The sequence below is a fragment of the Staurois parvus genome, unplaced genomic scaffold, assembly GCF_062004578.1.
Source record: "Staurois parvus isolate SC_StPar_1 unplaced genomic scaffold, SC_StPar_1.0 ptg000178l, whole genome shotgun sequence".
Lineage (NCBI taxonomy): Eukaryota > Metazoa > Chordata > Amphibia > Anura > Ranidae > Staurois > Staurois parvus.
The window spans coordinates 1486669-1614215 of NW_028317974.1; the positions used below are offsets into that span (position 1 = coordinate 1486669).

Below are 127547 nucleotides of genomic sequence, written 5' to 3' on the forward strand. Positions count from 1 at the left end.
ATGTTATGATTAAACTCCAGTTGGCGTGAAATGTGTCACACTTGTTGTGGTTGTTGTGTGCAATGCTATTTCCATTTTTTTTTAAATTGTTTTTCAATATATTTCATGGATCTTAGTGATATCAGTGTGTTGTCCACCTTTTAATTGTATCAACCTTCTCGTGCCAGTTTTTTCCTCTGGTGGAATAAAAAAAATGTCCTCAAGCCCTCCACTCTCCCAGAACCTGTATGATAGTGTGGTATTTCAATTGCTTTCACACCAGCTAGCAAAACAACCCCCTCTCTGTAGTTCAAAGCCTGGGCAAGCCCGCATTAATATTTTCCCACCTGACATTTGTGTATTTTTAAACATTATTTACGGATCAACATTTTTTAATACTTTTAATTTTTCTTTGTAAATCTGACTCTGCCCTGAGCAGGGACTTGCTGTATCTAAAACATTTACAAGCTATGGACAGTTAGGTCAAGGATGTACCACTGGCTGGAGGTGGCCCAATATATTCTTGATTTACTAGCATGCCCTGCTGCATTTTATTTATTTATTTATTTATCGAGTTTATATAGCGCCAAAGGGTTTGCTCAGAGCTGTACAATAGAGGGGGGGACAATACATGAAACAGAACAGTAACATCAAACAGTACACAAGGGTAAGAGGGCCCTACTCTTTCGAGCTTACAATCTAGGAGGGAGGGGGTAGAGGCACAGGAGGAAACGGCTGTGGGGGATGGAGTGGTAGGAGGAGGGAAGGGCAGCGGCTGTTAGGTGAGGGTGGGGTAGGCTTCCCTGAAGAGGTGGGTTTTCAGGGAGTGCCTGAAGGTGAGGAGGGAAGGTGACAGTCTGATGGATTGGGGTAGTGAGTTCCAGAGGATGGGGGAGGACCTGGAGAAGTCTTGCAGTCGTGCGTGGGAGGAGGAGACCAGGGAGCAAGATAGAAGGAGGTCCTGTGAAAAGCGAAGGGTACGGGTAGGGTGGTACCTGGGAATCAGGTCGGTGAGGTAGTTAGGGGCAGTGTTGTGGATGGCCTTATAGGTCAGGGTGAGCAATTTGAATTTAATGCGTTGGGCAATGGGGAGCCAGTGGAGGGAGAGGCAGAGGGGGGTGGCAGAGGTGGAGCGGCTGGTGAGGTGGATGAGTCTGGCCGCTGAGTTCAGGATGGTCTGAAGCGGGGAGAGCCTGCACTGGGGTAGGCCGGTGAGGAGGGAGTTGCAGTAGTCCAGGCGTGAGATAATCAGGGAGTGTACCAGTAGTTTAGTGGTGTCTGGGGTAAGGAAGGAGCGTATTTTGGTGATGTTCCGGAGGTGGAGCCTGCATGTATTTGTCTTGACAAAGAGGGCAGCCGAGGGGAATTGTGTCTGGGAAACTGACTTTCAATAATATGATACATTTATTTTATATACATTTAGCTTACAAAAGACCAAATACTTTATTGGGTATAAGGGTATATTACAGGATGTTGTGGCGCAACTGATTGAGGGGGGGTTTGTTTTGGGTACACAGTGTTTTTACAATTTTTGTTTCAAAGAATGCAGTGAGGCGCTTTGAAAAAAGCAACTCTTGAACAGATTTTCTGATGTGCTCTAATCACCCGAAGCTAAAAGAAAAAAATACCTACACAATTTCTACTTTCCGTTCTAAAGCATCCAATCAAATCGAATTTCTTCATACATTTAGGCCAAAAAGTATTTTGCTACATGTCTTTGGTAATAAAAAGCCCAACAAGTGTATATTAAATGGTTTGTGTGAAAGCTATAGCATCTACAATTTATGGTGTATATATTTCAAAATTGATCAGTCCTGATGTACTGACTGCCTATCTTATTTCTTGAGGCCCTAAATCATCAGAACAGTACGAATACGATATAAATGACCCCTTTTTGGAAAGTAGACAGTCTGAAGTATTTAGTAAGGGGCATGGAAAGGTTTTTAAAGTTGTAATTTTTTTTGGTCAAACTGCCACGCTCAGTTGGCAACTGGGTAAATTCAATGTGATCAATCATGCTGTCCAGCAATGATCTAGTGATAATCCACCCAATGTTCTACAACCCTGTCATGACACTGCCCGCAGCAACCTTTTCTGCCCACATTCTCCCTGTTATTTGTTATATTTCCCTTTCTGTTACATTTTTGAAGGTCTGTTTTCTTGTATTTGCCCTAAAGACTATTCCTGGTCTGTTTTATTTGGAGCTATACATGTTCACTGGATGAGCTGATTAGATTTGTCTCTGTTCCATGAATTCCTATGTAGGTGCTGGACTGTCTGGGTGGACTCCCTGATTAATCAAAATATTGCTTGGGTGCCTAGCTGTTAATTAGATTACTGATCAGTGTTTGTTGCTAGCTGTTGATTAGCTTACTGTTAATTAGCTCACTGTTAGCTGTTGGCTGTTCATTAGATATATTATATGATATTACTATTTAAAGGTTGCATTATTAAGGAGCATGTGTTTAAGTTCTTATTTGATTTGTGTGGTATAAATTCTGCGTGAAGTTTCAATAGAGTCAGTTCCAGTTGCACCTAAGCTAGTGTTATCTAGTTCTTGGGTGCAATGCCCAGCTATAATATCTTGCTCATATGCCCCAGTGGTGAGGAAGCTGTTCTCTGATGGAAGCATCCAAGAGGGGTGCCAGATGGCACAAACCCATGATGTTCACTTTCAGCAATCTCACTACAAATTGACAGATTCTTACCTAGCTCCTGCATGTCAACAAGCCAGCTAGAGATCCTAGGTGATGTAATTGTTCAAATATGGTCATGACTGTGTCTGGTCAATGATCTTATCCAGGATGCCTGGCTGGTATGTTTACAAACTCCAGCTTGCCAGGGATCTATAATTTTGTAGTGGTACTTCTACTACCCCAAAATGACAGAACACCGGCTGATGTTTATATACAATCAACCTGAGGTTCAGACAGGCAAACTGGTCAAATATGACCAGTTTGTTTGGGGCTTCCCTGAACTGAGAACACGTTGGGTTTGGGTCAAATCATATTCAACCTGAACCTGAGGATCACCCCTATTCAGCAGTTTAACATCCCTTTTATTGTTTTGAAGCCCCCCTCTATACATAGATCTAATGTCCACTGTTCTGCAGAACTATCCACATCACTAATGTCCACCACTACCATGAATACAAACATACAATATCCTGTTCAGCAGTATAATGTTATGATTATTATTTCAGATTTTCTTGAAAACAGTCACCTTACTGTTAAGAACAAAAAATAGCTGACACTTACCCAGCTTACATGAGCCTTGTAATTAAAAATCATGTCAGCACTTTCATCCTTGCTCTGAGATGGTAATAGACAGCTGGACAACAAATCAGATGACACCAGTTATTGATTTTATAACTGATAGGCAAGTGGTTATTTTATTAAAATGTTTTAAACTTATTAAAGTAATACTGTTGAATCATTTCATCATTATCTGCTTTTCTATGGCCAGTGATGAGTAAATGAGGAAATATTCATTTGACAAATGTCCATTCAAATTGATCTACATTAAGCTGTAGCCCCAACTTTCAACAACCTATGCACATCCCTTTATTTTTGCCAGCTGTCCAAACTGACAGCTATCAGTCTGGAACAGCCCAACGCTGATGTGCAACCCCCACCACTGACAGCACCCTGCCTGCATTCCATCTGTTTATCCTTAGCTGGCCGTGGAATACATTTTTCAGCATGACCGGTGTATTCTGTGTCTTTTTTTATTTACCTACGAAGTCACCAACCATCAGATTTCAATACAATTCCTAATCCATAATAAAAAAAATAGTGCAGTGTTACCTGTTCAAACACCACCACTAAAAACCAAGTGTAATATACTGTATATAAACCCAATGCAATATGTCTAAAAATAAATCTCTTAAAATGTATTTAAAATGCATGAATCAGTTTGACAGATCCATACAAACACACACAACTAAAAAATGAATAAATAAACAGTTCTAGCAATAAGATCCCCTAAAGTGTGAACCCGTTGAGTGAAATTAAATAATGAAATAATGATAATAGTGCAGTCATGAAGAGTCAATACAAAGAGCGCAAAACCATATGCATAACTCACAGTGTAATATCAATAAAAAATCGATTGCTGGGGATCAGGTCCACAACATATATAAATGAACTGTAAAAGAATAAATGTCTCTTAAATAGGTATAGAAACAACAGTCTCTTTTGTGCAGCTGTTCAAATTGTCCTTTAATCTTCTCACAGAAACAGAACAAGCTTTGTTTCTTTATGCTCCCACCTCCTCAGATGGACCTCTACATTACAGGAGGTCAGACAGGCATCCACATTATTTGGAGCACTTCACTCCTGCTCATTTTTCAGATTGTCAACAGTAATGTCCAAAGTAGAGTAATTCATGCAGGGAATGCAAAAACAATGCACAAGGTATTAATATAGAAATGTATTATAAAATCTGCCTGGAAAACACTCACATTGTTTAAAGCAATCATTCAGCTTTCGGTAATATTGTGGCCCCAGAACAGTATCTATCCACACACCAGTACTGTAATCCCGGCTGTCCATGTGGTTCTTCCTAGCTTGATGACTTCAAAGACACCCCCATCTGACATGTTGCTTCCTGATTGCAACTCCTCAGAGAAACAGTGCTTACCCCTATTTTATTTTTATTTTGATGTCACTTTGCAGTTTCGAACACTTACAGCTGGGACTATGATTAATCCTTTTACCCCTAGTGCACAGTGCTGGGACAGCTACATCACTTCCTGTTAGCAGAGTAGAGTTTCTTCTACTGGTAACATAAGATCTTGGGACCTGTAGTCCTACAGCCAATTCATACTGCATTCCTGAGTGCTGATTGAACTACACATACTAGAAAGCTGATGATCCAGAAGGATTCTAGGAGAGCAGATATATTCGATTGCAAGGGGTCTCTTGGCACGGGATTCAGAGCTGGATGCAGGGAGACTGCCGTTCTCCTCAAGAGACCTATTGCGGGTCTGTGGCTGCGGGACTTTGGGTGGCGGATCTGCATTGCCATGACGCAGAATGCCACACTAGGATCGCATTGCTCTTTCTCTGCACTGGGACTGCCACTGTCCAGCCCCCCCACAGACATAGCTGTTTGCCATGCTGACAGGCTATCAGGAGGTCACTCTACACATCTTTACAGACAGTTAAGAACCTGTTCAAGAACTCTTTGTTCCTAGGAGGCTGTGCTATCAACAGAATTGGTGATCTGGAGGATGTCCAACCTCCTTCTGTCATCGCTCTAGAAACACTGCATGCAGAAATCTCTACAACTCAGTCACCAGGAATCCTTTGCTTTGAGCAGTATCACATCTTATCTGTTTAACTCCATCAAATTACCAGTATTTAATAAGGGTTTTGGGCCCCACCACTGCTAGCAGAAGACAGGGGATATCACCAAATTAGGAACTCCTAGCATCACAGGACTCAAGCTGCAGTTGCTAGTTAAAGGGACATCTTCCTTTCTAAGGCCATTGTTATTTAAGCAAGGGTACTTACAGTACATATCCTTATGCAGGAGTATACATTTATATAGGATTTTCTGCATACCCCTCCAGAGGGAGCTGATAAGCTCACAAGCCTTCTCTTCCCCTCTTACTGCTTGTGTTGCATTGAAATGGTTGAAATTTACTTCACATAACTGTATAATCTGTTAAACATTGCTAATCGTCTGTTCCTATTGTACTAGTATTTCTGCATGCATGCGTTAACTGGGGCTGTGCATACTAATCCCATTATTCCTTTGGTCTACTCTTTTGAGTAAGCAATAATATAGAGGTGTTAATAAAGAACTGTATTGATTGCATTATTATTCTCTATTATTGAAGTATGTGTGAACCCAGAGTGTCAGAGGTGTCAACCACTGAGGACAAGCATCATTGAGCGGCCCCTACAGGGGTAGTGCTACATTTTTTTTTCTTTTGGTTTGATTGTGTAAAGGAAGCAATCTAAGCTATCATCTGGAGGTAATTTTCAAACAGTTTAAATCAGAGCAGGGTGATTTTATATTTGTCAAAACTTCTAATCGATGCTATGCCTGAAGCGTTAGGAATGATTAACCTCTGGATGGTTTTTACTGCTATCTGTAGAAAGATTTTCCCTCACTCCCTATCATACTGACAATGGTTTTACTATTCAGTCCCAGTCCCCTGGACACAGTTTTCCCCACCTACAGTCTGCCTCAGGCCTTCCCAGTGACCAGGTGGTCCTGCCCAGATCCCTTCCACTTACCAGAATGGCCCACCCAAACCCCACTTCCAGTTATGCAGGGGCCACCCACTCACTGCCCCTGATTACAATGAATGCCTCATTGCATTACTATGTTTTTACAGTTCAAATAAGGGTGATGCTCTGATTCTGGGGCATTTCCTGGGACAAAGCAGCATCAGGACTGTTCAGACAGCTGACAGCTATGCTTTACCAGACAGGAAGTAAGAGAACTGCAGCACAGTGGCTAAATGGTTACTACTAGGGTCGTTCGTTTGAATCCCAGCCATGGCATCTCCTGCCTGGAATTTGCATGTTCTCCCTGTGCCTGTGTGGGTTTCCTCCGGGTACTCTGATTTCCTCCTACACTCTAAAGAGGCTGGTAGATTAATTGGATCCTGTCCAAATTGGCCATTGTATATGAATGTGAGTTAGGGATCTTAGAGTGTACACCCCTTGAGGGTTAGGGACTGATGTGAATGTACAATATATATGTAAAGTGATGCACAAATTGATGGCAATAAATAAGTACCTGAAATAAATAAGAGAAGATCTACAATAAAACACAAGCAGCAATAAAAATCTGAAGGGCGCTTTAGTCTTTCCTACTGTAGTAAAAACACGATTTTCTCTCTGTGTTGCTGTTGGAGAATTCCCTTCACTTCCTCTCTTATAAAATCTTGTCAGCAGGACAGGAAGTGAGTGAAAAATACTCTAACAGAGCAGAATAACAAATCAGCTCTGATAAATGTGCAGAACAATGAAAAAAATTCCAACATTACCAACCAGAATGTTGAGGTCTCTGTATAAATATGTCCTGAAAAAAAGAAAATATTAAATACGTTTACATGCAGTATTCCATACTCAACACAAAGTAGAAGAATTACAAACAATTTTAAAAAATGGTCACAATACCCCATACATGAAATACTTCATACGTGTCACCACTGGGCACAGAAAATGTACAGTATGTGTCTATCAATTTATCAGCCATGTAAGTTATTTTAAGAGAATGGCACCCCTATGTGCTGTATAGTAGCTGGAAACACACAATGCACAGTAGTACACCATAACACTAATAGCATGTGTCGTGCATCAGAAAAAGGAGCATGTATGTTAACCACTCTCCCTCCAGAGGATTTACCCCCCTTCCTGACCAGGCCATTTTTTGCGATACGGCACTGTGTTACTTAAACTGAAAATTGCGCTGTCATGCAACGCTGCACCCAAATAAAATGTATGCCCTTTTTTCCCCATAAATGGAGCTTTATTTTGATGGTATTTGATCGCCTATAAACAAATAAAGACCATCAATTTTGAAAAAAAATAAAATAGTGTTGACGTTTTGCTATAAAACTTATCCAGTAAAAAAATTTTAAAATTCAGATTTCATCATAAATTTAGGCCAAAATGCAGTCTGCTACTTTCTTTTTTAGATTTTGCTAAAAAAAAATCCCAATACATTAAATCCCAGTAAATTAATTGGTTTATGTGAAAGTTATAGCATCTACGAATGGCAGCATATATACTGGGATTTTTTTTTTAATTTATACTAGTAATGGCGGTGACCAGTGACTTATAGCAGGACTGCGGGCATTCTGAAACTGGGGGGGGGGGGGACTGACTAACTGCCCAAAAAAAATCCCAATACATGTAAATTAATTGGTTTACGTGAAAGTTATAGCATCTACGAATGGCGGTATATATTCTGGAATTTTTTTTTAATTTATACTAGTAATGGCGGTGATCAGTGACTTATAGCAGAAATGCACGCATTCTGAAACTGGGGGGGTGGGAACTGACTAACTTCAACTGACATCCCCAGTGACACTAAAACAGTGATCAGTGCTAATAAAAAGCACTGATACTGTGCTAATGACACTGGGCTGGAAGGGCTTAACATCTGGGGCGATCAAAGGGTTAGCTGTGTGCTGTTTTACTATGTGTGCTGCGTGTGTTTTACTATGTAAGCATGTTGCTTTGTATTGCTCTGCTATGCAGAGCAATACAAACCAGAATGCTGGTGCTGACAGGGGAGAGATCTGTGTTGTTTACATACAGACCTCTCCCCTGTCATTGTTCCTCAGCAATCGCCAGATGCTTGTGGGGAATCTCTGGGCGGGATCTGATGATTGATCCAGTGATTGACAGCTGTAGCAGCCAATGGCGGCGCATGCACGCCCCCTACCCTGAAATGCAAAACCATGTGTATATACCGTAGTTCTGCTATAGGAAGGGGTTAATTGGTCCATTGGGGTGCATTGACAGTTCATTTAAAATAATTATGATATGTCTTAATGGATCCCTAAAGAAAACTTCACTTTCAATAAAAATATATTTAACATATATGACTGCTATACAAGTCATTTTGTCTGTCTGTCTGTTTGCCTATTTGTGTATAGTAGATATCAATCCTTTCCTAGGGAAAACATTAAAACAGAACTCCTCCCGAGGTACAAATGAATAGCCTATTAAAAGGTAACACAACAACAAAACAGCTTTTGCTGCTATATCTGCATTTAACCCAGAGCTTTATTCTGCAGTATGTTTTTCTGCCTTTAGATGTCCTCAGTCTGCTGGTCAGCATAATTTAACCCACTTCCTCTGAGCCCAGGACATTCCAGAACCACCCTAGCCTGTGACTGGACTGTGAAATGAGATGCAGCACAATGATGAGCTGCTCTCTCTTCCTATCAGTATGCTTCTTGTCAGCATATAAACCGTTTGGCCTTTTTTCTGTCACACCAGCTCTGCTTTACAGGCGTGGTAGAAGGTGGGTACCAGGTCAAATTCAGGTACTTCCACTGCTTATATTTAAACATAAATATAATAATGTCCAGTATTACTGATTATATTTTGTGTTTCTATACATACCCAGAGTTCAGCTTTAATATTGCAAAGGTCGTGCAATGTTAACAGGCCCTCCCATTCCTTCAGTTTGTTGGGGGTTTTTTCTGGAGTTTCACTTTAAAAACACACCCACAGTATCCAGCTTGATCGTTGTACTTTAAAACTTTATTTTTGTATGATTCTTTATATTCATAACAACACTGGAAACATAGAAACATGTAGGCACAGATACATTCTGTATCTGTATTTTGAGTAAAATAGATGACATTTCAACAATAAATACAACTTGAATGATACACGGTATAATGTAATAAATATCATGCTCTTGTGTTAAAATAAGCCATTCAACTTACATGTACAATATATCCAGTGGTTTATATACATATTAGAACTTGTGTACATTTGCATACATTCCATAAAGAAAAAAAAATTAAAACATAAAATATATTAAAGCTGTATAATATTATATATTTTCTACAATTTATCATTTTTACTACTAAAATAAGCATTTTTTTATACCAATGAGAGCATAACAATCATTTAGACCAGCATACTCTATGCGAAATAGTACTCAAAAAAACTACAATAACCATACAAGGGTATAAAATATGGTAGGAATTCATATATAGTATTGCTTACTGGCCTTGCTTATATTCATGCAAGACGTTTTTAACAGATCATGGCTTTAATACATAAAACATGATAAAATCATATGGAAACCAGCATGTTTTGCTTTATTTTACAATGTTTACAGTATTCATTTTTTGCTTTTGATAAAGATATGTTTTTATATGATTATTCATTTGTTTTATAGCAGTTATCCAAACCACTACAACATTTTTGAGTTTTCTGCTAATACACAAAGAAAATGCTGCCTTATCTGTAAGGAAACAATCCACAATAAAATGTTTCCCTAAAAAATAAAAATATACTGTAGATAAATAAACATAAAAATTCAATAAATATTTTTTAATAAATTATTCTAAAAAGTTTCATTACATGTTTGACCATAGTTTTTCCATATCTGAATACCATGACACTTTTATTATGATATACGCATACAACTCATACATACATATATATATATATATATATATATATATATATATATATATATATATTTAGGTAGCTTGAAGGAACTTTCCATTTTTAGGAAAAATGTCAAATTTTCCCTGTTCTTAGCTAATACTCATCTTTGGCCTTCCCATTTGACAGTCCCCACGATAGCTTCATTTAGAACACTACTTTATAACTGGGTCAGTCACTATCTTTTAGGGGACCAATGTGCTTTTCTTTCATAATTAAATGTGAAAAGCTGTTTTAGTGTTTCGTGAGAAACATCAAACCTAAATTATTGTAATTAAGATCTATGTCTCTTATGAATAAAAATGAATATTGACACCTGTGAGAAACACAGTAACTGTTCTTTTTTTGGTGGCAAAAGGCTGGCCATACACCCTGCAATCTGAATTTGTAGTCTCTATTGAATGTCCTTTTGCTCCACCAAAGATTTTAGTAGAACATGTACCCAGCAATCTAGTCAATTTGTGACTAGTCAGGCTCCCTTTATTACATAGTTGTTGGTAGATTAAAAAAGATTATTAAATCAGCCTGCATTGTATATGGCCAGCTGATCTGTCATGGCACCAATGAAACAACTTGCTGTCTTTTTGGGATAGAAATTATTGGTGACTGTTTTATTGCATCCTATTTTCTGTATGTGGAACATTAAAATAAAATTCCATATAAAACCTAGCTACTCTTAAAACTGTCTCCACTCCCCTCCTAACACCAATTCTGACTAAGCTATTTTCAGACCGCTCATTTGATCCAGCTCCCCCGTGTCAGCCAGCGCCTGCTGCAGGGGAGAGGAGGAATTGCTGTCAATGGATGGGTCATAGGAGCCTATGGGAGACGTCACTGCTCTAGGCTTTACCAGCTGTTGACCAGACTACAGCTGGCTGAACATAGATAAGTATACAGATGTTTCTTACACAGGTTAGTCAGAATACAGTAGGTGTTAGAAGGGGAGATGTGACACTTTTAAGAGTTAGTAGGTTTTGCTAGAATTCTCCTTTAAGTTGACATCCAGCCATGCTGAAGAGTGCTTTCAATTTGTACCTTAAAATGTATATAAAGTAAAAAATAGCTTTGGAAACAATGTGGAATGGTTGGAACCCCTTTCTGGTTTTTATTGCTGTCTGTGTCCCTGATGGGGAGATTTACCCTCGTTATTGTTTCTTGTGACTATTGTTTCCACTACAGACATTTTTGAGCAGGAATAGAGAGATGATCTTACAAAGGGTAAATTTGTTCTAGCGACTATTGTGTAAAGGTGGGTATCCTCTCACTTTGGAGAGCTCTTTCTTTCCTATGGTGTCTCTGGAACAGGAAATTAAGGGGAATCTCCACAACTGAACACAAAAAAACTGACCCTAACCATTCCCTACTGTATCCAGATCTAGAAAAAAAGTTTTGTTTTTTACATACACTTTAGGGCTGCTAATTAGAACTGTTAAGATGCTCTACTTATACATTTTGTAAAATCAGAACTCTATTAGCTATGAATATGCTGCAAAAAACACAGTGGGTTTAGGCATTAAAATGCCACGCAGATACAGAGTTACTGTTGTGTGAAGCAAGGTGAAATGCAGTATATCAAAGTAATCCTGTGTTTACTTAAAACATTCAATCATGCTGAATTAAAAAGAAAAAAGAACTTGATATTTGGAGGGACACTCAGTTCACCTTGCTGCACTTCAAATGACTTCACACTTCAGGAAATCAAGCCCAATGGATGTGCTTAGACCTGTCAACCATTTTTTTTGTGCTTGGAAATATAGTTGTTCTTTAACTTGGCCTGTGTTTACTAAACTGTGCAACACTTAGTGCAAAGGATGGGTTTTACATCTAGGACAGTTGTGGACATCTTAGTCTTTTTGTGCTTTACAAAATGGATCACACTATTATAAAGTACTGAATACAATCTCATTCAACAGTAACAGCATTAGTCAAATACAACTTCTTGTTGGGAATTGTGAACAATATTTAGCAAACATGGAAACTAATTACTGCCATTGTTGCAACCGATAAAATATATTTTACAAGTTGAAAATACTGCATTTTGCATCTGATATCTTATCATGAACAGCTCATATATTTGCATACTTAATTTGAGAACATTCTGCAAAACTGGCCTGAAAAAATTTTGAGATATAGTTTGTTTAAAATACTGCTTGTGCTTTGAAACAAACTGGTACAAAAGTCAACTAATACTCCATAGAAAATCTAGTTTGGCTCAAATAAAGATATTACAAGACATACAGTATAGTATTTAGCTGTATTCCCAGTGGTTTCCAAAGAGCATTCTCCTCCTTTACAGGTACAAAGCATCCAACATATACCTCCATTGTACAGGACTTACTGGTCCGGATATGCATGTCCACAACTGCCCCCTCTACAATAGCCCTTGTATCTGAATATGATGCTAATCATGATGTGCTGGAGGCACCGCACCAGCAGTTGTTTGGTATAGACTTCCTTATTATACTTTATTTTTAAAGTATAACCGAAGACATTTTTTTACATTTTGCCGCAGGGTTTATGGATAAGAACCACTGTCAGATTTTTGCAGTGTCCTCATTATGGAGATTTATCCTCTCTAATTGCCCTACCAATGATGCTGAGAATAAAAGTGGAGATAAATCAAATATTTTGAGTTTACATTTAAACAAGAATTGAGCAGACCTCTTCAAATGGGAACAGTTATTCACAAGATAACTGTGTAAGAGGTGGCATCACTTAGGTTCACACTGTACTGGGTGAGAAATGTGTGTAAATCGCTCATGTTCCCGCACCTGCAGCCAAACCTGCTGCTCTTTAGCAGACGTGCCGAGGTGCCATTAGTTCTTAATGACACCCCATGCATCAGAAAACAGAGCATTTTCAGGTGCCAAAGCACCATGCAGTTCCCTGAGTCTGCGGCTTTAAAGACAACATCAGGGACTTTTTCCCTGTGCTTCCCACAGGTACAGCAGCCCATTCAAATGAATGGGCTGCTATGCCCACACAAATGAGAGCCACACCATCTGCAACCTAGCCACCTTCCTCACATTAGAAAAAATATCTTACTATATCCTGTTGAGTCTATAGGGCAGAAAGTGAAGGGAAATCTCCCTAATGAGATACAGATGGCATTAAAAAAATATGACAGTGTTTTTTACCCCCCCCCCCCATATCCAAAATCAAAGGAAATTTTGTCTTTTTGATATACTTTACCTTTATGGAGAAAAAACACACTACCTGGTCTTGTAATGCATGCTTTCTACAACAAATACATAGTAGCTGCATTTGCACATCTCCCATAAAGCCGTTGCAGGAAGCTGGAATAATTGCTGACTGACTGCTTTGTTCTTCTCATCTACAATATACTGTGGTATGCTGAAGACTAGACACACACATATCAATTCTGTCACTAGTTACAGGTAGCAGTATTCCACTGCCTAATTGATAAGATACATGTGTTGACCAGAACAGAGCCAACTATACCTAGTGGCATATCAGAGACTTATGTGTATGGTAAAATGACTGTGGTGTTCCAAACCATTTAAAATTGGACATTCTCATTAATTCATTAAAACTGAACATTTTGCACAAAACTGTTATGCATTTTGCTTTCATTTGAACTTGGACTGGTTCATATGCTACATGACAGTAATGATCTGTAAGGATGGAAATATGAAAGCTACCATAACTGCCTTGCAGGCTTTAGAGATGTTACTCTATCCTGACTCCCCTATCCAGCAAATTACTAACCTGGGTCAAGCATGAAATGAGAAACGTCTAAACTAAGTCCTGAATACTTGTCCAGGTCAGTGACTCATTAGGTAATAAAGACCTGGAACCGGCCTTATTTAAAACAACTCATCAATGGCAGCTGCCGTTATCCTTACAGAGTACTAATGTGCTGATACAATTAAGAAATAATTTTAGCCTGTGTTCATTTAAATTACACAAACATGGGAACAAATAATGCCTAAATATGGAGTAAAAATGGAAATTTCCACTAACCTAAATGGAAATTCAATGTGAAGATGTAATGTACATCTTTAGCAAATAAGCCCCTGCATTAGCCACTTTGCTCTTTACAGCACAACTATATTGAGATGTTAAAAGTGTGCTTTAGTTAAGTGAAACTAACAAGCTTAGTATATATATTTAATGTAAAGATATATTATTGGTTTTATTAAATAATGAGCGCAAAGAGCAGTAGAGTTAGCCCTAGAAATCTATTAATTATCAGAACTTAGCTCAGTTTGTTAGGACATACGTCATGGTATGTAATTCTTCAAGGCTATATCAAATCATCACACTTGAATGACAAACTGCAGAAGAACACATATGAGTTTATTTAATAAAACGCACAAAGTGCAATGCGATGTGCAAATTAGGGAAAACAAATTAGAGAAACAAATTCTCTTAACAGATTTTGTGGTGGTAATATGGTTGCTACTGGTCATGGTACATCCTCACTGCATTTTGTATTGCATTACTAAATAAACATGCTTTACTTCTTCCTTAGTCTTTTATTACTATGACCTTTAAGTATAACATCTGATTATGAAAAGAGAACCTGTATAATTATGATTTGACTTCAGTGCCTGCCAGCATGTTTAAAGAAGGACTAAGCAATTTAATGTGTGATTGTGGTATTACATCTCTCCATCCATTTCCAACTAATGTTAAGGGCTAATTCTCTGAAAGATATTTTATAAAATTATCTATGTAACATTTTTCTTTTGATTTACAATCATGAGCAAGAGAAACATTGTCAGTGAACATAAACTTCAACTGATATATTTAGCTCTTAATGGCCAATTTAGCAGCTATCACTGAGACAAGGATTGATTGCAATGAGGCCAACATTATGCATTTAGCAAAAGGACTAAGACTGTCCAGACACATAGCACGCATAGAACAAGAAGAAAAATTAGATTCAGTATCATTCCCAATAATATATTAGGGGTTCTAGCTTCAGTTTAATTTTTTTTCAGCCATTTTAAAAGTTTTTTATGTACTTCAGTTGAATGAGTGCAATTTTGTACTGCCAAAGACACATTACCCATAAAATAAATTAAACCACTTACTGAAAGATGTATGTAGCCTACCATTGCTGATCTTTGTTATTGGAAATGATAGTTGTCTGCCTTTCATGCTGATCCAATGGCTTCAATACTTTTCAGCCTCTGACCTGGCACAAGTATCCAGATCGCGTTACCTGACTTCTCTTGCTGAATGCACAAAATAGCTAAGCATCTAACATTTTCCTTAGGAACTAGTAAAGGCATCCTTCTCACCCCTCTCAGCACACGTAAACATTAATTGTAGTGGGTATAGGGTTTACTTGTTATACAAAACAAATGTGCTTTTCTTAGACATTTTGTTTTTTCATTATAATTTTTTATGTCAGCATGAACTAATTTGAATAACACATTATATAAAAATGAGCATAGTAACAAACCACTGTCAAAGGCTTGTATTTTGTGTGTTAAGGAATGTTATAGAGAACGGAATGTAAATAAACAGCTATAAATACATGGTGCATTTATTTTTTTAAGTGTAAAGGAAAGCCATCTCACCCTGGTGTCAAGCAGACAGTCACTAGGGTTATGTTATAAAAACTGAGGCCAAGGTTTATTTTGAAAATGAGATGCGGTCAATTACAACCAATGTGATTTAAAAATTGGTTTGAAAAAAGAAACATCACACCTGGCAATATTAGTTGCAATAAACAGCATTATTTTCTTGTCTTTTGTATACTTTTATTTTTACCTGACAGGACTGGTTCTTTCTCGTCAGAAGACAGTAATGTATAAGGTATAACTAACAAACTAAAATTATTCATCCACCCAATCATTTGTTGTATGTAACTGGTTGCATTCTGCTTATATAGCAATTTTTGGTTTAAATTATTAATAAACAAGATATTTGTAAATCAGTATTATAAATCTGTTGACCCAAAATAGTGCCTAAGAATGTACTTTATTGCAGCATGCCTCTGATATTTTTTATCATATTAGTAAATACACGTTGAAAATGAATATTGTTGCTTTTGGGTGTGTGCTATCATGCAAGAAAGATCCAGGTAATATAATTCTCAACTGAGATTCATATTTCATGGGACAGCAATGCTTAATGTATTACCAGATGCAGAAGCTAGATTCCTAAGCTCGGAGCTCAGACACCACACAGGCGTATTTCATTGCATTTATTCTGAAATGCATGATTATTGCATGCAATTTAATATTTTTCGTCTGCGTGTATATAAAAATCTTTTTCTTGGAAGCATTTCTAGCAATTAACATGCTGGAAATGAGAATTCAGTCCTATTAAATTATGCTGACCACTGTGAAAATTGAAATTAATTTTACCCTAAAGTAAGTACAATATTTTCAACCCCAGTCCTTTCTGAGGCAATATAACTACAAATCATGTGCCATTTATTTCCAGGTGTTAAAATGATTGCATTGCCAAGTGTTAAACATGCTATTGTCCCATCTTCAATGATGCTGAAATGGGTGCAGCTCTTTCCCATTTATGGGCCTTTACATAACCACACATTTCCCTTTCAATTTTTCTTTTCTTTTTTGCTGTTTGCTCTTTTTGCCATCTATCTGGAGGCTCACAGTCCTGCGTTTCTCAAGGTTTAGCAGCTCTTGAAACAGCTCTTTCACATTGTGGTTCATCTTGGCTGATGTCTCCATAAAGGCACATTTCCACTTTTTTGCTATTGCTTCGCCTTCTGAGCTTTCCAGTTCTCTGTTTTGTGTTTCATCACTTTTATTTCCAACCAGCATTATAGGAATGCTTTCAACATCCCCTTTAATCTGACAAATTTGTTCATAGATTGGCTTCAGTTCTTCGAGGGATTGCCTGCTGGTCACAGAATAAACCAAAATGAAGGCATGTCCTTTTGATATAGACAGGCGCTGCATAGCTGGAAATTGGTGGCTTCCAGTGGTGTCAGTAATTTGTAAAGTACATATGCTTTTATCACAGCTTATCACTTGTCTGTAGGTGTCTTCGATTGTTGGGATGTAACTTTCTCGAAATGTGCCTTTCACAAACCTTAGGACGAGGGAACTTTTACCGACTCCTCCTGCTCCAAACACCACTACTCTGTAATCATTACTTTGTTCTGGCATTTTCAGAATGAATCAGATGTCTTCCTTGAGAAAAACACCTGCAAAGAAACATACCGAAATATGATCAATACTATGCTTTGTGGATAATTTTTTTTCACTGACTGTAAATTTGACACTTAAAAAACAAAAAGAAATTTGCCAATATGTTTGTTTCTGTGTTACCTATAGCTTTAGAGAAACCCCCAGGCTTTATTCCAAAAATGAGAGATGGAATCTTAATATGTTTATATCATATTGCAGCAGCAGTCCTGAGGAAGACGAGCTTGTGCCTCCTCCAAATGTCTAAATAGAATTTCATCACTGATTGCTCACCTTTCAAGCCCAATGGATGCTGTTTTATCTTTATATGGATTATATGTACTTCATGCATTGCTGAGCACCCGGGCCCATTTTCTCTTGGGTTCAAATACAGTGGAAACTACTGGATTATACTTCTGCAGCTAACAGTGGGTTAGGCTACAATGTACTGAACATTAGGCATGGCTTAAAGGGGCATAGGTTAATTAAACATGAGCCAACTTACAATATGCACTATTCACATTTTTTGCAGCAGGATTTATTATAGGCATAGTGGAATTATCCTGGGGTACACAGGGCCCCCAGATTTTCCTAAAATTTTTGGACAATAGTGCCAAATCAGGGACTCTTATGAGGTATAAGTACCACACTTGGTACATGTATTACACACTGACACACTAGATACATGTCTGCAGATAAGGAATCAGTACTGTACTGACTAGTGCTTTTGCTCAGAGAAAGGAACTCCCTGCCTCACCCCCTGGGTCACGCTTGTCTTTCCACCTACCCACTTTCCAACACTTCCCCTTGTCTCTGTCCTTTACCCACCGCCTTGAACCACCCCATTTATTATAATACAGAATCAAGTATCATGTTGTAGTGCTAAACAAGTAATTGGTATGGAATTTGTTAATGATAAAAGGAAATGCAGTAAAATGTACAAATCAGGAACAATGAACTCCCAGCAAGAATAATAGGTCCTCCAGCAGAGTAGCAACAATAATAAATCTCCCAGCAGCAACAATACATTTCCCATCAGGAACCACAAATTTCCTAGCACTGCAACATCAATAGATTTTCCTGCTAGCAGCAATAGACTCCCCCAACAGTAGCAATAAATCCTCCAGCAGCAACAACAATTCCCTCAGTAACAACAATACAGTGCCTTGAAAAACTTTTCATACCCCTTGAAATTTTCCACATTTTGTCATGTTACAACCAAAAACGTAAATGTATTTTATTAGGATTTTATATGTGATAGACCAACACAAAATGGCACATAATTGTGAAGTGGAAGGAAAATTATACTTGTTTTAAACATTTTTTTACAAATAAATATCTGAAAAGTGTGGTATGCATTTGTATTCAGTCCCCTTTACTCTGATACCCCTAACTAAAATCTAATAGAACCAATTGCCTTCAGAAGTCACCTAATTAGAGTTCACCTGTGTGTAATTTAGTCTCAGAATAGATACAGCTGTTCTGTGAAGCCCTCAGAGGTTTGTTAGAGAACATAAGTGAACAAACAGCATCATGAAGGCCAAGGAACACACCAGATGGGTCAGGGATAAAGTTGTGGAGAAGTTTAAAGTAGAGTTAGGTTATAAATATAATAATATAATATAAATATACCAAGCTATGAACATCTCATGGAGCAGTGTTCAATCCATCATCTGAAAATAGAAAGAGTATGGCACAACTGCAAACCTACCAAGACATGGCCGTCCACCTAAACTGAAAGGCAAGGCAAGGAGACCATTAATCAGAGAAGCAGCCAAGAGGCCCATGGTAACTCTGGAGGAGCTGCAGAGATCCACAATTATGTGCCACTTCACAATTACGTGCCACTTTGTGTTGGTCTACTACATAAAATCCCAATAAAATACATTTACATTTTTGGTTGTAACATGACAAAATGTGGAAAATTTCAAGGAATATGAATACTTTTTCAAGGCACTGTAGATTCCCTAGGAGCAACAACTGATTCCCCAGCAGCAACAATAGACCACCAACAAAAATATTGGACCCCCACATCAATAACAGACCCCTCCTAAGCTAATATACACAATGTATATTATCTACCATGGCATACTGGGTAGGGGTAGTAAATAAAGGAAAACTATCTGCTGCAATCAGCCATAGTATTGGTACCATAGTGAACAACATAAGCAGTTAAAGGAGTCAGGACTAAGGAGTACAGACTTCCACATCCTTGATCCAAGTTACTGAGAAGCAGGGAGTTAGAGGCGGAGGACATACAGTCAGGTCCATAAATATTGGGACATCGACACAATTCTAACATTTTTGGCTCTATACACCACCACAATGGATTTGAAATGAAACGAACAAGATGTGCTTTAACTGCAGACTGTCAGCTTTAATTTGAGGGTATTTACATCCAAATTGGGTGAACGGTGTAGGAATTACAACAGTTTGCATATGTGCCTCCCACTTCTTAAGGGACCAAAAGTAATGGGACAGAATAATAATCATAAATCAAACTTTCACTTTTTAATACTTGGTTGCAAATCCTTTGCAGTCAATTACAGCCTGAAGTGTGGAACGCATAGACATCACCAGACGCTGGGTTTCATCCCTGGTGATGCTCTGCCAGGCCTCTACTGCAACTGTCTTCAGTTCCTGCTTGTTCTTGGGGCATTTTCCCTTCAGTTTTGTCTTCAGCAAGTGAAATGCATGCTCAATCGGATTCAGGTCAGGTGATTGACTTGGCCATTGCATAACATTCCACTTCTTTCCCTTAAAAAACTCTTTGATTGCTTTTGCAGTATGCTTTGGGTCATTGTCCATCTGCACTGTGAAGCGGCGTCCAATGAATTCTGAAGCATTTGGCTGAATATGAGCAGATAATATTGCCCGAAACACTTCAGAATTCATCCTGCTCTTTTGTCAGCAGTCACATCATCAATAAATACAAGAGAACCAGTTCCATTGGCAGCCATACATGCCCACGCCATGACACTACCACCACCATGCTTCACTGATGAGGTGGTATGCTTAGGATCATGAGCAGTTCCTTTCCTTCTCCATACTCTTCTCTTCCCATCACTCTGGTACAAGTTGATCTTGGTCTCATCTGTCCATAGGATGTTGTTCCAGAACTGTGAAGCCTTTTTTAGATGTCGTTTGGCAAACTCTAATCTGGCCTACCTGTTTTTGAGGCTCACCAATGGTTTCCATCTTGTGGTGAACCCTCTGTATTCACTCTGGTGAAGTCTTCTCTTGATTATTGACTTTGACACACATACACCTACCTCCTGGAGAGTGTTCTTGATCTGGCCAACTGTTGTGAAGGGTGTTTTCTTCACCAGGGAAAGAATTCTTCGGTCATCCACCACAGTTGTTTTCCGTGGTCTTCTGGGTCTTTTGGTGTTGCTGAGCTCACCGGTGCGTTCCTTCTTTTTAAGAATGTTCCAAACAGTTGTTTTGGCCACGCCTAATGTTTTTGCTACCTCTCTGATGGGTTTGTTTTGTTTTTTCAGCCTAATGATGGCTTGCTTCACTGATAGTGACAGCTCTTTGGATCTCATCTAGAGAGTTGACAGCAACAGATTCCAAATGCAAATAGCACACTTGAAATGAACTCTGGACCTTTTAGCTGCTCATTGTAATTGGGATAATGAGGGAATAACACACACCTGGCCATGGAACAGCTAAGAAGCCAATAGTCCCATTACTTTTGGTCCCTTAACAAGTGGGAGGCACATATGCAAACTGTTGTAATTCCTACACCGTTCACCTGATTTGGATGTAAATACCCTCAAGTTAAAGCTGACAGTCTGCAGTTAAAGCACATCTTGTTAGTTTTATTTCAAATCCATTGTGGTGGTGTATAGACCCAAACATGTTAGAATTGTGCCGATGTCCCAATATTTATGGACCTGACTGTATCACTCCACTGGCTGCTGACTGAGCCAGCCCAGAGGCTAGAACTATAGAATCATTGGGAAATGTATCTGTGGAATTATTCAACATCCAACTGCAGATAAAGCATCCCACTGTTTCAGGAAAAAAAAACATTTTCAGCAGTTGTTTCATGTCTGGAGAATATTTGTGGGTGCTTTATCACACCATGCGCCCACACTGCCAGTACTTGTATACTGTATACAGCCAGCCCTGTGTCTGCCACAGATGCTGTTACCTGTGCAGAAGGAGCTGGTATGGAGTGGTGACTGAAAAAAAGCCCTGGTACAGACAAGCATGATAGATGTTCTAAGACACAGATTAGTACCGTACTGACACATACATGTCATACATGTCCGCAAACATAGAATCAGTACTATACATTGATAAATTTGAATATCCACATGTTCACATTGACAATAAAAAATTAATACTATATAAAAGTCAGTGATACTGTAAATAGGCTTCCTATTTGTTGTGGACAATACATGTTATTTCCTTGAATTGTGTGACACAAATTCACTATGCCGTGTGAGTAGGCGCTACTGCGTCACATATTTCACAGAGCCTGCCTTCTGAACTACAGAGCTGCAAGAGAAGGAGCTTTAGGTGGAGTACAGGAATCTGCAAGGTACCATGGGATATGTAGTCCTTAGAAATGGAAAACAGCAAATAAGAAGCTGAAAAGCATGCAGGCAATCAAGGAAGTTGTAGAAAGAGATAGCCAGTAGATAAGCACCACTTGATGGTTTTCTGCACAACTGTCAGGTCAGCAGTCTTTCCCATGATTGCGAACCAGACTGAGAGACCATTTAAAGGCTCAGGAACCCTTTGCAGGCGTTATGGCTTAATTAGCTGATTAGAGTGGGATACTTTGAGCCTAGAATATTGCACCTTTTAACAATATTCTAATTTTCTGAGATTGTGGATTTGGGGTTTTCATGAGCTGTAAGCCATAATTAGAGATGAGCGAAGAAATGAAAAATTCGATTCGACTGATTCGGCGAATTCGTGGACAATATTCGATTCGAGTCGAATAAATTCGCTGTGAATTTAACTTAAAAAAGGGTGTTTCTAGGCTTCAGAGAGACTTAATATTAGTGCAGAACACTGTACCTTTAATTTAAATGCCCTTGGAGTCTGCTGGGGAAGAGAAATAATACTGTCTGTCAGTATGACATGCAGATGAGTGCCGTCGATCTTAGAATCACTGCACACTTCACTCCTTTGGCCAGTCACGGGGCCAAAACCAGTGTTTGGAGCCACAGTGTGGCGGTGGAGGCAGCAGCAATGGGAGGCCATACAGCAACCTATGACAAAATGGAAACCAGCAGGAGCGTGAGGAGACCTGAAAGTGGCACATGGCAGAGTGGGAGCAATGGGAGGCGGTACAGGGACCCAGGTCACACTGTGGGCCCAGCAGCAGCGTGACCAGGCGGTACGGGGGCCCATGGCCGATATGGGGCTTGGTGGCACCTATGGAAGGCCTGTAATCTGCCAACAACCTATGACAAAATGGACAACCGCAGGAGTGTGAGGAGATTTCAAAGTGGCACATGGCAGAGTGGAAGCAATGGGAGGCCGTACAGGGACCCAGGTCACACTGTGGGCTCAGCAGCAGCGTGACCAGGAGGTACGGGGGCCCATGGTCGATATGGGGCCTGGCGGCACCTATGGAAGGCCGCTAATCTGCCAGCAACCTATGACAAAATGGACAACCGCAGGAGTGTGAGGAGATTTCAAAGAGGTACATGGCAGAGTGGAAGCAATGGGAGGCCGTACAGGGACCCAGGTCACACTGTGGGACCAGCATCAGCGTGAACAGGCGGTACGGGGGCCCATGGCCGATTTGACATCATTCATCCCATAGTCCTGCCGACTCACGAATAGCGTGGCCTCCTCAAAGGGCCTGAGCAAGCGCAGGTGTCACACATGAGCTGACAATGGCTGACATCTAAGTTACACAGGGAGTACCTTTATCCGCTTTTAACATCAGGAAATCTGTGATGGCCTTTAGCTGTTCGTAAAGGCGGTCTAACATATGTAGGGTTGAATTACACCTTGTTGCAACGTCACAGCATGAGGAGTCGGTACGGGGGCCCATGGCAGATTACATGTCTGGCAGCAGCAATGGGAGGCCCGTAATCTGCCAGCACCCTATGTCAAAAAATTAAACACACCAGCAGTGTGAAGAGACCTGAAAGTGGCACATGGCAGCAGAGTGTGGCGATGGAGACAGCAGCAATGGGAGGCCGTACAGGGACCCATGAGAGACTCTGGACTTGGCAGCAGCATGAGGAGGCGGTATATAGGGGCCCATGGCAGATTAGGGGCCTGGCAGCAGCTATGTGAGGCCCGTAATCTGCCTGCACCCTATGTCAAAAAATTAAACACACCAGCAGTGTGAAGAGACCTGAAAGTGGCACATGGCAGCAGAGTGTGGCGATGGAGACAGCAGCAATGGGAGGCCGTACAGGGACCCATGAGAGACTCTAGACTTGGCAGCAGCATGAGGAGGCGGTATATAGGGGCCCATGGCAGATTAGGGGCCTGGCAGCAGCTATGTGAGGCCCGTAATCTGCCTGCACCCTATGTCAAAAAATTAAACACACCAGCAGTGTGAAGAGACCTGAAAGTGGCACATGGCAGCAGAGTGTGGCGATGGAGACAGCAGCAATGGGAGGCCGTACAGGGACCCATGAGAGACTCTAGACTTGGCAGCAGCATGAGGAGGCGGTATATAGGGGCCCATGGCAGATTAGGGGCCTGGCAGCAGCTATGTGAGGCCCGTAATCTGCCTGCACCCTATGTCAAAAAATTAAACACACCAGCAGTGTGAAGAGACCTGAAAGTGGCACATGGCAGCAGAGTGTGGCGATGGAGACAGCAGCAATGGGAGGCCGTACAGGGACCCATGAGAGACTCTGGACTTGGCAGCAGCATGAGGAGGCGGTATATAGGGGCCCATGGCAGATTAGGGGCCTGGCAGCAGCTATGTGAGGCCCGTAATCTGCCTGCACCCTATGTCAAAAAATTAAACACACCAGCAGTGTGAAGAGACCTGAAAGTGGCACATGGCAGCAGAGTGTGGCGATGGAGACAGCAGCAATGGGAGGCCGTACAGGGACCCATGAGAGACTCTGGACTTGGCAGCAGCATGAGGAGGCGGTATATAGGGGCCCATGGCAGATTAGGGGCCTGGCAGCAGCTATGTGAGGCCCGTAATCTGCCTGCACCCTATGTCAAAAAATTAAACACACCAGCAGTGTGAAGAGACCTGAAAGTGGCACATGGCAGCAGAGTGTGGCGATGGAGACAGCAGCAATGGGAGGCCGTACAGGGACCCATGAGAGACTCTAGACTTGGCAGCAGCATGAGGAGGCGGTATATAGGGGCCCATGGCAGATTAGGGGCCTGGCAGCAGCTATGTGAGGCCCGTAATCTGCCTGCACCCTATGTCAAAAAATTAAACACACCAGCAGTGTGAAGAGACCTGAAAGTGGCACATGGCAGCAGAGTGTGGCGATGGAGACAGCAGCAATGGGAGGCCGTACAGGGACCCATGAGAGACTCTGGACTTGGCAGCAGCATGAGGAGGCGGTATATAGGGGCCCATGGCAGATTAGGGGCCTGGCAGCAGCTATGTGAGGCCCGTAATCTGCCTGCACCCTATGTCAAAAAATTAAACACACCAGCAGTGTGAAGAGACCTGAAAGTGGCACATGGCAGCAGAGTGTGGCGATGGAGACAGCAGCAATGGGAGGCCGTACAGGGACCCATGAGAGACCCTGGACTTGGCAGCAGCATGAGGAGGCGGTATATAGGGGCCCATGGCAGATTAGGGGCCTGGCAGCAGCTATGTGAGGCCCGTAATCTGCCTGCACCCTATGTCAAAAAATTAAACACACCAGCAGTGTGAAGAGACCTGAAAGTGGCACATGGCAGCAGAGTGTGGCGATGGAGACAGCAGCAATGGGAGGCCGTACAGGGACCCATGAGAGACTCTAGACTTGGCAGCAGCATGAGGAGGCGGTATATAGGGGCCCATGGCAGATTAGGGGCCTGGCAGCAGCTATGTGAGGCCCGTAATCTGCCTGCACCCTATGTCAAAAAATTAAACACACCAGCAGTGTGAAGAGACCTGAAAGTGGCACATGGCAGCAGAGTGTGGCGATGGAGACAGCAGCAATGGGAGGCCGTACAGGGACCCATGAGAGACTCTGGACTTGGCAGCAGCATGAGGAGGCGGTATATAGGGGCCCATGGCAGATTAGGGGCCTGGCAGCAGCTATGTGAGGCCCGTAATCTGCCTGCACCCTATGTCAAAAAATTAAACACACCAGCAGTGTGAAGAGACCTGAAAGTGGCACATGGCAGCAGAGTGTGGCGATGGAGACAGCAGCAATGGGAGGCCGTACAGGGACCCATGAGAGACTCTAGACTTGGCAGCAGCATGAGGAGGCGGTATATAGGGGCCCATGGCAGATTAGGGGCCTGGCAGCAGCTATGTGAGGCCCGTAATCTGCCTGCACCCTATGTCAAAAAATTAAACACACCAGCAGTGTGAAGAGACCTGAAAGTGGCACATGGCAGCAGAGTGTGGCGATGGAGACAGCAGCAATGGGAGGCCGTACAGGGACCCATGAGAGACTCTAGACTTGGCAGCAGCATGAGGAGGCGGTATATAGGGGCCCATGGCAGATTAGGGGCCTGGCAGCAGCTATGTGAGGCCCGTAATCTGCCTGCACCCTATGTCAAAAAATTAAACACACCAGCAGTGTGAAGAGACCTGAAAGTGGCACATGGCAGCAGAGTGTGGCGATGGAGACAGCAGCAATGGGAGGCCGTACAGGGACCCATGAGAGACTCTGGACTTGGCAGCAGCATGAGGAGGCGGTATATAGGGGCCCATGGCAGATTAGGGGCCTGGCAGCAGCTATGTGAGGCCCGTAATCTGCCTGCACCCTATGTCAAAAAATTAAACACACCAGCAGTGTGAAGAGACCTGAAAGTGGCACATGGCAGCAGAGTGTGGCGATGGAGACAGCAGCAATGGGAGGCCGTACAGGGACCCATGAGAGACTCTGGACTTGGCAGCAGCATGAGGAGGCGGTATATAGGGGCCCATGGCAGATTAGGGGCCTGGCAGCAGCTATGTGAGGCCCGTAATCTGCCTGCACCCTATGTCAAAAAATTAAACACACCAGCAGTGTGAAGAGACCTGAAAGTGGCACATGGCAGCAGAGTGTGGCGATGGAGACAGCAGCAATGGGAGGCCGTACAGGGACCCATGAGAGACTCTAGACTTGGCAGCAGCATGAGGAGGCGGTATATAGGGGCCCATGGCAGATTAGGGGCCTGGCAGCAGCTATGTGAGGCCCGTAATCTGCCTGCACCCTATGTCAAAAAATTAAACACACCAGCAGTGTGAAGAGACCTGAAAGTGGCACATGGCAGCAGAGTGTGGCGATGGAGACAGCAGCAATGGGAGGCCGTACAGGGACCCATGAGAGACTCTGGACTTGGCAGCAGCATGAGGAGGCGGTATATAGGGGCCCATGGCAGATTAGGGGCCTGGCAGCAGCTATGTGAGGCCCGTAATCTGCCTGCACCCTATGTCAAAAAATTAAACACACCAGCAGTGTGAAGAGACCTGAAAGTGGCACATGGCAGCAGAGTGTGGCGATGGAGACAGCAGCAATGGGAGGCCGTACAGGGACCCATGAGAGACTCTAGACTTGGCAGCAGCATGAGGAGGCGGTATATAGGGGCCCATGGCAGATTAGGGGCCTGGCAGCAGCTATGTGAGGCCCGTAATCTGCCTGCACCCTATGTCAAAAAATTAAACACACCAGCAGTGTGAAGAGACCTGAAAGTGGCACATGGCAGCAGAGTGTGGCGATGGAGACAGCAGCAATGGGAGGCCGTACAGGGACCCATGAGAGACTCTGGACTTGGCAGCAGCATGAGGAGGCGGTATATAGGGGCCCATGGCAGATTAGGGGCCTGGCAGCAGCTATGTGAGGCCCGTAATCTGCCTGCACCCTATGTCAAAAAATTAAACACACCAGCAGTGTGAAGAGACCTGAAAGTGGCACATGGCAGCAGAGTGTGGCGATGGAGACAGCAGCAATGGGAGGCCGTACAGGGACCCATGAGAGACTCTGGACTTGGCAGCAGCATGAGGAGGCGGTATATAGGGGCCCATGGCAGATTAGGGGCCTGGCAGCAGCTATGTGAGGCCCGTAATCTGCCTGCACCCTATGTCAAAAAATTAAACACACCAGCATTGTGAAGAGACCTGAAAGTGGCACATGGCAGCAGAGTGTGGCGATGGAGACAGCAGCAATGGGAGGCCGTACAGGGACCCATGAGAGACTCTAGACTTGGCAGCAGCATGAGGAGGCGGTATATAGGGGCCCATGGCAGATTAGGGGCCTGGCAGCAGCTATGTGAGGCCCGTAATCTGCCTGCACCCTATGTCAAAAAATTAAACACACCAGCAGTGTGAAGAGACCTGAAAGTGGCACATGGCAGCAGAGTGTGGCGATGGAGACAGCAGCAATGGGAGGCCGTACAGGGACCCATGAGAGACTCTGGACTTGGCAGCAGCATGAGGAGGCGGTATATAGGGGCCCATGGCAGATTAGGGGCCTGGCAGCAGCTATGTGAGGCCCGTAATCTGCCTGCACCCTATGTCAAAAAATTAAACACACCAGCAGTGTGAAGAGACCTGAAAGTGGCACATGGCAGCAGAGTGTGGCGATGGAGACAGCAGCAATGGGAGGCCGTACAGGGACCCATGAGAGACTCTAGACTTGGCAGCAGCATGAGGAGGCGGTATATAGGGGCCCATGGCAGATTAGGGGCCTGGCAGCAGCTATGTGAGGCCCGTAATCTGCCTGCACCCTATGTCAAAAAATTAAACACACCAGCAGTGTGAAGAGACCTGAAAGTGGCACATGGCAGCAGAGTGTGGCGATGGAGACAGCAGCAATGGGAGGCCGTACAGGGACCCATGAGAGACTCTAGACTTGGCAGCAGCATGAGGAGGCGGTATATAGGGGCCCATGGCAGATTAGGGGCCTGGCAGCAGCTATGTGAGGCCCGTAATCTGCCTGCACCCTATGTCAAAAAATTAAACACACCAGCAGTGTGAAGAGACCTGAAAGTGGCACATGGCAGCAGAGTGTGGCGATGGAGACAGCAGCAATGGGAGGCCGTACAGGGACCCATGAGAGACTCTGGACTTGGCAGCAGCATGAGGAGGCGGTATATAGGGGCCCATGGCAGATTAGGGGCCTGGCAGCAGCTATGTGAGGCCCGTAATCTGCCTGCACCCTATGTCAAAAAATTAAACACACCAGCAGTGTGAAGAGACCTGAAAGTGGCACATGGCAGCAGAGTGTGGCGATGGAGACAGCAGCAATGGGAGGCCGTACAGGGACCCATGAGAGACTCTAGACTTGGCAGCAGCATGAGGAGGCGGTATATAGGGGCCCATGGCAGATTAGGGGCCTGGCAGCAGCTATGTGAGGCCCGTAATCTGCCTGCACCCTATGTCAAAAAATTAAACACACCAGCAGTGTGAAGAGACCTGAAAGTGGCACATGGCAGCAGAGTGTGGCGATGGAGACAGCAGCAATGGGAGGCCGTACAGGGACCCATGAGAGACTCTAGACTTGGCAGCAGCATGAGGAGGCGGTATATAGGGGCCCATGGCAGATTAGGGGCCTGGCAGCAGCTATATGAGGCCCGTAATCTGCCTGCACCCTATGTCAAAAAATTAAACACACCAGCAGTGTGAAGAGACCTGAAAGTGGCACATGGCAGCAGAGTGTGGCGATGGAGACAGCAGCAATGGGAGGCCGTACAGGGACCCATGAGAGACTCTGGACTTGGCAGCAGCATGAGGAGGCGGTATATAGGGGCCCATGGCAGATTAGGGGCCTGGCAGCAGCTATGTGAGGCCCGTAATCTGCCTGCACCCTATGTCAAAAAATTAAACACACCAGCAGTGTGAAGAGACCTGAAAGTGGCACATGGCAGCAGAGTGTGGCGATGGAGACAGCAGCAATGGGAGGCCGTACAGGGACCCATGAGAGACTCTGGACTTGGCAGCAGCATGAGGAGGCGGTATATAGGGGCCCATGGCAGATTAGGGGCCTGGCAGCAGCTATGTGAGGCCCGTAATCTGCCTGCACCCTATGTCAAAAAATTAAACACACCAGCAGTGTGAAGAGACCTGAAAGTGGCACATGGCAGCAGAGTGTGGCGATGGAGACAGCAGCAATGGGAGGCCGTACAGGGACCCATGAGAGACTCTAGACTTGGCAGCAGCATGAGGAGGCGGTATATAGGGGCCCATGGCAGATTAGGGGCCTGGCAGCAGCTATGTGAGGCCCGTAATCTGCCTGCACCCTATGTCAAAAAATTAAACACACCAGCAGTGTGAAGAGACCTGAAAGTGGCACATGGCAGCAGAGTGTGGCGATGGAGACAGCAGCAATGGGAGGCCGTACAGGGACCCATGAGAGACTCTGGACTTGGCAGCAGCATGAGGAGGCGGTATATAGGGGCCCATGGCAGATTAGGGGCCTGGCAGCAGCTATGTGAGGCCCGTAATCTGCCTGCACCCTATGTCAAAAAATTAAACACACCAGCAGTGTGAAGAGACCTGAAAGTGGCACATGGCAGCAGAGTGTGGCGATGGAGACAGCAGCAATGGGAGGCCGTACAGGGACCCATGAGAGACTCTGGACTTGGCAGCAGCATGAGGAGGCGGTATATAGGGGCCCATGGCAGATTAGGGGCCTGGCAGCAGCTATGTGAGGCCCGTAATCTGCCTGCACCCTATGTCAAAAAATTAAACACACCAGCATTGTGAAGAGACCTGAAAGTGGCACATGGCAGCAGAGTGTGGCGATGGAGACAGCAGCAATGGGAGGCCGTACAGGGACCCATGAGAGACTCTAGACTTGGCAGCAGCATGAGGAGGCGGTATATAGGGGCCCATGGCAGATTAGGGGCCTGGCAGCAGCTATGTGAGGCCCGTAATCTGCCTGCACCCTATGTCAAAAAATTAAACACACCAGCAGTGTGAAGAGACCTGAAAGTGGCACATGGCAGCAGAGTGTGGCGATGGAGACAGCAGCAATGGGAGGCCGTACAGGGACCCATGAGAGACTCTGGACTTGGCAGCAGCATGAGGAGGCGGTATATAGGGGCCCATGGCAGATTAGGGGCCTGGCAGCAGCTATGTGAGGCCCGTAATCTGCCTGCACCCTATGTCAAAAAATTAAACACACCAGCAGTGTGAAGAGACCTGAAAGTGGCACATGGCAGCAGAGTGTGGCGATGGAGACAGCAGCAATGGGAGGCCGTACAGGGACCCATGAGAGACTCTAGACTTGGCAGCAGCATGAGGAGGCGGTATATAGGGGCCCATGGCAGATTAGGGGCCTGGCAGCAGCTATGTGAGGCCCGTAATCTGCCTGCACCCTATGTCAAAAAATTAAACACACCAGCAGTGTGAAGAGACCTGAAAGTGGCACATGGCAGCAGAGTGTGGCGATGGAGACAGCAGCAATGGGAGGCCGTACAGGGACCCATGAGAGACTCTAGACTTGGCAGCAGCATGAGGAGGCGGTATATAGGGGCCCATGGCAGATTAGGGGCCTGGCAGCAGCTATGTGAGGCCCGTAATCTGCCTGCACCCTATGTCAAAAAATTTAACACACCAGCAGTGTGAAGAGACCTGAAAGTGGCACATGGCAGCAGAGTGTGGCGATGGAGACAGCAGCAATGGGAGGCCGTACAGGGACCCATGAGAGACTCTGGACTTGGCAGCAGCATGAGGAGGCGGTATATAGGGGCCCATGGCAGATTAGGGGCCTGGCAGCAGCTATGTGAGGCCCGTAATCTGCCTGCACCCTATGTCAAAAAATTAAACACACCAGCAGTGTGAAGAGACCTGAAAGTGGCACATGGCAGCAGAGTGTGGCGATGGAGACAGCAGCAATGGGAGGCCGTACAGGGACCCATGAGAGACTCTGGACTTGGCAGCAGCATGAGGAGGCGGTATATAGGGGCCCATGGCAGATTAGGGGCCTGGCAGCAGCTATGTGAGGCCCGTAATCTGCCTGCACCCTATGTCAAAAAATTAAACACACCAGCAGTGTGAAGAGACCTGAAAGTGGCACATGGCAGCAGAGTGTGGCGATGGAGACAGCAGCAATGGGAGGCCGTACAGGGACCCATGAGAGACTCTAGACTTGGCAGCAGCATGAGGAGGCGGTATATAGGGGCCCATGGCAGATTAGGGGCCTGGCAGCAGCTATGTGAGGCCCGTAATCTGCCTGCACCCTATGTCAAAAAATTAAACACACCAGCAGTGTGAAGAGACCTGAAAGTGGCACATGGCAGCAGAGTGTGGCGATGGAGACAGCAGCAATGGGAGGCCGTACAGGGACCCATGAGAGACTCTGGACCTAGCAGCAGCATGAGGAGGCGGTATATAGGGGCCTATGGCAGATTAGGGGCCTGGCAGCAGCTATAGGAGGCCCGTAATCTGCCAGCACCCTATGTCAAAAAATTAAACACACCAGCAGTGTGAGGAGACCTGAAAGTGGCACATGTTTGAGGCATGATTCATGGCGGATTTAGTCAGTTGTGTCAGGAACTGGTGGTTTGAAATCCAGACTAATCCACGCCTGATTCATTTTTACAAACGTGAGTCTCTCCACACTTTGGGTGGACAGTCGTGTCCTCCGCGGAGTTACAATACCTCCTGCCGCACTAAACACGCGCTCCGATGCCACGCTACTGGCCGGGCATGACAGCCTTTCAAGGGCAAATTCAGCTAGTTGGGGCCAAAGGTCAAGTTTCGTTGCCCAGTAGTCAAGGGGATTGTCTACCTCGGTTGGCAGGGTGCTGTCCAAGTAAGCCCAAGCCTGTTGTTTGAGCTCCTGCTCCAGGTCCACCTGATGCTGCTGCTGCTGCTGCGGCTGGTTAGTAGTTTCCTCACTGCGCTGGTGAAGAAAGCTACTCATCATCGACTGCAGACTGAGGCAGCCGCTGCTGGTGGAGCTGCCACTGCTCCTACCACCCCACCCCTCCCCTGCTGCCATGCCAGCGGAACGCGAGCGCACAGGGCCCACAGTGTCTGAGGATGGACGTTGGCACACAAAGGCAGAGACCAACTGACTACATAGGTGGTTTTTATAGTACGTAATTTTGGCCTCCCTCTCAGCAGGTGTGAAAAAGGCCACCATTTTGGACCGGTAGCGAGGGTCCAACAAGGTGGACAGCCAAAAGTCATCCCTCTGTCTGATGGTTATTATTCGGCTGTCGCTACGCAAGCAACCGAGCATGCTATGGGCCATTTGTGCCAAGGAATGCAAGGGACTCCCTGCCTCCATCTCCACAGCATACTGCCACGGTGCGTCTGGGTCCTCTGTCTCCTCCTCCTCCTCCTCTACCAGATGCTCCTGCTCCTCCACTCCTGTCCGCTGAGTGGAAAAACCACCCATTTCACTCAATAATTCCTGAGCACAAATGTCCTCCTCTACCTCCTCCTCTTCTTCCTGTCCTGCCCCCACAGGGGTCATGTGGCGTTGAGATCTGTGCGCCACGTCTACCGCACCCTGACCAGCCATTGTTAACAGCATTTGTTCCAGGACGTGCAACAGAGGAATGACGTCGTTCATCCCATAGTCCTGCCGACTCACGAATAGCGTGGCCTCCTCAAAGGGCCTGAGCAAGCGGCAGGTGTCACGCATGAGCTGCCAATGGCTGACATCTAAGTTACACAGGGGAGTACCTTTATCCGCTTGTAACATCAGGAAATCGGTGATGGCCTTTCGCTGCTCGTAAAGGCGGTCTAACATGTGTAGGGTTGAATTCCACCTTGTTGCAACGTCGCAGATCAGGCGATGCTGTGGAATTCCGTTCTGCCGCTGCAGCTCAATGAGGGTGTTCTTTGCGGTGTAGGAATGGCTGAAATGCATGCACAGTTTACGTGACATTTTAAGGATGTCTTGCAGTGGGATGGTGGATTTTAGGAACCGCTTGACAACCAGATTGAACACGTGAGCCATGCATGGCGCATGGCACAACCTTCCTTGACGCAGAGCAGACACCATGTTCTTTCCGTTGTCAGTCAACATGGTTCCGATTTTTAGTTTGCGCGGAGACAGCCATCTGTCGATTTCTCTGTTCATTACACTCAGCAGTTCCTCCCCTGTGTGACTACGTTCGCCAAGGCATACCAGGTGCAGCACAGCGTGACACCGTTGCGCCCTGCACATGTGATATGCCGGTCGGGTAATGGGACTTGGCACGGGGGTGGCGGCTGAGGACACGGCGGAAAAAGAGGTGGTAGAGGCGGACATGCTTGCTGGACCAAGGACGTGCAAACGTGGAGGCAAAAGCGTCGTGACCTGTCCAAGTTGCTGGTGCGGCTGTGCCGGCACCACGTTCACCCAGTGGGCCGTAAATGACATGTACTGTCCCTGACCGTAGTTACAGCTCCACACGTCGGCGCTGCCGTGCACTTTGGCAGAGACCGACATGCTCAAAGACTGGCCCACCATCTCTTCTACATGTGAATGCAGGGCTGGCACTGCCTTTTGGGCAAAGAAATGACGGCTTGGCACTCTCCACCGCGGCGCGGCACAAGCCATCATTTCTCGGAAAGGTGCTGAGTCCACCAGTTGGAAAGGGAGGGACTGCAGCACCAGCAACTTGGACAGGAGGACGTTCAGCTTTTGCACCGTCGGGTGCGTGCTCGCAAACTGTTGTCTCTTGGATACGGATTCCAAGAAAGACTGTTGACGGAATCCGAGAAGAGGAGTAGCAGGAGAAGGAGCATCTGAACGAGCGGAAGATGCCAACGAGCGACAACTCCCCTCAGCAGAGGTGTTGGAGCCTTGACTGGCTGATAGAGGGCGATTGACGACGTCGGGTGACGGAGCAAGTAACGGAGCGGGTGATGGAGCGGGGGCTGGGGCAGGCAGAACCGCCGTATGTTTATCACGGTTTTCCCAGGCCACCGAATGGTGACGCTGCATATGCTGACGCAACGCTGTAGTCCCAACATGGGCCCCCTGGCCACGCTTGCATTTCTGGCCACATAGTCGACATACGGCTATGTTTACTTCCTCGGGTGGCTTGAGGAAAAATTGCCACACCACCGAGTAGGAAACTTTGCCCCCGCTACTCTTCACTGGCTGACTGCTACTTCCTCCGTGCGCACCGGCACCACTACTGGCCGTGGTGGTAGGCTGCAGTGGAGCTGGTGCTCTACTCCGTGGACGTTTGGCTCCACTGACACTGATGCGACCCTGCTGCTGTCTCCTGGGCAACCCACCGACTGTTTTGCTCGCTGCCAAGCTGCCACCCTCTTCTCCTGATGATGCGGAAGAAATTGCCTGATGACGACGAGGCTGCCAAGTGCGATCAACCTCCTCATCATCAAGTAGGGTCTCCGCCTCACTACTAGCCCCCTCGGCTGCGTCTGGGTCAGGAGACAGACCTGTCTCTAGACCGGCTACCGAGCCACTCTCCTCGCCAGTACTTGTTCGCTTGGCTGCTGAAAAGGCCGATGTCTCCCCCCGTTCCTGACCGCCCTCTGTTAGCTCTTCCTCACTGTACAGTGGGGCTGAGCCCACAGCATGCGATACTTCGCTTGGTGAGGGAACAGCAAAGGACAGGGGCAGGTAGAGGACACGTGATTTCAGTGGGCTTGCTCCCGGGCCATGCCAACTAACGGTTGTGTCTGACGTACCCACCGACCGTTGGCTGTAGGTGTCAGAGGTGACCTGGGAAGAGGAAGACGACCGAGCCAACCAATCAATGACGGCAGGGTTGTCGGTGGAGACACGACCGCTGGATGACACCGGGAGCACTGGCCTCTGGCTGCGAATACTGCTGCCTCGACCCCTTCCTCTGCTGCCACGTCTGCTCGCTCCTAAAACATTGCCTCCTCTGCCACTCCTCTGCATGTTGTCTGACATACTATTTAATTCAACGATTAGGTGTCCCTGAGTAATAATTCTCTGGCACTCAGTAACAATTCTGTCTGTCCCTGAGTATGAATTCTGGTGCCCTGAGTAACAATTCTGTGTCTGTGCGAGTAACAATTCTGTGTCTGTGCGAGTAACAATTCTGTGTCTGTGCAAGTAACAATTTTGTGTCTGTGCGAGTAACAATTCTCTGGCACTCAGTAACAATTCTGTCTGTCCCTGAGTAACAATTCTCTGGCACTCAGTAACAATTCTGTCTGTCCCTGAGTAACAATTCTCTGGCACTCAGTAACAATTCTGTCTGTCCCTGAGTATGAATTCTGTGGCCCTGAGTAACAATTCTGTGTCTGTGCGAGTAACAATTCTGTGTCTGTGCAAGTAACAATTTTGTGTCTGTGCGAGTAACAATTCTCTGGCACTCAGTAACAATTCTGTCTGTCCCTGAGTAACAATTCTCTGGCACTCAGTAACAATTCTGTCTGTCCCTGAGTAACAATTCTCTGGCACTCAGTAACAATTCTGTCTGTCCCTGAGTAACAATTCTCTGGCACTCAGTAACAATTCTGTGTCTGTGCGAGTAACAATTCTGTGTCTGTGCAAGTAACAATTTTGTGTCTGTGCGAGTAACAATTCTCTGGCACTCAGTAACAATTCTGTCTGTCCCTGAGTAACAATTCTCTGGCACTCAGTAACAATTCTGTCTGTCCCTGAGTAACAATTCTCTGGCACTCAGTAACAATTCTGTCTGTCCCTGAGTATGAATTCTGTGGCCCTGAGTAACAATTCTGTGTCTGTGCGAGTAACAATTCTGTGTCTGTGCAAGTAACAATTTTGTGTCTGTGCGAGTAACAATTCTCTGGCACTCAGTAACAATTCTGTCTGTCCCTGAGTAACAATTCTCTGGCACTCAGTAACAATTCTGTCTGTCCCTGAGTAACAATTCTCTGGCACTCAGTAACAATTCTGTCTGTCCCTGAGTATGAATTCTGTGGCCCTGAGTAACAATTCTGTGTCTGTGCGAGTAACAATTCTGTGTCTGTGCAAGTAACAATTTTGTGTCTGTGCGAGTAACAATTCTCTGGCACTCAGTAACAATTCTGTCTGTCCCTGAGTAACAATTCTCTGGCACTCAGTAACAATTCTGTCTGTCCCTAAGTAACAATTCTCTGGCACTCAGTAACAATTCTGTCTGTCCCTGAGTATGAATTCTGTGGCCCTGAGTAACAATTCTGTGTCTGTGCGAGTAACAATTCTGTGTCTGTGCAAGTAACAATTTTGTGTCTGTGCGAGTAACAATTCTCTGGCACTCAGTAACAATTCTGTCTGTCCCTGAGTAACAATTCTCTGGCACTCAGTAACAATTCTGTCTGTCCCTGAGTAACAATTCTCTGGCACTCAGTAACAATTCTGTCTGTCCCTGAGTATGAATTCTGTGGCCCTGAGTAACAATTCTGTGTCTGTGCGAGTAACAATTCTGTGTCTGTGCAAGTAACAATTTTGTGTCTGTGCGAGTAACAATTCTCTGGCACTCAGTAACAATTCTGTCTGTCCCTGAGTAACAATTCTCTGGCACTCAGTAACAATTCTGTCTGTCCCTGAGTAACAATTCTCTGGCACTCAGTAACAATTCTGTCTGTCCCTGAGTAACAATTCTCTGGCACTCAGTAACAATTCTGTGTCTGTGCGAGTAACAATTCTGTGTCTGTGCAAGTAACAATTTTGTGTCTGTGCGAGTAACAATTCTCTGGCACTCAGTAACAATTCTGTCTGTCCCTGAGTAACACGGCGGAAAAAGAGGTGGTAGAGGCGGACATGCTTGCTGGACCAAGGACGTGCAAACGTGGAGGCAAAAGCGTCGTGACCTGTCCAAGTTGCTGGTGCGGCTGTGCCGGCACCACGTTCACCCAGTGGGCCGTAAATGACATGTACTGTCCCTGACCGTAGTTACAGCTCCACACGTCGGCGCTGCCGTGCACTTTGGCAGAGACCGACATGCTCAAAGACTGGCCCACCATCTCTTCTACATGTGAATGCAGGGCTGGCACTGCCTTTTGGGCAAAGAAATGACGGCTTGGCACTCTCCACCGCGGCGCGGCACAAGCCATCATTTCTCGGAAAGGTGCTGAGTCCACCAGTTGGAAAGGGAGGGACTGCAGCACCAGCAACTTGGACAGGAGGACGTTCAGCTTTTGCACCGTCGGGTGCGTGCTCGCAAACTGTTGTCTCTTGGATACGGATTCCAAGAAAGACTGTTGACGGAATCCGAGAAGAGGAGTAGCAGGAGAAGGAGCATCTGAACGAGCGGAAGATGCCAACGAGCGACAACTCCCCTCAGCAGAGGTGTTGGAGCCTTGACTGGCTGATAGAGGGCGATTGACGACGTCGGGTGACGGAGCAAGTAACGGAGCGGGTGATGGAGCGGGGGCTGGGGCAGGCAGAACCGCCGTATGTTTATCACGGTTTTCCCAGGCCACCGAATGGTGACGCTGCATATGCTGACGCAACGCTGTAGTCCCAACATGGGCCCCCTGGCCACGCTTGCATTTCTGGCCACATAGTCGACATACGGCTATGTTTACTTCCTCGGGTGGCTTGAGGAAAAATTGCCACACCACCGAGTAGGAAACTTTGCCCCCGCTACTCTTCACTGGCTGACTGCTACTTCCTCCGTGCGCACCGGCACCACTACTGGCCGTGGTGGTAGGCTGCAGTGGAGCTGGTGCTCTACTCCGTGGACGTTTGGCTCCACTGACACTGATGCGACCCTGCTGCTGTCTCCTGGGCAACCCACCGACTGTTTTGCTCGCTGCCAAGCTGCCACCCTCTTCTCCTGATGATGCGGAAGAAATTGCCTGATGACGACGAGGCTGCCAAGTGCGATCAACCTCCTCATCATCAAGTAGGGTCTCCGCCTCACTACTAGCCCCCTCGGCTGCGTCTGGGTCAGGAGACAGACCTGTCTCTAGACCGGCTACCGAGCCACTCTCCTCGCCAGTACTTGTTCGCTTGGCTGCTGAAAAGGCCGATGTCTCCCCCCGTTCCTGACCGCCCTCTGTTAGCTCTTCCTCACTGTACAGTGGGGCTGAGCCCACAGCATGCGATACTTCGCTTGGTGAGGGAACAGCAAAGGACAGGGGCAGGTAGAGGACACGTGATTTCAGTGGGCTTGCTCCCGGGCCATGCCAACTAACGGTTGTGTCTGACGTACCCACCGACCGTTGGCTGTAGGTGTCAGAGGTGACCTGGGAAGAGGAAGACGACCGAGCCAACCAATCAATGACGGCAGGGTTGTCGGTGGAGACACGACCGCTGGATGACACCGGGAGCACTGGCCTCTGGCTGCGAATACTGCTGCCTCGACCCCTTCCTCTGCTGCCACGTCTGCTCGCTCCTAAAACATTGCCTCCTCTGCCACTCCTCTGCATGTTGTCTGACATACTATTTAATTCAACGATTAGGTGTCCCTGAGTAATAATTCTCTGGCACTCAGTAACAATTCTGTCTGTCCCTGAGTATGAATTCTGGTGCCCTGAGTAACAATTCTGTGTCTGTGCGAGTAACAATTCTGTGTCTGTGCGAGTAACAATTCTGTGTCTGTGCAAGTAACAATTTTGTGTCTGTGCGAGTAACAATTCTCTGGCACTCAGTAACAATTCTGTCTGTCCCTGAGTAACAATTCTCTGGCACTCAGTAACAATTCTGTCTGTCCCTGAGTAACAATTCTCTGGCACTCAGTAACAATTCTGTCTGTCCCTGAGTATGAATTCTGTGGCCCTGAGTAACAATTCTGTGTCTGTGCGAGTAACAATTCTGTGTCTGTGCAAGTAACAATTTTGTGTCTGTGCGAGTAACAATTCTCTGGCACTCAGTAACAATTCTGTCTGTCCCTGAGTAACAATTCTCTGGCACTCAGTAACAATTCTGTCTGTCCCTGAGTAACAATTCTCTGGCACTCAGTAACAATTCTGTCTGTCCCTGAGTAACAATTCTCTGGCACTCAGTAACAATTCTGTGTCTGTGCGAGTAACAATTCTGTGTCTGTGCAAGTAACAATTTTGTGTCTGTGCGAGTAACAATTCTCTGGCACTCAGTAACAATTCTGTCTGTCCCTGAGTAACAATTCTCTGGCACTCAGTAACAATTCTGTCTGTCCCTGAGTAACAATTCTCTGGCACTCAGTAACAATTCTGTCTGTCCCTGAGTATGAATTCTGTGGCCCTGAGTAACAATTCTGTGTCTGTGCGAGTAACAATTCTGTGTCTGTGCAAGTAACAATTTTGTGTCTGTGCGAGTAACAATTCTCTGGCACTCAGTAACAATTCTGTCTGTCCCTGAGTAACAATTCTCTGGCACTCAGTAACAATTCTGTCTGTCCCTGAGTAACAATTCTCTGGCACTCAGTAACAATTCTGTCTGTCCCTGAGTATGAATTCTGTGGCCCTGAGTAACAATTCTGTGTCTGTGCGAGTAACAATTCTGTGTCTGTGCAAGTAACAATTTTGTGTCTGTGCGAGTAACAATTCTCTGGCACTCAGTAACAATTCTGTCTGTCCCTGAGTAACAATTCTCTGGCACTCAGTAACAATTCTGTCTGTCCCTAAGTAACAATTCTCTGGCACTCAGTAACAATTCTGTCTGTCCCTGAGTATGAATTCTGTGGCCCTGAGTAACAATTCTGTGTCTGTGCGAGTAACAATTCTGTGTCTGTGCAAGTAACAATTTTGTGTCTGTGCGAGTAACAATTCTCTGGCACTCAGTAACAATTCTGTCTGTCCCTGAGTAACAATTCTCTGGCACTCAGTAACAATTCTGTCTGTCCCTGAGTAACAATTCTCTGGCACTCAGTAACAATTCTGTCTGTCCCTGAGTATGAATTCTGTGGCCCTGAGTAACAATTCTGTGTCTGTGCGAGTAACAATTCTGTGTCTGTGCAAGTAACAATTTTGTGTCTGTGCGAGTAACAATTCTCTGGCACTCAGTAACAATTCTGTCTGTCCCTGAGTAACAATTCTCTGGCACTCAGTAACAATTCTGTCTGTCCCTGAGTAACAATTCTCTGGCACTCAGTAACAATTCTGTCTGTCCCTGAGTAACAATTCTCTGGCACTCAGTAACAATTCTGTGTCTGTGCGAGTAACAATTCTGTGTCTGTGCAAGTAACAATTTTGTGTCTGTGCGAGTAACAATTCTCTGGCACTCAGTAACAATTCTGTCTGTCCCTGAGTAACAATTCTCTGGCACTCAGTAACAATTCTGTCTGTCCCTGAGTAACAATTCTCTGGCACTCAGTAACAATTCTGTCTGTCCCTGAGTATGAATTCTGTGGCCCTGAGTAACAATTCTGTGTCTGTGCGAGTAACAATTCTGTGTCTGTGCAAGTAACAATTTTGTGTCTGTGCGAGTAACAATTCTCTGGCACTCAGTAACAATTCTGTCTGTCCCTGAGTAACAATTCTCTGGCACTCAGTAACAATTCTGTCTGTCCCTGAGTAACAATTCTCTGGCACTCAGTAACAATTCTGTCTGTCCCTGAGTATGAATTCTGTGGCCCTGAGTAACAATTCTGTGTCTGTGCGAGTAACAATTCTGTGTCTGTGCAAGTAACAATTTTGTGTCTGTGCGAGTAACAATTCTCTGGCACTCAGTAACAATTCTGTCTGTCCCTGAGTAACAATTCTCTGGCACTCAGTAACAATTCTGTCTGTCCCTGAGTAACAATTCTCTGGCACTCAGTAACAATTCTGTCTGTCCCTGAGTAACAATTCTCTGGCACTCAGTAACAATTCTGTCTGTCCCTGAGTATGAATTCTGTGGCCCTGAGTAACAATTCTGTGTCTGTGCGAGTAACAATTCTGTGTCTGTGCAAGTAACAATTTTGTGTCTGTGCGAGTAACAATTCTCTGGCACTCAGTAACAATTCTGTCTGTCCCTGAGTAACAATTCTCTGGCACTCAGTAACAATTCTGTCTGTCCCTGAGTAACAATTCTCTGGCACTCAGTAACAATTCTGTCTGTCCCTGAGTAACAATTCTCTGGCACTCAGTAACAATTCTGTCTGTCCCTGAGTATGAATTCTGTGGCCCTGAGTAACAATTCTGTCTGTGCGAGTAACAATTCTGTGTCTGTGCAAGTAACAATTTTGTGTCTGTGCGAGTAACAATTCTCTGGCACTCAGTAACAATTCTGTCTGTCCCTGAGTAACAATTCTCTGGCACTCAGTAACAATTCTGTCTGTCCCTGAGTAACAATTCTCTGGCACTCAGTAACAATTCTGTCTGTCCCTGAGTAACAATTCTCTGGCACTCAGTAACAATTCTGTCTGTCCCTGAGTAACAATTCTGTCTGTCCCTGAGTATGAATTCTGTGGCCCTGAGTAAGAATTCTCTGGCACTCAGTAACAATTCTGTCTGTCCCTGAGTAACAATTCTCTGGCACTCAGTAACAATTCTGTCTGTCCCTGAGTAAAAATTCTGTGGCCCTAATAACGTTTCTGTGGCCCTAAGTAACAATTCTCTGGCACTGAGTGAAAATTCTGTCTGTCCCTGAGTATGAATTCTGTGGCCCTAACTAGCGTTTCTTTGTCCCTAAATAACGATTCTGTGGCCCTCATTAACAAGTCTGTGTCCCTGAGTAATGGTTCTCTGTCCCTAAGTAACTTCTCTCTGTCCCCAATTCTCGTTTCTGTGGCCCTAACTCTGTCCCTGTCCCTAGTACAGAGCGGTCTGCCTCTGTTCAATGACAGCAGGCAAATGAAGATTTCCAAAATGGCCGCTATATATACCTCGACCATTACACAGTGCTGGCTGGCTGGCTGCTGATTGGCTGATGCGATCACATGTCGTTGAGGAATGCATTATGGGGCAGCGCGCCTTGTCTGCGCGCCTTCCCCGACATCCCCGCTCCGTCGCCGCACATGTCAGCCGCCATTTTCGGAAAAATTTCGATTCGCGCGTCCGAATTAGGCTGTTTTTCGGATTCGGCACGAATCGAAATTTTTCCAATATTCGACTCGAATTCCACTTCGGATACTTCGATTCGCTCATCTCTAGCCATAATCATCACAATTATGACAAATCACGGCTTGAACTATCTTGCTTTGTATGTAATGAGTCTATCTCATATATTAGTTTCACCTTTTAAGTTGCATTACTGAAATAAATGAACTTTTGCACGATATTCTAATTTCTCAAGTTTCACCTGTATATGAGCAATAGGGAGCTGAACTTATTGGGATTATATGTATGGACCTGAGGCCTGGAGGAAAGCTTTGCAAGAGTCTTTGCATTCAACCCGTAAAGTACTGATAATGGTTGCAATGCTCTGCAGAACTCAAAGCAAACATTTAGTAAATGCACGTTTTTATACTAGCAGTGTTTGCGCATTTACAAAATGTTTGCAATAGGTGGACTATGCCTTAAAGCGGAGTTCCACCAGAAAAAAAAAAATAAAGTCAGCAGCTACAAAAACTGTAGCTGCTGACTTTTAAAATACAGACACTTACCTGTCCCTCGGTCCAGCGGAGTCCTCACCCCCGCTGTTTTCACCGACTGTGTTCTCTCCCTGATGCCGGCCTCTTCAGTGTGGGCACCTGGCTGTGACAGCTTGCAGCTTCACAGCCTGGTGCCCACTGCATACGAGTAGTGCTGCGCTTTGTGAATGGCCCTGTAGTCTTCTGGGACCTGTCACGAGTCCCAGAAGACTATGGGAAGGGGGGGGGGGCAGCTTCTGATCGCCTAGGCAATCGCAGCGGAAGTGGGAGCATTTACCTATCAAATTCCCCCCTGCTCCCCCCCTGCTCCCCAAAGGTGCCAATTCTTAATGGGGAGTAGGGGAAAAAGGCTTAAGGTGGAACTTCCCCTTTTTGGTGGAGCTCTGCTTTAAGTACATTATATTGCCAAAAGTATTGGGACGCTTTCCTTTACACACACATGAACTTTAATGGCATCCCAGTCTTAGTCCATAGAGTTCAATATTGATTTGGCCCATCCTTTGCAGCTATAACAGCTTCAACAGTTCTGGGAAGGCTGGCAATTTTTGACCCTTCTTCAAGAAGTGCATTTGCGAGGTCAGGCACTGATGTCGGACGAGAAGGCCTGGCTTGCAATCTTGGCTCTAATTATTATTATTATACAGTATTTATAAAGCGCCAATGGTTCGCTCAGCGCTGTACATTACAAAGGGGGACAGAACATGTGACAGAACAATACCAATACAATGCAAAACATGAGGGGATCGAGGGCCCTGCTCTTTCGAGCTTACAATCTAGGAATTCATCCCAAAGGTGTTCCATGGGGTTGAGGTCAGGTGCAGGCCAGTCAAGTTCCTCCACCCCAAACTCGCTCATCCTTGTCTTTATGGACCTTGCTTTGTGCACTGGTGCGCAGTCATGTTGGAACAGGAAGGGGCAATCCCCAAACTGTTCCCACAAAGTTGGGAGCATGAAATTGTCCAAAATATCTTGGTATGCTGATGCCTTAAGAGTTCCCTTCACTGGAACTAAGGGGCTAAGCCCAACCCCTGGAAAACAACCCCACATCATAATCCCTCCTCCATCAAACTTTATATTTGGCACAATGCAGTCAGGCAAGTACTGTTCTCCTGGCAACTGCAAAACCCATACACATCCATTGGATTGCCAGACAGAGAATTGTGATTTGTCACTCCAGAGAACACGTGTTCACTGCTCTAGAGTCCAGTGGCGGCATGCTTTACACCACTGCATGTGCCGTTTGCATTGCACTTGGCGATGCAAGGCTTGGATGCAGCTGCTTGGCCATGGTGACCCATTCCATGAAGCTCTCTATGCACTTTTGTGCTAATTTGAAGGCCACACGAAGTTTGAAGGTCTTTAACTATTGACTCTGCAGGCAGTTGGTGACTTCTGCGCACTGTGCACTTCAGCATGCACAGTCATTTTACGTAGCCTACCACTTGGCTGAGTTGCTGTTGTTCCCAGTTGCTTCCACATTGTTATAATACCACTAACAGTTGACTGTGGAATATTTAGTAGCAAGGAAATTTCACGGATGGACTTACTGCACAGGTGGCAACCTATCACGCTTGAATTCACTGAGCTCCTGAGAGCAACCCATTCTTTCACAAATGTTTGTAAAAGTAGTCTGCATGCCTAGGTGCTTGATTTTATACACCTGTGGCCATGGAGGTGATTGAAACACCTGAATCCAATGATTTGGAGCAGTGTTCCCATACAATTGGAAATATAGTGTATGTTTCATAAAAAACAATGTATTATTCTGGCTATCTAACAAGAAAAAAATATAACACACAGCAAAAGTGAATTAGGACCAAAAGCACGCAGACTATTACACACCACATCTGCATGACTAAATTTTGGTAATTTTAACATTTATTTTCTGTGTTAACATTTCTGTATTACATATGCTTTCAAGACATTGACATAATTTAAGTAGCTTTAAAACTAATATAATATGATTTCAATTATCTATGTAAAATTCTTTCAAATAATTTTTCTGCAAGTGTATGTTACCTTACATATTTTTCTATGTATGTGTGTGTATTTTCTAAATCATAGTCTCCATAATTTTTATGTATGTCTTCCATCTGAAGTGAATGGCTGATCCTGCCAGTCACCTTTCTGTTTTGTTCTTAACCGATTATATAAATCACAGAAACTGATCTATGTTAGTGTTGTCAGGTTTTATCCTATGGCTGGCCATTCAGAGGTAGAGGACACTGTGCTGACACACAGCATGCTTGCATTGATTAGCTTGTTCAGCCACCACACCCCACCCTCCCGACCAATCACAGCCTGCCTTTAGCGGACACCCTCAACCAATCACAGCCTGCCTCTTGAACATGTGTTCAAGCACAGTCTGCATCTTGCCATATGCTCACATGACAGAACTAATTAAGGTACGCATGATCATTTCTAAAACTAAGAGAATCCATTTGAGGTACCTCCATGGTTCTAATTTATATTTGTATTACCGCTGCCCAATTTTACATTGCCGTGCCATCTGCAATCTCTTAATTCTTGTAGCCTCACACCTGCCTCTAGTGCATTTTTCTCCTTTATTAAAATATTCCTGCTGCTCACCAATTTTACACTGCTGTATCATATACAGTCACTACATTGTAAAGTTTGATAGACAGTGGCCTGTGGCAAAACAGTTTTGCATTAGCAAGAACAAGTACAGCCACTTGGCCATATTCCATCTGCCTCTCTATTTGTTGATGGCAGGCAATGTGATATCTCATGTCCAGATTGAAGGGATCCCATTCTGTTACTGACCAATAACCCTATCTGTGACATCATTTTACTACAATGATTCCAAATGAAGTGTCATCAGTTGCCAAATCCCACAGGCATATCTTTAACACATAATATGCAATGATGTGCTCACATATAGCAACGTGATGGCAGTATACAGCTTAGAGTTGACAGATCTTCTGATTCATGTGACATTTGAGGCCTTTTAGGTTTTTAGGCACTGACATCTGAATATAATAGGTTGTCAAAGGGCCTGTTTTGATAAACAATATGTCTAGCAATAATGTGGAATTCATGATGATTTGCGGTAAAGTTTATTTCAAATACACAAGGCACATCTGAGGGACACTTCGCACTCAATACCCATGGAAAAGACAATAGATATAGAGTTCTATTAAATAACTTTTTGGTAAAAAGTTATTTGGTTATGCAGACAGTATATTTTTTATTTATTGGGTGCTCTTCTAACGTGAGAAGCAACAACACATAACCTTAGCCTAGACATATGGTCAGCAATTTACGCTTACTACAAACCCACTCATACAGAAAAGACTGTTAAAGCGGAAGTTTGTTCTGCTTATACTTTGCCTACATTGCAAAACAGCACTTCCAAAAATGTTTCGTCTGGGCAAGAAAGTCACCCCACCCCTTGCGCATATGCCCGTGTGCTGAAGGCTTCGGGTGTTGATAGTGCACCTGTGCTTGCACTGGGACCACGCACAGAACTTCCCGTGCACGGGCTAATACTGTGACCAGGGAGGTCTGAAACCTCCCCCATCCCTCTCTTTGCTCGTGTGAGACTAATCATCTGCAGGTGCGCAGATGTGCTGATGGGACCCAAAGGCTGGGCAGAGCTCATCAGCACATCTGTGAATGTGCCATAATGGTGGTGCCTTGGGGGGCTGAACCACCTGGGAGGCAAACTTCGCTTCTGGCGAAGTTGTGCTTCAATGAGTGAATGTCATTCTAGATGAATAAGCAATCCTACATAGACTGTATTTACATGCAGACTTTTTCTACGTAAGGTCCACATGTGATGCTGAGCCTCCATGATTGAAAAAAATTATGTCCAATGAATGAAAGGGGTGGGCCAGGGAAAGTAAGACTTGGGAGAAAAGGGCTACAAGATGCTGGGAATCCTCCAGCCAGGAAATTAAGCAGTGTCAGCAGGGCTGGTGCTTCCACTAGGCACTCTACACCGCCACCTAGGAGCGCCTGGGTGCAGCACAAGCCAGCATTTTTTCTGTGTGGGACACCGCCACGTCATGAATGATCCTTCATCTGAGAGGCTTGGCAACATACGGGAGGAAGAAAGGACAGATGAAGATGCCCGGTGTCTGGGATCAGTATGGCAGCTGAGCTGCAGCTCCTTCCAGTGTTCCTCTCAGACGCAGTCCCTTTCTACAATCCGGCTGGTGGCTGCTGATCACTGTGGAGTTCCAGCCCTTCTCTTCCCATTCATCAATGGAGTTGGAGCTGCGCATGCGGAGGAAGGTAATGTCTGACTCTGATGTCTTGTGTCTGTGTGAGTGTGACCCAGCCGGACATCCATCACATGTGCAATGTGTTAGTGAGTGATGACATCATCACAATCCCACAGCCTGCATATCCATGTCAGTGTTGGTGGTGGTGTGCTGTGTCGGATCTGTCACTGTGTAGGATCGCTCCATTCAGCTGCCTGCTGTTACAGCATTTTACCTACCCCCATTGGCTAGGGAATTCCAGCCTGGGATCTGTCAGAGTGTGGATCCATCATCCTCCACTCACTGCAACTGTCACTCTGCCACTTCCAGCAACAGATACAGGCAGTTTGTGACATTGATTTTGTCTTTAATATTGGAGCTGGTGGCATCCTATGGCATTTAGTTTTGCAAATTAAAAGAAAATTAGCGGTTTCGTGTTTTGTTGATATACTATTTTCTACTGTTTTTAAAAATGTTTCTTTTTTTAAATTTTTTTGGGGGGCGCGCAAGAAGCTGGTCTTGCCTAGGGCGCAAAATAGTCTAGCACTGGCCCTGAGTGTCAGTTTGATTTGCTACACCTTCTCATTCACACCATGAGAAGCTCACAGGATGCAGTGAAATAAAGGTAAGCAATTTCAGTTCAGGAGAAAAGCCTGTAGAACCGTCTTAGACGCAAGGCAAGGCTTCAGTTCATCTTTAAATATTTTATTTCTGTAAGCTAAAACATCTGTTAAAAGCATATTAAAATATTATTTGTCACAATTATTTAGTCATGCAAACTAAATTATGTTACCTTCAGTAGGATTTTATACTGTTAGCATAGATAAACACAGATTAAAAATAAATATGAAATATCTAGTTGTAACCTTGGAGCAGAATTATACATAAGATAGCAAGCTGTTCTGAACAATTCAAAGTGCAATTAAAGGGACAAAATGAGAGAGAGTGCATTAACATACAATGTTTTACACAAGCCTTGACATCTTTACCCTTTGTTAGAACAGACAGTGTGCACATCATGTTTACTGATAATGACATCTACCAGCACAGTACAGACTGCAGTTACTTATGGTAAACATAATTCCACAGTCCCCTCCTTTACATTTCATAGAAGAGCTTGTAGGATTTTTAAGCAAGGAAAAAGCAAGTAGAAATGTAAGCATTTTTTTATATTATGCTATGTGAATGAAAACATGTAACAAATCTAAAACATGAGTTATCTCATTTTAGCTGCCATTGTGAAAATACACTATGCCCTTTCACTGCCACCAATGCCTGGCATATGTTGGCAGCAGCAGGGTCTAAAAGACCCCGATATTCCAATAAAGAGAACCTGTCACACTAAAATCATTACACTTAGGGGATGTTTTGTTTCATGAAAAAAACCTATATCTCATCAATAGAGACTGTGATATAATGCAATCGCTCACAAAAAAATGTATATGGGTTTAACAACTTGCCCTCCAGAAGATTTACCCCCCTTCATGACCAGGCCATTTTTTGCGATACGGCACTGCATTACTTTACTTGACAATAGAACGGTCATGCAACGCTGTACATAAATTATTATTACTATACAGGATTTCTATAGCGCCAACAGTTTGCTCAGCGCTTTACAATATAAAGGGAGACAATACAATTCAGTACAAGAGGGTTAGGAGGGTCCTGCTACCTGGAGCTTACAATCTAAGATGAAACATATATTTTTTTCCCTACAAATGGAGCTTTCTTTTGATTTCTTTCGGTGGTATTTGATCAACTCTATGTTTTTTTTTTATTTTTTGTGCTATAAACAAAAAAGACCAATATTTTTCTGCTATAAAACATTTCCAATAAAAAATGTGAAAAATCAAATGTCTTCATAAATAAGGCCAATATGCATTCTACTACATATTTTTAGTAAAAAAATTCCCAATAACCATATATTGATTGGTTTGCGCAAAACTTTTAGCGTCTACAAACTATGGGATATATACTGGAATTTTCTATTTATTTTTATACTAGTAATGGTGACGATCAGCGACTTATAACTGAATAGTGATATTTCAGCAGACAATCGGACACTAACTGACACTTTTGACACTTTGTGGGAACCAGTGACACTAATACAGTGATCAGGGCTAAAAATATACATTGCCACTGTACTGATGACACTAGCTGGGGTTAAACATCTAGGTCGATGAAAGGGTTAACTGTTTGCCTTGCTATATGTTTCTATTTACTGTACTGTGTGTGCTGCTTTTACCAATGGAAGTGATGGATCTTATTCCCTGCTTTGCAGGGACACATGATCAATCACTGCCCGCTTGTCAGAACGGAGCTCTGCCTTGTTTACATAGGGGTTTTTTGGGGGGGGGGTTAATTCCACTGTAACTCAGACTTTAATGTGTTACCACTGCAGTCTGTCTATTACTGTTATGTGCTTCTTTGATATAGTCCCCTGTTCCCCCTGCTGTTAGGTGATATTTGGTCTAGTATTTAGCTAGATACTCCCTACCCTTGCCTTACCTGTTTTATAGTTTAGTTTCCCTTTTCACTTCAGAGACAGGGCTTGAGAAAGCCAATGACTTCTTACACTTCAAAAGACCAAAAATATCATTTTTATTGCATGTATTTGAAGTAAAAGTTTGATTCAATTTCTGTATTCTTGATGGGGAAATTGTATATTTTATATTTCCTTATTATTGTTGGCTCACAATATCTAATAAGGAGACAAGGATGTCACTTTAGATGACTCAAAGGAAATGTAACTGCAAACAGACCAATTTTTTAAAAGGTCATATAACTTGCAGTGGGGGGGCATTTCATTCCCTATACACAAGTCCAGTATATAACACACAGCTAGACTGGAAATATTTGTCTCGACCTAGAGCATGTGTTAAGCATGCGTCTATTCTGATCATTGGCCGTGCCTTATAATGGAGGGACCCTTGGTGGAAACAGCATCTTTAATGAAGTATTCTTGTTATATTTTCTTTATTTGTACCTGCCATTACTTGTAATACATGTTTTACTTATAAATATTTGTGTGATCTCTCTTTGCACCTATCGAATACCCCCCAAAACCCTAACAAAAAAGTTCTAAAGAAAAGTTTAGTTGGTTATGGCTTCTACTACTGCCCATACAGACTGGGCCTAGGAGGTATTGTCATTGGATATGCCAGCTTGTAGGCTGGTTGCCTACAATATGTTAATTAGTAAGTGGCTGGCCCAGGCTGGGGAAGGGTTAATATCCTGAACTCTGTTCCTGGAATTTTTGGAACCTGCCTTCCCACCCTGCAATATGATAAAAAGAGGAGGAGAAGCGAGTTCAGGGGGTCGTTCACTCAGGGTCTTAGTCATCCTGCTCATGGAGATGCTGTTGCTGTCATGAAATAAGGGGGACTTATGCCCAGCAGTCTGTTAGAAGACACCTGGAGCCCAGAGAACTACAAAGCCTTGGAGACGTCACTTATGGATTACTACCTTGTTGAGGTACACCTGGGCAACCTAGTTGAGTACATTGGGGATGCTGCACTGCAATGTTCTGGTTGGACTATGACACAAACTATTCAGTAAAGTTGCATCAACTGTTTTAAGCCTTGTATGAAGTCATTTAAAGGGGTGCATGAAGGTTCCTTGCTTATGAAAGAACTAGGGTCAGTAAAGCACATGTGGGGTATGAAGCAAAGCCACTACTAAAGGTGTACTCAATCAAACAAGTAAGAAGAATAATGCAGTTGGTATGGGTAACCTAAAATAGTGTCAGGTACATGCCATGATTCATGGTACCTGGCAGGGAGGAGGGTCCTCCTGTAGTGAGGGGGTTGGTGACTTGGCTTCCTCTCCAGCAGTTGGTTCCCTGAAGGCATCCAGACTGAACTCATGTTATGGAGACCCATAGCCTAGCCACATGGTACAGGACAGCTGAAGGAGTTAAGTGAGAACACACATGAGGTCTGCGCTGAGTGCTTGCCAGGATCCTATTCTATCAGGAGGAGCAAGGCAGCAGAGATACGCTGGACAGATGGAGAGGGCACAAGCTCAGCATTGTGTGTACTAAATGTAATATATAGAAGAGGAGTGTGTGTCTTGACACAGGACAGTATACAACAGAGGGACTGGTACGAGGTTCATCTCTAATCCAGGAAACCAATATAATGTTTGATTTCTCACATGACCGCAGTCCCTGCCTTGTCCCAGGCATTGATGAGTGCACTCCATGTGAAAGGTACCCCCCATATGCAGGACAAATGGTTCCACCCACAAGCATGTGAAACAGAACATTTATTAATTTAGCAAAAACAAAGCAGACTTGCATGTATTGCCAGACCATACTTATTCATAAGAAGTCAACGTATTTATATATAATATACTCTATGTACTGCATACATTTTATAGCTAGATATCAACAGGCAGGATTGGAACATAGTCAAAAAACTGTGGATTGACACATCTGTATACAAACATCTTTTTTTAATTAATTTTCCACTTGTGTTTCCACTAAAGAGTACTGATTTGATTTGTGGTACACTAGTACACTAAGAGTACTGTTTGGTTAGTAGGATTTCAAATGTACACAACCATGGACAGTTCACTTTCTAATCTTGTTTTAAAAGAAGCTATTTTTATGTCCGGGTTAAGGCTACAAGACCTGTAAAAAATGATGCTGTGTTGCCAACATACTACCCCGTAGGTGCAGTCACAGTAGCCTTTTTATAGCTATACAGAAGCTTTCAAGCAGGGAAACAAACTGTAGATTTGCTGTCGTCAGAAATCAAGCATAACATATGTTCAACATTTTATAGCCAAGAGCTCATATCTACTGTAACTAAGCAGCAAGACTGTAAATGACCATGACTTCCTTCAAACTGATGTCATGGTTCTAACCCCATGTGTGACTACGTAGGATTATTGAACATCTATACTATTACTAAATATACAAAACTCCTTAAAAATTCTCTAGCTAACTGTAGGTATAACAGGGTTAAAGGAACTTAACTAATGGTGAATTCACAGAGGAGACTAAACCCTAGTGACCAGGGGCGGACTGACAACTCATGGGGCCCCCGGGCAATAGGGGATCATGGGGCCCCTGTGTCCTTGCCCAAACTCAAAAAAGCCTATGAAAAAGGTACCAGGGGCATCTCATGGGGCCCTCTACTGACCCCGGGCCCTCGGGCAGTGCCCGAGTTTCCAAATGGTCGGTCCACCCCTGCTAGTGGCATACCTTCTTAGAGCTTATACACAGCATATAATTATTTAATGCTTCTTTTAGGGCTCTTTTACATCATACCATAGGTCATACCCCATATAGGCGACCTTTTATAGGCTTTTAAAGCACGTTAAGTCTCAGTATCAAAAAGGAATCAAATGTTTCAAATTTATTTGTGCAGCCCTATTTTGTGTGTGTGTGGGGAAGGGATGGCAAATGTTCCTCCCCAAACAGGATATTGTGCTAAACCTGTAGGTAACTAAGAGAACCAAAACCTTCACTAAGTGGAAGAATGGCTTTGATAATACATTTGGAAGTGCCTACACCCACAACATGGCCTCTGTGAACAGAGGGTATTCCCTTCCTGGGAAATAATCAGTAATCTAATCAACATAATTGGGAGCAGAGAAACTACTTCCACCAGTATATAACATTTACCTTCAGATTTTACATCATAGTCCAGTTGCAGGGGGCCATGTGGATATGCAGCAATTGTCTTGATGTATGTAACCTGAAGACAAGAAATGCGGTGATGGGGAGACCCAGCCACTGTCCAGCCAGCCTGGACCAGCCTGACCCGCAACTTCTCACACACTGAAACCATGTGGTGGCACTGGAACTCAGAGTCCAACCAGCCTAGACTGCAGCTGCTCACATGCAGAAATCGTGAGGTGGCACTGAAACTCAGAGTCAGCTTATCTATTATGTGCTTCAGTCTCTCCCTAGTAGTATTTAATCTGACATGCAATTGGACCTCTAACTACCAGAAGTGGCTTTTGGATGCCTACCCTGGCTCTAGCCTGTGCTGGTTATTGAGGCCTGAGCCAAAACTAGTTATAGAATCCCAGACCAGAAGTGATAGGGTTATCTAAAATCTCTCTCTCTCTCCTCCCCCTCTCTCTCTCGTCTAAAAACACCTAGAATACATATCACACTATCTTAAACAATGTCGATAGCTAAGTCTTTTATTCAGTGATCTACTTGTAATTGTATCCTGCTACTGCTGAAAAAAGCAGACTAAGAGCACCCAGTGTGCAATGAGTGTATGTTAATAAATGTTATCCTGAAAGGCTAGCTATTAAACATTGTAGCAATGGGTTGGAAACCTTGATCAGTCCTCTAATATTTTACGGCATCATGTGTCTTCCATATGGTTACTGACATCTTTACTAGACTGCAAGCTCAAGGATGACCATAAAATACATCATTGTGAAACTGCTATTGGTTTCAAGAGGATCTGTTAAGCAATAGTGTCAAAGTCATGAATAATATTATAGCCTGAAAAATATATAGTTATTTTCACAATTTCACCCAAGTATAAAATGCCTAAACCCCATGTGAACATTTAAATAAAGTCCAATATTAGTGGTAGGAAGTTTTGGGATGCACAGTGAGAATGTCTATAACAGCTGTGTTAATTGTCCATTGTTTAAGTCCCAAATACCACTCCCCCTTTCACAATATTCCTGCACACTGTCAAGGATGACCATTAAAATACATCACATGGAAACCACTGCTGTTTTCTATTCTTTCACCCAGGTTTAAAATGCCTACACATTTAAATAAAGGCTGGTATCAGTGCTAGGAAATGATGAATATTTTGAGAACATAATAAGAATGTCTAAAAAAAAAACCTGTTCAATTCTCATAAGTCTCAAGTACCATTTCCCCTTTTACAATATTTTTGCAGGCAGTCAAGGATGACCACTGAAATGCATCACACACATTCTACTGCTGTTTTTAATTAAAAACGTTAAGCAATAGCATCAAAGTTATGAATAACACTACAGTATGTGAAATACATTGTTATTGTGACAAATGTCACATAAAAGTCTGATATCAGTGCTAGGTAATTGTGAGTATTTTGAGAAGTACAGGAAGAATATCCACAATGGGGCTGTTCAATTCTTACAAGTCCCAACTCCCACTTTCCCTTTCACAACTACACTATATTGCCAAAAGTATTGGGACACCCCTCCAAATCATTGGATTCATGTGTTCCAATCGCCTCCATGGCCAGAGATGTATAAAATTAAGCACCTAGGCATGCAGACTGCTTCTACAAACATTTGTGAAAGAATGGGTCACCCTCAGGAGCTCAGTGAAGTAAAGAGTGGTACCGTGATAGGTTGCCACCTGTGCAATAAGTCCATCCGTGAAATTTCCTTGCTACTAAATATTCCATGGTCAACTGTTAGTGGTATTATAACAAAGTGGAAGCAACTGGGAACAACAGCAACTCAGCCACAAAGTGGTAGGCCACGTAAAATGACAGAACGGGGTCAGCTCATGCTGAAGCGCACAGTGTGAAGAAGTCACCAACTGTCTTCACAGTCAATAGCTAAAGACCTCCAAAGTTCATGTGGCCTTCAGATTAGTACAACAGTGCATATAGAGCTTCATGGAATGTGTTTCCATGACTGAGCAGTTGCATCCAAGCCTTGCAAAGCGCATCCAAGTGCAATGCAAAGCGTTGGATGCAGTAGTGTGAAGCACGCCACCACTGGACTCTAGAGCAGAGGAGACATGTTCTCTGGAGTGATGAATCATGCTTCTCTGTCTGCCAATCCAATGGACATGTCTGGGTTGCCAGGAGAACTGTACTTGCCTGACTGCATTGTGCCAAGTGTAAGGTTTGGTGGAGGGGGGATTATAGTGTGGGGTTGTTTTTCAGGGGTTGGGCTTGGTCCCTTAGTTCCAGTGAAGGGAACTCTTAAGGTGTCAGCATACCAACACATTTTGGACAATGTCATGCTCCCAACTTTGTGGGAACAGTTTGGGGATGACCCCTTCCTGTTTCTGTTCCAACATGACTGCACACCAGTGCACAATGGATGAGTGAGTTTGGAGTGGAGGAACTTGACTGGCCTGCAGAGAGTCCTGACCTCAACCCAATAGAACACCTTTGGGATGAATTAGAGTGGAGACTGAGAGCCAAGCCTTCTCGTCTGACATTAGTGCCTGACCTCATAAATGCATTTCTGGAAGAATGGTCAAACATTCCCATAGATACACTCCTAAACCTTGTGGACAGCCTTCCCAGAAGAGTTGAAGCTGTTATAGCTGTAAAGGGTTGACCAACTCAATATTGTACCCTACGGACTAAGGCTGGAATGCCATTAAATTTCATGTGCGTGTAAAGGCAAGCATCCCAATACTTTTGGCAATATAGTGTTTTTTGCATACTGTCAAAATGCAATTGATCATGTCAACTGGCAACCGGAGGATGATGCGGCAATGCAATCGGGTAGTCCGGAGGCGGTGAGACAACAGGGCACTTTTTGTAACACTACACTTGACGCCTATTCATGTGTTAACAGGGATGAGCGCATTCATGAGTTTAATTTTGGTAATGGCTTTTCACTTTTAATAAAGTATTTTACATTTGTTACTGTACCATTGGAGGCATCTGTTTTTCATGTTGGTGATACATGCTGGGTTGGATTGAGGAGTTTGGCGGAGAACAGCTATCAGTGTGTAAATTCTAAAGCTAGCTATGCAAACCATGAGAGTGGGAGCCATGGTGATTTGGTGAGTGTTTGCCCCATAAGGGAGAGGAGTTTGCACGAATACTAATTTTTGGTAAAAGTTTTGGTAGAAAAGAAGAAGTTTGGGAAAGAATGAAGCACCTCTTTTCACATATCATCTAATGTGGACTATATTATTATATCCCAGCTCTATTGTGAAGTGGACACTTTCCACTTTATTGGTTTGAATTTTGTGGGTGAAGAAGTTGGCAGCAGTGATATGTTATTATAATTTTCCATGAATACTTTTTATACATATAAATATTCTTTTGGAACTATTTGGAATATTTAGTGGTGGAAAAATTTAAAATGTATTTTAATTAATATTTTTTATATTTTTTTTATATATGTATTATTTGTACAGCTTCACAGCATGGAGAGCCCTTTTTATATTATTATAATAGATCCCCACTTATCATTTCTTAGATGTGGTGGCTGTATTGGTTTCCCTTTCATTTTTACGTGGTGATCCTGCCAGTAACACCATTCCTGTTCTAGGGAGGTTACTTGCTGTACTGTATCTGTGAAGAAGTGTTGTCACCCTAGGACATGACTGCTGAACACCTTCCCCTCTCATCTCAATTACATAAAGGGGAGCAGTTTTGCAGTTCTCAGAAGATAGCTGGGAAAACTGACAATATTTTTTGAGATTTCAGTTTAGTGCACAGAACATTATGAGGACTGGACTGCAAAAGGACTGTGTGTTTTTGTGCATTTTAGGAATGCACACAGTTTTCCACATATTCCTGCAATACACAAATGTCTGCCTAGGGCAGGGTAATGAAGTAAAATTCAAGTAAATATAGAAAAGTTCTGGCAGAAAAAGGCCAAGTGGTCCATCGAGTCTGCCCTTTTTTGTTTTTTTTATGCGCGGGGGGGTGGGGTTGTTTTTTTTTTTCTAGGTATACTGTAGATCTGTGTTTGTCCCAAGCATACAGCTATTTACTCTTGACTGGCTCACTGCCTCTGCTGGAAGTTTATTCCAAGCATCAACTACTATTTCAGCAAAATAGTACTTTCAGGGGCCGATAGAGACCCACACTAAAAACATTTGTGCCACATACAGTGCCTTGAAAAGTATTTATAACCCTTGCAATTTTCCACATTTTGTCATGTTAGAACCAAAAACGTAAATAGTTTTTATTGTGATTTTATGTGATAGGCCAATACAAAGTGGCACATAATTGTGATGTGGAAGGAAAATGATAAATGGTTTTCAACATTTTTTTACAAATAAATATCTGAAAAGTGTGGCGTGCATTTGTATTCAGCACCCCCGAGTCAATACTTTGTAGAACCACCTTTCACTGCAATTACAGCTGCAAGTCTTTTTGGGTATGTCTCTACCAGCTTTGCACATCTAGAGAGCAACATTTTTGCCCATTCTTCTTTGTAAAATAGCTCGAGCTCTGTCAGATTGGATGGGGAGACTGCAAGCTCTAACAGGTTTTCTTCTAAGATTGCCCTGTATTTGGCTCCATCCATCTTCCCATCAACTCTGACCAGCTTCCTTGCCCCTGCTGAAGAAAAGCATCCCCACAACATGATGCTGCCACCACCATGTTTTATATTGGTTATGTTTTCTTCTTGCCACTCTTGCATAAAGGCCAGATTTGTGGAGTGCACAACTAATAGTTGTCCTGTGGACAGATTCTCCCATCTGAGCTGTGGATCTCTGCAGCTCCTCCAGAATTACCATGGGCCTCTTTGCTGCTTCTCTGATTAATGCTCTCCTTGCCTGTCAGTTTAAATGGACGGCCATGTCTTCGTAGGTTTGCTGTTGTGCCATACTCTTTTCATTTTCAGATGATGGATTGAACAGTACTCTGTGAGAGGTTCAAAGCTTGGGATATTTTTTTTATAATCTAACCCTGCTTTAAATCTCTCCGCTACTTTATCCCTCACCTGTGTGGTGTGTTCCTTGGCCTTCATGATGCTGTTTGTTCACTACTGTTCTCTAACAAACCTCTGAGAGCTTCACAGAACAGCTGTATTTATACGGAGATTAAATTATACACAGGTGGACTCCATTTACTAGTTAGGTGACTTCTGAAGGCAATTGGTTCCACTAGATTTTAGTTAGGAGTAACAGAGTAAAGGGAGCTGAATACCAATGCACACCACACTTTTCAGATATTTATTTGTAAGAAAAATTTTGAAAACAATTTATCATTTTCCTTCCACTTCACAATTACGTTTTTGGTTGTAACCAGGGGCGGACTGACAACTCATGGGGCCCCCGGGCAATAGGGGATCATGGGGCCCCTGTGTCCTTGCCAAAACTCAAAAAAGCCTATGAAGTTACCCGGGGCATCTCATGGGGCCCCCTACTGACCCCCGGCCCTCGGGCAGTGCCCGAGTTTCCCAATGGTCAGTCCGCCCCTGTTTGTAACATGTCAAAATGTGAAAAATTACAAGGGGTATGCATACTTTTTCAAGGCACTGTATGCTATTTCTCTCATTACACCCATTCTAAAAGGTTAGACAAAAAATAAAGACACAAAGAGAGAAAAGGGATAGACTGCACAGAAAAGGGTAAATTGGTAAAACGATGAACTGTATCTTGACATCAGAACCGACACAAAAGAAAAGAACAAATGATTTTTAAATTAACGTAGTTGACACATGGTTGTGGGAAAGACATATTGGTTTAAAATAGCTTAAGATTTTTCATTAAATAGATATATTATTATAATTACTTTTTTTTTCACTAGAAACATTAAAAAGGGGAAACATCACCACAAAGATTTATGTAGGTTAATGTGCTTTGAAGAATTAGGATATGAAAAGTCTTTTTAAATATTTAGATGGCATGTTGATTGCAAAAGAAAGTATGTCAGTTCCGAATTTATAGATTGCATGACTTTTGTAAGGGATTTGCTGTTACATATTCCAGTATAGTTTGACACAAGCCTAGCTTCATAACAAAGAGCATTGACCTTTACACTACATTGGCTTATATATTGAAGCTGTACAGTACATGGAGCAAAGATAACATGCAAAGTGAAATAGTAATAGGAGTTGTACTATTCTCTCTACTTTCCTCTTCAGAAGAAAGTGTTAAAGCATGAAAGGATAATTTTATTAAAATTTGGCTTAATGTGTATCTATAGCTGGGTTTTTTTTTTGGGGGGGCGTGTTGGAAAGGATTATACCTACAGTCAGTTTTAACTACAATCAGAGGTTCCATTGGAGAGATTATTTTACTTCCTCTCTGGTAAAGGATAGGAAGTGCAGGTAAATCTCTCTAAGGTCCCATGTACACAGGACCCTTCTGAACGGTGTAAAACTGCTGGAAAACGTAGATTAAAAAACATCTGTTTAGCCGTGTTTGCGTGTTTATGAGCGTTTGCGGTTAGAACCGTTTTTTAAAGATAACCTCAGGAGACCTTCCAAAATGCCCAGAATGCACTGAAAAACAAAAAAAATTACTATTTCAGACATTTTGAGAGAAATAGAGAGAGCAGAAGCAGAGAGAGAAGTATTTGTTGAGATTAGCTGTCTTTTTTTTTTTTTGTGGTGTTTGGATGTGTTCCAGCTCATTTCTGTGCAGAAATTATAACAGCAGTGTCTAACATATTTTTTTTCATGCAAAACCTCAAAGTATGGTGTACCGGGTCCATTTGTACCCGGTCCATTTGGAAAACGCTTTGCATGCATTTTTAATGATGAAAAAAGGATCTGGTCAGCATCTGGAAATGGAAGAGTTAAAAAAAATTTCCAAACACAAATGCTTATAAACACGGTTAGCCGCATTTACACGCGTTCACAAGTGTTTGGCGTTTGAAACGCTGATAAAATCTACTCCTGAACGCAAGTTTGGTGCGTTCAAAAAAACGACTGTAAACTCAACTGCCTGTAAACGACTGTAAACGAAGATGTGTACATGGACACATAGGAAAACATTAGGGAGAGTTCAGGGGATGCTGAAAAAAACGCTGAACAGCTCCTAGACGTGAGTGTATCAGATGCAGTGTACATGGAGCCTAACAGCAACACAGACCAAGGTTAAAAAATGTTTGTTTTAAGTTAGGCAGGGAAATGCTAGAACCTCTGTCAGATTTGTATTGTCTTTTTACCCTAGTGCAGATTTTCACCCACCTCCTGTCTAATAAAACATTGTCCTAGAATAGCAAGTGAGGTGAAAGTTCTCTAATAAGGCAGTAAACCTGACAGGGGTTCTAACCTTTCCACATTTTATCAAAGACTAAGAAAAGAAGTTTTGGGTATAGATACACTTTCGATCAAAGCCTAAGTAATAAATAATGCAGCGTTACCTACAGTAAAGCTCAACGGAAATACATGAAAAGTGTATAAAATATATATATATATTAAATATAAAGAAAATATTACATAACAATGGTGATGATGAAGAAAAAAAAAAAAGTCCAAAATATCAACACCGCTGTGATATTAAATACTGGTAAAGGGCGGCACATGTGCGCAAAATCACGTATATAGGCCATTCGCAGTCTTAGCTGTCAATCACCGGGTGATTCCCCACCAGCACCCTGCAATCTCTGAGTATTACTGACGGGGGAGAGACCTGTATGTAAACAATACAGATCTTTCCCCTGTCAGCTCCTGCACACTGCTTTGCATAGCTCTGCATAACAGATACCAAGCAGTGTGCTTACAGCGAAATACTCACACAGCCCACATAGTAAAACAGCACACAGCACACAGTTAACCCTTTGATCGCCCAGATGTTAACCCCTTCCTGCGCAGTGCCATTAGTACAGTGCCAGTGCTTTTTATTAGCACTGATCACTGTATTGGTGTCACTGGGGATGTCAGTGACACCAGGTCAGTTCCCCCCAGTGTCAGAATGCCCACCACATCCCGCTATAAGTCGCTGATTGCCGCCATTACTAGTAAAAAAAAAATTCCAGTATATATACCACCATTTGTAAACGCTGTGACCTTCACGTAAACCAATTAATTTACACGTATTGGGATTTTTTTTTAGCAAAGATGTGTGGCGGAATACATTTTGGCCTAATTTTATGACGAAATTTGATTTGATTGGATGCTTTAGAATAGAAAGCAGAAATTGTGTGGGTGTTTTTCTCTTTTAGCTTGGGGTGATTAGAGCACATCAGGCAGCTGTCACGAACAATCTGTTCAAGAGTTGCTTTTTTTCAAAGCACCTTACTGCATTCTTTGATAAAAAAATTGTAAAACACTGTGTACCCAAAACTCACACCCCCCCAACCAGCTGCACCACAATATCCTGCAATATCCCCTTATACCCAATAAAGTATTTGGTCTTTTGTAAGCTAAATGTATACAAAATAAATCTATCATATTATTGAAAGTCAGTTTCCCAGTCATAATCCCCCTCTAGTTCGACTACCCTCTCTATCAAGACACATGCAGTAGGGCATGCTAGTACATCAAGAGCATATTGGGCCACCTCCAGCCAGTGGTACATCCTTGACCTAATTGTCTAAAGCTTGTAAATGTTTCCATGAAATTTATTGAAAAACAATTTTAAAAAAAAAAATCGAAATAGCATTGCACACAAAAACCACAACAACAAGTGTACACATTTCACGCCAACTGGAGCTTAATCATAACATGATATGATTAAAAAAGTAGGAAAGTAAAGTAGACAAAAGGAATGTTGTACTCAAAGGTGTAGGGCACAAATAGAGGAAACAGAGGTGGTGGTGGAGGAGGTAGAGATGAAGAAGGAGAAGGTAGCTGAAGAGGACCTAGGAGAAGTAGAGTAATCACCTACTGTCTCCACATGCAGTAGGGGGGTGGGGGGGCAATCTGGATTTGTGAAAAGTTTGGTAGCCTATGACCATAATATTCTACACTTAACATTTTGCTGCTGTCTGGTTATAGTGTACCTTTTTTGCATCTCCAGATGACAGCTTATGCCTGCTAGAGTTGCACTACCCAGTCACTGTACAAAATGTGTGACCATCATCTTTTAAATAATACAATAATTTTTAATTCAAGATAAAAACCTGTCATGTCTCTCCACATTTATTGTAGCCTAATCAAACTGTTTACTTACTGTAAAAAAATATTTGTGGCTATTGTGTCTAAGCTAATATACTCTATACTTTCCTATTGCTTTTATATCTGTTACAGGTGCTATTTTCATCATTCAGTTGAGGCCTGTTAAAGCTGGATAAAAAAAATCTGGTGTTTTAGCCAAAACCACCTAAAAATACTTTTTGCAAATTGAAATCATATTGTGTTAGTGCTATTGTATTCAAGCCAAGATAAAAGCAAAAAAAAAAAAAAATCAATTGTGAAAAATATGTGATGCCATAATATGGTGTTGCTGATGCTGACCATGAAAATTGTATTGTTCCATAACACCATTTACAACTTTAATGCATATCCTAAGTAGGGATGAGCCACACTGCCCTGGGTTTAGTTCTAATCAGGTTTGGCAGAACCCAAATCCCACTGAAATCAATGAAACCCAATCTATCAAATCAAAAATACTGATTTTCTGGGCTGATAGGCAAAGAGTTTTTTTTTTTCAAAATTGTCATTCGTTTTTTTTGTTTATAATGCAAAAAATAAAAAATGCACAGGCAATCACATACCACCAAAAGAAAGCTCTATTTGTAGGGAAAAAAAGACCTAAATTTCATTTGGGTGCAGCGTTGCATGACTGCGAAATTGTCAGTTAAAGTAATGCAGCGCAAAAAATTGCCTGGTCAGGAAGGGGGTTAAATCCTCTGGAGGGCAAGTTCAATTCCAGATGGAGGCACTATAGCAGTTCAGACCAGTTAGAAGCAGCACTCCATGTGGATATACTTGCTTAGTGACCCACATATGGTAAGTATGGAGTCAAACCAGCATATGAAATTTAAAGCCACCAATCAGCAAGTTGAACCCATCATATGGACCCCATATAAATACTAATAGCATTCATAAATCAACCTCAGATGGCAAGGGCATGTGTGGAAATATCAAACACATCCACACAGTGTAAAACCACTAAAAGATATCCTTATTAAAATAGTATTGCACTTACAAGCTTAAAACAATAGGAGCGCTCCTCACAAACGTCCGTCCCAGGAACCAACAGAATACTAGACCCAGACGATGTCGATTAAGATGAAACGCTTCATCTGGAGTTCTGTGAGTTCCCAGGCTGGACATATGTGAGGAGTGTTCTTATTGTTTTAACCTTGTATGTGCAATACCTATTTATTACTATTTATTACTTATGCTTTTATCAATTGTGTCTATTGATGTGCTAGCAGCTTTATTTTACTACCTAGCACAATTTTCCCTTTTACTCTTTTTATAGATACACTTACAAATCTTCTATTTATAAAATCAAACAAATTTATAATGATTGTTTAATCTGTTTGGTAATGTTCACAAAGCAACATTTGCAAAGGAATTAGGAGCACAGTTAGGGATGCAGCCAAATAGCACTCAACACTTTTGGGATCAATTTTCTGAGTGGTTTCAACTGTGTCCATTATTTTATTTCTCAATGATTTTCAAATCAAAATGTAAAGTTCACATATTTAATATGACTCACACATGGACCTTCCCCTTGATAGTTTTAATTCAAGTGGCTGCCACATTTTGTTTGCTGCATTAACACACAGACATACACTGTGGCATGTTTGGATTTATACTGCTGCACATTTATCATTAAGCTGAACTGGGATGAAATATTTCCAAAGTAACAAGTTCTTGTTTTAGTCATTAAATCAATTATTTTGTCCATGTGGATCCCCCATGGATTTTAGATCCAGACCACACATGGGACCTTGACTTTTGACCAAGTAGACATATGACCAATTTTCGGCCAAGCCTTTCTTGTTGCTACACACCTCCCAATTCATTCAACAGTCAAAAGTTAGAACTTCAATGGGCGGTAAAAGCTTTGACATTTGACAGTTGAATGACTGACGTGGGGCTTAGAGCTAGAAGGGGTGGGGCTTAATACTGTCTTGAGCAGCAGTTAATACCTCATGTGCAATTTGTGCCTGGGATCCAAGATCTCCACTGAGGACAATTGAAGGTGCCTGCATGTCACCACTACTGCTACTTAAGGAACATTTTAGTCAAGTTCTAGTTCACTTCAAGGAGGGTGGGTCTTCTTCCAAGCCTACTCAATGCCATGGATATGTCCTAGTGTGGATGCTCACTTCCCCAAGGTTTCTTAGTGGAACAGTGTGGCCGATCCAATAAACTTTTACCTCCCATAGTAAACATTTAGCTATAAAGTACATTTGCCTCCATGCAGCCTTGCTAGTAGAAAAGCTTTTCCAAAAGGGTCTATGGAGAAAAGCCATGTATACACAGTACTGTTCCCCAGCTCAGAAAAGAACAGGAGGGCTGCCTGACATTGGCTTCATCACTTGTACTGGGTATTCTGATCCTATGTTTGTACACAAGTGTATACTTAGTATGGATAGGGTGTTAGGGTATGGGGGTAGTGCGGTTACAGACTTAGGTTATTAAAAATCATAGATCATCTTGAAGCCCAACACTTTTCAAACCGAGGTTTTCATTTCAACATACTTGCCATTAAGAAAAAGAAAATGTGAAAATAGGTCTTTTAAAATCCAACAGCATTGTATTCAACTTACATTTTAGATTATTTATACCTGTAACAGCTTTTCTTGACTAAATGATCTATGCTCTTAACAGTGTTTTTAAGATGTGGATAGGTTAATAGTGTTTTAAAATCAGGTGGTTAACTGTTGGTTTTATAAGGCCCCAGTACTATTGCACCATCTGACCCATGCACCTGGGGCAAGTGCCCTGAGTCCATTTGTCTATGGCCCCTGTCCAGCTACACCTCACTGTGCAGACAGCACTGGCCAGAGTCATATCCCACCTGACAGCACCTGCATAGTTCTGGCATAAATCATTTAGCAGTAATGGAACCTCTGCAATTTCACTCAGAATGATTGGATAAAAAAGCAGCTACAAGTACAAATATTTTAAATTGCTTGTTGGAAAAAATTGTCCTTTATAGGATAATTAAGAGGATAAATCATAACCTAGGTGCAACCAGTATTTGTGCACCGAGTTTATGAGCAAGACCTAACTTAATAGAAATCTAATACATGTTGGTGAAACAGCTTTAGGGACTGTATGAATGGGTAGTGGGTTTGTGTTGATCACATCTGCTTGACAGCAGTTTGTGAATCTTCTGAGATCATTCAGAATTCAGTGACAGGTGAATTATGCTCTGCATTTCGCTTGCCTCCCATTGACTTTAATGCAAACTCTGTCTGATGCAAACAAAATGCTTTTGACACAGGCCTTGCTTCAATGTAGGTTAGCTTAAGAGCAATATTTGCCTTACACACTTTCCTCCCATCACTACTAGCTGCACAAGATTCCTGCGTAAGTTTTGCCTTACTGAATAATTTATAATATAAATCAGCACTCAGGCCTGGCAATTAACCTCTCAAAGACCATATGCTGCATTTTGGGGAAATTTTGAGTTGTGGGGGGAGGGGGGTTTAGTAGTTTAGCAAAAGACAACTGGGTAGGGCCGATACATCTTAGTTCACAAAAATGCTTTTTGTTTTCAGGCAATAACATTACTCAATTGCTGAGTGCACATCTGACTAATCAAGAGTTATTTTTCTGTAAACGCAGGGTCCTTACATGGATAAAACATTAGGAAATGTGCATATATTGCAGAGATGTATATCAACAACAACACCAACAGTGACTACAGGTCCTCTTAATTGCTCACAGTGGTTCAGCATCTCCAGTAAACATATCAAAACCCATAAATTCTCAATAGCCTCAAATGGACTCAATGAATGACTACATGAACAAAAAATAATAATGATAGGAAATAAAACTTGCAAAAAAAACTTCCTTCATAGCTCAGAAAGTTTATTAATACAAATACCCAGTTAGACATATTTAAAAATCCTGGTTCACTGGTCTGCTGCAAAAATATGTAATAAAAAGGCCCGTAGCCTCCCTAGCGGTCTGATTATGTCCATATTTCTGTGCTCAAAGCGGTACATTTTTTGCATGGAAATATGTAATTTTTTTATTGTAGGCTGTAATATTTAGGAATAACTCACTGAAATCTGTCCGAACAAGTCTAGTAAACATCCCGGGTATGTTAAAATTTGAAACATGAAACCATAAATTACAATTTAATAAATAATCATAAAAAATAATAATATAATAATAATAAATGTAATTCAATAATATAATCAAACCAAAAACACTGAAATTTGAAATAGAGCGCCAAGCTCGCACATCACTGAGCAAAGTCGCAAAATCGTTTTCAGTGTCTGATGACGAATTTCCCCACGAATCATTATCACTCAATTCTGCAAGTGATTCTAATTTGCTATCGCTGTTCTCTAGCTGGTCTAAAACCGCTTTTGACCTAAAGGGACGCTTTTTGGACGCCATGGACTTTTCTCAGTTTCCAGGCAGAAAGAAGACTAAAAATGCAGGCTGGGCACAGGACAAAGCACTCGGGACAAAATGTATGTGAAATGGTTTGATACAGTAATGGAATACTATGTGATTTTAGTGTATTTAGTGAATGTCCCTTTTAAAATTTAAAAATTTCCCACCAGTTCCATCCTCGTGCGTCCTGACATCGTAAGGAACGGAACCCGGAAGACAGATGCCGGCATCGGCCGGAGGACATTGCCAGGGACACTGCAGGGGGGACATCGCGGGAGCGCAGGACAAGGTAAGTGCAAGAGGGATCCCAGAGCAATGCTGCAAGGTATTTCCGAGTGTAGCTCGGGTTTACCGCTTGTGGTGCTTAAACTTTACCCCGAGCTACACTCAGGAATACCTCCAGGGAGGTTAATAAGCATGTATGCTTATGAAACTAACACTAGTAATTCTCAAATATAAGCATGTTAGATATGTATCTGGCATCATATCAACATATTTAAATGTATGATTTGCTAAGTTCATATATAGTATATATTATAATATTGGATGCACAGGATGTGGAAACTGACATAAAAACATTATTTGTCCACATAAAACTTGTCATCAAGTTAGGAGTTCCTGCTTTCAAAAAGCTTGAACTTTTGTCCCTCTATGAGAAGGGGCTTTTTGATAAAATTAAAGGCATTTATCTATCTGTTTGAAAGCCTATATTACGAAGTGCTCTCATGCCATCCGATCTCCTTCTCTTCGTTACTATGGCTACCCCCAAAATCCAGACCTACCTCTATTAGTCCTCTTATGGCCCACTTATTGCATATATGGGACTCCACAAAATACACCAGTGGCCTCATTCCCCCTCATCTACCACTCCTCCCCATCGTAGGCAATCCTCTGTTCCCACCCAGCCTTGAATCCCCAACCACATAACACTGGTGGATCTCCCACAATTTCCAATGCATCCACTCATTTCTCACGGGCCATTCGGTTTGCAGTTGGGCAGAAATAAGGGACAAACATCAAGCTCCCTCTACTGAACTTTTCCGATATCTACAGATCAAACATTGGATAATTTTAGTCCTTTCCAACAAAGACCCGACCACACAACTATCCTTATTAGAACACATATGCCACCGGACACCTCTCTCTAAACTTATCTCTATCCTGTATTTACAATTAACTAACCTACAGAACCCCAACAACCATGTTTAAGTTTCCAGGTGGGAAAAAGACCTAAAGGGCACTGTAACCTAAAGACCTAAAGGGCTGTAACGTACCAGGCGATGTTCTACATATATGGTGGACATGCTCTATGCTTTCTTGATTCTGGTCAAAGGTTCTCAAACTACTTTAATCATTAATCACTTGCCCCTTTCCAAGAGAAGGTACACTCTCTTACATTTAAAACCTCTGGGCATGGCTAAACATTAATTTAAATTAGCCACCCATGTACTATTGGCAGCCAAACAAACCATACTGAAAGCCTAGAAACGGCAGTTTGTATCGTTTTCTGAAGTTCATTGTCGCCTTGACTTCTTCCTAATAAACGAAAAACTGTCCAGCATTCTCTCAGACACTCATGAGAAATTCATTAATACCTGGTCTCCCACCCAGAGATTTCAACGAACAGCTTCTCCTCACTATAGCCTCATCCAACCTCATGATCCGATCTCAAGCATTTCAGATGTCCTCCCCCTTATTCTATCTCCACTTTCTCTTTTTCTCTCCTTATTCTGATTCCTTTTCTCTGGCTCTTCCACGGGGATGCCCTATGTACCATGAGGTGCTTTACACATCTCTTGTTTGTTATCACATCAGTATATCTTAAATGATATACCCCTTTTTACCGATGTTGGCTGTTGAATTATTGACAGATAGTCTCCTTGTATACTATTTAATCATCCAACACAAAATATTTGTTTATTTCTACTCTTTTGACAAGTTATCTTGAACGTTACCTACTTTATTCATACTTAATTTATATAAGACCGCTGTTAACCACTGTTTAATGTCACGATTCTGTTTTTGTATTAGAAGACGGTTGAATTTGTATCCTGTATTTAAAAATTTTAAAAAACAATAAAAACCATTGAAAGGAAAGCTTATATTACAGCAGTTGCATGTTAAGAAGCAGAATATTCCCTTGAAAGGCTTTTTTTGTGATTAGTCGTAGTTAAGTAAACACGATTACAAGACTTTGAAAGATGTAGTGGAATTGTAAGAGGATGGACATGAAGGAACATTGGAGGATGTTGGACATCACTTATGAGAAGGAGGTAGAGGGAACATTCAAAATGTTACCTGTCGAATGTTCCTGGAAAACATTGCTTTGTTGAAGCTGTAATTTGTGAATGAAAACAAGTTGATTTTTGTAGACTTGCAGGGGCTAATGCTTGAACACAAAGCATTGTGGTATCTCCAACAAAATGTAAAAATTGAATTTAAACCCTTCAACAAAGGGGTGATCATTTTAGACAAATGTAATGATGTTAGGATGTGTAAGAAAATTCTGAAAATTTCTGCCTGGGAAGCAAAATTTACTAATACTGATCCAACACCCTTGGGTACCAGAGTTTCATGGTGAAATGGTAATTACTGAAAAAGGGGCCCTTACTGAAAAAAAATTGTGAATGTGTTGACTGTGTGTTACAACCAATCGGTCTGAGACTTCCATCATATGTAAGGGATACATTTCACCTGTTTATCCTGTTAGATAGACAATGTTACAGTTCTCGAGAATACCCTTTTGATTAATTTAGACATTACAGCGCTTTGCTTGTCAATTACCCATGAATTGGGTTTGAAGGCCATTAAAAAACTTAAGATGCAAGACCCATAGATAAAGCAGGACATAATGGGGTAGATTTACTAAAACTGGTTCTCTAAGAATTTGGTGCAGCTGTGCATGGTAGCCAATTAGCTTCTAACTTCAGCTTGTTCAATTAAAGTGTCACTAACCCCACATAATAAAAAACTATTAATAAATGCTGTGTTACATGCTGTTCATACTCACTCAATCATTAAGGGATTTGTTTTCTGTATTCTGCAAAAATCCTAGTTGATCCTGCTGTTCTTTATCTCCCCCTCCTGTCCATGTCTCCAATGCAGCTGGGGATTTTGCAGAACAGTGTTTGCAATTCTGCAGATGCTCAGTTTTCAGTGAGTTTCTATGCTGAGCATTTCCTCCCTATCCTCCATGAGTAGCCCATGTGACTATAGAGTCAAACATGTGGGCATATACACAGTGGTAAATGCCAGACCACTCCCTCCCTCCTCCTCCATGCCCACTAGCCAGTTAACCACAATTGGGGTTGGATATTACTTCTTGATTGATGTAGGAATCACCTACCTGTTATTTTAAGACACACTCTGGAGGGGTGTAACACAACCTGTGAATGGCAGAAATCCGCACACACCATGTTATTGCCAAACTATAATAAAGATTTGATTTCAAATATATATTTGTATGACAATTTAAACAATTAAATGACATTAATTACCTAATATTACTTTTTATCTCAAAGGCTGTTTTTTTTATTTTAAACAGTAGTTTAGTAAATAACCCCCAATAAGTTTATCCTCTTGAAACACAATAAATTTAGTTTTGGACTTAGCCATCAAAGAAGAAACATGATGAAAAACTGAACACTTAAACTGGGTATTCTCTTTAGAATATACAGTATGTAATGTTAGATGAGGTATTGTATGACCCTATCCTTGAAGGTGATATAATATGAATTGTGATTTTTTTTTTCATGCAGAATATGTCATGACACTATTTTCATGCCGAATATGTTAAGCTACTACTTTCGTGTAGAATATGTTATACTACTATTTACTGTAGTTTGCCTTTAAGTTAGGAATGGGGGTCAATAGATAATAAGATCACTTGTCTTGGTATGAGGGTAAAAGATCTCGCCTGTGTTGCCTTTCACCTATACATACCATTTTGTTTTAGTACCATGTTGCCTCTTGTTTATGTCGAGAGGCTTATGGAGTTGTGGATAGACGCACCGAGCAGTGTGATATTTTGCCTATCTGATATCAGGCTCTTATAATAGAGCAGCAACATGATGAGCCTGAGAAATGTTACTTCCCCCCTTCAATTCCATTTAGGTCCATGTGTATGGACTTGTTTGAAACCTTACCTCTGACACAGGTAGGTGGGAATGGCGAAATCAATTGGCCCACTATTCCCTTTGCTCCCTGGTATTGCTGCATTCGCAAACAACTTGAAGCTCCGTTTGGGTGAGTGTTTGGATGCTCTTTTTTTTTTGTAAATCTTTTTGCATGTGGATATGGGAACTTATATGCTTTACTGAATACTGGTAAGACGCTGCTGCTTACAATGGATATGAACACCCCTATTTAGTTTTTTGCCATTTTATTTCAATTTTATTATTACTGGAAGATAACTGCAGTGCAATATTGGGCAAAGACATGGCGATATCATAGTATTCGCATCTGCAGTGAAAAGTGTTCTTTTTTTTCAACCAGTGGATCTCTTTTTAGAAATATACTGAAGCATATACATTTGCAATTTTGCAAGTTCATTGAGAACTGCATGGCAGTATACTTGTATGGCCTTTATGCCTGTATACCAAATATAACTGCATGACACGTATAACTGGATATAAGAAACTCAGTGAGAACTGCATCGATAGAGGAAACAGAAAAATAATGTAGTGAGAGCAATGCACCAGTGAATTGTGGGTGTGTACTCAGTAACAGTTGTTGTAACAGTAGGAGAGTCTTAAAACAATATGGTTAAATAAAACCTTAGTTTATTTTGCTATATGTCAAAAATATGTAATGCACAGGATTTGAAGTCAGGAGTGTGTACCTTACTAAGTGCAGGGGTCAGGAGTGTGTAACGTACAGAGTGCAGAGGTCAGAAGTGTATGAAGAACAGAGAGAAGGGGCCAGGAATGCAGGTATCAGAAGTTCCAAGGCTTCAGCGCTTCAAGGCCTCCACTTTGGAATTTGGATTGACAATTTCACAGGGCAATTGTTGAGTGAGCACCTGCTCTGTGCATTGTTTATTGTGTGCCTCAGGGATGCAAGGGACACCTGTTTTAGGGGGACATGACGCAGCATTGTTGAGTTGCCAGAAAGAAGCCTTTATTGTACCAATGCCACAAAAAAGCCCAGTTAACACCTTGACATGCCTCACTGACCTTTTTTGTGGCATTGGCACAGTAAAGGCTTCTTACGTTTAACACGATCATGCAACTCAATTTTGTTCAAGTATCGCTTTACTGTGCTTCTTGAAACAATCACACTGTCTCCCAAACAATTCTTCTGTCAGTTGTGGTTGCAATCTTTCTTGGTCTACCTAACCTTGGCTTCGTATCAAGAGATCCCTGAACTTTCCACTTCTTAATAAGTGACTGAACAGTACTGACTAGCATATTCAAGGTGCTGGATATCTATTTATATCTTTTTCCATCTTTATAAAGTTCCATTATCTTGTTACGCAGGTCTTTTGACAGTTCTTTTCTACTCCCCATGGCTCAGTATCTAGCCTGCTCAGTGCATCTATGTGAGAGCTAACAAACTCACTGACTATTTATACACAGACACTAATTGCAATTTAACCAGTGTGTGTCACCTTGAGTGTCTGTACAAAGGCCAAACATTTCATGGTATGTGTTAGAAGCTTTCCTTAACCTAATATCTAATATCTTCTTATTAACAGTACTAACATAAGTATGAATGAGTTGGATCTTAATAGAACAATTGAGTTATTATATTTATATTTGTTCTAGATTGGGAAAAGTAAGTAATTAGACTTCATAGTCTGTGAATATACATATGAACATATATCTTGGGTTTTCTTTACATTCAAGCCACACATGTGGTAGCAATCGGTCTATCCATCCTCCCCCATCTATGTAAGAGATTATGTTTCACTAACTAGAGAACTGTAAAAATCTATTTCATACATGTTAGGTTTACAAGATTTATACTGTAATATTTCTTGATTACGATATTTATATATGAGATAACTCTTATTAAGATTACTTTTAGGAGAATATATATATATATATATATATATATATATATATATATATATATATGTGTGTGTGTGTAATACATCTAATTTACTCTGATTGATGGAATGTCAAGGCCTTCTTAGGTTACACTCAGACTTTAGGAGAAGTAGACTGGAGGTTTGTTATATATACACATCTGTTTCCAATTATCTTGGTGGGACTACAAGGAACATAAGAGAAGATCAGCACATTTTTAGGAGATGGTGGGGGCTGAATTGCTCCTTTAAGAGCAGAACAAAGACTTTTTAAGGACACTCTTTGCTAGATGCGATATACTTCACACACACACACACACACACACATATACATATATACAATCTTATTATCAAGAACTTAACTATATTTTTTGGACATTATTTAAACATTCTGTATTCCAATATTTTATTTCTAATTTTATGCAACATTATTATTAAATCATCTTTTTGAGTTTATGCAAGAAGTGGAAGGACTTTCTATCTGAACATTTCTCATCAATACAAGTTAATAAAATATCGAGACAATACGATATTTTACAGTATGTAAACTTTTGTTCAGGACTACTTAGGTGATTTCTGTTTGCATTATGATTTAAAAAGGAGCCAAACAGCTATGTGATAACAAATGGCTTTATTATCACTATCCTTAAATAAAAGACAATTTTTTGGCATGATCAGTCATATTTTCAATATAAATGCCAATATGTCATGATTTCTGGCCAGGGTGTGCAAACTTTTGAACACAACTGTACATTATGATAAAAGTCTGCTCAAACACGTTCCATTGGATTAATTATAGAGCTATGAAATGGCAGCAATATGCTCAAACTGTGTAAATGTAACTCTACCCTCTTGAGGGCCGCTAAATATATTTGGGTTCCCTGTCTGTTTCAAGCCTACTTTGGAAGTATAGCCCATGCTGACACCACCGTGAAGCTTTGACCAGGAGGATTCCCTGTCTTTGAACCATAAAATAAACAGTTTAAGGTGAGTAAATATTTTGATTGTAAGTCAGAATATAAAGAGCGCAAGCACACCAAGGATGACAGTAGATGTGCCTAAATGAAAATAGTTAAACACTAAAAGGTTCAACAAAGTAATAAAGCACAATATCACTTTAAGCAAATCCAAATGTTCTTCTAGCATTAGAATTTAAACATCAATCCCAGTTTCTGAGATATCTCTCCCCAAGTGAGCTGAAGTGGGCTATTGAGATGTCAGGCTAACTCACTTTTGGGTTCTCAGTTGCTGGTAACTGGGTTTAACTCCTAATATGAATACTTTTGTTATAAGTAGTAGTATTCCTTTTGTATCTTTTCAAATTTTCTGAGCACTTGATGGGGCCCTAGTTGGTGCACATTAAAGTTCAAATCCCTCCTTGTGTAAGAGCAAGGTTTCCACAAGATGGTATAGTCACAGAAAGATCCCCCCTTTAAGTGATGTTGAAACTGGGTAAGGTCCATTTAACATAAAGAATGAAAGTGGATGAATTGGCTGAAACTGAAGAAAAGGGCAGAAGCAGACTTCAGCAGATGTTGGACCCCTAAAGATGATGAACTAGTCTGGGGCTGTAAGTTCCTTTGAAGCTGGAGGAGGCATGAGATGAGATACTAATGTAATCCTGTCAGCAGGGGGGCATGCTGTAGCCAAAGTCCAGTGGTTTCAGGGTTTTAGTGAGACACAATAAAGCAGTAGGTCCTAATACAGAATGGACTAGGCAGTCTGTATCTCAGTGTGATAATCTGTGGTGTAAAATGAACTGAATTGAACAAATGAAATTAACACACTCACTTGCAACTTGTAATAATCTGGGTTATGGAACCCTCTCACCCAATTTGTAGCTTTTGCAGCTTTAAAAGTAGTATCTCAGTTGGGGGGCTCCCCGTATTCTTTTTAGTCCCTATGTTGAAAAGAGTGCCCATGACAACACTATGATCTGCCTGCCACAGGATTGATTGTCCTGCTGGTCAACAATACCAGCGGTCTGCAGTCCTTCTTTTCTTTTCTACAAAACGGCCTGATCCAGCCCACATCTCTGGAGTCCCGCATGGCCCTCTCCACACAAACACACGTCCTCTGCCTCTCAGTATTTACTTCCTTCCTGTAAAGTTCCCGGGCTTATCAATATAAATGCCCCTACCCCTTTGCCAGCTCTTTTGGGAAATGTAGTCTGTTCACTCCTTGCGCAGAAGTCCTGCTGCGAGCATACAAGTTCAACCAGGCTTTGCTTCAACAGAGTCTGGATAACTGAACCACAGGACACTGCCATCTTGTGTTTAATTAACATCCTGCAACCAGTATTAATGCAGTGTTTGCACGTAAATTTATATGAAGAGTTCCAAACTATTTTCAGTTTCATACATATGTCTGTTGGAATCCACAGATTGGTTCAGCCTGTGTATAAATTATTCCTTCCTTATAAACAATTTAGTAGCTGGTGGTGCCCAAAACATGTCAATAGGCTTAGTGGTCTAGAGGAGGAAAATTGAAACGGTGACCAAGGTGAACCCTATCACACCTGCCTCACACACCAGCATATAAGAGGAAGACAGTCCAAAAGATAGGGAAATTATGGCTGCAGAGAATAACATGCCTTTCAATGAACGATCTATTGCCAGAAACCAACTTACCCATTGAGGGGTTATCTGTAAGTAAATGCCAACGTGTGTGAAATTTCTTTCATTTTGGTTGTAAGTTCTGTTTACTGAAGGCTGAGCCTGGTAGTATTTTGAGTCTTGATTTGCTCTGATTAAATATCAGTCCTCTCGGTCACATAACTGTGCTCTTTGATAAGCTGCACTCAATCACTTACTCTTATAGCCACGTTTCAAAATCTGCCTGATCCATGCAGTTTCTCTGGGCCCTTAAATATTGACTCAGGGGATTGTTATGCATCAAAGCCACAGGATGAAAACTATCGGCATCTATAAAATTGTTAGTGGCTGTAGGATTTCTACGCAAACTTGTTTTCACAGTGCAATTGTCATTCAACTCAATGAGAAAATCCAAGAATGTAATTTTTTTGGGATGATATTCACTTGTAAACTTTTAGTTGTATGGATTTGACATAAGATCTATTGTGAATTCTTTCACTTCTTTTTTGCATATCTGCCCAAAAGATGAGGACATCATCGATGTACATTTACCAGGAAACAATCTTGAACAGGCATACCGACAATACCCCCCCACCAAAGAGCCATGACTCTTTGCCATTGAACTGCAACTTGTGTGTCAGAAGAAACTCTAACAACTCAATGATAAATTGATTGTGACCTTGCTATGACTCTGCTCTCTAATATTTTTTCAATTACTTGAAAACCTTTTTTTTTGTGGTATTGAATATTACAATGCCTCAATGCTTCTATATCTAGAGTAAGCAGAATAGAGTTGTTTGGTAAAGTTAGATCATGTAGTAGAATTAAGAGATTTAGAGTGTCTCAAACATAGGAAAACTGGTTTGAGTACAAATGGCTGAAGTATCTTGTCAATATATTCACTCACCGATTAAGTAAGTGATCCCTTCCTAGAAATGATGGGTCGGCCGAGGGGGTCACTCACTGTACATTGTTTAAAAGACCAGCACTCGGGGTGCTCGATCTTTAGAAACTCACACATTTCCCTGTCAATGAAATTCCAACGAAAAGCATCATCAATGATACCAAACAACAAAAACAAGATACTTCAGCCATTTGTACAGAACCTTTGGTGTTTTTAAGATTTTCTTTTAGCAAGTATGTTTAATAAAGATTTAGTGATTTGCATCTGTTAAGTGGAGTATTGAATCATGGAGGTCATTGCACCCTAATCCAAGTTTGTATTGGCAGTCTGTTTAAGTCTATTTAAACTGGGGATTTATGCATATATCAGAGAAATACAGCATAATAATATTTTAGTACATACCGTAAAATCCTTTTCTTGGAGTCTATTCAGAGAGATTCAGATACAGCTGGGTTAAACTGCTGCCTTAAGGAGGTTTGGCCACTGACAATCAAAAGCAATCAAAAGCCAGCCTCTGTATAAACCCTCCTCTATCCAACATGCATCAGTTTTGTGAAAACTCAGTACCAAATGCAAAAGCAAAAAACATAGGGGCAGGACCTATGTTGCTCAATGGATTCCAAGAAAGATATTTTATGGTAAGTGCAAAAATTGTATTTTATTTATCATTCATTAAGGGACATAGAAATGTAGATGCAGTTGGAATATCCAAAAGCAGAGGGTTGGGCAACAGTCACTGACAGGCCCTCGAAGGAGGTAAAACTACCTGCAATTTAGGAAACCTAGCTTCACTGCTAAGAACATTCACCTGATTAAGGGTGGAGAAAGGGAAGATCTCAGAGGAACCTTCTTCAAAAGGCTGTGGGAAAACCACAGAAGATCTATGCCCAGATAATCAGGTTCCTTGAGGTTCTCAAGGTGTACAATATCCTCAACAGGAGGTATCAGCAGCTCAGCTTGTTTCATATACTGAAAGTCCAGGGAGAACACTAAGCCCTCCAGCAATGGCTTCTGCCTGCCATGACAACAATGTAGAGCACCCATGTGCACAATGTATGGTAGGGAGAAGGGTGTCAGATTGCAAAGCATCATCTTTAGCTGAGACACTGCTGCTGTGAATGGTGCACTTAGTAATGTCCAGTACAGAGGCCAGGCCAGGTAACTTGAGGTCCTCAAGGTGTACAATATCCTCAGTATGAGGTACTCAGCTTGTATCATATACTGAAAATCCAGGGAGAACACCAAGCCCTCCAGCAATGGCTTCTGCCTACCATGACAATGTAGAGCACCAATGTGCACAAACCTCTATTTATGGTAGGGAGAAGGGAGTCAGATTGCAAAGCATCATCAGTGCTGCTGAGAATGGTACTCTTAGTAATGTCCAGTACAGAGACCAGGTCACTTGTCTCTTGGAAAGATGGCTCTCACTCCTTACCAGAGGAGAAAGCACAACACCTAGATTCATAGACTGTTGGGGACTCTGAATATGTCAGAGATGGTTACAGGAGCCACATGCTCAGTGTAATCTAAGGTTTCTGGGGGGAGGTCAGAGACAGACTGAGCAGGGGAAGGTGGTGTGGTCCAAATATTGCAAACGTTCAAAAAGTCCTGAGCTGACATAGAGGTCTCTGTGAACCTGGGGGGGACTCAGCCTTGCTAAACAGAGACTTTGATGATGATGGTGACCCTATAACTAAAGAGGTCTCAAGTTTCAGATTTTTGGCACTCATCCTTAATCCTTACCATGGTAAACTGGCAATAGTGGGAAATTTAAACATGAACATGGTGTAAATAGCTCTCGGTGCTTAAGTCCAAATGGCATTATCACCGAATGTCTGAATGTGTCTTAAGAGACACGATCACACCTGAGGATGTACCACCTCTCTGGACCTGGAAAGCACTGCCAAAATGCAGAGCCCAGTTTCCAAAGGTCATAGTCCAGGCTAGCCCTGTACTTCCAGTACAGAGGGGTCTGATTATGGCCTCCAAAGCTAGTGCTAAGGAAAACCATTCCATATAGCTGCTATATAAAGACCAGCTCAAGTGTAGTGAGGAGTCGTGAATGATGTTCCAAAGAAAAAATCCAGGAAGAAAAAAGGCTGACAAAAATTAGTTTTTACTCAGTAGATCTGAGGAAAAGGTGCCCAGCTTTCTAGGACACCATCAAAAAACTGAAGCATGCTGGGTACAGAAAGGGTTGGCTTATGATTTTTCTGTTTTTCAGTGTACAATCCTCCTGAAGGCAGCTGTATAAACAAATTGTGTCTGAATATCTGTGTCTCTCAATGTTTTTTTTTTCCATTTTGCCTAAGCATACACTTAACATTATTGTTACTATATTAGCAAGTACCATGGCTATAAGGCCAATGTTGGTAGGAATGAGATATAGCCTAGATGCATATTGTACAGGTTTTTGTATCTAGGCTCCTTTGCGTTTCAACCCTAAGTTATGCAGAATGTCCATTTTAATGGCTTATGCAGATGGTTGTAATTCAATTTACAGCAGTTTGTAATGTGGTTTACTTTTCTTTTACTATAATACTATTTGTATAAATTTGTGCCAAATCAAATATAATTTATTGCTGAGAGGTAACATTGATAGGATGCTCTTTTAGCTTCTGTAGCCTGCACAAATAATTATAATGTGAAAGCATTTTTATTATATTAGTATGGTGTTGAAGTATGATACTAAGAGTTATCTGAAACACTGAATGTGTTTTATATGTACTGCATTTGAAATGTACCATAGCAGGGGTCGACAATTTTCTTTTCTCTATAAATCCTTGAACATAATCTCTTTTAGATTTTAAGCACAAGTACACAGTCTAATTGTGTTAGAGACACCAGCTGCTGTTTTGTCTTGTCTGCAAATCAGATTCATTACCTAATCATCCCTCTTTTCCAGCATACCTGGCAACATATTGTAACTTGTGGCAAACCTGAGAGCAGATTAACATGCAGATGGGGAAGATGGTGTGTTATCGCTGAACAACATACAAGAACATTAGAAGATAACATGCCAGGAGGTTCACAATTCTCTCTTATAGCTTTGATTTGTCTACAATGCCTCAAACAAAAACATAACCTTGACTGACATAAAAGATAACAGAAAACTCTATGGCATAGATTGTACAATTATAAAGGTCAGTTTGCAAGAAGGGCTTCTGAGGGCCAGATATAAATGGGGACACCTTTATTGGCTCTTTCAGAGCACTGTGTTTAGCTTGGATAATCATTGACTCCATATATTTGTAACAATTGGAATAGGTAATAAATGGGTAATTTGTTTCTGCACTTACTACACACCTCTCCCCGTTAACTACACACCTTTATGGATGTCCATGTACTTGTATATAGTGATGGGAAAAGTCACCTGGGTGCAGAGCAGTGAGTGGACTAATTGCTGTGTGTAACTGGATGGTGAGCTGCAATAACACTGGGTATGGTGAGCTGCTGCTGCAGGGATCTACGATCTGCAACAAGAGAAACTGAACCCTTTAGGGGCTAACTATACAGCCATCTAGAAGCCTTGTTGCTGCCTGTAGGTTTGATTGGGCCCCAACTCTAGCTGCCTGAAGAGCTAGGACTAAAGACTGTTCCTTTACAGCTGCTACACAAAGACCTTTACCTATTGCTTATGGAAAGAGGTACCTCTCAGGGTCAAAGTCAGTTTATTGCTGTCGTTGATAACATAGGAGTTGACTCAAGTCTAGTGGTACATAACTCTATTCTAAGTTACTTTTACATAGTGATTATACTATCTGTCAGACTGTATCTAACTTCTGTATGCTTAATTACAGTATGCTCAAACCACCATTCATTCTAACCTGTACCAATACATTAAGTTCATTTAACACTAAATGGTGTTGTGTCTATTTCCTAATACTAATACAAAGTAGAAATAAAGGTGTTCATGCATGTGTTCTTGCCAGAAGGGCTGAAGACATTCACAAAGTGGAGGCAAGTAGCAGAGGATCCAGTAAACCAAGGAGCTCCTTTGGAGGGTAGCGCTACAGTTTTTTTTTCTGTTAAAATACAAGAATCTCTATATACTCCATGTGATTTTGCCTGTCCTGACAGATTACATGTCTTGGTAGGGAAATAAGACTAAAAGAATATGAAACACTAAGGCTTCTGCAGCATTGCTTGCATTATGTATACTGATTACTAAGTGTTCCATGCTGTCTGTACATTAAAACACCATGCATTCTCCAGTTGCTTAACATTTGTTGCCCTTCAAAGAAAGCAGCCACAGGGATCAAAGTGCAGCAGCATCAGAATGAACTAAACATTTGTTTTATCCACTAGAAAATGTAATTATAAAACAGTGGACTTAAGCTTTCCAGACCTGACATCTAATTTGTCTTTCTCAGGTCATACAGTATCTGGCATCCAATTTACAAAGCTGTATGTCCATTTAATATAGTAAAACTGCCTTAATAGGATAGTGTGCTTAGAATTTGATCAGTTAATATGTCAAAACCTTTTTTGACACAGCACTTGAGGAGCGTGAAGACAATAATTATTTGCCTAGGTACATCCATGTAGCAATGACTTATGTACCAGAGATCCCACATTCACATGATCAGTTTTTTACTCTTTTTTAACTATTTATATAAAATATTATCACAGTGACCATGTGGTATTTCATGATGTACCAAGCCAATGGATAGTGTATTTGCAATACAATGTTGAGAAAATACTGCAAGCAAGACTCTCCAAAGCTGTACTGCAAAACACTGTGATGTGACTTGCACTACTGCAGACCACATCCTTTACACATTTTTGTGAGCGGTGTGGATGTAGCAAAGCAGTCCTTATTGCAAAAACATAAACATGCCCTAAAGTACTGCACTATGGGGCATGTATAAAATCAGAGCTATCAATACAATGGGCTGCTACAGACACATACACATGAATGTATGAGACAAACTGGGGGATTTACTAAAATCAGAGCATACAGCTGTGCATAGTAACCAATCAGCTTCTAACTTAAGCTTGATTAATTACATTTTGACAATAAAACCTAGAAGCGGATTGGTTACTATGCACAGCTGCACCATATTCTGCGTGCACCAGTTTTAGTAAATCACCCCCTTGTGCCAAACCACAACTCCTATACACCATGGTGTTCTTGGCCAACATACGTAGCCTATACTTAATGACAAAAGTACAATAGACATTGCATAAATGTTCTTGAGACACAGTGATGGGATTTGATGCTCCATCCCCTTTACCCACTGTGCCATGGCTAGTGGAAAAAGCTTTCTGACCACTGAACATATATGGTAAGTGCCTAAACTCTTGATCCTGCCCACAGGACAGAAGAATAACATTTCTACCGGTGTTACATTATCTTCATTGGCCCCAAACTAGCTCTGTTTGTAAGTTTTACAAATTGTACAGTAATGACCAAAGTTATGTGGACACTTCTCCAAATTGAGCTACAGCATACAAAGACATTTTAGATATTAGCACTCTTCTAACTATGTGGCAACAGATTGTCAAAGCCCGTTTCTGTTCCAGCATGACTGTACCCCTGTACACAAATCTAGCTCCATAAAGATATGGTTTAATGAGTTTGGTATGGAGTAACTAGAGTTACATGCACAGAACTCTGGCTTACCTAGGGTGAAACATGTCAGAGGGGGAGCAGTGTCCAGCGGGAGGAAATATGCACTTTATGCCATATCCTGTATACAATAACATATACTGAAGGAAAAAGTAAAGATTTTATTGAATTGTGACCCACTTGTTTTGTTATTAGAGCCCAGAGGGAGAGGACAGATCCGTGATTAGCCTGGTACTCACAGCTGGTTAAGCAGCCCATATGCTGCTTTGCACGATACCAATTTGGGAGGACTTTGAACACCTTTGAGAAGAATTTGATTGCAAGCCAACCTTACAAATGCTCTTTTGACTAAATGGAAATGAAATGAATTTGACTGAATTCCCAATGACATATATTTATCTAGCATTTAACAATCTATAATTTAATAACTCATATCAAACCAACCTGTTATTCCTGCAATACAATGGATTCAGGAAACATGCATCAGTTAAAAATGTTTGAATCCTTTACATTTTTCTTATTTCTCTGTTGTAGTTTGTTATTGATTTACGATAGGGTGCCAAAGATAAAAGTGATAGACAATACTACTAAAGGCTGCAGTGTTTGTGCTTGTAGAAAGAGCTCAATCAGCACTGACCTACAGCAAATTTAAAATAAACTTTCCACTTGCCAGTGTCTTTCCAAAGCTACTATGCACTAGCTATTCTTGCGTGTAAACTTTATAAAATATTCAACTCTACTAAATATTAAAAAGAAGACACATTCCATTATAACTATAAATGAGAGCTAGCAACATCTCTAGCAATAAACTAGCAACATCTCTAGCAATTATTTTTCCAACATAAAAAAACGCATTTATTACAGTAATTGTATCTAGTGGAGTTGATGTGTTTCTTTAAGCTTTACATATAACAATTAACGTTCTCATCAATACAGTATATGTATCAATAGAGCTTACTCTCTAATGTTCCATAGTCTGTCACTGAGCAATATAAAAGAACCTGCAGTTATAAGTTACTGTATTTCCATACTCCAACACCCATTATCATCACCTTTGTGCTGTTTTAAAGTTGAGATCTCCAAACTCCCTAAATAAAAGGTCAGTTTACTATCCTTCAGGCGTTAGATGGGCTGGACTGTAGCCAGTGGAAGCAGAGATTGTCCTGGCATCAATGGGAGTAAACAGTACCCAGGGGTGGACTGACCATTCGAGCACTCGAGCACTGCCTGATGGCCCGGAGTCAGTAGGGGGCCCCATGAAATGCCCCTGGTACCTTTTTTATAGGCTTTTTTGAGTGTGGGCAAGGACACAGGGGCCCCATGATCCCCTATTGCCCAGGAGCCCCGTCAGTGACAGTGCCCCATCTTTGGTATTAGGGGGAGGAAAAATATCCCACTATTGATGTCAGTGGCAGAAATTATACCCCAATGTTGATGTCAGTGGCAGTACCTATGCTCCATTTTTGGTGTCAGTGAGAGGAATAGTGTCTCATATCAGTGGAAGGAATAGTGCCTCAAGGGCCAGATAAAGGCATGAAAAGGGTTACATCAGGCCCTAGGGCACAGTTTGGAGACTTCCATTTTAAAGTATAGTTAAACCCTAACAATGGACTTCTTTCTTTTGGTCTGGTAAATATACTGTTGAAAGTGTTTGGTATATCTGTTTTATAAGTTAGGTAAAAAAAAGTACATGTTGATCTTGCATCCCTGTTGATCAAAATGCCTGTTAATCTCTATGTAATGGACAATAGGAGAGGAGCAGTGTTCCTAGTCCTATCTCGTCTCCATTGTCCTGTTTTAGAACAATGAGAAAATGCTGGCATCCTAACATTTGAAGAGTTTTACTGGGAGAACCACCAGGTTACAATTAAGGAAAAGTCATGACACCTAAGGATTGATAAGCTGCTGTATATTACATTTTTGGTTTTGATTTTATATGTGCTTTAAATATTAGCCCCTTCGCCCTTCCCCATGCTAAAAGGTATATACATCAGTATTAATATTGCAGAGGACATACAGTACATATTTTCTCTAGACTGTATGCCTCATGCGCTGAGTTTGCATCTTTCATGTAGGAAGGTTTGCAGCAGACGTGTAGTAGGTCTGCAAGTGGCGGACAAGATTGTGAGACAAGATTAAATAAACTGCAACTTTAATGGATTCTCCATTCTTCATATCTTTCAATTAATGGATTATATTGTTCTAACATAAAATCTAAGATTGTAAAACTGTGTCTTCCTGGAGCATAACTAGAACATTTGGTACATTTAAAATTGTGCGCATAAATAGATGTTAGCACAGAAATAATTTTCCTCTTTTCCCCACTCAAAAGGTTTAAGTGGAATCTTCCAATGCTTACTTGCAGTTGACAATGGTTATCCAATGAGGCATATAACACAGTGAACAAGCTCAGGAAAACATTTGACACAGTAAGTATGCTCTGTAATAAAAACATTGGTTTCACAGTACTTCACACAGCATTCAGCAGCAACTGTAGAAGCTATTTTGCCTTTTTAATAACACTAAACTGTGCAGACTCGTGCACTTCTGTAGACAGAATGCAGCAGCCCATTGAGATAATGTACCGCTCAACTTAAAAAAGAAAACTTATATTACATATTATATCTTATAATAAACTGATTTAATTTTAACATAGTTTGTGTGTTTACTGACAACCTAAAATTGAATTGACAGACTGTGTCATGCTCTGAAACACAGGTAAGCATGGGCGGACTGACCATTTGGAAACTCGGCCACTGCCCGAAGTCCCGGGGTCAGTAGGGGGCCCCATGAGATGCCCCTGGTACCTTTTTCATAGGCTTTTTTGAGTTTGGCCAAGGACACAGGGGCCCCATTATCCCCTATTGCCCAGGGGCCCCATGAGTTGTCAGTCCACCCCTGCAGGTAAGTAAAGCACTGACATCAATAACTGCAATATAAAAGACTTTTTTCCCAAAAGTCCATCTCCTGAATAAGAGCAGCTACTTGTTCAGCTGTGGTTCTTGTGTCTTAGTGACAATTAATTCATTTCATAAGCATAGAAAATTTAAATCAATTCCTGGCAGCTTAGGCCACAGATGGGACAAAAAAGACAGACGCATGTAGAATTCTCATATTTGAAGAAAATTCATCAGAAAACAATGGAGCCACATTTGGTATTTGATTTGTTTTAGGTGTATTTTTTAAGACAGAGATCCAAATACTGTATAGATATAAACTGTTCAATAATAAATCCAGATAATTTATTAGGGAAAAATATGGCTTATGTTAATATGGAGACTGCCATTGGTAACCTCCTTCTGATATTGCTAGTTGTCTGGCTAACTTGGTGTCTAACTGGTTTCAAAACTTACAAAGTCGCTCACCTGGAACAAGTAAAAAAGCTGGGCTAACAATAGCATCACCCATGTTTCTCTCTGCTGTTAAGCACCATTTAGTATAATCTGTTTGTGGTGTAGATCAGGGGTCTCCAAACTTTTCATTCCAAGAACCACATAGTAGATTTTGCAAATATCAGCAAGCCAAAAAAAGTGGTTTTATGTAAGCCCCCCTTATGTTCAGCAGTGCCTACCAGAGTACTCCTTTAGATCCAGGATTGTCCATCAATGTCCCCTCTTAGATTCAGGAGGGCCCATCAGAATCCTCCTTAAATCCAAGAGAGCCCATCAGAGCTCCCCCTTAGATGCAGGGGGGCCCATCAGACCCACCCCCCAGGGTTCCAGGGACCCTGCTACATCCAAGACTACTCATCAGAGTCCTCCCTTCCATCCAGAAGTACCCATCAGAGTCGCACTTAACATTTATGAGAGCCAATCAGAGTCCTTCCTTACATCCAGGAGTACCCAGCAGGGGGACTGGGGTAGGTACATGGCTGGCTGGCTGGCTGGCAGTGGATTTAGTAGTCTCCAAATTAGCAAACACAGACCACAGTTGCTGCAGGTCATAAAAAAATCCTGTAGTGGGCCAGATGTGGCCCACAAACCAAAGTTTGCAGACCCTTGGTGTAGGTCAGCAGCACCAATAAGATATCAAGCTGTAATCATTTATGACCTTAGTGTTTCTTTATGCAAGTTTTACAAAGTGAACACAAATATCCTAATGGTTTCAATAAGTACAAGAATGTCTCCAGTAAAACATGCATATTTTGACTCATTAGCACAGTCTCTTGCATTGCAAATATATTGGGGTTGACTTTCCAAATATGCTGTTCACTTTACAGGGGAACTTTCCCTTAGCTTAGTTGATGTGGTGAAAATGTACTTTGCAAAGAATACCCAGTAACTATCAAGAAAATAAAAACAGTATGTTCACATGACTGGATGATGGAAGTCAGGAGAGCTTCATGTCATTACTAAGATAAGTGAAAATTACCTTGCAAAGTGAACAGCCTATTTGACTTCAATAAATCAAACACTCTGGTTTCAGTTTCCACAAGGGAAATCTTTACATGGAGTTTGTATGTGCTTCCTCTGCTTGAACCAGTACTTTTGGCCTTATGCTATAGAGTTCTCATTCTTAAAACGGAACTAAATTGTATGTAAGCATCACAAACTGAAAATGCTATTTGATTCATTGTTTAATACTCAAAGTAAATTCACAAATATTAAAATATGTAATGTTGGTTGAGAGAGTTTAGTTCCACTTTAACAACAGTAACCAGCAGCAGATTATCAGGATCAGCAGCAGGATTCAGAAGTGTGAATTTTATTTGGCTGCTGTGGGTTACTGCACTTAAAGTGTTATTGAACCCTGGACCCTGCATTCACTATATCTGGTCTCCCACAGTACACACTACATGGAAATGCAATTATTTTAGAAAATATAAATTGCTAAATAACTTTTCTCATCAGCAGTACATGGCAGTCTTATGAATTCTATCAGTGTCCAGCAGAGCACTGGTTAAAGCTTGTAGGAGGAGTTTTTCATTTTCCTATAGGAGGGTGCAGGGGTACCTCTGTCTGGAAAGTGCTGATTGGCCTTGTGCTGATCACATGCACTCTGCCAAGAAAAAAGTTTTTCTAGCAATACACACCAAACTGAGCATGTGCAGAGTGACTCCACACAATATGTCTTATCAGGATATAAGATGTGGACACTAGAAGAAGGGGGGTATCAGAGAATACAGGATCAAACATCCTCTCTACACAATGTGGAGGATTAACCTCTTAGGTTCCACAGTGAGTATAACAAGCATGCTTTACTGCATAAACAGACTGATTTTACTGTTGTAGGTTTAGTAACACTTTAAAGCTGACCTTGCACTGGCCACAGCAACTTTTTCTTTTCATGCTACCCCTGCCCCAAGTCAAAACGCTTTAGATAAATTAAAAAAGAAAGTCTGCGGGGGTTAGTAGATATATTTAACTTACACTGGCTTCTAGACTATACAGGAGGTGATATCGCCTTCATTTCAGCATGATATCTTGCAACAAGACATGCCAACACAGTGCAGGATCACGTCTCTTGCATAGACACCACTGGTACAAGCTGAAGGTAAAGTGAGTATATTATCTAGCTATTTTTTCTAAGGGTATTGTTTTTTTCTTTATTATTTCTATGAAAGCGTTTTGGCATGGGGTGCATAAAAAATGTAAGAGGATCTTTGCTTTTTTTGGTTTAAATTCCCCTTTAAGAATTTTAATGCAAAGGCTGTTTGAAATTCTCTCTCTCCGCTCATTAATTGGCGTGTCTGAATGTCCCAATTTTCTATGTTCTGTAAGGATTAAAAATGTATTATTATCAAAAAAAAAAAAAAACGTAACACAAGCACTAACTATATCACACATTTTCTGCTGGAACCTATCTAGTATTTTACAGACAATTCCAGGATTCTCCACTAAAATTAGGTAGTGCAAGGGTAGCTGCAAGCCTGGCAGACTCATTTTACAGATATGCCCCAACAATCTATAAGTATAGAAGGCTAATAAAAAACTAGCTTTATGTTATTACAGGTTCTTACTGTATATAGCACCATCAATTTACACAGCGCTTTTAAATACACATATTATACATTTACATCAGTCCTTAACCCTCAAGGTGTACAATCTAAGTTCCCCAACTCACATTCATACATACTAGGGCCAATTTAACCACTAGCCTACAGGGCACTTATACTCCCTTCCTGCCCAGGCCAATTTCCAGCTTTCAGCGCTGTCGCATTTTGAGTGACAATTGCGCGGTCATGCAACACTGTACCCATATAAAATGTTTATCATTTTTTTTGTGACAGATAGAGCTTTATTTTGGTGGTATTGAATCATCTCTGGGTTTTTTATTTTTTCTTAAACAAACCAAAAACCACTTAAAACTTTGAAAAAAAAAGTTTTTCTTAGTTTTTGTTATAAAATTTTGTAAATAAGTGATTTTTCTCCTTCACCGATGTGCGCTGAAGCTGCAGTGATGGGCACTGATAGGCTGCACTGATAGGTGGCACTGATGGGCACTGATGAGGAGGCACTGGTAGGTGGCACTGATGGGCATTGACAGGCATCACTGATGGGCACTGAAAGGCAGCACTGATACATGGCACTGATAGGCGGCTCTGACTTGCACTGATTGGCAGCACTGATTGGCATTGATAGATGGCACTGACTGGCACTGATGGGTGACACTGAAAGGCAGCTCAGATGGGCACTGATATGTGGCATTGATGTGCACTGGTAGTCACTGATATATGGCATTGATGGGCACTGGCTCCATGCACTGATGGACACTGACAGGTGGCACTGCTGGGGCTACACTGATCATCAGGGCACACTGATCATCAGTGCCCTGATAATCAGTGTACATGTCCCCTCCGCGGAAAGCCAATTACCGGCTCTCCTCTCCTCTCGAGCGGTCAGAGTGACCGCTCTAGAGGAGAGAAATGCAGATAACCGGCATTTCCGTTTACATGTGATCAGCTGTGATTGGACACAGCTGATCACATGACCGAGCCAAAATCTTCGGCTCTTTCCTTGAATGGTGATCCACTGTGTCAGAGGTACACAGCGCACCGCCGATCGCTGCGCTGCGCACTCCCTGAGCCGCGCATGTGCGGAAAGAATGGGAGGACGTCATATGACATCCTCCCAGAAGAAGAGAACCACCTTGCGTCCGTCATATTACTATATGGTGGGCGGGAGGCGGTTAAACAGGAGCCAATTAACCTATCAGCATGTCCTTGGAGTGTGGGAGGAAACCCACACAGACACAGGGAGAAAATACAAACTCTGCGTAGGTAGTGCCGTGGTTGGGATTCAAACCAATGACCCTAGTGCTTTCAGGTGGAAGTGCTAACCACTTAGCCACTGTGATGTAACTTAACTGAATAAGGGTATAAGGCACACAAGGGATCTTGATAGACCTTAGTATCTGCTGCAAAAAGGTATCTGGAACAATTACATTGTTGACAAACACAACTGTCAAAGTGTCATTATCTTCTATGAAGAACACTGGTCTAAATAAAAACTTTGTAAAAATAGCAATGTTGTAAAACTGATGATTGGATTTAGGATGTGGTTGTTCATGGAGGTCTAGGGGTTTGGCTGCAAAAGACTGGTTAAAGATCCATGGGGAGAATCAAGGTGTCCATCAGAAAAGAGAGAGGTGGGAGAGCCCTTGTAGTGTAGTAAAGGACTCACATTTAAAGATTACCTCAAAAAAAGTTATCCATAGGATAAAAGAGAAAATTACTTAAAACATGCATCTTCTGAGGTTGCAATAACTCTGTAGGGTAGAAACAGGCAACCTTCTGTAGGCGCAGGTGGAGAATACTATGTGAAGGATTAAATAGGTCACTCTTGATGCCACAAGGGTCCCAATCCTGGATCCTCTGCAGGTTTCTAAGACAGGTGCTGAACTAGGTGAGTTGGAAGAGGTCCAAAAAGGCCCATCAGTGGTGTGAGCAGCACAGACATCATGCTTTTTATAGACCTCTTTTAAATCACCTAATATGCAGTTTCTCTGTTCTCTCAAACTTGGGGCACTTGTTCACTGAGTCAGTTATAAGTAAATAAGAAATGGCACCAATTAGGCGGGATTTACTAAAATTGGTGCACACAGAAACTGGTGCAGCTGTGCATAGTAACCAATCAGCTTTTAACTTCTGTTAAGAAGCATTAACAGAAATGTTATTATATTGAAGAAAATGTGGTTTGCCTGAAAACAGAAAACAAATGCAGCAGCCACATCTAACCACCAGTTAGCTGCAAAATATTAAAGCTGTATTAAACCCAAAACAAAAATTTTTATAAATTACAGCTTACCAATCCTTAGATGTGGTGGCTGCATTAGGTTTTTTTTTAGGCTTTTGCCCTCTGTTTTGATGATCTGGCCAGTAACACGCCTCCTGTATTAGATTACCCTATTCTGGATGAAGGAGCACAGGGGTACCTTTGGACAACAGCATTGTCAGTCTAGGGGGTAGGGGAGTGTTAGATGTACTAGCAGATTTACATACACTAACAACTTGAAGTCAAACTCCAGCTCAATGCAGTACTACAAGAATTTGCAACAGCTAAAAGTTTTCCACAGATAAATAAAAGCTGATCATTGTAAGCATCCCTATCAGTAATATATTGTTTGTGTCATCTCTGCAACTTTGCATTCTGCTGAAGAGCTTGCTTTGTCAAAAAACAACAGACTTAGTGGCTGGATCACCATATGAAAATAAAGGAAAGAAAGTCTAAAAAGAGATAATCAATGCAGCCATTACATCTAAGAATCGTGTATATATATATATATATATATATATATATATATAATTTCAGCTGTGCACTCACTGCAGCGATTCGCCTGGAGAACAACTATAGTTTAAAGTCAAAGTGGTCCCAAAGTTCTTAAAATAACTGTATAATATTTTTTTTACCATTAGAATATTCCATAAAACTTAGATTAAGGGCCTATACCAATGGCCTTTGGGCTTATTTGGATGGCTGCAGTTTGATATCAGCATGAGATGCTTTAGAGATCATTCCACATACCTCAAAAAGGTTTTGCATTCCCATAAACTGTGTTCAAATGCGTATTTTACCTTCAAAGCTTACATGTACAATAAAATATTTTAGGTTTAACAAGCATTTAACAAAATCTTATAATGGTTCTGATCATTCAAATTATATGCGGTATCTATATCATAGCAACATATGTCATTATTGTATTTTTTTCATATTTTTACTAATCTGAGTCAAGATAAAACCTTTGCACATAATAATGTTATGATCCTCAATTAGAGGATATTAGTGCTCATTATATGTAATTTTTAGCACTGCACTGGAAATCTGGTAGTGGAAGTTGTAGTATGACCAGGGGCAAACTGACCATTGGGGAACTCGGGCATTGCCCAAGGGCCCGGGGTCAGTAGGGGGCCCCATGAGATGTCCCTGGTACCTTTCATAGGCTTTTTTGGGTGTGATTTGAGTGTGGCCCCATGATCCCCTATTGCCCGGGGGCCCCATGCGTTGTCAGTCTGCCCGAGTATGACCCTATTAAAGATATGTTTTCTATCTATGTATCTATCTATCTATGTACCTATCTATCTATCTATCTATCTATCTATTATCCATCTTTTGTATCTATAGCTCACTATATTCAGGCAGTCAAAATAAAGAATATTTTTAAATAAATAAGAATATAGGTAAAAAAAATATATATAGGTAAATAAACCTATACTCTATATGTAAAGAACTCTGTTACCAGAAAAGATGGACCTTTGAGTGTACAAGGTGGTATCAAAACATTTTAAGGCTAGTTTTGTAACTCACCAACAGATGGCAGCACAAGGCTGCACACACAGTCACAGGGAGCACCAACCATCATACGTCAATGCGCCAAAAGACATCCTCCTGTGTATATCTAGAACTGTAAAACTGGTGCTATTCTGACCACGTCTGCTATTTCATCATGGACAGCACGTTAGAACACAGAGCATACATGAAACTGGGCAAATCTGCTACAGAGACATTTGACATGACTCGGCAAGTTTACGGCAATGCTGCAATGAGTCCTTCAAGGTGTTTTGAGGGGAACATGCGCTTCAAGAGTGCAAGAACATCACTGGAAGACTACAAGAGGGAAGACCTTCAATGAGCTCAACCTCCGAAAATGCACTCTTCCCGAAGATGAAGATCCAGCTTAAAAGTCGCTATTTTGACAACATTGAGAAGATCCAGCAGTTTGCCCAGTTTCACGCAGAATTGCATACTTGCTCTTTGTTTTAACTTGCTGTCTATAATGAAACAGCAGATATGGTAATGCATGTGGTCAGAATAGCACCAGTTACACAGCTCTCGATGTTCACAGGACGATGTATTTTGGTACATTGACATATGAAGGTTGGTGCTCCTTGTGACTGTGCGTGCAGCTTTGTGCTGCCATCTGTTGTCGTGTTGCAAAACTAGTCTTGAAACTTTTTGACACTATCTCATAAGACAGTGTTCCATGGCAATATGAAAGTGGAAAGATATTGATTTATTTGAATTAATTCTGTTTATAGTTTTTTGCAGCATAAAACATATCTAAAAGATCTGCTAAATATACAAAAGTATACTATTGACTCTATTGATAAAAATATACTATTGAGTGTTTATTGCATACACATGACAATCTTCAGGAAACTTCAACCACTTTCTACCAATTTTCTAATGAAAATTGACTGAGCAGATCAATTCAGTTAATAGACAAATATTTCTCCTGAAACTATGAAATGAGCAGAATTCTTGGTAGCAGGGTACCTTAATTTTTTCAGTTATTTTTGCACTCAAAAGATGGTCACAAGTGATTGAGAGTGCCTGAAAAAGTCAACATATTTAGCCAGCAAACAGGGTTACATTTTATTGCTGACATACAGAGAAAAATCTATACAAAATATATCTAGTCTACTCCATTACTGCTGATACAACTTGTGAAGCTTTTTTTATAAGTGCATTTTGGTTCCAATCCAGATTTGGAGATCGCCTGACATTTCACTGTGGGGTAAAGCAATATCACTGTCTTTAGTAAGGTAAATTGCAGCACAGCAGATTATACAAAGATCCGCTTATTCATTTGATTCTGGAGCTATAAACACTACATGATAGGTCCATCCAACAAGTTGCAAGTATACCCTATGCTTTCCTGACAGAAATCACTATTTTTACATGATCAGACACCATTGTCTGGAATCTGCTTTGGATTGCACCACATTTAAAGTGGTTGTAAAAGCTCAAGGTTTTTTACCTTTTCTCATCAGCAGTTTGAGCAGTCTTGGGACTTCTATCAGTGTCCAGCAGAACACTGGTTAAAGCTTGTAGGAGGAGTTTTCATTCTCTCCTGATTGTCCTATGAGGCAGCATAACCCCTGGCCTCTGTCTGGACGGTGCTGATTGGCCCTTGGCTCATCACGTGCACAAAAATACCTTTTCTCATCATCATAGAGCAGTCTTGTGACATCAGCAGAGCACTGGCTAAAGCTTGTAGGATGAGTTTTCTTTCTGCTCTAGGAGGATGTACATCCTCTGACCCTCTGTCTGAACAGTGCTGATTGGCCCTGTGCTGATCACATGCACCATCCCAAAAAACAAAACGTATCTAGCAATACACACCAAACTGAGCATGTGCATGTGACTACGGATTCCGTCTGTATCAGGTGGTCATTTCAACAAGAGGAGGGGCAGAGAAGAAATGATCAAACAGCCTTTTTACTCAATGCAGAGGATTAACCCCTTAGGCTCCACAGTGAGTATAACAAGCATGCTTTACTGCATATACAGACTGATTTTAAGGTTTAACCATTTCATTCTGACTTCAGGTACAGTTTAGTTTTTTCCTAAAGTGATGAAAATACATTTTTTATTTCATTTAAACTAAGTTGTCCTCCCTTGGGAGTTTAAAGTGAATCCTTATGGGTAGAAATACAGGAGTTTCAGTTTTTAAAGTGTGAAGATTTCAAGACTGTCAACAAATGTTTTGCTTTTCTATGTAGTGACTTGCAATCATGCAGGAATACAGGAGTAACAACTGTTCAGGCTTCACTGATTGCAAGCATATTCCAGGTTAGCCACTCAGTGGGTAGTGGAGCCGAGATCAGGCTGACAGCTTAGAAGCTCTACTCTTTACAAAAACAAGCCAGCAATGGCAGCTCCTTTATTGGTATCCTCACAGCTGTTCTGTTAGGTGATCATTCACAACATAACTTCAGCTGCTACTGCTAGTACTACTTCTAGCACTCTTGCTACAACAAGCAAGGAACAATACCACTCCTACTACCAACACCAGCAAAGTATAATAAATAACATGAACTCTACAAATGTTGCTGCAAATACTACTAGAAATAGTAGTTTACTATTACTTTTAGTAATAGTATATTTACCAAAAAGAATAAGAAAACAGAGATTGACAACAGTAAGTTTTATTGACTAATTAGTATGTCACATCTAAATGCCAGAGTGTTAATGATCCAACATTATGATAAAGCTTTTGTAATAGAGGTGGAAAAGTAATGAAGATTTCACCTCCAAAAACAATATTGTATAATGGATGTTCCCCATTGACATTTCTTAGTCCATGACATCAGTCTTCACCCTTTATGCAAAGCAGCTGTGATTGGTCATTTGGAACTCAATGCTGACAAACCAGCTAATCAAGAGATGTAAACGAGTTGCTTACTCTTTTATTTGTAGAATCTGATTACCATAGATTTTTTTTTTACTTCTTGCGATCAGTTCCACTTATATATAGATTAAGGCAGGTGTTTTACATTTATTATAAAAAAAAAAAACTTTGAAGACAACATACTGATTACCTCTGCGACTGCATCTTCAACGTATGCATGAACTGATGAACGGGTGCATTATGGCATGTAAGCATGCTAGAAGATCTGATTATCTAACTTTAGACTGCAGCCAAAGCACCATCACATGAAGGGGGGGGGGGGGGGGTTTAAATAACTGTAAATCTGTATACTGATAGAAATCTGAGATTTACATGCACAACCAGTTATGTAACAAGTTAAATGATTTGTTTAATCAGGGCATAAATCATTGCTATAAGTGTTTATTATTTTACGTACTAAACCTGTAACCTGTACAATGTTATTAACTAATTATTACAGCCTGCATTCTCATTATACTAAGGGCTCATTTACACTATTATGTATAGTCTGGATCTTAGCACGGTGTCTTTATGTTGCTTTTTCGATTTATTTTATATGTATAAATGTTACATCATTCTAAATGTTTTAGATTTTTTTTTAAGCAAACCCTTAAAAATATATATATTTTCTCTGTTTCGTCAACACAAAATATACAATTGTTGCTTCAAATAGATTTTCTGCCCTAGTTTCTCCTATTTATACTGTATGTTACATAATAACTGCACACTGACATCAGTTGTGAGTAAACGATGGGAGAAAACAATCTTATTTTGTCATAATGTTATATAAACTGCAGCTACAAAACCCTGCTGCCTCCCAAGTTTAATCTGTTTTTTTGTAACCATTCACTGCCTTTTGCTGAGATTGAGGGAGCTAAGCTGATTTAAAGGATGTGGTGTTCGAATATCTCTTTTCTGAATCATTCCGGATAGAAAAATCAATGGTGATGTTTAACAGGGGTCCCGTAATCAAAGGCCAGATTTCATCTCCAAAAACATCCTGCACTGGCCGTGCTGTTATTTTTTTTAAAGTTGAGAAAACAAAGCAGTGATGTTTAATTGCTTACCTTGTGCACAGTATTGATTCTAAATCAGGATTACGGTACATTAACTGAAAATATCCTCCGCACAACTGAGATGGATTTGCCTTTTAATGTTGCTGCCCTACTGAGCATACATTGTACCAGCAGAGAAAGAGAGAGAGAGAGAAAGAGAGTAGAGGGTCCACATCACAAATCTACAAGAAAGGTCTTAATTATCTCAACCTATGCAAAATTCCAGAAGAAGCAGGTGACTGCATAATCAGCACAAAACTCAGTGCAGCATATCCTTTATAAAGGATCATATTTATATTGTACTGTATATGTTGGTAAACAAGCAAGCAATGCTTGTTTACCGACATATACAGTACAATATAAATAGGATCCTTTATCAAGGATATGCTGCACTGAGTTTTGTGGTGATTATGTGTTTAGTATTTTATTCCAGAAAGCATGTATACTTGATACTGCCATTAAACTAAAATTGCATTAGTGCATTCACAAAAATAGCCATATATAAGGTGTAGAAATCTGTTGAATGATGTTGATGCTACTGACCCTAATTCAATACACCACGATCCATGTAAATAACAACATTACACTGTCTGTATTGTAGAAACATTACATAGAAAATACATCTTTGATGCTGGGAAAAAATTCAGAATTACCTGGTTGGGAACAAGTCAGCACTGGAGATCTTCAATTTTTTGCTGTCATAATACAAGCAGAGCTGCCTTTTTAATCTGGATCTGGGTGGTAAAGGGCTGTCCCTTCTGTGACAGATATTTGCAGCTCAATCTGCTGCACTGTGAGCCTGGCTCACGACTCTTGCCTTGTGCTGCTTGGATTTGCTGTGTGCTGCTGCTTGCTGTAGTCTGTAGCTTCCCTGCCTCTCAATCTCTACCTCCCTCTCTCTCTCTCTCTCTTGCTCTCTCCCTCCCTCCCCTTTTGTCTATTGCTGCCTGGGCCTTGGCTGTTGCGTTTGCCACAGTACCTTGGCTGGAGTGCCTTTTCAGCCTGTGTGTGCGTTCAGGGATGGACAGGCTCCAGCTTCTTCTGCTGCTTCTCTAATGGCGACTGCAAGCACATAGAAGCTTTTTAAGTGCCACCTACTGAATGCTCCTGTGCACACTCCTTTAATTTCCTTCTTTTTATGTCCCGCAAGCATTTGATCTCTTTAGATAGCAGGTTAGGAGCTAACATAATTCTGCTCAAAATTTGAATGATAAACTTGAATATAACTATACCTAGCAGGGATGTAAGCTGCATTAAATGCACAAAAGCAAGATACAAAGTTTCCACTGAGAGTATATTGTGGACTTAAATTATTGCAAAGCTCTGACCACTGATTAGTTTTTCCCAAAAACGCCAAGGAAAAAATTCTTGGATGTGTAATCGTTCATAATTATATAAAGTAGTAAGTATGCTTTCAATGAGTCAGACAGCTCCTGGATGTTATACTCTAGTAAATCCACTTTGGGTGTGGCCTCGTATAACCACCATCAGTGTCTAAGGCTGGCCATACATGGGTTGATTTCTGAACGATTTTTCGGACCTAAGAACGTCTTGCACATTTGGTGGTTGTGCCCACGATTGATAGGCTTCTGGTCTAGGGTTTTTCTAGGTCTGTCTAGGTCTCAGCAGAAATTGGCATCCTATCTATTAATTTCGGCCAAACTTGCTATAGCTCAAGCTTGGAGAACCCCTTCGGTTGTCTTCCAGGGGGTAAAGACCCGGATGAATGCTATGCTGATCAATAAACAGATGTCTAGCGTTCTTCAAGATTCTCATCCAAGATTCCTTAAGGTCTGGGAACCTTGGATATGTTGGATATTCCTTGCCATCCCTGCCTCCTGCTAGCTATGGCCTCTTATAGTCGTTTCCTGTGCTACCCCTTGATCCGTGACTCTTCTAGTCTTCCTGTCTTCCATGTTCTCTCCCTGAATCTTTCTTTCTTCCTTATTTCTTTCTTTGTTTTTATATTTTCTTTTTCCTTTTTTCTATCAGTTTGTTTTTTTTTTCCCTTTCCCGTATGGTCTGAGTTGATACTTCTCAGTAGGGGTTTATCCTCTTTGGTTTTTTTTATCGGTAATATGATGGATTGCGGTTGATATTATTTGGTTCGGCTTTTTGCCGTCCCTCCTTGATGTCATTGGACGTTCCATTATTTGGCTAATACACCCTGATGACTTGTATCTGCTTATGTACAGTGAAGGAAATAAGTATTTGATCCCTTGCTGATTTTGAATGTTTGCCCACTCACAAAGAAATGATCAGTCTAAAAATCGAATGGTAGGTGTATTGTAACACTGAGAGACAGAATAGCAACAACAAATTCAAAAGAAATGCATGTCTAAAATTATGCGCTGATTTTCATGTTCATGAGGGAAATAAGTATTTGATCCCCTTCACAAAACATGACTTAGTACTTGGTGCAAATCCCTTGATGGCAATCACAGAGGTCAGATGGATTTTGGGCCACTGTTCTTGGTAGATCCTCTCCAAGTCCTTAAGGTTTGGTGGCTGACGTTTGGCAACTCAACTCTTTCAGCTCCCTCCACAGATTTTCAATCGAACTAAGATCTGGAGACTGGCTAGGCCACTCCAGGACCTTAATGTGCTTCTTCTTGAGCCACTCCTTTGTTGCCTTGGCCGAGTGTTTTGGTTCATTGTCATGCTGGAACGACATGTCATACAAGACCCATTTTCAATGCCCTGGCTGAGGGAAGAAAGTTCTCACCCAAGAGTTGACGGTACATTGCCCCGTCCATCATCCCTTTGATGTGGTGCAGTTGTCCTGTCCTCTTAGCAGAAAAACACCCCCAAAGCAGAATGTTTCCACCACCGTGTTTGACAGTTGGGATGGTGTTCTTGGGGTCATAGGCAGCATTCCTCCTCCTCCAAACATGGCAAGTTGAGTTGATGCCAAAAAGCTTGATTTTGGTCTCATCTGACCACAACACTTTCAACCAGTCCTCCTCGGCATCATTCAGATGTTCAGTGGCAAACTTCAGATGGGCCTGGACATGTGCTTTCTTGAGCAGAGGGACCTTGCGGCCACTGCAGGATTTCAATCCTTGTCAGTGCAGTGTGTTACAAATTGTTTTCTTGGTGACTGTGGTCCCAGCAGCCTGGAGATCATTGACAAGATCCTTGTGTGTAGTTCTAGGATGATTCCTCACGGTTCTCATGATCATTGACACTCCACGAGGTGAGATCTTGCATGGTGCACCAGACCTAGGGAGACTGACGGTTGTTTTGTCTTTCTTCCATTTGCGAATGATTGCACCAACTGTTGTCACCTTCTCACCAAGCTGCTTGGCGATAGTTTGATAGCCCAGTCCAGCCTTGTGTAGGTCTACAATCTTGTCCCTGACATCCTTGGACAGCTCTTTAGTGTTTTTCATGGTGGAGAGTTTGAAATCTGATTGTTTGATTGCTCCTGTGGACAGGTGTCTTTTATACAGGTAACAAAATGAGATTAGCAGCACTCCCTTTAAGAGACTGCTTCTAATCTCAGTTTATTACCTGTATGAAAGACACCTGGTAGCCAGAGATCCTGCTGAATGATAGGGGATCAAATACTTATTTCCCTCATGAACATGCAAATCAGTGCATAATTTGTTAGACATTAATTTCTTTTGAATTTTTGTTGCTATTTTGTCTCTCAGTGTTACAATACACCTACCATTCGATTTTTAGACTGATCATTTCTTTGTGAGTGGGCAAACATTCAAAATCAGCAGGGGATCAAATACTTATTTCCTTCACTGTATGTTATTGTTATGCTCTGCCCCTGCGTGGGCATATCATGAGCTTGTTGTATTATAAAAACAAAAACTTATTTAATAAAAATATTGAAATAAAAATCAGACCTAAGAATAATCGGACAATTTTTGCTCTGTTAGTGGGGCAATGGCACCGGCCAATTTTCGTGGTTCCTCCCCATTTCATTTATCGGGCATGCTGGAAAATTCATGAAAAACTACGAAATCATTGGTGGCACCATCAGATTACAGAACGAACAATGTTTTAGATTTTCGATCAAAAAAGAATTCGACCCATGTATGATCTTCTTTAGGATAGATTAGTGGCTGGGACTTGAGACTCCAGGCATATGCTTTCTGCTTATGGCCCATGTCACACTGGTGATTTTGCAGCAGCCATTCATATCAGTTACAGAATCACTCATCTTAGCATTTTTGCTGCTAGGAAAAAATTATTTGCAGTCAGTAAAAGATTTGTGCCACAGAAAGTGAATGCAATGTAATGCCCACTCACTGAACCTTTGGCGTTTTTACTATTCATATGTTCTAATTCAGACACTGGGCACAAAAGTGAATTGCATCTGCCTATATGAAGAGGGAAAGGGATATGATACACAGGGTGCCATCATCCCTAAAGAATACAAAGGGGGAAGTCCTCTTGTTGATGGGACTTTAATGTCACAATTCTCTTCTATGATAAACTTAAACAGTTCAAAAAATTTTTTTTTTAAAATATGCAGTTTTATTCTTACAGTCCTGAAAAACAAACATAAAGCTACAATACAGAGTACGGTGGTGTCATCATAGATGGTATTTCAAATATAGAAATGGTCATGCATAAATTGCACTTGACGTGTTTAGAGACCAACAGCAATCTCTTCCTCAGAAGTGCTCAAGAAGGCATGATGCCTACAACAAACACACACATATCAATATACATAAAAAAGTTTTATTGGTGTTAACAATTTGGTAATCTACAATGTGGTTATACACTTACATGATCCCATGTGGGGTGAGAGCCGCCAAGTAATTGAAAACTTATTTTGTATGAACACAATTAAGGACTCCTCATATATCTCGGGCAGGAATAATAGAACAAGAAACAGATTCTTGTTGTGAGTACAATCTCAGGTTCTTGCAGACTGTCAGTGTAGCTGTTTGCCCGTACCTCTTATGGGCAGGCAGTTACTTAATGACAGAACGGATCAATGAACTGCCTAGAGCACTCATAAGCACCCTGGTAGTTCATTGAGAACTACAATCCATCTGCTGCATTGGTTGACTGTAGTTGTAGTTCTCCCATGCACAGAACTCTGTGAATGAGTGGTGCAGCTGGGTGGCTGGAGCACTGCATGGCCACATTAGGTGGTGCTCGAACCGAGTGGTGCCATGTCCTGGAGAGGAAGTTTTAAAGAAACCTGGATTCTCTATGGTTTCCTGGCTCAATTGAAACAGTGTTCCAGTTAGCTACGTGGTGGCCATGTGACCCTCGGTGGCCATCTTGGGTCAACAGGGTCTATGTAAGCCTCTGCCCCGGGTTTTGGTGTGCATTTTGCGAGTGGCTAGTGTAGGGAGAAAGACCCCGCCTGTCAGAGACAGCAACTTGTTGTAGGGACAGGTTCTTGATGAGGAGGGAAAGGCTAGGGACATGCTAACCTGTCAGAAGTCTCCCCTCTTGGGACTGGACCGGCCAGGCCGCACTTCACCCCTTAACCGCTTAAGGACCACCCTATACCAGATATACTGCTACAGGGCGGCACCTGTGCACAAAATCATGTATATATATATGTGATTTTGCATTTCTGGGTAGGGAGCGTTCATGTGTCCTTCCCGCTCATCCATTCGTGGCCACGGATGTCAGTCACTGGGTCCCAGCTGGTAATTACCAGCCGGCACCCAGTGATTACTGTTTATAGTCTTCCTCCCTGTCAGCTCAAGCACAATTACAGATGGCTTACAGTAAAGCACACACCCCCTGCCCCCTAGTAAAACACTCCCAGCACATAGTTAACCCTTTGATCGCCCCTCACATTAACCCTTTCCTGCCCAATGCCATTAGTACAGTGTCAGTGCTCTTTTAAGCACTGATCACTGTATTGGTGTCACTGGGGATGACTGTGACACCAAGTTAGTTCCCCCCAGTGTCAGAATGTCCCGCTAAAAGTTGCTGATCGCTGCCATTACTAGTAGAAAAAAAAACTACCAGTATCTATCCTGCCATTTGTAAACGCTATAACTTTCAATTAAACCAATTAATTTACACGTATTGGGATTTTTTTTAGCAAAGACATGTAGCAGAATACATTTTGGCCTAAATTTATGAAGAAATTAGATTTTTAAAAATTATTTTACTGGATTATGTTTTATAGCAAAAAGTCCAAAATATTGTTTTTTTCTCAAAATTGTCAGTCTTTTTTTGCTTATAGCACAAAACATAAAAACCACAGAGGTGATCAAATACCACAGAAAGAAACCTCTATTTGTGGGAAAAAAAAGGACATACATTTCATTTATGTACAACGTTGCAATTGTCAGTTAAAATACTACAGCGCCGTACCGCAAAAAATGGCCTGGTCAGGAAGGGGGGTAAATCCTGGAGGGCACTAGAATTCATTTGCAAACATTTAGCGTTTTTGGGTTTTTTTTGCAAATGATATCTTCAATACAATCTTTAATGTGGCTTTCACATTTTGCCTGTTTATTGTTCCAAATGTATATAAAAATATTTACATACAGATTTGTATATGCAAGGTTTCTTGGAAATATAGGTTTACATTTTTTTTGGCACAGTAAGGCTAGTCTTTCATTTATGCGATGCGGGAACATGTGCAAAATCGTGCATTTCCTTTGTACAATTTCCTTTTGAAGTATTGAAATACTGTAAATGGGATGCACTAAACGTGACCTGCAAAAATGTAGAAAAATACATGCACACCAACATTCTTTTATAGGTGTGAATGGAGCCTAAAAACAATGTTTACAGATTATTCTGTAGCCTTTCTAAGACCAGTCTCTGGTTTGTGGAGACATAAAGTGGACCTTCACCCTAAACTAAGTGCCGTATTGCCCGTCTACCTTCCACTCCCTCTCTCACAACTGGATATAACTTTTTTTTTTTTTCATTTATGAGATTTTTTACTTCACGTCCCAAATGAGCCCTGGGGCTTGTGCCCACGTTTGGATTTTCCCTGAACACCTGTGCATGCTTTTTGTTTTTGCCACACTTGTGCAAAGATTTACTATTATGGAAATCACAAAATTATGTCATCTTTGCACAGGCGTGGTAAATCTCCTGCGGCTTCACAGATTTGCCGAAAGGCTCTGCCAGGACCCAAAAGCATATCTAAATTAGTGATACTGGAGGGGGTGTGGAGCCACTTAAAGAGGGGAATGAAGTTCCTCTTTTAGGGGGCTCTTACACTTGGAACAGACTTGCAGACTCATAGGATGTTAAGCAATCTTGCTATAAGTGAGATGAATTTATAAAGCCACCAGACAGAATCGGTGGAGAGCCACCTGCTGGCGGACTCAATCGATCTCCTCTCTGGATCAGTCACACAACATCTGGCTATAGACATCTCACCCTCTTACCAATGAGCCTGCTTTTAAATTCTAAGATGTGAGTTACTACTTATCTTTCTATTAACCTCTTGCCGACCGCGCATAGCCGAATGACGGCTTCACCGCGGCCGGCCAGTTCTGAGTGGACGTCATATGACGTCCTCCCAGAACGCGCTCTCCTGCGCGCCCCAGGGGGCGCGCACCCGGCGATCTCCGTGATCGCTGTGTCCTACGGACACAGCTGATCACGTGATGTGGTGAAAGGCCGATCCCACCGGCCTTTTACCATGTGATCAGCGGTGTCCAATGACACGCTGATCACAGGGAAATGCAAGTGCCGGTTCTCGGCTGCACTTTCCTCACGCTGTCAGATCGTGAGGAAAGTACTGCCGAGAACCGGCAGTTGTCAGAGCGGGGATCGGCACCGATCATCAGGGCACTGATGATCAGTGCCCTGATGATCGGTGCCCAGCAGTGACACCCGCAATTTCCGCCCAGCAGTGCGCCCACTAGCCCCGCCCACCCGTTCCCAGCAGTGCCCCCACCTGTGCCCAGCAGTGCCCCCACCTGTGCCCAGCAGTGCACCCACCTGTGCCACTCTGCAGTGCCACCTACCTGTGCCCAGAAGTGCCACCTACATGTGCCCAGCAGTGCCACCCACCTGTGCCCACCCACCTGTGCCCACCAGTGCCACCCACCTGTGCCCACCAGTGCCACCCACCTGTGCCCACCCACCAGTGCTGCCCACCAGTGCCGCCCACCAGTGCAGCCCAGCAGTGCTGCCAGTCAGTGCCACCAGTCAGTGCCCAGGGGTTGTGCCAGTCAGTGCCGCCAGTCAGTGCCCAGAAGTGATGCCAGTCAGTGCCGTCTATCAGTACCCATCATCAGTGTCACCTATCAGTGCCGCCTATCAGTGCTGCATATCAGTGCCGCCTATCCGTGACCCCTAATTAGTGCTGTCTATCAGTGCCGCCTATCCGTGCCACCTCATTAGTGCTGCCTATCAGTGCCCTTTAGTGCTGCCTATCAGTGCCCATCAGTGCCGCCTATCAGTGCCCATCAGTGCCGCCTCATCAACGCAAATCAGTGAAGGAGAAAAAATACCTGTTTGAAAAATTGTATAAAAGAAACAAATAAACTTTTTTTTTTTTCAAATTTTTTGCACTTTTTTAAATTTATAGCGCAAAAAGTAAAGCGCCCAGTGGCGATTAAATACCACCAAAAGAAAGCTCTATTTGTGAGAAAAAAATGATCAAAATTTCATATGGGTACAATGTTGCATGACAATTGTCAATCAAAGTGCGGCAGTGCTGAAAGCTGAAAATTGGCCTGGTAAGGAAGGGGGTATAAGTGCCTGGTAGGCAAGTGGTTAAATACCTTCGCAGTACACACTTAGAGGCGCTGTGTTTCTTTGTTTCCCCAGCAGCTACAGAGAGCAGCTTCAGCCAGTGTTTCTTTCAATCTCCATTTTTAGCCACGCCTCTGTCTACAGTGTCAAAGTGTTACTGAACCCACAACAGTAAAATCAGTCTGCATATGCAGTAAAGCATGCTTGTTATACTCACTGTTGAACTTAAAGGGTTAATCCTTTGCATTGCGTAAAAAGGATGTTTGATCCTGTCTTCTCTGATCCTCCAATTCTTCTACTGTCCCATCTGCTGATAGAACAGAGCCTGGGGGCAAGGTGCACATGCTCAGTTTAGTGTGTATTGCTAGATATTTTTTTTTCTTGGAAGAGTGCATGTGATGAGCCAAGGGCCAATCAGCACCATCCAGACAGAGGCCAGGGGGTATGCTGCCTCATAGGACAATCAGGAGAGAATGAAAACGCCTCCTACAAGCTTTAACCAGTGTTCTGCTGGACACTGATAAGAGTCCCAAGACTGCTCTAACTGCTGATGAGAAAAGGTATTTAGCAGTTTATATTTACTGAAATAAATGCAATTTCATGTTCTGTGTACAGTGGGAGTTCAGATATAGCAAATGCAGGAACCTGGGTTTAGTAACACTTTAAGAAGGCTGAGGTCCAAGATGTTTACCACATGAAGCTCTTATCTGGGGAAATGGTAATTAGGCAGGAGTCAATTATGCAGGGTCCTGGGTTTAGTAACATTTTAACTAGTAAGATGTAACATGTGTTTGCATGCCTAGTCAGATTTACGCAGGAGTCAAAGGGAAACATGACTCCTGGTTCTCAGGTGCTACTACAGAGATAAGATCTAGTGCTTGGGCTAACTGCGTAACCACTACAGGGGATGCATGTGACATATTCCCATCCTTATCTTCTTGCTCATTAGCTGAGCCTAACATTTAGATTCTCCAGCTATTGCCTAGCTGTATGTCTACAGATCTCATACACACAACTGATGGCGATTAAAACTAAAATGTTTTTAAGATTCCATAACCCTTTGATGCCTAAACATTTGTCATATGCAGGAGCTCTTTACTCTGTTGTAACACTAGATTCTACAATTCTTTAGCGCTGATCTCCATTTTTAGAGATACATTTTTCTTAAACAGAGTTTAAAGAGAATATGCAGTTATGCAAATGCTTTATTACATTACTTTCTCTCCAGTATTCATAGACACACTTACATTCTAAACCATGTTTAGCTTTGCATAAAGTGTGCAAAGGTTAGAACCTCTGCCAGATTGATGGGTGTCAGAAAGAAATTGAAGAGACAGTAAGGGGTTAATTTAAGAAAGGCAAATAGGCTGTTTATTTTGTGAGGGATTTTTCACTTTGCAAAGTAATTTTCACATAGCAAGGAAATGTTCCCCTAGCTCCGTAAATGGGGTAAAGCTCTGCTGGCTTCCATTATTCAGTCTTCCATTATCAATTTTTGTTTTCCTTTGCAAAAGATTGGAAATTCTTTGCAAATTGATTTTCAAACACATTCTTTAAACTAAGAAGGGATTCCCTTGCAAAGTGGATACCAATTTATTTTCATTTATCAACCCTAAAAAACTACCTACTTTTAGTCCTTTTGACAGGTGTCTGACTTTCTGCAAAACCTTTCAAGTCCTCCCAACCCCTCCCTCTCTTTCCTTCTCTTCTTTCGATACTCACTGCATTCAGCTGTTTTCTCCAATTTCTGTGAGGATTGCAGTGATCTATCGTCCTCCTGGACCGGTGCCACACTTTGTTGACAACTTTTCTGCCTGGCTACCCTACTTTCTCGCCTCTGAAAACCCACTATCATTCTTGGTGATTTTAACATCTCCATTAATGTGAACAACCCAGCTACATCCCAACTTTTCAACTTAACCTCATCTTTCGCTTTAACACAATGGACATAGTCCTCCACTCATTCTGATGGAAAAACCTTAGTCATTGTTTTCTCCCATCTTTGCACTCCCTAAAACCTCACAAACACCCCCTTTCCTCTCTCTGATCACAATCTCATCTTCAAACACCTATCCCACCAAGCAGCAAACACTCACAGAAACCTTCACAACTTTAACCCTTCTCTTTTCTGCTCTGCAACTGACCATCTCTATAACAGAATCTCTCCCCTGTCCTTCCCTGACCTGGCCACTGCTGTCTACAACAGTTCGCTCTCATCCACACTATACTCACTTGCTCCTCTAACTACACGAAGTATCAGGCCCCGACCATTACAACCTTGCAGACTGACGACACCAGAAATCTTAAGAGCGATTGTGGCGTAAAACCAAATCCCAGCAAGCATTCACGCTATATAAATCTGCCTTCTTAACATACAATTCCTCCCTCCATGCTGCCAAACTAGCCTACTTTGTCACTCTTATTAATACCTTGTCACCCAGTCCTCGTAGTCTCTTCTCTACACTCTACTTTCTCCACCTCCACCCAGTCACTGCTTACGAGATTGCAAATCATTTCAAAAACAAGATTGATGCGATTCATAGGGGAATCTCTGCTACACAGACATCTTTCCCACTTAGCATACCTTGTACTTAACCTCCCTCCACACTTTCCTCTTTTGACTTTGCTACTACTGAAGAAGTCACTAAAGTTTTCTCAAAAGTCCATCTCACCACCTGCCCCCTGGATCCTGTTCCTTCACAAGTACTACGGTCACCCACTTCTTCTATCCTTTGCTCCCCCACTCACATCTTCAATCTCTCTCTCTCTACTGGCACCTTCCCCTCCACTCTAAAGCATGCACAGATCACTCCCATATTTAAAAAGCCCTCACTGGACCCCACCAATCTGAAGAATTTTAGACCAATCTCCCCTTCCCATTTACCTCTAAACTCTTACAGCGCTTAGTCTACAATCACCTTAGTTTCTACTTTACTGACAACAACCTTCTTGACCCTTTACAGTCTGGCTTTCGCTCACTCCACTGAAACTGCCCTACTAAAAAACACTAATGATTTACTAACTGCTAAAACCAATGGCCACTACTCTATATTATTACTACTTTTGATACTGTTGACCATCCCCTCTCCCTCAAAAAAACTCCACTCTCTTGGCCTCTGAGACTCTGCTCTCTCCTGGTTCTCCTCCTACCTATCGCAGTGCTCCTTCAGTGTTGCCTATAACTCTGTCTCCTCCTCTCCACTTCCTCTTTCTGTAGAGGTCCCTCAAGGTTTTGTCCTTGGACCCCTTCTCTTCTCCATCTACACCTCCTCCCTTGGTCACTTGATAAGCTGCCATGGCTTCAAGTACCATCTCTATGTTGATGACACACAAATCAAGATATTGATCAAGATCAATAATACAACCATCAGTCCCTCAACCTCATGCCAGGGTACTAGGTGTAATCCTGGACTCCCATCTGTCCTTTCAGCCCCAAATCCAATCACTGTCCAAATCTTGTAGACTTCACCTCCGCAACATCTCCAAGATACGCCCATTTTTAAACACTAAAACCACTAAGCAACTTATTCACTCCCTTGTTATCTCTCACCTTGACTATTATAAATCCCTTCTCATTGGCCTACCTAATCGCAGGCTATCCCCTCTTCAGTCTATCATGAATGCTGCTGCCAGATTCATACACCTTACCAACTGTTCCATATCTGCTATCCCTCTTTGCCAATCCCTCCACTGGCTTCCCATTGCCCAATGAATAACATTCAAAACATTAACAATAACATATAAAGCCATAACTCTTTATAACTCTGCCCCAAATTACATCACCAATCTTGTCTCCAAATATCACCCAAATCGTCCTCTCCACTCCTTCCAGGACCTCCTGCTCTCTAGCTCCCTTGTCTCCTCCCATGCTTGTCTCCAGGACTTCTCCAGAGCCTCGCCCATCCTCTGGTACTCTCGTAACTCTCTACCCCAATCTATCCTACTATCGCCTACTCTGCCCACTTTTAGACGATCTCTGAAAAGCTATCTTTTCAGGGAAGCCTATCCTGCCTTCAGCTAATAACCAAATCTTCTATTTCTCCTATTAGTTTATCCCCCACAGTTATTACCTCCTGCACCACCAGCCCCTCCCTCTTAGATTGTAAGATCCAAGGAGCAGAGCCTTCCTAACCCTTTTGTATTGAACTGTATTGTTGCTGTATTGTCTCCCGTTATATTGTAAAGTGCTGAGCAACCTGTTGGCGCTATACAAATCCTGTCTAATAATAACAAGGTGTCAGACAAAACAGGGTGTAAGGAAAAATTCCCCTGTCACTATAAGAGAAATGTCCTTTTACTTACTGTTTAGGTGATTAGTTAAGTGATGGTTAGAATGGGCAAGCAGAAAAAAATATCCTCTTTAGTAATACAGACAGCTTTTGTAAAAAAAACATTAAAAATAGGAAACAGCTCAAAAGCAAAAACATAAGAAGAAACACATTAGTTAATGCAGTAACCATAACCATGTGAATATTAAATAAAGAATCCTAATGCAGTTTTCCCTGCACAATGAAAATAATATACTGGCACCAAAAACTGGTAATATATTTTTCAAAGACCTTTGTATATTTACTAACATCAGATATTGGCAGTAAAGTTATTTACTCAAGCACTTTCATGTCCACAGTCATTGAAATGTGACGAGTGTTCTTGTTGGGTGACAGTGTAATGTTGTTGACTAACTGCTGTCTGACGTTTACTGGAGAGATAGTCATCAGTCAGGTTTGTCTACAGTGCACCTCTCCTGCCCTGCTCCAAAGGCTGACTCAACTATTCATTTTTAGGGATGTGCTGGTCAGCAAAGATGCCCATTAGAATCTTTTCTCACATTCAACCATCCTTTTAGTCTGGTATCTTTGCTTTCAAGTAAGTTATATATGTAGCTGAGGGTCCATGGTGCTCCTGCCCACTGCTTTACTGACCGTTCTGTCATTCTAATGATGCAGTCACCCACACACAGGTTTCTCTGCTTTGTCACAGTGAGCCAGAGGAGGAGAGAGCTACACTATTAGGGCTGTGATGTAGCCACAGTCAGCGGGAAGGAAGCTCTACACACCACTAGGACAGCAGAGGACACTGATAGGCTGCTGTGGAGGCTTGGAGAGAAAGCAGATTGTTGGTAGCGGCCTGGAACTATGGAAGATGTAGTCCCCAGGAGAGGGTTTTCTAGCAAGCCAAGGACTTGATGGGACCAGAAGTCCCAGGAGGCCAGAAAGCAGCAACAGAAGGAAAAGGAAAGAGGTGAAGGCTTGAGACAGTCTCACTTGGGATGTGAGAGGTGATCAGAGACAGGGATGCTGAGTTGGAGAGCTTCCTGTTGTGAATATTTGCTGCGGTCTCTATAGGAGACTGGGCAGCAACATCTATGAGAGATCCGGTGAGCTGGAAGGAAGGGGCACCACTGGTTCTGTGAGAGATCCTCACTATAGGGTCCTGATCCATCACCAATATCACAGGTTCCTAACGCTAGAGGGCGGGAAAAGATTTAAAGTACAGTTTGCAAAGTGATGAGAGGCCTCCAACCACAACTTCATTATTCAGTTCACAGTCTCCATGGTTGTGAGATACCATACGACAATACTTTGTTATCTAGTTCACAGACTGCATGATGGACACAGGCTGCTGGTCACAACTTCCCTACCCTTATTAAAAGGACAATATCACCTTCTTTTGGGCCACAACTTGGGTATTTACACCCCGTACCGTAGGATCCACTTAAACATGAGTGTTCCAACAGGAACTCTTTGGGCTCCAATGTTTAATAGTACACTGGTCAATGAAAGGAGGTTTAAGAGACTGAAGTACCATTTAGCTTCCATTACTGCTCCTTTAGTTAGGACCTCACTGGACTTAGGGTTCAGGTACAAAGTCTTTTAAATGGTTGTATCATTGTTTGTAGTGTTGTACAAACTTGATATCTGTCATTATTTATTGCCATTGCCATTCTGTATGTTGCTTTGTGGGGGAGTATTACCAAAAATAGAACGCCTTTCTTTAGCCTTGGTGTATCAGAGGGTGTGGCATTGTCAGAAGGGTCCAAAAATAGATCTTGCGAGCTGCTAAAAAAACAAAATAGTGTGTATATATTTTTTAAATAAAAAATATCAGATTCAACGTGTCTATGAAAAACTATACATAATGTTATCTCCCTTTTATCAGCAGCTAAGCAATCAATGCATATCTCATACAATTCAGCATAGAAAACATAAAGAAACCAATTAGTGCAGCGCTTAGTAGATTAAATATCAATAACAGTGTCATAAATAAAAATTAAACCATCACATCATATGAACACCTCTATATCATATCATGAAACTATACATCATATGAAAGGTCTCTCTCCTGTACGGCAGCATGTATCACTGCTAGGAAGGACGTCTCCAAGCTGAACGGTGGAGTGGTGGACTGTAAGATACTATATAGAATCTGTGGAGAGTGTTTCGGGCCAGCAGAGTAAATCTATGTGGTCCACTGAGGGACAAACGGCTTGATTTGACCAAACATTAAGTTGTGATGTCATTTATTTGAGGTGAACAGACATCTGGTGGTGGTGTTTTTAGCACAAAGTTTTTAGTAAGGACGGTGTCAGGGGCGAACTGACAACTCATGGGGCACCCGGGCAATAGGGGATCATGGGGCCCCTGTGTCCTTGCCCAAACTCAAAAAAGCCTATGAAAAAGGTGCCAGGGGCATCTCATGGGGCCCCCTACTGACCCTGGGCCCTCGGGCAGTGCCCGAGTTTCCAAATGGTCAGTCCGCCCCTGGACGGTGTCACAAGAGGTGTTCTGTACCAATTGAAGCTAAATGGACTTTTTCAAGAATCATTCAGAATTTTTACTCATATGATGTGAGGGTTTAGTTTTTATTTATGACACTGTTATTGATATTTAAGCGCTGAACTAATTGGTTTCTTTATATTGTCAGAATGGTTGTTGTCATCCAGGATCAGAGGACCCATCTATCAGCAGCTCTTTCGGTGGTAAGCACTACATCTATACAACTTACTCAGGAAATACAGAGCTTTGATGCGAGTTGGGTTCATCTTATAAGTGACAGAACTAAGCATAGGACTGCTACTTCAAAAGTGTTTTGCACTTGCACTCAGAGCTGCTTGGATTTTACTAATGTTACACAACCTGGCTATAAAAAAATTTTTTGTTGTATGAAAAAACCTTTAAAAAGCATTGAAAAGTAAAGGTATAGCTGCTTTGCATTGGAAAAATCTGAGCAGCTCTGACTCAGTTGGCTGGTTCTGCTTGCCGCAAAACATTGCTTGGCAAGACTAAGACTGGTACTATGGGAGGAAATGGGCAAAGTTAAAAAAAAAGGTACTTAAAAAAACACGACTGTAAAATAACACTGTGAGCAGTAAATGCTCTCCAGGAAAGAATTCAGCCATAAGTCCCACTACTGTTTTGGTAGTTTTTCACTTATTCACTTGGTGATAAATATAATAAGTGATTACAGCCTTTTGCCTATACATGAATTTAGCCAATCCTCATGTGGCTATTACCAATAATGTTAATACCAAATTCTAACAACTGTGCAAAAATAATGATCTAATTTATTTGCACAGTAAAGAATCTGACTACTAATCATTTTAAAAAAAATAAAAAGTTGCCGTTATAACTTTAAAAGTAATTATATTACAATGTAAAAACAGAATGTTACCAATACATAGAGACAACTACAGGAAATAAAGTTAAAGGAAAGAAACACAAAATAATGGTGGTACATTACACATACATCCTGATGACTGGGCTTTGCGAGAGAGAGCGAGAGAGAGAGCGAGAGAGAGAGAGAGAGAGAGAGAGAGAGAGAGAGAGAGAGAGACCAGAAGGAAAGCAATGGCTTACTTTTATACCCCCTCCCCCCATTCCAGGTCAAGTCACACCCTTCAATAAATTCCAGTATTTTGCCATTTCTGTTCAATGGGGGGCTCTGTGACTTGGAAAAGATATCAGTCAACTGTTGTAGCTTATCAGATGGAATTTATTATTGGCCAATGTCCAGCTGAGCAAACCTCCTTTGAATTAAGTTCCCTCAGGAAGATCCATGACAATACTCCCTAGGAGGTGTTAGAAATGACAGGTCCAGGGCCTACTTCCTTGCATCAGCCAGATGGCCATACTAACATAAACCTCAAATGGAAACCTTCAAGGGGGGGTTTTGAGGTGTTGAAACTGATGGTATATTGCATATACAGTCAATGTCCACTTAGAGCTTCTTGGGAATACAAAAGTTCATAAATAATGATGACTTATCATTTATGATGACCTTTGATTAAGTGCAGTTCCTGTATTTTGCATGAACTGAGACTTAGACCCCTATCAGAAGTTTACAATAATGTTAAAAATTATTGCAGGCCCAAAATATCTATCACACTACTCACCTTACAGATAATTCCATTCATGTCTACTTCTCCTCTGATAGGCTTCATGGGGGAGGGGAGCACAGCAGTCAATGGGAGCAAGTAAAGAAGTCCATGGTATGAAGAGAAAGAGAAAAAGTGGGGTAAAAGCAAGCAGAGAGTAGCTCCAGACAAGGAAATATGTAAGGCCCCTTTCATAGGAGGCAGAATCTGCTTTGATCAGCAGGGGATTTGTCTGCTGATCCCCTTCTGAGCAGAGTAGTCTGCCTGAAATACTGAGTCGAATCTGATTGAATCGCCCATGTAAAAGAGTCCTAAGGGTAATCCATAGCTGCAATCCATAGCTGCAATTCTGACACAGCCTTCTGGAATAATTCAACAATAGATGGCAGATTCCACAAGAGGAAAACCCCACAGCATCGCAGTTTTGCAGGCAGCAAAATGCGTGTTTGCTTCCTCATTTGGGGTGCCTTTAAAAATGTATGGCCTCAAAAGCGTAGCTAGTTCATTTTAGGTGTATAAAGGTGGCCGTACACTATACAATCTGACTGTACAATCTCCTTTAGATTTACTAAAACTATATCATATGAGGACACACCAATCTATCTAGTCACTTTTCTATCCAATCAGGCAGGCCCTTACACTATATAGTTGATGATAGATCCAAAGGAGGTTGTACAATTGGATTGTATAGTGTATGCTGAGCTTTATAGACTTCCAGGAAGTACTTCTCCTGTTTAATACTACAGCTGTGCTCTATATAGGCTGTTATGTGATTGCTATGTTCCTTCTGCTCCAGTGTGCACACTCTGCCAAATGAATGATCAGTACAGGGAGGAGAGGTACAAAATGATCCATCAGCAAAGGAAGACACAGACTGTTTATTGAAGGAGAATGGTGCACTGACAATGACTGCATTGGAGAAACATGAACTACAGAGATGGGCAGGAACAACCTCCTGGAGGGGGAGGGCAGGGGCAGGGTATGTGTTTAATAAGGTCAGTTGAAGTAGAGCTTCCTCACTGCATTGGAGAAACTTGAACTATAGAGATGGGCAGGGACAATCTCCTGGAGGGGGGGGGGCAGGAGCAGGGTATGTGTTTAACAAGGTCAGTTGAAGTAGAGCTTCCTCACTGTAGTACATTTTTTCCCTTCCTGTAAAATGTATACCAGGAAGTCACGGAGAAGTTATCTATAGAAGAATCTGGAGGCTGAGGTGATCCCTGCCCTAGAAAATAGGGACAACTTTTTCTTTTCTGCAGCAGAGGTACAATAATGGTATATTGGTGCATAGGGAAACTTTACTTTAGAAAAAAAAAGAGGTGAACTTAGCCTTTAACCAAAGTACTACATACCGGTAACTGTTTTTCTACATACTTTTGTGGATTATTTATCAGATTAAAAAAAGGGAAAGTATTTAACAGTTGTATATATTATGCAAAACACCTAACAAAAGTTTTATTTTCTTTCAGTTGTCTGGGCAAGAAAAACAGAAATTGCAGAGGAGGTCTTTGGACAAATATCTGGAAAATTAATTAAGATAATTGGATCTGAAATTGGATCAGTGATGATTTCTCTGTGAAGTGCCTGCCAACAATTTAGTAATTTGTTTGTTCTTAGATATTTATTCCTTGTAGAGTTGAGGCTGATTAGGCTGCCACAGTAAGATAAAGAATAATACATTTCTTATTTTTTAATGAAACATAATGTACCAACACACATATTGTCTAGCTTCTGAGAAAAAATATTATAATATATATATATATATATATATATATATATATATATATATATATATATATGTGCATATATATATATATATATATATATATACTGTATATATACATATAGTATATATATGTAGTGTTTACCTTCTGGGGGGTCACCCTTTTCCTGTTCACATGATATTACCTGAGCACATGATTTTATTGCAGTTTTTTACTGTTTTCTGTGCATTGGATTATTTGTTGTGTTATCTTCACATCCTTTTTATTGGAATTTTATCATTTCTATAAGATTCATATCTATCACAACAATGATTTTTGCAATTACAGGATAATATTTATAAGTGCAGCAACTACTCACTATATACATTTGTTTTACACTATATGTGCTAGCAGCTATATACATATACATATTTTTTTCACTGTAGAGCAATTCTGGTTATCACTACAATAGGTATCCTAAAATGCACTGTTATAACAAAATGATCGAATAGGGTATGGTGACCCTGGATTTAGTATCCACAGTTCCTAGTAAGATATTACTATTCTCTGAATTACATAAATTAATATCTATGAAAGATAGCTAAACCAGTGGCATTTATATATAAAAACTAATACAATTGATAAAAAGCTTTATTTGATTCTAAGCACTCACAATGGTATATTGTGTATCCTATTTTATAAGATAAAGTTAATGTGATCAGCGGTGAAACATTTATAATGCTATAAAATGTAGAAAACTAGCGGTGAGAAGTTGCCCCTGGCAGTCCAAGTAGTGGAAGTCATATTAGCAGTGAGTAAGTGTTTGCAGAATTGCAGTGTCACGTAGGGAAAGCTACAGTACATATCTATCTCCAGGCATTCCCTAGGAATGTTCCTCCGCATTTTGGAAATGTCAAGATCCTGGCACTGGTATGCATTAATTAATTCCCCTTAACTGAATGTGTTTGCAGTGTTGGTGCGATTTGTTTCACTCATCCATGATTTCTGTGTCCATGTTAACCAGTTTATGAAGTACTCTGAGATGTTTTATATTTTATAATTTTAGAATATATAAATTTTATGTAATTTTATGTATCATTCACATGTAGATATGTATGCATACAATATGGATGAGAAAAAAGAAAAAATATGTTAAGTTATGCCTTTAGGGTTTATATGTGGTAAAAGAGCAATTCAAGGCAACAAGTGACAACATTTAATGAGCTTTAATGCTTTCTAGTCAGCTCTGCAACTGTGTTAAAAAATAGGTTCTATGATCTGATATGCCTTTTACTTCAATAAAGACTTTTTGGATAAAAAAAAATAAAAAATAGGTTCAGTTTAAAAAAAAATAAAATAAATGCACATTTTTTTGCAGCATGCATTTACTATTTTTTCTTTTAGGAGCCTGGAAAGCATTGCACCAGTGATTAGCAGATCTCTGGTGCCATGCAGGTCTCCTGCACACTGTAAGTGTATTCTATCTGGCCATACATCATACGAGCGGGCAGTTTCACACTGACAGGAAGAATCAGTGAACTACCATGGCGCTCAACAGCACCATGGTAGTTCATGGAATTTACAAGTTAACAGCCACAAAGGATGTGAGTACTTGTAGTTCATTCAATCACAGAACTCAGTGGAGCCCTGCACAGCTGCGCTCCTTTCAAAAAGTGACATCTGGAACTTCCGGTTCCGGCGCCGCATGTAGCAGGGGCGGTATCCCGCGGCTCCGGCATACCCCGGCATATAACGCCCACTTCCTGCACCAGAGAGCCTCAGCATTAGGCACAGAGGTGCCCCCTGTTGACCCGCTACCCGATCCCCATGGATCGGTACCTGAAACCGGCGGCACCCGGCCACGATCCCGCCGCGATTCCTGGGAGGGATGTCTCTCCCTCTCCTGCAGCCAAGATGGCCGCGGAACACGCTGCTGAGGACGGCTGCAGCAGTGGCACCACAGGTCCCAGGGCGGACAGCAGTAATGTGGAGATGGACACACAGCCAGGGACAGACCATGGATCAGGTAGGAGGGAACCACAACCTCCCCATACCCCCACACTGGGGCTTGTAGGCACCTGTAGTCCTACAGATCAGCAAGGCCATGAAAAAATTGCACAAGCCGTTGCCTCTCTACTATTGCCTACCATTACACAGGCTGTGGATAGGGCTGTGACCCAAGGCATAGAACAACTTAGAAGGGATCTCGGCGAAAACGTAAAGCGCATTTCAGATGTAGAACACCGCCTCTCTGATTTGGAGGATGAATTTCAAGCTATGCAGGCAGGAGTTACACAATCTAAATGTGAGCAACAAAGTATTCTGGACAAACTGGATGACTTAGAAAATCGGTCACGTAGAAACAATTTACGTGTAGTGGGTCTCCCAGAATCCTATAATTCGGGCTTGCTAGCTGAAATCTGCTCTAAACGTATACCTGCTGCACTAGGCATACTAACACCATGCCAGGTCGAAAGGGCTCACTGCCTAGGCGCACCTTCCAATGATAGACGTACGCCACGCTCAATAATTGTCAAATATCTCAATTACGCGGACCGGCTTGCTATACTAAATTCATTCCGTAATTCACGTTCCCTACAGCTGGATGGGCATAAGCTTTTACTTTTTGCAGATTATTCCCAAGAAGTTTCCCGCAAAAGAAAAGCGTTTCAATCAATTTGTGCCATACTGTTTCAAAAGGGGGTCAAATTCACTCTGGCATATCCTGCCACACTACGCTTCACCACGCCCACAGGGGAACCCAAATCGTACACACACCCAGAGGAAGCCCTTTTGTTCCTGCAGAATTTAACCGACAACCTGGGCCCTCGACAAATACAGCAGTCACCACGTGACCCCGGTCCGAGAGACCAACGCAGTCCTCGAAAAGAGCCGCCTAAGCGCCAACGCATCAACTTCTCACCGGCAAAACATAGGCCGTCTTAATTCCCGCTGATAATTTTCCCTGCAGGCTCACGTTTTCGCGGTTATTGATTCATGTAATGGTACTCCTCTGTCTTATTTTGTGGCTACCTACATGCTCCGTTCTGTTTAGATACACCTAAGGTTCTTTGGCTCGTTTTTATATCCGCTCACAATGTTATGGCGCAATTACTTTTCTCCTTGACTGCTGTGCCGATGTTGAGCACGGGCTGCATCTCACCCACAGGTGCTGCCGAACCGCACAATATTTTGGGGCCTCCCTTCTCTTCCCGTTTGCTGATAGACAAGGCTGCCCTTCGGTGCAGGTTTTACATCTTACCTACTCCGGTAACGCAGGTTAAGGAGCAAAGATATCATGCGGAATAATGTGAAGTCCATGAAACTTATGCTGTTTGTTCATTTTTTGTCTGTATTTGACCCCTGTTGGGTCATTCTGACAGATGTTTTTTCCCCTTCCCCCTCCTCTTTCTGTCGCTTTTCCCATTTCACTATCCATATGCCCGGAGACCCCATGCTGTGCCAACCTCTAACAATGCAACGAGCGATCGGGAATCTCAGAAAGGAACACGTTGAGTTACCACCTTACAGAGCTCCTACTTCATTGCTGAACACCCCTTGGCCTATATCCACATGCTTCATGTAGTTTCATGGAATGTAAAGGGTCTGAGATCACCCCATAAACGTATGGCCATTCTACGCCATCTCAAACGCTTGAAAGCGGATATTGCGTTTCTCCAAGAAACTCATTTAAGCCAATCAGATTTTTCGCGCATGAAAAAACTATGGGTCGGCCAGGTACTGGGCTCACCTACAAACAACCGCAAGGCGGGGGTGATTATCCTCATACATAAACGCCTCACCCCAGACATTAGATCGCTAGTTACGGATGAGGAGGGGCGGTACGTTGCTGTACACATTAACTTGGATTCCTCTCCTCTAGTCTTAGCCAACGTTTATGCACCAAATTCTGCACCTAAACCGTTCTTCCAAGATCTGTCCTCAAAACTGTCACATTTTACGCACCTTCCACTGGTGTTAGGAGGAGATTTCAACCAATGTATGAACACTCAGGAAGACAAATTGAAACCAGACTTCCCTAGTTGCCCTCCTCCTTCCGCTCTCTCCCCAACTCACTCACTATTGTCTGACTTTACAGAAGCGCTACAACTTACGGACGTTTGGCGTCTGACCCATCCAGATGGTAGAGATTTTACTTTTTACTCCCCTGTCCATCATACTTTGTCCAGAATTGATTACTTCCTTGTCAACTCTTACTCACTACAAAGCGTTAGGGACTCCGATATACACGATATAGCGATTTCTGATCACTCTCCGATTTCAGTCTCCATTCAGCAGGCACAACATAATCATCGTTCGCGCGCTTGGCGTTTCCCGTCCTTCCTAGCAAACAATCGGGACCTACTCTGGGCTTTGAACACTGCCTGGGATGAGTTCTGCGACACAAACGCACAACATCGAACAAACCCTAACCTCTTTTGGGAGACGGGCAAGGCGGTCCTACGAGGTCGAATCATAGCGTTCACTTCCACGTATAAGAAAAATCTTCTTCGTAACTACACAACAGCGAGCCTGCGTCTCCAACAGGCACAGAGGGACATGGCAGGTCTCAACTCCCATGAAAATAGGAAAGCATGGGCGGAGGCCAAGCAACATTTTGACACTTGGGCAGCGGCCCAGGAAGCCGTGCATAAATCGCATACTGACCTCCGTTACCATAAATTTGGCAATAAACCGGGCAAGCTGCTAGCTAGGCTCTGCAAAAAAACGTTCACTCCCACTCTCATTACAGCGTTGAAAGATGCACAGGGAATGTTGCAAGGCGACCCCTTAGATATTATTTCCATTTTAGAAAATTTCTACCAAACCCTGTACGGCTCGGACCCAATAGACACTAGCAAAGCCACCTCTTTTCTGGACCTCATCCAGCTGCCACAGATAGATTCTGCTACACTCCAAGCTTTGAATGCTCCCATCACTCAGTCAGATATATCCCAAGCTATAAAATCGCTCACGACTGGTAAAGCCCCAGGACCTGATGGCTACACAGCCGAGTTTTACAAACTCATGTCTGATACTCTCTCCCCTACATTGCAATCGGTTTTTCAAGGTATTCAGTTGGGAGGGAACTATCTCCCCTCAGGTCTTCAAGCACATATCAAACTGATTGCAAAAAAAGACAAAGATCCGACGGAACCAGGTTCATATCGGCCGATATCCTTGCTAAACCTCGACGCGAAACTCATGTCCAAAATTATAGCATCACGCCTTGCAACAATATTGCCAGATCTCATTCATCCCTCACAAGCGGGATTTGTGCAGGGGCGCTCGGCAATGTCGAATATCCGCAAAGTGATCTCTGTTTTGAGCCAAACCTCGACCGGCACACCCCATGATGCGGCTATCATTTCCTTAGACGCCGAAAAGGCATTCGATAACGTTAACTTCGAATGGCTTTTCTTAACATTACGGAGATTTGGATTTGATGGTTCTTTTCTACATGTGATTCAAGCCATGTATTCATCCCCTTCAGCCCAAGTTATTGCAGCGGGTCACATATCCAATCCCATCGCGCTTCACAAAGGCACTAGACAGGGATGCCCGCTTTCCCCGTTACTTTTTAACTTGGCTCTGGAACCTCTAGCACGATTCTTATTATTCCATTCAAACCTTCATGGCATCACCATTGGGGATCAGGAGTTGAGGCTTGCCCTGTTCGCTGATGACATTTTAATTTTTACCTCGCACCCGTCCCTCGACTTACCCTATATTCAACATATTTTTTCTTCCTTCCGCTTTTGTTCAGGGCTTCGCATAAATTTCTCTAAAAGTGAGGTGCTTCCGCTATTCCACGCGCGCCCCCCGAAATGGTCGCAGACTTCAGTATTCAAAATCGCTAACAGGTGTATCACTTATCTAGGCATTAAGATAGGGAAGTCCGCTTCGTCTCTGTACACACTAAACTACACACCTGTCCTTGCTAAAATTATTGGGGAGTTGGAAATGTGGAAGGATTTACCATTGTCTCTTTTGGGGAGATCTCACCTCTTTAAGATGGTGTGCTTCCCAAAACTTCTTTACCCACTTCAAACCATACCCCTTCTACTACGACATAGTGACATAACGAGATTGAATCGGGCAATTTCCAATTTTCTTTGGAAAGGCAAACGTCCTCGCATAGCACTTGCCAAACTATTTCTACCACGTAGTGAGGGAGGCTCTGGCCTTCCAAATGTTCGAGCTTACAACCTGTCATGTCTTCTACGTATAAGTCTGGACTGGCTCACCCACTCCTCCCAGTACTCTAATTTCCGCATTGAATCGGCCCTAGCATGCCCTTATGACCTCTCGGCCCTATTGCACTCCAATGTTAATTCCTTGCCAGCGCATCTAAAACATAACACACTCTTTCGTGACACCCTTATCACTTGGAGGGAGGTCAGGCGCAAATTGGGGGTTTCTCCGTGGCTCTCTCGCTTTCTCCCTATTCATCGTAATCCTTCATTTACCCCTCCGCAATTACATGATGCCTATGGTACCTGGACAGCTCAGAATTTAACCCTGATACAACACCTCTACGATACTTCAACGGGTACACCGAAACCTCTCAACTGCATCCTTCAAACTTATGGACTACCAGCACACCACTTCTTCTACATTCTTCAAATAAGGAACTTTGTCAACTCCGTTGTGCCTAATAAAGCAATTAGATTTCAGTCGACGTTTATTGATGTCTTGGCAAACTCTCGAAAATATAAAATAGCAAACATCTACAGACCTCTAAACCTTCTGTGCGCCAAACCTTTCGAATCCTTCAATGCAGTGAAATCCTGGATCAAGGCGTTCGATAATAGCTTGACGGCGGAACAGCTGCTCTCAGGCTTTAACTCCACCTGTGCCTTCAACCACAACGAATTTTGGCGTGAGCAACAGCTAAAGATTCTTCACCGTGCCTATATGCCATGCATCTACTCTAAAAATGATCCGGCTCTCTCAGCCTGCCCTCTATGCGGTAGTCAATCTCCGTCATTAAAACACAGACTCTGGCTTTGTCCAGCCATTGTGGCATTCTGGAAACAAGTGGTTAACTTCATACATGTCATTACTTCTTTCCGATTACCTATCCACCCGTTACCACTCCTCTTTGGCTTCCTGGAACAACCGGTCATTGGCCTCTTCTCATCTCAAACGTCGTCCTTCAGGAACAACAAAGCCTGGATATCCTCATGTCTACTTATAGCAAGACGGGCTATTCTTCGGAAGTGGATCTCCAACTGCCTTCCATCCTTGGCTGACATTAAGCAGGAACTCAACTTCCTTCTACGTCTTGACAAACTAAATTTAATAATGTCTCCGACTTCCTCTAAGGAGTCTCAATACCTAGGCAAATGGACTTCCTATATCACAGGTTCTCTATCCGTACGTGAACAGGCATTCTTTCTTCAAGATCCATGTTGCTCGAACCGCCCAATGTATCAGTCTGTAAACTCGTCGGCATTGGGTCATTCATCTTTTTGATTAGGTTATACCGTTTTTGCATTGCTAAACTGTATATGGTACAATGTTTTTCTCCACTGTTCTCCTCCTCTTTATCCATAGGCCCACTTATGTTATCTGGAATGTGAACTCTCCGAGATATCTCTTGTGACGGAACCCACAAGTCCTGATTTCTGCCTCCATTTTCCTTTCTGTAGCTTCTCTACTACTTTTTTTTCTTTTTCATTCTGGTCGGACAGGTCCCCGGGTAACCCTCCACTCTCCCCCTTATTCCTTTAACCTAGCAATCGCATTCACCTATTATTTTTTTTTTTTTTTCATACCAGTTCTCATTCATACCACCTATTCTGATTGCTTTCTCTGCTCACGATTCTTCCCCCCTATACTTTTATCTTCACTCTCCAGCTTTCCTATTCTTTTATACATTCCCAATTCTTACATCCTCGGGTCTTCTTTTTTTTTTTTTTTTTTCTGATCCTTCCTCGACATGGTAATGTTGGGCAAATTCACTCGGCCTGTGTCACCTCTGTTTTATATAAGAGCTACGCACTCATCACTCTCACGCATTCTTTTTCCGTCACCTACTTATGCAAGCTCTATTCTCCAGCAATCCTCAAACGTCTCTCATGTCTGCTTCTATTTCTTTAAGTTTGTGCTATTTGCCATCAGCTAACCTTTATGACTCGATACATTTGATGTAATATTCATGTCATAACTGCCTCATCATTTTGACTTTTCCTACCTTGTCCTTTCTTGTTAAACCTTAATAAATTTTCTTGGAAAAAAAAAAAAAAAGATGGATTAAAATTACACTTGAACCTGAAAAAAAAAAAAAAAAAAAAAAAAGAAAAAAAAAGTGACATCTGGTACAGGGAACTTCTCCCAGTACTGCTGTCACACCAGGTGCTTGGATCCCCAAGCGGTTGCAGGAGCGGGAACATGTTACATGTTCCACCCTAAAAATAAGTGGAACATGTAACATGTTCCCGAAGTTGAACTTGTCCTTTAAAGTGATAAAGTAAAATCAACTTACTACATGAAAATGAAGATTTTAGCATCGAGGAAACTCTAAACTTTAAGTAAGTGTGAGAAGTTAAATTGAAATTGGTTAACCTCCCTGGCGGTATTCCTGAGTGTAGCTCGGCGTAAATATTCAGTACCAAAAGCGGTAACCCCGAGCTACACTCGGGCTTACCATGCGGCGTTGCTCAGGGATTCCCTGCAGCGCTTACCTTGTCCTTCGCTCCCGCGATGCGTCCCCTGCAGCATCCCCGGCCATCTCCTCTGGCCGATGCCGGTATCTGGCTTCCGTGTTCCGGGCCCTGCGAGCGTCGGTACGTACGGGGGCCAGGACGGCGGCAAATTTAAACATTTTTAGAAACTGTCATTTTCTTAGAAATGAATTTCACATAGTAAAACATTACTGTATCAAACCATTTCACATACATTTCATCCCAAGTGCTTTGTCCTGTGCCCTGCCTGCATTTTTACTGTTCTTTCTGCCTGGAAACTTAGAAAAGTCCATGGCGTCCAAAAAGCGTCCCTTTTGGTCAAAAGCGGTTTTAGACCGACTAAAGAACAGCGATAGTAAATCAGAACTACTTGCAGAATTGAGTGATAATGATTTGTGGGGAAATTCATCATCAGACACTGAAAACGATTTTGTGACTAAGCTCAGCGATGTGCGAACTTGGCGCTATATTTCAGATTTCAGTGTTTTTGGTTTGATTATATTATTGAATCAAATGTATTATTATTATATTATTATTTTTATGATTATTTATTAAATTATAATTTATGATTTTGTGTTTCAAGTTTTATCCTACCCGGGATGTTTACTAGACTCTTGTTCGGACAGATTTCAGTGAGTTATTCCTAAAAATTACAGGCCTACAATAAAAAAAATACATATTTCCATGCAAAAAAATGTACCGCTTTCAGCACAGAAATATGGACATAATCAGACCGCTAGGGAGGTTAAGAGGGAAGTGAAGCATTTCCCCTCTCATCCGTGCAACCCACATAGCAAAATGCTTACCTAATCCATGTTCCAGGTTGCCTTGTGCAACTCCGACCAGCACACATTTTGCCTGGAAAAACTCCTGGTAAGGCCCTACACCTACTGCTCATGCTGTGGATTAATTCATTACCATAGATGCCTGGGGTTGCCATTAATACACACTGTCCATAGGAATGTGACATGCATGAGCAGTAGGTCCAGGGCTTGGCCAGAAGTTTTTTTAGGCAAAAGTTATGCAGCAGGTTGGTCCATACAGTAAAGATAGGGTAAAAATAGGTATACGTAGTGTAAAAAAATAGACAATTGAGAAACATTTTGCCTTGTTTTTAGGCAAGTCTGCAAGTGCTTTTTCCTTTCTTATCTCTTTCCCTCAGCCTTCCTTTTTTTTTCTTTTCTCCTCACCCTGCAACATGTTCTTAATAACTTTCCTTTTTGCTATAATGCCCTCTCTCCTCAAATTCTCATTTCTTTACCCCTCCTTCCCACCTCTCAACCTATACATATCACCCTCACTTCTGCCGTCTCAATATTACTGCACTTATCATCACCTGCTCTTTCTTAGCCCACATAAGGTCACCACTTCCAAATCTCTGTGGCATTTGCCCTCGTATAAATCCTTTCCCACCTCACCTCCCTCATCCTACTACTACTAACTTCTGGAAATATTGCCACAAACTCTGCCTCCACCATCAAACTCCCACCCGCAGAACCAGCAGTCTCCCTTCTCTGGCAGCTGCCCCAACCCTCACTCTCTTATCTCAATTCCCCTGCTTCTGTGAACCAGCTTCCACCTTTTATATGCCCTCTCTCACTCCCTCAACCTACTTGCTATTACCGAAACCTGGCTACAGGAATCCGACTGTCTCCCCAGCTCCCCTCTACCATGGTGGCCTCCTCTGGACTCACCAAGACCCAGCAGATGAAAAGGGGGCGGAGTTGGACTTTACCTTCCTCTCTGTCTGCTTTTTTGAAGTGCACTATATTTGTCTTTTTTCTCCTGCTTGTCTGAGGATGTTACCACCTCAGCCAATTCTTAACTACTTATCCTAACCTTCTCTGAACCTAACACAATGGACACAAACCACCACTCACTTCAATGGCAACACCCTGATCAGAACTTTATCAGTTTCACACTCTCCCTTTCTCCTACCTCTCATGCCTCCAACCAGCAAACAGTCACCTGTAGAAACCTCTGTCACCTTAGCACTTCCCTTCTTCACTCTGCTACTGAGTGCCTTTACAATAAAATTGCACCCCTATCCTGCCCTGACCTGGCCACATCTCTCTACAACAACTTACTATCATCCTCCCTGGACACACGTGCTCCTCTCTCTACATGCAGAACCAGGCCTTGCATGTTACAACCCTAGCAAACAGATGATACCAGAAGTCTCAAGAGACGCAGCCATGCTCTTGGGTGAGCCTAGCATAAAACTAAATCCCTGAAAGACTTCACCCTCTACAAATCTGCCCTTCTGAAATACAACACCGGCCTCCATGCTGCTAAAAAAAACAACTACACCACTCTTATCAAAACCCTCTCATCCAATCCTTGTTGACTCTTTTCTACCCTTAATTCCTTACTTCATACCCCACTGCCTCCACCCACCAACTTACTTACTGCCCAGGGGATTGCCAGTCATTTCAAGAACAAGATCGACACAATTCGTGATGAGATCTCCAGCATCAAGCTTTCTCCTCCAATCAACATACCCGGTCAAACGCCACACTCAATACTCTTCTTCGACCCTGTTACTACTGAGGAAGTTGCCAGACTCATCACTTGTCCCCTGGACCCTAACCCCTCGCAATTTATATGGCCTCCTTCCTGCTCTATCCTAAGCTCTCTAACCCACATCTTCAACCTCTCCACCGGTACCTTTCCCTCCCTGCTCAAACATGCACTGGTTACCCCCATACTTAAAAAACCCTTGCTGGACCCCACCTGTTTGAATAACTTAAGACCCATCTCCCTGCTTCCATTTGCCTCCATGCTTCTCGAACATCTTGCCCACAATCGTATGAGTTGCTACCTCACCAACTTTTCCACGCCTTGGTTATATTCTGCCTTTAATACTGCAACTCCCTCCTCACTGGCCTACTTTTACACATGCTATCCTGGCTTCAGTCTATTATGAATGCTGCTGCTAAACTTATACACCTTACCAACTGATCAGCGACTGCTGCCTCTCTCTGTCAATCCCTTCACTGGCTTCCACTAGCCCAATGTATACAATTCTAAATACTAACCACAACGTACAAAGCCATCCACAACACTGCCCCTAGCCAGATCACCAACCTCATCTGCAGATATTGTTCAAATCACTACCCAAGACATCTTGCTCTCAAGCTCCCTTGTCATGTCCTCTCATGAATGCCTCCAGGACTTTTCCAGAACCTCTCCCATCCTCTGGTACTTCCTTCCCCAGTATGTCTGGTCAGCTCCCCCCCCCGTCCACCTTTAGGCAATCTTTGAAAACTCACTCAGGGAAGCCTACTCTACCTCCACTTAAGAACTGTACTTGAGTCACCTCCATCAGATCATCCCCCGCAGTTATCACCTTTTGTATCACCTCCCCCTTCCTTTAGATTGTAAGCTCCAGGAGCAGGGCCCTCCTATTCCTTCTGTACTGAAATGTATTGTAGTTCTACTGTCCCCTTTATATTGTAAAGCGCTGCGCAAACTGTTGGTCTTATATAAATCCTGTATAACAATAGTAATAATAATAATAGGCAGGCACATTGAAAATGGCCTTGTATACTGGCCCTAAAAAATTGTGGGATCTCATACAGTATATTGGGTGCATAGGAACTAGGTCCTTTACTATTATATATTTTCTCCTTTGGTATAAATACACAAAAGCCAAAATACACACATGACTACTGCAATTATTATTATTCAGGATTTATATAGCGCCAACAGTTTGTGCAGAGCTTTACAATATAAAGGGAGATAATACAGAAAGAATACAATTCAATACAAGAGGGTTAGTAGGACCCTGCTCCTGGGAACGTACAATCTAATAGTAAATCAAACATAACAATGCAGTCTGAGGTAAGAAAGACTCAATCAAATGTAATTTATAATGATGCTGCTAATATAACATTAAACTTTATTTAGAGGGTTTTTTTTTCATGTGTAGATGGGTGCTATGCACCAATCTCCTTGCCTGCTTAACCCCACCAACCACCGGCTGGGCTGTGGTCCCCCCTCCTCTGGCTTCTAGGATATCTGGGAATTTGAAATCCCAGGAGGCAGTGGTGAGGCACTTTGGCATCACCTTTGTATCTCAGAAGTAAGAGCTGGAACCAAGGTGAATATTTTTTTTTATCTTTGAATGGTTTTTGTGGCTAATTTTGTTTTGCTAGCAGGTGGCTGTCAGGAAAGTAAACTTTCCATTTGTATGGAAGGTGCACTTCAAAGTTGAATTTAAGGAATGCTTTAAAACAACATTTTTAACTTTCCTCATCTGCATAGTGTATGAACAAGGCCCCTTTATACTGTATGGGCTTTTGTTTGCATCAGATCTGCTTTCCTCCAAGTACAAGTCAATATGAATGCAAAGGCAACTTAAAGCGGAGTTCCACTCGACCTATCAAAAAATAAAAGTCAGCAGCTACAAAAACTGTAGCTGCTGACTTTGAAAAAACATCCACTTACCTGTCCCTCGGTTACGTGGTGTATCACCTGTCACCTGTCACATGCCCCAAAAGACTACAGGGAGGGAGGGAGGACACTAGAAGTGGGAGCGGGTACCTGTCAAATTCAGGTACCCGCTCCCCCCCCCCCACTCCTCAAAGGTGCCAATCCTTAATGGGGAGCGGGGGAGCAGTCCTTAAAGTCCCTTTTGGGTGGAGCTCCGCTTTAAGGGAGCTTAGAGGATGGAAAACTGCAGGTCAAAAGGAGGTCAGGAACACCTGTTAAAGGTCTGAAATGGAACTCAGAATGCTGTTCAAATGCCAGAAGCTAAATGCACCTGAAAGCATGTTACATTTGCCCATCTACAACACCCATGTGTTCTCATAAAGTCATTTTTTTATGGAATATCTAGACCCTGTTAACTCCAAGATCCTGGTATTATAGTTCACAGTTCCCCCAACCATTGCAGGCATGGCATTGTAAAATGGAGGAGGTTGACAGTGCTTTAACGTGTTTTGTACAGTATATGCTGTCAGACATTAATCCAGTATTGAAATTATAAAGGAACTGCGCACATTTTTCAACACTCACATAGTACAAAGCCACAAACACTTTAAGAGGACATCCTCTCTCTTAAGAATATGTAAACAATTAATGTTGTTGGACAAATTTTAATCCCTATATGGGCAGGCTGGTTGTCGATCTACCAACTGACTTCTGTAGAGCCACCCTGTTTGGTTTTTCCTGAGCGATCAGTGCCGCTGACTATATATAAATAGTCGACAGTACTGATCAGTGTATTCTGACTAGAGATGAGCGAATTATTCAAAAATTTGATTCGGCTGATTCTCCGAATTTGAGGAAGAAATTTGATTCGATGC

The 127547-nt window shown here is 42.1% G+C and overlaps 1 protein-coding gene and 1 long non-coding RNA gene across 4 annotated transcripts; one reads left to right on the forward strand and one right to left on the reverse strand.

The window, feature by feature from the left end:
* Positions 1–9196: 9196 nt before the first annotated feature.
* DIRAS2 (DIRAS family GTPase 2) lies at positions 9197–95872 on the reverse strand. 3 transcript variants are annotated; one of them, XM_089677142.1, is made up of 3 exons: positions 95464–95685; positions 94823–94919; positions 9197–17295 (listed from the first exon to the last, which is right to left on the reverse strand). In XM_089677142.1, the coding sequence occupies exon 3, from the start codon at positions 17255–17257 to the stop codon at positions 16658–16660; it is 600 nt and encodes a 199-aa protein (XP_089533268.1). In that variant the 5' UTR covers positions 17258–17295; positions 94823–94919; positions 95464–95685; the 3' UTR covers positions 9197–16657. The 3 variants fall into 3 exon arrangements, with proteins under 3 accessions (XP_089533268.1, XP_089533267.1, XP_089533266.1); XM_089677141.1 differs by lacking the exons at positions 94823–94919; positions 95464–95685 and adding an exon at positions 95790–95872; XM_089677140.1 differs by lacking the exon at positions 94823–94919 and having other exon boundaries at positions 95464–95683.
* Positions 83478–113566, forward strand: LOC149462264 (uncharacterized). The gene is made up of 3 exons (XR_016312680.1): positions 83478–83575; positions 110396–110450; positions 113315–113566. It is a non-coding gene; the product is annotated as an uncharacterized LOC149462264 (long non-coding RNA).
* Positions 113567–127547: the final 13981 nt, after the last annotated feature.

What these genes read in the sequence shown, in the direction of transcription:
- DIRAS2 (XM_089677141.1), bottom strand. Translation starts at nt 17,257, where the DNA reads ATGCCAGAACAAAGTAATGATTACAGAGTAGTGGTGTTTGGAGCAGGA.